Source organism: Helianthus annuus, chromosome 1 (genome assembly GCF_002127325.2).
Source record: "Helianthus annuus cultivar XRQ/B chromosome 1, HanXRQr2.0-SUNRISE, whole genome shotgun sequence".
In the NCBI taxonomy this organism is placed as follows: domain Eukaryota; kingdom Viridiplantae; phylum Streptophyta; class Magnoliopsida; order Asterales; family Asteraceae; genus Helianthus; species Helianthus annuus.
The window spans coordinates 91,287,564-91,431,742 of record NC_035433.2 but is presented as its reverse complement, the minus strand read 5'-3'; the positions used below and the strand labels follow the sequence as shown (position 1 = coordinate 91,431,742).

Genomic DNA, 144,179 nt, shown 5'->3' with positions numbered 1-144,179 from the left:
TTTCCTAAACGGTGAGGCGAGGCACCGTTTAGGAAAACGGTTAGTTGGCATTCGTTTATGTTTATACAAAGGGGTGTAACCTCAAGGTGGTACGCCAAGTTACTAATTGTGCATATACTAAGTTGCTAATTAATTAAATAATATATAATGAAAGGGTGTGAGTAAAATGAATTAAAGGGTGTGACCTTTAAACAAATAGAACATAACCCAAGTTACTAATTGTATAAGGGTATAATTTTTCTTGATTGTCATCCTAAAGGAAATGACATACAGAATCACTACGACTTTATTAGAGTTAGTTAGAACCCCGTGTATTATACAGGTTAAATAAATGTAATTTTATATATATAATTAAAACAATTATTCTTTAAAAATCTCGTTTATTACACGAGTTGAACAAATGTAATTTTATATATTAAATAATAAATAAAAAAATATATCTCTAAGAACCCCATGTATTGTACTGAATAAATGTAATTTTATATATCAAATAATAAAAAAATATCCCTAAAAACCATGTGTATTACACGGGTTTAATAAATGTAATTGTATAAACTAAATAATAAAAAAAGTTATATCTTTATAAAACCCGTGTATTGAGTATTGTACGGGTTGAATAAATCTAATTATATATACTAAATAATAAAAAAATTATATCTTTAAAAATATTGTGTATTACAAGGGTTAAATAAATGTAATTTTGTAACCTTGTGTATTACACTGGTTGGATAAATGTAATTTTATAAACTAAATAATAAAAAAGTTATATCTTTATAAACCTTGTGTATTATATGGGTTGAATAAATCTAATTATATACTAAATAATATTAATAAAAAAGTTATATCTTTAAAAACACCAAGTGTACTTTTTGTATAGTAAATAATATGCTATTGGATTCGGTTAAAAAATTAATTCGAATCGAATCATGAACTTGGTTAAGTTTAATTCGAATTGATTAGAACCCCAATTTGAAAAAACCAAAAACAGAATTATATTATTCGCTTCTCTTCCTATTTAGTTTTTTTTTTTTAAGTTTGGTCTAATGTCTAATAAGTTATTTTGTATATTTTGTTTGTACTTTAAATTTTTGATATGAACGTATTATTGTTTTTTTAAGTTTAAGATTATTGTTTTGTGCTATTATTTAAAAAAATATCTTAAATTTATAATTTAAATTTGAAGATAATATTTTATTTGAAAAAATAGAAGCGTAAACTGCCATTTTGGTCCCTGTGGTTTCACTTTTATTGCCATTTTAGTCCAAAATTCAAAAACCCTCTTTTTTGACTGTTGCAACATGTCTATTTTGTCCTTTTATTCAGGGGCATTTTGGTCATTTGTAATTATTATAACATACCCCTCTGTCTCTCTCTTCTCTCATATCTTCATCTTCTTCTTCTCTCTCTCAGATCTTCACAAAACCCAGATGTGGAAAAACAAAATTCTAAATGATGATGATGAACAGGAGAATACTGAGATTGAACAGATCTTCACAAGTCACAACATCATTTAGAATATTGAGATTCATCTTCACAACAAATCTTCACAAGAACTTCACAAATCATTCAACAGATCTTCAACACCTGCAACCACCCGCACCACCATCCCCACCGCATCCCCACTGCATCACCACCATCCCTACCGCACCACCACCATCCCCACCACACCACCACTACACCAAAACTCCGATGACGCCCAAGGAACAGCGGCGGCACCTGCAACCACCCGTCACAACCTAACCACCTGCAATAAATCCATTTCTCTAAACACACATACTAAATCCACCACAACCTCCTGCCGCCATCGCCACAACGACCCTCACCAGGGGTAGCGACGGAGAGGCTTGGAATTCCTCCGCCAATAAAGCAACTCCGGGGGGAGCGGCAGAGCCTTCAAGCATCATCTGGTGCTATCTACGATCAAGATCAGAGGCGAGTGCGGCCAAATTGAATCGGAGAAGAAAGGGCCTTGCAACACCGTGTTTACGCAACGAAAGGCGCATAGCTTTGATTCTTGGACCTCGTGGTACAACTTTCCGCCGTTGATCGGACCTTCCATTGTTCGATTGCAAGCCCTAATTTTTGGATTGGTGATGGAGAAATGAATAGATTTTTGTGAAGGTTTTAGGGTTTGTACAGCTGTAAATAGGTGGTGAGAAGGGGAGGAGGTGGTGGTGAGAAGGGGATGACTGATGAGGTGGTGGTGGACTTGATGGTGACGGTGGTGGGGTCTTGTAAGAGAGAGAAATGATGCAGAGAGAGGGAAAGAGTGATTTTTGAGAGAGAGGGGAGAGCTTTTATAAAAATCTTATTAATAATTAATTTACTTTATTAATGATTAATATGTTATACTAAAATCAGAATGACCAAAATGCCCCTGCACAAAAAGACAAAATAGGCATGTTGGAACAGTAAAAAAGGGAGGTTTTTGAATTTTGGACTAAAATGGCAATAAAAGTGAAACCACAGGGACCCAGATTTAAAAAGTTTGAGATTTGGACTAAAATGACAAAAGTGCCCAAACCACAGGGACCAAAATGGCAGTTTGATTCTATCCAACATTCAAAGTAAGATAAGATGTAATATTAATTGATTATTTATTATTTAATTAATTGATATAAGATAAGTATGAAAATACAGGAAATTAAAATGTAGATGCCTTCAATGAATGACATGTGTCCCAAAGTTGGTTTCTTTTATTATATGGTATAGATGAATATTGTCCACGAAACAAACTTTTTAAAAAATCCTACTTTTCACAAATTTGTTTTCCTGTTATTTATAGAGTGAATTTCAAATTTTGTCGTTTATCTATATAACACATTTCAGGCGGTGTCCTTTGTCTTTAAAATTGATGTGTTTTGTACTTTATGTTTCAAAATCTTGCATGTTACGTTCTTTATCACTAACCCAGTTAATTTTTAACGTTAACTTAGGTCATGCGCAAGGCACATGAGGACAATTTGGTCATTTAGCTCATTTATTATTTAAAACACCATTTTACTGATTTTAATAACTAATACAAAAATAGATTATATATACCTAATAACACTCTCTCTCTCTCTCTCTAAAACACACACTATCTATCTCTAAAAAACACACACACTCTCTCTCTCTCTCTCTCCCTCTCTAGCACCACCACCACCCTTGTCACACCCTGGCTTTGCGGAAGCGTGGTTAATTTGGTGTGACTTCTTAATACCATAGCTTAACCATAACAAAGCTATATGAATAAGAACCATGCAAGATCATCCATTCAATTAAGTTTTAAAACCAAATACAACAACATTGTATCAACGGGAACACACCCTAACGACATAAACATTGTTCAACAAACACAAACATCAACATAACACAAACACAGTTTAAGGACTCTGACTTGTCCAGGAAAGAGTCACGTTCCCTAAACCCGGATGACCTCGTACTAGTGCAGCGGGAAAACGTGCCATACCGTGCCAGATCCTTTAATTCCCTGAAATACATGTAAGTTGAAAAATCAACAATAATATTGAGCGAGTTCATGTGTAAGTGAGCAAATAAACCTTTGTTTGTATAAAAATCCTGGTATGTAGCAAATAAGGAAAAAAAAGATCACCAATGGTTTGCAAGGCCATCGATATGTGTGAAATGCAAGTAGGAAGGCTCAAACCTAGCAGATTTATGCGTTGGGTACAAAGTCACCCCGAGGTCCGTTATGCTGGGCCTGGGGTTAGGCTCGCTACACCCAGATAGATCTACCGCTCCTGCCCCTCGGTCCTATCCTGAGGATTAATGACCTCAAGTTTTCGCCTACCCATTCACATGATCTAAGTAACAACCCTCCTTACGCTAACCATACCATGTAAGAAATATTCGTAATCATAGTAACATGTATTTCACCCCCGCAGTTTAGAAAACTGAAAACAGTTAAGAGAAAAAGGGGGACATGAACTCACAGCGGTGCATCTCTACCAAGTATGTCTCCAAGTCAAGCAGCTGTGCAACGACCTACATGTACTAACTCTATTAGACGGACGGCCGTGCCTTAGCTTTATGGTTTAAGTTTTGGGAAAGAGTTAGACAACTATTTCGTGTTTACATTCTGTGCATACTTGGTAATTATTTTCCTTCCCAAGGATGGGGGATTTAATACATGTGCGTACGAAATATATTATTAAGTCTTACTTAAAATATATCTTATTTCTAACTTCAAAATATAAATATAAATATTTTTCTCAAAAAATATTATATTTTTGTTTCACATAATTTTCCCAAAATAATACTTTAACAAAAATACGTGTTCATAAATATTTCCGTAAAATGCGTAAGTTACCTTTTAACGATCGAGTGGTAATAATAATTACCGGTGTAACTTATATATTTATCGTGAAGGCGTTCGTATTATTTTGGATTCGTTAACGTTCGATAATATTATTTTTACCCTAAAAATAATATTTATACACTTCACAAAATAATTGACAAGTGACGTTGTGAAAAATATATTTACTAAATATATATTTATCACGTTTAATTTTGTGAAAATCCCACCTCCGATATTTGTAAATAAAGTCGTGGTGAAACTTATATTTTGAAAACATGTCGAAAAGTATTTCTAACACTTATAGTGAAAATAATTCTAAGTGTTAGGTTTTTGGAAAAATTTCGCCAGAGTTTCCTCTGTAACTGGAGGTGGCCACGCTTTCAAGCGTATCATTTTCTTTTATAAATCAAACCAACCTTTTTCTTACTTAACCAAAACAATATTCAACACATCAACTAGTCCATAACATGTTAATCGCAAAGATTTCATGAACTTGTGATTTACTCAAAAATACGAAGTAAATCTCATTACTTTTAGCGGATCTTTATATAAATTAGTCCGGTTTCGTAAAAACCTTGCTTTTAAAGAAATTCCGTCTTCACAACTTCTCGTCATCTTTTACAAAAATTGTTATTTTGTCGAAACTTTGTGCTACACAAGTGTTTACACACTTGTGTGTTCTAAAAATCATTCTAGTTAACGTAAGATCCGTCTTTAGAAAACATAATTTCCTTGACACTCGGTCCTTTGAAAATACCACTTGTAGATCCGTAGATCTACTAGTTTTAAACACTATTTTGTAAGTAAAATCACTTTTACACAAGTTCATGATTTGTGTGTGGTAGAGTTTCATCCTTTAACCCTTGTTACTTCCAAAACATCCTTATGTCATGATCCATGATCATGACCAACCCGGGTTAAATGATGATCCGAGCTACCACAACATAGATCGGATCCAAATAACCACACAAATCAATTACTACAACATTTACACAACATACAAGCTTTTAACCATCAATATTAGTGTTTTTAGTAGACTTTAGTGTGTCATCTTGTAAGATTACTAGTTTTAACCATTACAAATCATTTTAACCACTTCAAAATAGTTCGAGAGGGTGATTTAAGCAACATACCACTAGCTCGAGGCTAGGGAAGAATCTAGACGCAAAAAGGGTGGATAAAAGCAAGAGAGTGAGGTCCTTTAAGCTCCGAGTGCACCAAGACTCCTTATACGTGATCCTTGACACTTGTGTGTTCTTGAAATAGGGTGATCAAAACCGAAAATATGATGGATGGATATGGGGATGTTCGGCCGAAGCCTCTAGAGAGAGAGAGAGTTTGTTTTGTGTTGAGTTGTGAGATAAGAATGATCATATGTGCAAATGATGCTACTTATAGATAATAGCAAGTGATTTACCCAAAAGTCCTTATGTCTTCTTGATATGGAACAAGGGAAATAAAATAATCAAAATGTTGTACCATGGGGTCACAAAGTGACCGAAATCGGCCAAGGGGGGGGGGTAGTTTGGTTAGATTTCAAGTGTTAGTTAGATAATAGTTAGGTTAATCTAGTTAAGTTAGGGATTAACTCGGTTAGTTGTGCGTTGTGCTTTACAGTGGGTGTTAGGGTATTTAGGGACCCTAACTGGCTCAGAAAAAGACAATTTATGTTATTAACAATATTTTCATGTTCCGGGTGTAGTCCGGTTGTCCGGTTGGATAGTAATCCATTAAAGCGCTTAACAAAGCTTTAAAGTGTCGTTAATACCATTTTTAGTGACATAACTTATTCCTGACACTTTGGAAAGTGTCTAGTAATATTTTTCTCATGTTTTGGCACTTTATTAGTTAGCTAAAAGATGGATTGTTTATTAAAGTGCTGAGTTTTGTGCTTAGTGTATGTCCTAGGCACATCCTGTCATTGTATCTTATTCCTAGAGACGCAGTTCTACAATCCTTGTATCCCTACACTCACTATTGGTGTAGTGAAATATTTCTGGCTCATACAGGCCTTAGAGGCAGTGTCTGCCTGATGCTGGCTTTATCAGCATGTTCAATAGGTTATCCGTTTGTAGTGCTACTGTGCTTTTGTGCATCATGTTTGTCACTAAGGTTCAGCGTGTAAATAATGTAGTGACAGTATGTAAAGTATGATGCAGGAATATGCATGTATCAACATTCAAGTAGCAGTTTGTTCACAAGTTCAAGTAAGCACAGTAATCAAGCAGTAATTAATTATTAATCAAGTCGTACGGATACCTGGTTTAGTGAGGGTTGTCACATTCTCCCCCTGTTAGAAAATTTTCGTCCCGAAATTTTAAGTTCTGCTTCTAGCTGCAGGGTTCTTAGGAAATAAGTGGGGGTATTTCTCTTTCATCCGGTCCTCACGTTCCCAGGTGTATTCAGGACCATGTCTGGCATTCCAACGAACCTTGACGAGCTTGACACTGCTCCGGCGGGTCTTGTTCACTTTCCAATCCGTAACCTCAACAGGTTCTTCAACGAAGTGGAGCGTGTCGTCAACATGAATTTCGCCGGTAGGAATGACAACGGTATCTTGCGTTGGATTCTTTCTCAAATTTGATACGTGGAATGTATCGTGAACACCATTCAGTTCGGCAGGTAGATCCAACTTGTATGCTACTTACCCAATTCTTTCCAAGATTTTGAACGGACCAATATACCGCGGAATCAACTTCCCACGCTTCCCGAAGCGTGCCACACCCTTCCAGGGTGATACCTTCAACAAGACCATATCTCCTACCTCAAATTCCAGAGGTTTCCTTTTTCGATCCGCGTAGGCTTTCTGACGGTCACGAGCCGCACTGATGCGATCTCGGATCTGTGCAATCTTGTCTGTGGTTTCCAGGACCACATCAGGACCAACCAACTGTCTATCACCTGCGTCAGACCAACAAAGCGGTGATCTGCACTTGCGGCCATATAGAGCTTCGAATGGTGCAGCACCAATACTGGCGTGATAGCTGCTATTGTATGAAAATTCGACCAAAGGCAAATGCTTATCCCAGCTACCGCCCAAATCCATAACACATGCTCTCAGCATGTCTTCCAAAGTCTGTATCGTTCGTTCGCTTTACCCGTCGGTCTGCGGGTGAAATGCGGTGCTCATATTCAATTGCGAGCCAAAAGCTTCTTGGAAGGATTGCCAAATCCTTGATACGAACCTTCCGTCTCTATCAGAGATGATGGAGAGAGGTACTCCATGGCGTGTAACGATTTCTCTCATGTAAATTTCGGCCAACTTGCTCGTATTATCCTTCTCTCTGATAGGTAAGAAGTGCGTTGACTTCGTTAATCGATCCACTATTACCCAAATAGTGTCATGGCCTTTTGGCGTTCTTGGCAACTTCGTAATAAAATCCATGGAGATTTGTTCCCACTTCCACTTGGGAATTTCCGGTTGTTGTAGAAGTCCCGAGGGCTTCTGGTATTCCGCTTTCACTTTAGCGCATGTTAAACACTTGCTCACATAAACAGCAACATCGCCTTTCATCCTAGGCCACCAGTAGTAATCCTTAAGATCTTGGTACATCTTATCCGCTCCTGGGTGGATAGAGTACCGCGATTTGTGTGCCTCATCAAAAATAACCTTCCTTAAACCTCCAAACAAAGGAACCGAAATCCTTTTCTCAAAACATAACGTTCCTTCCCCGTTTGGTACCAATAGCTTCTCCATCCCACGGAGATATTCTTCTTCAAGGTTCCCTTCCTTGAGAGCTTCTTTCTGCGCGGCACGAATGCGCAAGGAAAGATCGGTCTGAATTATCATTTCTAAAGCCCTAACCCTTATGGGCTTGATCCTTTCTTTTTGACTTAGGGCATCGACGACCACATTCGCCTTTCCTGGGTGGTACTTTATTTCACAGTCGTAGTCATTCAACAACTCTACCCATCGTCTTTGTCTTATATTCAACTCCTTCTCGTTGAATATATACTGTAGACTCTTGTGATTTGTGAAAATCGTACATTTCGTACCATAAAGGTAGTGTCTCCAGATCTTTAAAGCAAAAATTACTGCGCCAAGCTCCAAGTCATGTGTGGTATAGTTCTTTTCATGTACCTTCAGCTGGCGTGACGCGTAAGCAATAACCTTTTGGCGTTGCATCAACACGCAACCCAATCCTTGACGCGAAACGTCGCAGTATACCACAAGATCATCCGTACCTTCCGGTAGTGCTAAGATTGGCGCATTGCAGAGCTTATCTTTCAATATCTGGAACGCTTCTTCTTGTTTGATTCCCCAATCAAACTTCTTATCTTTCTGCGTGAGGAGCGTCAATGGTTGAGCGATCTTTGAAAAATTCTCAATGAACCTTCGATAATAGCCAGCCAAACCCAAGAATTGCCGGATCTCAGTTGGCGTCTTTGGCGTTTCCCAATCCTTAATTGCTTCGATCTTGGTGGGATCCACGTGGATTCCATCTCCATTTACCACGTGCCCAAGGAATTGTACTTCTCGTAGCCAAAACTCGCACTTAGAGAACTTGGCATATAGCTGTTCTTTCTTCAGCAATTCCAAAATAGCTCTTAGGTGCTGTTCGTGCTCAGCCTTCGTCTTTGAATAAATCAAAATGTCGTTAATGAACACAATCACGAACTTATCCAAGTACGGCTTGCAAACTCTATTCATCAAATCCATAAACACTGCAGGAGCGTTTGTTAACCCAAACGGCATAACTAGGAACTCGTAGTGTCCATAACGAGTTCTGAAGGCTGTCTTTGGGATACTCTCCTCTTGTATCCTTAACTGATGGTTCCAGATCGAAGATCGATCTTTGAATAAAAGCTTGAGCCTTGCAGTTGGTCGAATAGATCATCGATCCTTGGCAGAGGGTATCTATTCTTGATCGTCAGCTTATTCAACTCCCGGTAGTCAATACACATACGAAAACTGCCATCCTTTTTCTTGACAAACAGGACCGGAGCTCCCCAAGGCGAGAAGCTTGGTCGGATAAATCCCTTGTCTAGCAACTCTTGAAGTTGTGTCGACAGTTCCTGCATCTCAGACGGAGCAAGTCTGTAAGGTGCCTTAGCCACAGGCGCGGCACCTGGAACTAAGTCGATGCGAAACTCCACTTGTCTCTGAGGCGGCAATCCAGACAAGTCCTCAGGGAAGACTTCTGGATATTCCCTCATGACAGGGATGTCTTCGATCTTCGGTTCTTCAGCTTTCTTATCTACAATGTGTGCCAGAAAGGCAGCACATCCCTTCTGTAAACATTTTCGCGCTTTGAGGCAGCTGATAATCCTTAACGGTGTATCACGCTTTTCTCCGTGAACCACAATTGTCTCACCATCATCAGTTGGGATACGAAATACCTTTTCGTGACAAACTATCTCAGCCTTGTTGCCTGATAACCAATCCATTCCTACCACCACGTCGAAGCTTCCCAACTGGACTGGTAGTAGATCCAGAGCAAACTCACGCTCTCCCAATTCGATCACACAACCTCTGATAACTTCATTGGCTTCTACCAACTTTCCATTAGCCAATTCGATCGAGTACGGAATATCTAATTTACTAGCGGCTAAACCAAGCATATTCTTAAACTCTAATGATACGAAGCTATAATCGGCGCCGGTATCAATAAAACGGATGCATAGCGTTGGTTTACAGGGAACGTACCAGTAACGACATTGGGATCCTGGCGCGCTTCCCTCGCTTCCATGTTGAAAACCCTTCCACGGGCTTGGTTCAACTCTGGGCAGTTCCTCTTGTAGTGCCCAAGATCACCACAGTTGAAGCATCCGGATCTTTGCCCATTTCCACCAGCTTGATTATTCCTCTGATTACGATTCACAGCGCCCGCTTGATTAGCATTGTTAACTCGATTTCCATCACCTCCATTGTTCCCTTGTGGGCGATTTCCATTTCCGCCCCGGTTGGTGTTTCTGTTTCCGAATCCTCCCTGGCCTCTCTGGCCAGCTATGGCCCAACAAGAATCCTTCAAGTGGCCAGTCTTTCCACAAGCTTCACAAACTTTCAAACCACAACGGCCAGAATGGTGGCGCTGGCAGGTATTACACTTGGGCTGGGCGCCCATGTATCCTTTTCCTTTCTTCCCACTACCAGCTGTAACCTGAGCTGGCGTGCTTGATTCCCCTTTCTTAACCACACCGCTAGTGCCTTGCTTGAAGTTTGAAAACTTCCGCTTGTTACCTCCTGATGACTCCACATGAGTCTCTTTCTTTTTTGGCTCAGCTTCATCAAACTTGTTCAGGCGAATAGCTTCCTCTGTGAGAGCCACGCTCAAATCAATCGCCTCAGTAATAGTCGCAGGCTTGGAGGAGGTCACCATGCTTATGATTTGAGGAGCTAATCCCCAAATAAAACGTTCAATCCTTTTGAACTCTGGAGTGACCATGTAGGGTACCACATGCGATAAGTCATGAAACCTCTAAACGTATTCTGCGATCTTTGGACCTTCCATCTTTAAATGCCAGAACTCTGTTTCCAATCTTTGGATTTCAGCGCGGGAACAGTACTTTTTGCGCATAAGTTCCTTCAGTTCGGTCCAGGTTAGTGCGTAGGCAGCAACTTCACCAAGTGTCTGTACTTGCAAATTCCACCAAGATAGGGCTCCATCCAAGAATAGCCCAGAGATATAGGTGACTTGCTGATCTAGTGCGCATTTGCTCATGCGAAGAACAGATTCAGTTTTCTCAGCCCAACGAACAAAGGCGACAGCACCTCCTGTGCCATCAAAGTTGACCGGCTTGCAGTCTAGAAACTGTGTGTAGGTGCATCCTGCACGTACAATATAACATGTGAACGGCATTAGCATCTTTGCTATAGATATCCAATTAGGTCATGGTATGTCTTAATGACTTAGTATTACCATGAGGTGGGTTGTTGTTGTTGCCAGTATTGCCTGAGTTGCTTCCACTAGTCCCTCCTTGAGAGGCGGCGTATTGTGCGATGGCAGCAGCGATGATTTGCTGGAGTTCTGCCTGATTGGTAGGCATTTGCGGTTGTTGACGTCTCGGCGGCATCTTCTAAAAGATGTGTTTACGTTGGTCAGGCCATAGTAAAGCGTACGTATATAATGATAGTAATAGTACATAACATCTCATGTTATCAGTATATCATTCACATATCATCTCATGTCACAAATATCATTCACACAACATCCCATGTCATAAAAATATAAATAACCAATCAAGCATCAAATATGATGAGAATACTGCGATTGCCATATATCGAGACCACATAGTAAGTGTACAAGTATATCACAGTGTCATACAACATCAATCGACTAAGGGCTACATCACCCCTGTCCAAAAACTATATCAAATCAGTGTCACTACATCCCATGTACAAAATCAACAAAAGTCATAATCAGAAAGTAGTCTCCAAAAATGATGTGCAGTCAAAAGCAATCGCCGTCTTCTCACCAACGTCTACCCAAACGGCACTGATGAGCTCTATATGGATGGCGGTGGAGGAGGGGGAAAGTGAGTGTAGAACAAACGACGCAACTGGAGCCAGTCCTCCTCCATGGCTCTCTGAGTACGTAAGAAAGAAGCAACCTGCCGGTCTAAAGTGAGAAGGCGTGCAGCATAATCTGGTGGCAGTGGTCGAGAGGGCTGCAACGGAGAGTGGGTCTGGCCCTGGCACTGACACGGCGGCGGCTGAGCTCTCTCGAGCTCCTGAATGCGCTGTGTGTGTGCCTCGTGCTGGGCGACAAAAGACATCAAGACGTCCTCAATAGTGTGCCCCATGTGGAAGGGATGGTAGGGGTCGGTCGGTGGCATAACAGGTGGTGATGACCAGAGAAACGGCTCCCTGGCTGGATCAAAAGGTGCCACATGAAATGGAGAAACAGGGGGTAAAACAGGTGGAAACTGTGACATGAAGGGAACAGATGTCGGCACATGCCCAAAGGGATGGGCCGAGGAACCCTCTCCAGGTCGCGCTGGAGGTGTAAACTGAGGGGGAATAGGTGGAACCTCATCATCAGCAGGAATCCACCCGTGCTGTGCGTGCTCATCTCGTGGATCCATGTGGGTCGCGAATAGTGCATGCCTGGGCTCTAGTGGAACGGGATCAGGTGGGGGAGCAACAAGAGGGTGAACGGGTGCATCAGCAATAAGTGGGTGATCAACATGATCAGCAACAATGACATGATCGCCCTCCAACAACGGAGCATCCACAGGGTGATCATCAACAGGTGGGTCAGCAATCACAGGCTCAATAGGCATGCCAACATGAACGGGGTCATGCTCAAGCACAGGGTCTAGAGCGGCTGCCTGCTCAGGGGCGATGGCAGGCTCGGGATCATCAAAAGCCATCTCAAAGTCAAACTCAGGGTCGATGGGATCCACTGGATCAGCTGGGTCGACTGGATCCTCCATAGGCTGATCCATAGGTATAAACTCTATATCCTGATCAGGGTCGAATCCTGGGGGAAAGATAGGATCGGAATCCTCCACATCATCATGGTCGAAAGCAAAGCTAGGAATAGGGGCAACAGAGGATGCCTGGTCAGGATCTGAACCATGTGAAAAGTGTTGTGCGCTCAGAGTGTGGGAAGGTGCGGAGGCCACAGACTCGAAGGAGTCTGGAGCAGGTGAGTGTGCAGGTGACTCCGCAGCTGGAGCATCTGTGAGCAGTAAAAGTCCTCCGTCGGCTATGAGGGCCTCGCCCTCCTCATCGTCCTCTAGGAGATCATCGTCAAACAGATCAATATCGCCATCAGCCTCGGCGTCAAAAAGTAAATCGTAAGCAGGATAAACAGCTAAGGGTATGGGAGCAGGGATCTCCACTAACGGTAGGTCCCCAATAAGAGGGCCATCGGCGAGCTCATCAGCCTCGTCAGGTAGCGCAAAGGGCTGAAAGTCGTCCTCGTCCATGCTAGAAACGTCCGACGTGTGCACCTCGTGCTCTGAAGATGCTAGATCATCTGATACTTTAGGTCTAGGTCCTGTGGTGTCTGAGTCGCCAGTGTCGGGCGAGTCCATGTGTCTGTAACATAACCACAAATATGCACAAATAAGCAGTCATACAATCAGGTAAACACATTAGTCACCAAGTAAGAAATCACATAATTCTCCTAGTCCCACTAGCCTCCCAGTCTCCTAGACTGACATTCCTAGTCCCACTAGCCAAATTCTCCCAGTCTCTAAGACTGCTCTATCATCTACCTCGACCTCTTAGATCGAGCCTCGGCCTCCAAGACCGAGCCTCAGCCTCCAAGACTGAGCCTACTCTTCCTAGTCTTACTAGACATCTACCTCGATCTCTTAGATCGGGCCTCGGTCTCCAAGACCGAGCCTCAGCCTCCAAGACTGAGCCTAAAAATAATAAATAAAATGTGCTCAACATTTGTTTGTAAAAAAAACGTTTTGGATCTGGACTTAAGTGGTATGCAGTAAAAATGTTTTCGTGGGAGCCCTAGTGATCATAGTCTAGACTCGAGAAGGAATCCTAGTTCGCTATGATCAGAGCTCTGATACCAAGCTGTCACACCCTGGCTTTGCGGAAGCGTGGTTAATTTGGTGTGACTTCTTAATACCATAGCTTAACCATAACAAAGCTATATGAATAAAAACCATGCAAGATCATCCATTCAATTAAGTTTTAAAACCAAATACAACAACATTGTATCAACGGGAACACACCCTAACGACATAAACATTGTTCAACAAACACAAACATCAACATAACACAAACACAGTTTAAGGACTGTGACTTGTCCAGGAAAGAGTCACATTCCCTAAACCCGGATGACCTCGTACTAGTGCAGCGAGAAAACGTGCCATACCGTGCCAGATCCTTTAATTCCTAGAAATACATGTAAGTTGAAAAATCAACAATAATGTTGAGCGAGTTCATGTGTAAGTGAGCAATTTGTATAAAATCCTGGTATGTAGCAAATAAGGAAAAAAAGAGATCACTAATGGTTTGCAAGGCCATTGATATGTGTGAAATGCAAGTAGGAAGGCTCAAACCTAGCAGATTTATGTGTTGGGTACAAAGTCACCCCGAGGTCCGTTATGCTGGGCCAGGGGCTGGGCTCGCTACACCCAGATAGATCTACCGCTCCTGCCCCTCGGTCCTATCCTGAGGATTAATGACCTCAAGTTTCCGCCTACCCATTCACATGATCTAAGTAACAACCCTCCTCACGCTAACCATACCATGTAAGAAATATTCGTAATCATAGTAACATGTATTTCACCCCCGCAGTTTAGAAAACTGAAAACAGTTAAGAGAAAAAGGGGGACATGAACTCACAGCGGTGCGTCTCTACCAAGTATGTCTCCAAGTCAAGCAGCTGTGCAACGACCTACATGTACTAACTCTATTAGACGGACGGCCGTGCCTTAGCTTTATGGTTTAAGTTTTGGGAAATAGTTAGACAACTATTTCGTGTTTACATTCTGTGCATACTTGGTAATTATTTTCCTTCCCAAGGATGGGGGATTTAATACATGTGCGTACGAAATATATTATTAAGTCTTACTTAAAATATATCTTATTTCTAACTTCAAAATATAAATATTTTTCTCAAAAATATTATATTTTTGTTTCACATAATTTTCCCAAAATAATACTTTAACAAAAATACGCGTTCATAAATATTTCCGTAAAATGCGTAAGTTACGTTTTAACGATCGAGTGGTAATAATAATTACCGGTGTAACTTATATATTTATCGTGAAGGCGTTCGTATTATTTTGGATTCGTTAACGTTCGATAATATTATTTTTACCCTAAAAATAATATTTATACACTTCACAAAATAATTGACAAGTGACGTTGTGAAAAATATATTTACTAAATATATATTTATCACGTTTAATTTTGTGAAAACCCCACCTCCGATATTTGTAAATAAAGTCGTGGCGAAACTTATATTTTGAAAACATGTCGAAAAGTATTTCTAACACTTATAGTGAAAATAATTCTAAGTGTTAGGTGTTTGGAAAAATTTCGCCAGAGTTTCCTCTGTAACTGGAGGTGGCCACGCTTTCAAGCGTATCATTTTCTTTTATAAATCAAACCAACCATTTTCTTACTTAACCAAAACAATATTCAACACATCAACTAGTCCATAACATGTTAATCGCAAAGATTTCATGAACTTGTGATTTATTCAAAAATACGAAGTAAATCTCATTACTTTTAGCGGGTCTTTATATAAATTAGTCCGGTTTCGTAAAAACCTTGCTTTTTAAGAAATTCTGTCTTCACAACTTCTCGTCATCTTTTACAAAAATTGTTATTTTGTCGAAACTTTGTGCTACACAAGTGTTTATTTCGTCATCCTTTGAAAATACCACTTGTAGATCCGTAGATCTACTAGTTTTAAACACTATTTTGTAAGTAAAATCACTTTTACACAAGTTCATGATTTGTGTGTGGTAGAGTTTCATCCTTTAACCCTTGTTACTTCCAAAACATCCTTATGTCATGATCCATGATCATGACCAACCCGGGTTAAATGATGATCCGAGCTACCACAACATAGATCGGGTCCAAATAACCACACAAATCAATTACTACAACATTTACACAACATACAAGCTTTTAACCATCAATATTAGTGTTTTTAGTAGACTTTAGTGTGTCATCTTGTAAGATTACTAGTTTTAACCATTACAAATCATTTTAACCACTTCAAAATAGTTCGAGAGGGTGATTTAAGCAACATACCACTAGCTCGAGGCTAGGGAAGAATCTAGACGCAAAAAGGGTGGATAAAAGCAAGAGAGTGAGGTCCTTTAAGCTCCGAGTGCACCAAGACTCCTTATACGTGATCCTTGACACTTGTGTGTTCTTGAAATAGGGTGATCAAAACCGAAAATATGATGGATGGATATGGGGATGTTCGGCCGAAGCCTCTAGAGAGAGAGAGAGTTTGTTTTGTGTTGAGTTGTGAGATAAGAATGATCATATGTGCAAATGATGCTACTTATAGATAATTAGCAAGTGATTTACCCAAAAGTCCTTATGTCTTCTTGATATGGAACAAGGGAAATAAAATAATCAAAATGTTGTACCATGGGGTCACAAAGTGACCGAAATCGGCCAAGGGGGGGGGGGGGGGGTAGTTTGGTTAGATTTCAAGTGTTAGTTAGATAATAGTTAGGTTAATCTAGTTAAGTTAGGGATTAACTCGGTTAGTTGTGCGTTGTGCTTTACAGTGGGTGTTAGGGTATTTAGGGACCCTAACTGGCTCAGAAAAAGACAATTTATGTTATTAACAATATTTTCATGTTCCGGGTGTAGTCCGGTTGTCCGGTTGGATAGTAATCCATTAAAGCGCTTAACAAAGCTTTAAAGTGTCGTTAATACCATTTTTAGTGACATAACTTATTCCTGACACTTTGGAAAGTGTCTAGTAATATTTTTCTCATGTTTTGGCACTTTATTAGTTAGCTAAAAGCTGGATTGTTTATTAAAGTGCTGAGTTTTGTGCTTAGTGTATGTCCTAGGCACATCCTGTCATTGTATCTTATTCCTAGAGACGCAGTTCTACAATCCTTGTATCCCTACACTCACTATTGGTGTAGTGAAATATTTCTGGCTCATACAGGCCTTAGAGGCAGTGTCTGCCTGATGCTGGCTTTATCAGCATGTTCAATAGGTTATCCGTTTGTAGTGCTACTGTGCTTTTGTGCATCATGTTTGTCACTAAGGTTCAGCGTGTAAATAATGTAGTGACAGTATGTAAAGTATGATGCAGGAATATGCATGTATCAACATTCAAGTAGCAGTTTGTTCACAAGTTCAAGTAAGCACAGTAATCAAGCAGTAATTAATTATTAATCAAGTCGTACGGATACCTGGTTTAGTGAGGGTTGTCACAACCCTCACACCAGAATCACCACCACTGTCACACAACGAGGAGCCGGGTGGGATTTCTTGAAGCTGACGAAGCAAAGTCGTTTAAGGTCCGGTAAGAGCCTTTTTTCCGACATTAGATCTGGTGAACTTCAGAAGCGGTGATCTCCGACGAGGAGTAGGGGCGTTTAAGAGTCGTTTTCCAGCAAGAACATTTAAGGTGGTCCGACCATGGTGCGTCTAATGGTGTGTCTGATGGTGTGTATCTGATGGTACGTCTGTATCCGATTCTGGTTCATCTTCTTCGTCGGACAATACTCATGCTACATTTGGCAGTGGTATTTTGTTTGAATATATTTTAATTGGTTATTGTTTACTTGTAATTTTAAACGAATTTAGATTAATTTTGGTTGATTTTTGTTATGACAAATTTTGCCCTAATTTATAAATAATATTGAACCAGATTCACCGTTATTGAATTTATTTTAGATTCAATTTTGCTGTTAGTAACTTAAAATCTTAAATTGTGTATTCAAAATTTGAAATCAAACTTACTTTAAACATATTTTGCTAAAATTTTAATTACCTAGAATTAAGGTGGACCGACCATGGTCATCTCCAAATTGGGGGTTTCTCAATTTGGGTGTTTTATGGGTTGACCATGGTGGGCGTTTTTCCAGGAAGAGCCGATTTTCAAATTGTGGGAACTGTGAAATTTATTGAAGGGTTTTTGTTGCTTATGATGCGATCGAAAAGGGCCACAAATGTATTTGATAAATTTGATCGAATTTGATAGTTGAATAGTGTGTTGTTGAGTGAGGTGGTTTGGGGGTGGTGGCAGGTGGTGGGGATGAGAGGGAGAGAGAGAGAGTTTTATAACATATAATTCATTTTGTTTTAATTAGTAAAATGGTGTTTTAATTCAATAACATAAAAGACTAAATTACCCTTCATTTAACATTTAAAAATAACTGGGTTTGGCTTAAAGGACATACATGGCAAGATTTTAAAACAATAAGTACGAAACTTGTCAATTTTAAAGATAAAGGACATCGCCTGAAATGTGCTATATAGATAAAGGACAAAATTTGCAATTCACTCTTATTTATATATTGTTTCAATTGATTCATGAACTCATTCTTTTATAAAATATAAAAAACTTGTCATGTTACACTAAAATAGAAGGTAGACGTAATGGCGAAGCTTGAGATTTTCGAAACAAACCTAGGAAGCGGGAACAGGATTTGTCAAGTCCTATGGTACCATTACATACTACCGAGCGGCGTGATCAATGTTAATGAATGTATTATTGTCCCGTTAAACATACCAAATGTCATATTCGATGTAAGCATGTCATGTAAAATGTCTTTGTAAAACCATGTACTAAGTATGCTAAGTCAACATACGAAATAGAAATGTCCATGTAAATCAGTGTGCTCATATTAAAATGTAAAGTAAATAAATGTGCTCATATGCTAAGTCAACATATGCCGCAAAATGTAATGTAAATCAATGTGCTCATATGCTAAGTCAACTACGACTAGTAAACGTGGTAATCAGTAGGTATAATCGCTAGGGATTATAACCATCGTGATTACGATCACGTTGCAAAGTTCAATTGAACTTTGTCTTGACCAATTAATGGTCAAACACTGTTTGACTTTTAGCTTGAAATAGCTAAAAATAAATGAACAAGACTAGTTAGAACACTCACTTGTGCTCTAGGAAGAAGGAAACTCAGTTAGGAAGCCTCCAACAATGTGGTAGCCTCCAATTAGAGAAGATGTGAGAAGAAGAAAAGTATGAGCAAGTTGGAAAAATGAAATGGGCCTATTTATAGTAATCTTGAGTGTATAGGATTGTGAAAAGGTATTATGTGCTCTCCAAGAAATAATATGATCATAACAAGTGTCCAAGATCAGATCCTATGTTTGGAGATCACACAAATAGCCCACAATATCAAAACCAAGTTAAAATACAGGAACTGCAGCTGAATTAGAAAGTTCTGGAAAATGGGGACTGTCGCGTGTCGCGCTAGGACATCAGGGGGCTGTCGCGTGGCGTGAGGGTGAGCCATTTTGTCAAAAATTTCAGTTTTGACAGTTTCAGTCCCTACACACAGTTAAACTTGTTTTCGATGCATTTAACCCCTATTAACCCAATTTTAAGGCTTTACACAGGGGACTTGAAATATGCTTGGAAATATCCCGGATGTTGGTTCGTTCGACTGTACGGTCGTGTTTTTCGGTTAATTACGACGAAAGTTGTAACGAACGCGAAAACGGTCCAAGTTGCGAAACGAATGGTATTTTTGCATTCCCATCACTAAAATACAATATTTTAATGATTACAAAAATTTTTTGGATGTGCGAATATGTCCAGAATGCAAAATATACGTGAATTTTCATACTTTCGCAGTTTTGACGCTTTTAGTCCCTGTGATCAAATAAGCATATTTTCACATACCGAACCCCTCAAAACTTATTTCTAAGTTATGTAAAGGGTATTTAGGGTATTTTTAGCTTATGTCACTATTCCAGAGTGTACGTTGCTACGAGAATTGGCAGACCATCGCAGTTTGTCGCAAATAGTCCCTTTGATTGAATAAACTTGTTTTTGCCATACCGAACCCTTCAAAACTTATTTCTAAGTTATGTAAAGGTTATTTAGGGTATGTTTAGATTATGTAACTGTTCCGTAGTGTACGTCGCGTTAAACTGATTACGTTTACTTAACAGTTTGCGTATAACGTTCCAGAAAATGCTTAAGAGTTCGAAATCGAACAAGAATCAAAATGTGCAAATGTCAAACATAAATAAACAAATCCTGGGATCAAAATACAATGTTTCATTGATAATTAAACTATTCAGAGTTTGTACAATGATTACAAGCACAATTGTCACAAAATCCTTATAGCATCTATCTATCTTCATAGTTAGATTCTTATAAGATGTTTAAAGTGCTAATTTGAAGTCCTTGATCAGATTCTTTGAGTACTTTAATGCGTATGTGACAAGACAATGAGACCAAACCAAATCCTTATAGCATCTATCTATCTTCATAGTTAGATTCTTGTAGGATGTTTAAAGTGCTAATTTGAAGTCCTTGATTGGATTCTTTGAGTACTTTAATGCATATGTGACAAGACAATTAGACCAAACCAAATCCTTATAGTATCTATCTATCTTCATAGTTAGATTCTTGTAGGATGTTTAAAGTGCTAATTTGAAGTCCTTATTGGATTCTTTGAGTACTTTAATGCGTATGTGACAAGACAATAAGACCAAACCAAATCCTTATAGCATTTATCTATTTTCATAGTTAGATTCTTGTGGGATGTTTAAAGTGCTAATTTAAGTCCTTGATTGGATTTTATGATGTACTTTAATGCATATGGAACAAGTTGATGACTATGTGTTTATGTGATTAGTAGTGATTTAGATAACGAAACGAGTGTAATACCATAAGAACATGGTGGATACGCTGCTGGTACTTCCTATATATAGGTGTTCTTGTTGTATTACCCTTGTAGCGTTATCCAAATCACTTTAGGATTTTTTTGTTTAGTTGAAACAAATGTTCAATATCCAAATCCTTGTAGAATCTTCCTATTCTTAATATGTTAGATTCTTAGAAGGATATCCAAAGTACTATTATAAATCCTTGATTGGATTTCTAATAATACTCCTACAAGTTCTTGACCGAATTCAATGTTGTGACGGTATATCGGTATCGATATATGATATAGTTTACGATACAAAAAAAAATATTTTATTTTAAATACAAATCTGTTTTCAATAATTTTATATCGGAATATTGGAAAAAAAAAACACTATGCCAACAACATTTAAAGGTTAACAAGCACATTACTATTAGAAAAATAATTAAACTAAATGATAAATTATTGAAGAAACACGGAATCACCGCTGGGATGATTGGACCGCTCTCAGTAAGAGAGACCGAGAATCACATCTTGTTCTTCTTCCGATATCCAGATCTATAAAAAAGAAGAGATAAATTTAGGACTGTAGAGATTGCCGGTAGAAGACGAATCCTCTATTTCCAGCTACAAAAGTGTGGTGGCTCCATGTCTACTCCCCTAATAATGAGGTGAACACCTCTTTATATAGGAGACATGGGCCTACCCTAACCTCAATGGGTCTGGCCCAGTTAGGGGTTATCTCTACAAGTCCCTAGCCTAAAGTAGTGTAAACTACATCGCGTTGGGCCTCGCAGTTGGGTTAGTAAGCAACAATAATAAATAATGAATATAAAAGAGATAGATAACGGGAATGTCCAACCACTCAGGTCGGGTCCAATACCATACCCCATCATGTCCCTCAGTCTAGTGTTGCTCCCGCGTGCAAGCGTGGGAGGAGCACTAGACTTATTAAGAGTACTCGAAAGTGAATAATGTGAGTTTTAGGCTTACCTGTCGCCTGGGTGTGGGGAAGTTGCTGTCCACGCTTGTTGCGTCTGTCTTTAGCTGTGAGTAGAGATAATGGAGTAATGAATAGCACACGGCTGTTCATCGTGGAAATTGGTTGGGCAAACCTGGCGCACACTGATTGGTTGTAGGTTGTTTCCATTTGTACCGGCGCCTTACTATGAGCATGTCAAGGCTGCGTGTACGTGGTTAGGTCCTGCGCATGAGCCTTGGCACAGGCTGAGTTTTGGCGGTTGAGTGTTGGTGTGGCCCAACGCATGTATGACTTACGCGGCAATGTGAGATCATACCCTTCAAGTCCCCCCAGTCTTGCTCTTATGCGCGGATGGAAAGTGGATGAAACTCTGAACTAGATGAGTGTTTTGCCTTTAGGGGATTCTTTTACGGGCATAGAAAAGTTCCACCCTTACGCAACTTCTTTTGGTTACGGAAGTTAGAACATGTTATATAGCGCGTGGTGCGCATAATTTTAGCCTTAAGGCATACATATATATTGTTTTTAAATCTTTGTAAATTGTTAGATACAATATCCGTGCGTGTTAATCCACTTTGTGCAAGTTATCACGAATGAGAATTGGCATAAAGTCACGTCGGGGAGATGGAGTGGAAGTCCGAGCCTGCGTTGATCCTCAAGTGTGCCACAACAATAATCTGGCGTAGCGCATGAAGTTGCGGCTTGCCTTGAAGATTGTGGGTGTAAATGAAGCTTTGTTTTAGCCAATGTGTTTTTGCGTATACCCAAAGTGGTGCGCATTTGTAGAACAGTTTATATTTTGTTAGCCGGAAATGGTGTATATCCAAGTGGCATGCACATGTGGGCGACTTACGCGCTCGTATGTAAAGGAGCATGCGCGTATGGCGACTTACGTGCTTTCAAGTAAAGGAGCATGCGCGTATAGCGACTTAGGTGCTCGTATGTAGAGCAGCAGGCTCGCACGGAGACTGGCGTGCTCGTAAGTAAAAGAGCATACGCGTATGGAAACTTACGTGCTCGTATGTAGAGGAGCATGCGCCAGCCGACGCATGTGTAGTCGCTCGTATGTAGAAGAGCATGCGCCTGCTGGCGACTTACACATTCGTATGTAAAGGAGCATGCGCCAGCCGGCGCATGTGTGCTCGCTCGTATATAGAAGAACATGCGTCTATCGGCGTCTTACGTGCTCGTATGTAGAGGAGCATGCGCCAGCCGGCGCATGTGTGCTCGCTCGTATGTAGAAGAGCATGCGCCTGCCGGCGACTTACGTGCTCGTAAGTAAAGGAGCATGCGCGTATGGCGACTTGCGTGCTTGTATGTAGAGCAACAGACTCGCATGGAGACTGGCATGCTCGTATGTAACGGAGCATGCACGTATGGTGGCTTACATGATGATGTGTGTAAAATGCAACATATAAATTACATCAAATGAGGCATAAAACTAACCCTTTTTAGTACTAATGTTGGAAAAGTATGCTTTTGTCTTCCTTTTGTATTTTCAGGATTAAATGAGCTCAAATGAACAAAAGAAGCAAAAATACAGCTAAATCTAACATAAATACAAGAAAAGGAATAAACGTGGCATGCCCGACCCCTCGACAGCATCTTCCCAAGAAAAAACAAGAGATCAAAAGGCTGAACACGCCCCGTGCCCAGCGGACACGGGGGCGTGCTCAAGTGTCTGCAGAAAAGAAAAAGTTGTAGAAGCTTCTATTTCCCAACACGGGGGCATGCCCAGCACCACACGGCCGTGGTCAACTCTAAGATTCGCATAATCCAAGCAAATCTTGATAGTACAGATACGCTTCTGCACACAGGGCCGTGCCCAGCGGACACGGGGGCGTGGTCAACTAATGCAGACAAACTGCAATTAATGAAGAAAGAGAAAGTGGATGGACACGGGGTCGTGCCCAATGGACATGGGGTCCTGTCTGGGCTTCTGTGCAGGCTATAAATAGAGGTGCTTGGTTCACTTCAAAAGCATCCCTTGACAAACCACCTGTCTCCCATTTCACCCACACTCCACCACCATCACAGCACCCACATCCACCACCATCATCCATCATCCATCATAGAGTGTGTGTAGTAGTCTCGGGATCTAAGATTGATAGTAAGAGTTCTTGACAATCAAAGGTCATGTTTGCCTAAGTCTCTTACATCACTTGGTGAAGACAAGCATTGTCACACCCCGACCACGAAAAACAACAAATCGTGGCGGAAACGTCGGGGAGTGTCGTAATAGAATCATTGTTTCACAACCATGGATTAAATAATTTTGTGTTATTGCGTTATTGAACTCATTGTTTTATTACAAATTAAATAAATACAAATATTGTCTTTCAAGTTTTAAAGTCGCTAAGGCACGAGTCAATCCTATGTGTAGCATGTATCAACAATCATCACATAGCAGCACCTGAAACATGTGTAAAAATAGGTACGTTAGCATAAAAATTCCTGTGAGATGCATAGGTTTTATTAATACAGGATTCATGACTTGTAAGTTTAAAAGAATGTTTAACAAAAATAGTCATGAACTTAAAAATGTTTTCTTTATAAATCGTATAACAAGTGATAAGAAATCAGATGATATAAAAGAAAGATGCATAAATAAATAATTAACTAAAATGAGTTTGTATAAAATATGTTTTGATAAAAAGGTTTGTAGTATACATAAAATATACTTTGGTTTTAAGAAAGTCGAATAAGTAATATATTAAAATATATTTCAGTTCCAAAATAGTCAAACAGATAGTATATTAAATATACTTTAGTCATCAAAATAATAGTTTTCGGTAGTATATCAAAAGTATACTTTGGACCAGATTCAATGAATCTGAACTGAGTTTCCAGAAATGTCAAAAATGGTCCCTGCATGTTTAAAAAGTCAGTTTTCGGCACGTTTAAGCCCCGTTAACCCCATTTTAAGGCTCTAAAATGAAGTTAAAGTATAGGGAACTTGAAATGTGCTCAAAAATATCTCGGATGTCGGTTCGTTTGGTCGTACGGTTGCATTGTTCGGGTAATTACGACGGAAATCGTAACGGACGCAAAAACGATCCAAATTACGCGACGAATGGAATTTTATCATGCCAATCACTAAAATAAAATATTTTAATGATTACATAAATTTTTGGATGTTCGGATATATTCAAAACATAAGATATGCGCGAAAATGCAAACGTATGCACTTTTTGACGCTTTTAGTCCCTGAATGACCAATAAGTTTATTTTAGCATACCTAACCCATCAAAGCCTATTTCTAAGCTATGTAAAGGATATTTAAGGTATGTTTAACTTATGATCAAGTTCCAGAATGTTCGTTACTATGCAAATCGGCATAGTTGCACAGTTTGACACAAATAGTCCCTGCGATCGAACAAACTTGTTTTCAACACACCAAACCATCCAAAACTTATTTCTAAGTTATGTGAAGGTTATTTAAGGTATGTTAAGCCTATGTAACTATTCCGGGGTGTTTGTCGCATTAAACTGATTATGTTTACGCATCAGTTCGCGTATAACTTCCTAGAAAGCGATTTAGAGCTCGAAATTGAACAAAAATCGATATGTGCAAACGATACACATATTTATACAAATCCCAAGTATGAAATACAATATTTCATTGGTTTGGTATTTGTTTGATGGTCGTAGTGACACAGGTGTCACAAGCATTTAGTGTAATACTTTTGTTTTTTTAATCTTTTCGCACTTTTTATTTGGTTTTGTATTAATGACTTTAATAACTAGTTTTTTTATGTTAAAGGTGAAACTTCCTTATCATTTGTCTGTGATGTCTTGGCGTTATTTTACTGTCTATATAAAATAAAAGATTTACACCATTCATATCTCTACGGTCTATATAGAGATATTTGGCTACCTGGTCGGGGGTTAAGGGAATGTTTGGTAAGGCTCTTGCCTTGTTCAGTGTATAGATCCTGCAAGGACCTGGGTCAAGCTTACTAGGACCTCCTTCAATACCCACTGGTATTGGATGGCGGGGGTGCGAATGGCTTGATCCCCTCATATGTAAACTACTATTAATACATTAATCCGGCTACTTGGGATTGTATCCCTGCTGACTCAAACCACTTAGCCGAGGGTAACGCCACCATCAAAAGAGGGTCCTACCACATTACGCATTAATAACTTAATTAATTATCTTTCAATAATCCAACCCTTTAGGATTGTATCCTTGCTGACTCAAACTACTGGGTTGAGGGTAACGTCACCTTCAAAAGAGGGGCCTACTACTATAACTAAGGTAATCTCTTAAAAAGTGCAAAAGTGCGGAAAACATCAAAGGTTACACTAAAGGCAAGTTGGATCCAAGTGATTCATCTTGTCTATCTGTTTTATTTTTATTTTTGTTTTCAGCATTTTTATTTTTATTTTCAGCATTTTTAGTTTTTATTTTCATGTTAAAACCTTTTTCTAAATTTTGATTTGATTAGACGTTGAGGATAAACCGGTACTAAAAGCTCTTGTGTCCTTGGACGACCTCGGTATCTTACCAACGCTATACTACGCTCACGATGGGTGCACTTGCCCATATGTGTGTTTAGTGTTAGTAGAATATCGTGTTTTATAAATTTAAAACTTGACTAGAGTGTTAAAAGGGGCTAAAAATATACATAAAAATATATACACACTGACACACATCAAGTTTTTGGCGCCGTTGCCGGGGACAAAAGGATTTTAAGAAAGTTAGGAATCAACAACCTAATCGTTTTTCTTATTTTTTTTGTTTTTTTAGGATTTTTCTAGAATTTTCAGCTTCTGCATACTGCAGCACGGGGTCGTGCCTGGTCAGACACGGACCATGCCCAGCATTGTTACTGGCAGTTTTTATTTTCCGAGTTACAGAGAGCTGAGCACGGGGCCGTGTCGGTGCAGCACGGGGCTGTGTCAAGCTCTCCAGTAACAGGGATCCGAAAAACAATCACTGTAACTCCGACCACAGGCCGTGTTCATCTGAGCACGGGGCCATGGTGAAACTTCTGACCAACGTTCTTTTTATTTTTATTGCAGGACTTGGAACCCAGGCGGCGCACCTGAACTTTCTACGCAGTGTATGAGCTCCAGTTCTAGTAAAGACATAAAAGAACCTCTAGACGAACCTGAACGCTTTCTAAGAAAAAGACTTAAAGCTAAAAACCAAGAGAAAGTTTCGGGGGACCCATTTCTAATGGCGGATCAACGTACCCTCATGGATTACCTACGACCCACTGTAGGTAATCTTGGCACCGCTATCAATGCACCGAATGTCGATGCCAACAACTACGAACTTCGACCGCATTTGATACAAATGCTCCATTCAGCCGCACCGAATGTCGATGCCAACAACTTCGAACTTCGGCCGCATTTGATACAAATGCTCCAAAACTCCACAACCTTCCACGGGCTTGCGGACGAAGATCCACACTTACATATTACTAACTTCTTGGAAATATGTGATACTTTTCGGATCAACGGAGCATCAAATGACGCCATCCGCCTTCGAATATTTCCATTTTCACTAAAAGACCGAGCTAAGGCTTGGCTTAACACCCTCCTAGTTGGTTCGGTAAACACCTAGGATGAACTAGCCCAAAAGTTTCTATATAAGTATTTCCCTCCTTCTAAAACGGCTAAATTAATGACTGAAATTAATACATACTCACAGGAGGATGGGGAATCCTTATATGAAACCTGGGAAAGGTTCAAGGAGCTACTAAGGAAGTGTCCTCATCATGGTCTTGCGGTATGGCAACAAGTATCCACTTTCTATAATGGGTTGTTACCACACACAAGACAAACACTTGACTCTAGCTCCGGAGGACATTTAGGTAATCGCCGCCCAAATGAAATTTATAATCAAATTGAGGAAATTGCTTAAAACAATTTTCAGTGGCACACTCCCCGAGGCACTAAATCTATTGCCCCGTGTGCCCATAAGGTTGACAAAAGCACTTCTTTACAGGCCCAAATCGAGGCCCTTTCTTCGAAAATCAAAAAGTTAGAAATGGCAAAAACGGTCTCGGTTATGGCTTGTGAAGGGTGTGGTGGGCCACATGAAAATTGGAGTTGTATAAAAGAAATGGATAATCAAACGGAAATAGTAAACTACATTGATAATAGACCTAGGCCGTCAGGTCCTCCGACAGGTACCTACAACCAAGGATGGCGTAACCACCCTAACCTTTGTTGGAGAGACCCTGGCAATAGTAGTAACCAATAAAATCAAAACCAAAGAACAAACTTTCAACAACCACGAAATGAGTCACAAAATTTCTCTCAACAACAACAGGGGGGACGAGAGAGGCTTGAAGACACCGTCTCAAGCCTCATCTCTGACACCGATAAGAAAAACTCGGATCGATTTCAACAAATAGAATCGAATTTTAGAAACCAACAAGCTAGTATTCAAAACATTGAAAAACAATTAAATTAACTAGCTCCAAATTTCTCCAAGAGACCACAAGGCACGTTACCTAGCAATACCGAAACAAACCCAAAGGCGTAAGTAAATCTCATCACATTGAGAAACCGTACCGTAGGTCCCGAGGAAGCTCCGCTTCCCACGACTGAAAGGAGTTCACCCAGCCAAAACACAGCTTCATCAACACCCCAAAAAGAGACGACTCCTACACCAAGCCAAGAGCCACCCAAAAATCCTCCGGTGCCTTATCCCGGTCAGTTACTTCGCCAAAAGATCGATGAGCAATTCACAAAATTCGTAAATCTACTAAAACAATTGCATGTCAATATTCCATTTGTAGAAGTCTTAACCGAAATGCCTAAATATTCAAAATTCATGAGGGACTTTCTCACTCACAAAAGGAAAATTAAATACCTGCAATTAGTTAATTTAAGCGAACAATGCTCCGCCTTACTACTCAACAAACTCCCACAAAAGAAGATCGACCCCGGAAGCTTTACCATCCCTTGTTCGATTAGAGACTCACCCATACGCAATGCACTAACCGATCTTGGGGCTAGCATCAACCTCATGCCCGCATCGATGTTTGACCAACTCAGACTAGGGAAAACGAGCCCTACAAAAATTAGCATACAACTCGCAGATAGGTCCATTAAATATCCACAAGGTGTCGCCGAAAATCTATTGGTAAAAGTCGGAGACTTTGTCTTCTCGGCCGACTTTGTCATACTAGATATGGAGGAAGATACCGAAGTGCCACTCATCCTAGGAAGACCATTCTTGGCCACGGCCCATGCCGTGGTAGACATGAATGGTGGGACACTAACATTGAGGGTTGGGGACAAGGAGATGAAGTTTGGGGTTGGAAAAAGAGTAGAAGATGACGACCTGATCAACTACATGAAAGTCATAGACTCAAGTTTGGATGATGCTCTCCGACGGTGCAACATGGGATGCAATCCATCCCACTTAGTAACATATGACTGGCTTTGGGTCTAGCCAAGGACCCTTATAAACGTGGCGCACCACGGAGGCATTCCGCGGAACTATCCTTAATTTAATTTAGATTAACTTTTGTAGGACCGGTTTTGAGACCGTTCGATTGCGTAACGAACGTTCGACGTGCGGAATCCGTGAACGTGCGTGACCGAACACACAATAACGTACTAGAACCGTGATTTTATTGCAAGATATGACAAGTTCAATACAAAAATCACGTGTAGAGAGTTTTCTCTCTCTAGACTTTCTCTCTCTAGACTTGAATCACCAAAATCACAAATGGAGCCAAAAGTCTTCAAAAGTCTTAAACATTAAATCTAAGGCTCCTATTTATAGGCCTTGGAAATAATGAGATTCCTCATTAATTACCAAAATGCTACCTTGCTAATTCTAACTAGATATTACAATATAAGCTCGATTTCTTAGGTTTCTCGCTACGGCTCGGATTGACGAAGGCGATAGACATTCGTGCACCAACAAACTCCCCCTTGGATATTGTCGCAGTCAATCCGTAGTGAAACTCGTAGCGACTTGTCTTTCTCTCTCTCTTGAGTCTTCTTTAAGATTTAACATCTTCAGCAAATACAAACTCTCTCTTGCTCGAACAGAATCCCAGTGGATCTGTCTTCAGCTTCCGTTGCTCTCTTTCTTCAGACTCCCCCTTTCGTCAAGCTTCCGTGCTTTTGGGATCGACACCTGGCTTTCCGTATCAACAAAATCAGAAGCCTGCACATCTCAAACTCTCTATTACAAACCAATAAAGTTGTGATTCAACTTAATGAATCAACTAAACATTTGAGACTCATTTACATTTAAAATTGATCAAAATTTTGAAACATTCCAAATTCTGATTCAACTTAATGAATCATCTTAAACATTTCAAACCAATTAACCAAACCGTCTGTTCATCATGTTTAGCCTTTGAGATTTTGAATGTCAGCTTTTCACTATCAGTCATCGAAAATCTTTTTGGATTTTTCATACAATGAAACATAAATGCAATAGCATAAATTAAATGCAGAAATGAAATATGTGCAAACATATTTTTGTGAGTTTGTGCAAGAGGATCATATCAGTTTTTGAGACAAATCACTAACACCGTTAAGCTTTAAACATTCTTAGTTCTAAACAATTTACCTAGATTATCAGTATATTGGTCCACTTTAAATTTTCACACAAATTTCAATCGATTCGAGATACGATATTAATGTTTTAGAAACTTAAACTTAATTGTGTATCACTCCACTCGAATATACTCCTGTATCCAAATCCCAATGTTCAGTCTTACAGGTGAGTATACCACAGATGATATCTGTAAAGGGGTTATGTGCGAGGGCCGTGAGAGCTCAGGTTGATACTTCCGTATACGCAGAGAGATGACGGCTTCGACTTTTCGGTGTGTCCCCTTTAGAGGATCTTTTGATTACAACAGCAACGACTATCAATTTTATTGTTTCACCAGCTTGCTGAGGGCGATGCTATGTTTCAAGCATTTTGCAGAAAGCATTATCCGGGGACTAGGTCAGAACTTCCATTCAGCAGAAGTCCCGGGATAATACCCCAGATATCACTGAGTATAAAGAACTAGTATCTTAGAAAGAGGGACCTTTCAAACAAGATTTCGGGGGTTACCCATATATCCAAGAATAGTTACCCACAAATCAAGTAAGTTTGAATTTAGGTTTATATCTCGTTTCAATTTACTAAATGTGCGAAAACCTACTGACACATCCGCAGTAAGATCGTTTATCACATTATGACTTTCCAATTCTTTAGCATGTTGTGATAGTCCACTGATGTACTATCATTTCCTCTTTTTCACAACAAAACTCATTTTAAATTTTATCATGTTTTTGGCATTTTCAAATTTTCTATTTTTTTAAAAAATTTTTCTCCCCCTAAAATTAAAATATGTTTCAATTTTGATTTTCTGGGAAAATTTGAAACAAACTGTACAAACTTGACAACTTGATGAGAATCACTTCAATTCTCTATCCACCTGGCGTAAACAATCAGAACTTCCCCTCACAACAAACTATTTTCCCATTATGATTTCAAAACACTTAAGTTTGTTTTAATCAAAATGGTTTTTCCGGAAAATTAGTTTTGTGTGTTGTTTCATAAACTCGGAGTTTCATCACCTTGTTCTTCAAATTACCACTTGTAGGAAAGATGAATCAAGTACAACTTAATGTCCTTAATTTATCTTTTGAAAGTCGAAATATCACCAAAGTGAATTTCTCAAGAAAGATGCCGATTCCTACTCCCCAATTACCAACCTGGGAGTTCCGGCAAGTCAGGTTTTTCTATTTGAATAGTTTCACCCAAGCCTGACTGTCCTTGGGTGATTTTGAATTCTTGTTCAACAATGGTGGAAAATTTGCATCATCCATTGTTAAACCTGAATTCTCAGATTTTACCTCAACAAATGGCTCTTCTGGTTTTGACACACCAGAATCATTGCCTGCACATGGCTTGTCTGACTTTAATCTGTCAGATTCATCGCCTGAAGGTGGCTTGTCTGACTTCGACATGTCTGATTCATCGCCGACCATTTTCTTTTTCTCCCTTTTCTCTTTTGTCCTCAGATTTGTATCTGATGAATTCGTCTTGTTTGACTTTGAAGTCGAAGGAGTCGATTCATCAGAACTCTTATTCTTATCAACGGATGAACCCAAGGACAAAATCTTCTCCAGATATTCTCTGGCCTTCTTCCTCTTCTTTCGCAGTCTGTCTTTCTGCCCTTGTGAAAGCTTCACTTTCTGTTTTTGAACTTTAGGTTCTTTGACTTTCTGTTCTTTGGGCTTGACATTGACTGTTTTCTTTGTCACTTTCTGAGAATTAACCCTCAATCTTTCACTTGATTTCCTTGGGCAATCTCTGGCAATGTGACCTCTGATTTGACAATTATAGCATCTTCTCGATTCAAACCTCCAATTCTGGCAGTTAACAGCAATGTGTCCTTGATAGCCGCATCTGTAACACACTCTGTTATCATACCAATCACCATTTTCAGTCCAAATGCTCAAATCAAAGCACTGTTTGACTTGGTGATATTCCTTTCTCCTCTTGATTGCTGGATTTGACTTTTGAGCACTGTGGTCCGACCTGCACCACTTATTACCAACAACTTTTGAGTTTTGATTTTTCAATTTTTGTGATTTTTGATTGCGATTGGATGATTGATCTGATGAGCTTTTATTTTCATTTTTAAAATTTTTCAAATTTTTACCTTTTTGTTTTTGTTCCACTTTCTTCTTCAAAGGTTCTTGCTTAGAGCATTCTCCCTTTTCAGTCGATTGTAGAACAGTATTTTTAAATTTTTCTTTTAGTTCTAAAAACAATTTTTGTTTTTCAATTTTTTCATTTTCATCATCAGATTTCTCATCACAATCTTCAACTTTGACATTGTCAAAGTTTGTGACATCGTCACTTATTGGAACAGAATTGATTGGTTTTGGACAGGGAATATTCAAAAACTCTGAAGAAGTCACAAAACCTTTCAATTTCTTTTCAAGTTCATCAATCTTGTTTCTTGAATTCTCAGCTTCGTTTTCAAACTGAGATATTATTTCAAGATGAGACTTGATTGATTTTTCATTCTCATTCTTAATGTTTTCAAGAACAGATTTTTCATTTTCCAAAACTTTTAACTGTTCTTGAAATTTTGTTTCATTAGCTTTCAAATTTTTGTTCTCCAGTTTTATCCAGAAATCTTCATTTTCTGAAGATTTCTTTTTGTTTTCAGAATCCTTTTCTTTCTCTTTCAAACTCTTGTTTTCTAATGTCAAACTGTTCAAATTACTTAACAGTTTGTCATTTTCTGATTTCAACCTCTCACAATTTGTCTTCAACACAAGATTTGTTTCTCATCAGCTTTCTTTTCCTTTTTCAAAACAGAAATTTCTTCCGTTTGTTCCTCTCCCACTTGAACACTCTTGCTTTTCTTTAGTAATGATTTTAAACTTTGACTTTTCTTCTTCTCAGCATTTCTCTCCATCTGTTCTTCAAGTCTCTCAGTGAATTGACAAATTGTCAATCTAGAGTATTCTCCAGTCCTTTTTAAGTCCAAAAGATATGTACCCCATTCCTGTTGAGATATGGAATTGGCTAATCTGTCAACCCATTCATTTGGACTTTTCTGAATACCCTTCTCAGACATTGAGCGAACAAGATGGCTATACCTCTCAATGATAGACTTTGTGTTTTCTCCTGGATAACCTGAAAACGAATCAAATTCGTTCTTTAATACTTTTATTCTATCAAATGTTTCTTTAGTCATATTAAAGAAATTCGTATCCATGATTCGGTAATGAAAAGATTCACAAAAACAGATTTTCAAATAATTCTGAAATTCACACAATCTAAAATCCGTTCAATCTCTTTTTCAAAACAAATGAATCAGATGAATATCTGATAAACCGATGACAACAGATCGAGTGAAGATTCACTTGTGAGTGTATCCGATGCTCAACAAATCACCTTGAATCACCTGAATAAAAATTTTAACCGCACATGGGCCGCTCTTTTGACACTTATTCACACCTGGGCCTTCATGCATCAAAGATTCTGATTGGGCCTCAAATCTTGCCGTCAACTATAATAGGGCCGTTGATTAAATGTGCAACAATTTTTGATTGGGCCGATTATACTCTACTTCACTATGATTGGGCAGCACACATCATGTATGGGTTGATTGTGGCCGACAAATTCAGATTTTAAACAGACTATGATTGGGCCTCTAAATTGGTTGTAAAAATATGATCACATGGGCCTGACACAACTGAAACCATATGAAAACTGTGCCACACATCGATTCACTAATCACATGCAAACTCAAATAAATGGGCGGCAACATTATATCATTCATAAACTCTCATTGGGCCGATGACTTTCATTTCACCTTATGATTGGGCCAATTGGACGTTAGTTATATGATTACATGTGCCGACAATTACAAATTAAAGCCACCCAATCCACTTAACCGACAACATAAGTGGGCCGACAATCTTTAAATGTTCTCTTTAATTATCCGACAACATTAATTCATGAAACACATTTATTGGGCCGCTGATTTTAGTCTTATGACAACTGTTATTAAATTGGTAGACACAATATTGACGATGACTAATAAGCGAATCTATTTGACCGTATAAGCGAATCTGTTGGGTTATAAAAGCGAACCACAAAAGTCACAATAAGCGAAACTGTTATGTTCTTGGAGCGAACCAGATGAAGCGGACCTGTGATGAGATTTGGAGCGAATCTGTCAAATAAACGAACCTAAGCCTGTCAAATAAGCGAACCTGTTCAAATTTGACGCGAATTCGAACCGAAAAACTTCGATTTCTCCTAAACGGCTAGGAATTAGGATCTGAAACTTGGTAGGGTTGTAAATCAATGATTTTCGCACAACATGTCAAAAATTCAGCTGAATCGGACCGTAAAAACCTGTTCAATTTGACGTTTTTCAGTAAAAAACGTGAAAAATGGGTAGAAGATGAAGAAATGATGAAATTCGGATCTGAATCGGCTGAAATCTGGTACGAATCAATGCGTTTGATCGTGCAATCGAGCTCTTAACTCTGATACCACTTGTAGGACCGGTTTTGAGACCGTTCGATTGCATAACGAACGTTCGACGTGCGGAATCCGTGAACGTGCGTGACCGAACACACAATAACGTACTAGAACCGTGATTTTATTGCAAGATATGACAAGTTCAATACAAAAATAACGTGTAGAGAGTTTTCTCTCTCTAGACTTTCTCTCTCTAGACTTGAATCACCAAAATCACAAATGGAGCCAAAAGTCTTCAAAAGTCTTAAACATTAAATCTAAGGCTCCTATTTATAGGCCTTGGAATTAATGAGATTCCTCATTAATTACCAAAATGCTACCTTGCTAATTCTAACTAGATATTACAATATAAGCTCGATTTCTTCGGTTTCTCGCTACGGCTCGGATTGACGAAGGCGATAGACATTCGTGCACCAACAACTTTTATGTTTTCTAGTTTAGTTTTAATTTTCAGGAATAAAACACACTCGGGATGGTGGAGGATACTAAGGGAAGATTGAACCAAAACCCCATGCACAAAAACAGAGCCTCCCGACAATTTTTCTTCATTACAGCAAGTTCAGCACGGGTCGTGCCCAGCCAAAACGCCCCGTGCTCAATGATCTACAGAAAAATGCCCAGTTCAGGTACCTGGACACGGGGCGTGTTCGCTGAACACGCCCCCATGCCTAGCCTTCTGTTACTTTCTGTTACTGGCAATCTGAACACGGGGTCGTGCCCGGTCACCACAGCCCGTGTCTAGATGCCCAGTAATATAATTTTTTGTTTTTAACACACCTTTTTACACATTCAATCAACCTAAAAACTTATTTTTGGGACACATTGAGGACAATGTGTAATTTAAGTGTGGGGGGATGCTAAAACCTTGAATTTTGCAAGTCCTAATTACAAGCCTTACACAAAACTCTATTGGAACCGCTAAACACCCCAAATTTTTTCAAAAACTTTTCATTTTTTTTACTTGTCTTGGTTTAAATTGGGAATAACAAGTTCTAAAAAGGTTATATTTTTACGAATTTACAATCGATAGCGTCGTGATAAAAAGAACCAACATAAGAAAATTATGAAACGTCATGACAAATTTAGTTAAAATTTGATTATATATACTTGATCACATTAAAAACCCATTCCCACAAAAAGTGAGTTTTAAGCCTTTAATTGAGCATATAAATACACATCTTTAAACTAAATGCTCATTTTTCGTTTCTTGTGTGAATAGCCGTTTGGTTTCTTACAACTCTAGAACTTGCCATGACAATACATTCCCGGTCCTTACCTACTTAAACCCAAGTAAGTAAATGATGGAGGCATTAGGACTAACCATTGTTTCTTTCAACACCATTATTTTTCTTTTTTTTTTACCACCTACCCAAAATCCCCCTAGTTAACCCCTTTGAGCCTAAACCTTTTCATTTCTAAACCCACAAAACAAACACCCTTTACCCACCAAAAACCCCTTTTTTAAACCCTTTATTTTAGTAAAAAGCTCGGGCTTCACGTGACATTCCTTATATAAAAATAATAATAATAATAATAATAAACAAAACGATGAAGTCTAGCAATAAACAAACAAGTTCCTCAAAAGAAACTTTGTTTGAAAAATGCTTTGTTTGAATAAAAAGTCACAAAAAAAGTTTTACGACGACCGACGCTTTTTACGCCTTTTCGCCTTTTTCTACTAACCACTAACCCAAAACCACCTACATTTAACCCAAGCCTAGCCCTTCCCTAAAGTCCTCTTGATATTTACAAAGGTTTATAGTTAAAAAGGAGGAGGATTGATTGTTTGGCAAGCATATGGTAGAAGTAAGTTCCATGCCGGTCTCGAGTGTTTCACAAAAATACATCTTCGGCCGAGTGTTGAGTGATCTCCCGTGAGGTATGTGAACTTGTATATAAATGGAATTTTAAAGAGGCATGTTATGCCCAAATAAGTAATTTCTCTTATGTAATGTTCTAAATAAATCATAACGAATAGGATTGTAAATAACATAAAAATAAAGCCTAATAAAGATCTTGGAATCCCGACACTCAAGACAAGCCCAAAACTTGTCTTCTACCCATTCCATTTGGGTGTGTAAGCCATATTATAAAGAGTTTTGCTTGAGGACAAGCAAAGATTCAAGTGTGGGGGTATTTGATGTGTGTAAAATTACATCAAATGAGGCATAAAACTAACCCTCTTTTAGTACTAATGTTGGAAAAAGTATGCTTTTTGTCTTCCTTTTATATTTTCAGGATTAAATAAGCTTAAATGAACAAAAAGAAGCAAAAATACAGCTAAATCTAACATAAATACAAGAAAAGGAATAAACGTGGCATGCCCGACCCCTCGACAGCATCTTCCCAAGCAAAAACAAGATATCAGAAGGCTGAACACGCCCCGTGCCCAGCGGACACGGGGACGTGCTCAAGTGTCTGCAGAAAAGACAAAGTTGTAGAAGCTTCTATTTCCCAACACGGGGGGCGTGCCCAGCTTCACACGGCCGTGGTCAACGCTAAGATTCGCAGAATCCAAGCAAATCTTGATAGTACAGATACGCTTCTGCACACGGGGCCGTGCCCAGCGGACACGGGGGCGTGGTCAACTAATACAGACAAACTGCAATTAATGAAGAACGAGAAAGTGGATGGACACGGGGCCGTGTCCGGGCTTCTGTGCAGGCTATAAATAGAGGTGCTTGGTTCACTTCAAAAGCACCCCTTGACAAATCACCTCTCTCCCACTTCACCCACACTCCACCACCATCACAACACCCACATCCACCACCATCATCCATCATAGAGTGTGTGTAGTAGTCTCGGGATCCAAGATTGATAGTAAGAGTTCTTGACAATCAAAGGCCATGTTTGCCTAAGTCTCTTACATCACTTGGTGAAGACAAGCATTTAGTGTAATACTTTTGTTTTTTAATCTTTTCGCACTTTTTATTTGGTTTTCTATTAATGACTTTAATAACTAGTTTCTTATGTTGAAGGTGAAACTTCCTTATCATTTGTCCTGGTGTCTTGGCGTTATTTTACTGTCTATATAAAATAAAAGATTTACACAATTCATATCTCTACGGTCTATATAGAGATATGTTGGCTACCTGGTCGGGGGGTAAGGGAATGGTTTGGTAAGGTTCTTGCTTTGTTCAGTGTATAGATCATGCAAGGACCTGGGTCAAGCTTACTAGGACCTCCTTCAATACCCACTGGTATTGGATGGCGGGGGTGCGAATGGCTTGATCCCCTCATATGTAAACTACTATTAATACATTAACCCGGCTACTTGGGATTGTATCCCTGCTGACTCAAACCACTTAGCCGAGGGTAATGTCACCTTCAAAAGAGGGGCCTACCACATTACGCATTAATAACTTAATTAATTATCTTTCAATTATCCAACCCTTTAGGATCCTTGCAGACTTAAACTTCTGGGTTGAGGGTAACGTCACCTTCAAAAGAGGGGCCTACTACTATAACTAAGATAATCTCTTAAAAAGTGAAAAAGTGCGGAAAACATCAAAGGTTACACTAAAGGCAAGTCGGATCCAAGTGATTCATCTTGTCTATCTGTTTTATTTTTATTTTTATTTTCAGCATTCTTAGTTTTTATTTTCATGTTAAAACCTTTTTCTAAATTTTGATTTGATTAGACGTTGAGGATAAACCGGCACTAAAAGCTCTTGTGTCCTTGGATGACCTCGGTATCTTACCAACGCTATACTACGCTCACGATGGGTGCACTTGCCCATATGTGTGTTTAGTGTGAGTAGAATATCGTGTTTTATAAATTTAAAACTTGACTAAAGTGTTAAAAAGGGCTAAAAATATACATAAAAATATATATACACCAACACACATCACATGCTCGTAAGTAAAGGAGCATGCGCGTACGGTGACTTACGTGCTCGTATTAGAACAGCAGGCTCGCATGGAGACTGATATGTTCGTATGTAGAGCAGCAGACTCGTATGGAGACCGACGTGCTCGTATGTAAAGGAGCATGCGCGTGTTGCGGCTTACGTGCTCATAAGTAAAGGAGCATGCGCGTATGGTGACTCACGTGCTCGTACGTAAAGGAGAATGCGCGTATGGTGACTTACGTGCTCGTATGTGAAGCTGCAGGCTCGCATGGAGACTGAGATGCTCGTTTGTAGAGCAGCAAACTCGTATGGAGATCGACGTGCTCGTATGTAAAGGAGCATGCGCGTGTGGCGCATAAGTAAAGGAGCATACGCATTTGGCGACTTACGTGCTCACAAGTAAAGGAGCATACGTGTATGGCGACTTACGTGCTCATATGTGGAGCAGCAGGCTCGCATGGAGATTGAGATGCTCGTATGTAGAGCAGCAGACTCGTATGGAGACCGGCGTGCTCGTATGTAAAGGAGCATGTGAGTGTTGCGGCTTACGTGCTCCTAAGTAAATGAGCTGCGCGTCTGGCGACTTATGTGCTCATAAGTAAAGGACCATGCGCGTATAGCGACTTACGTGCTCGTGTGTAGAGCAGCAGGCTTGCATGGAGACTGAGATGCTCGTTTGTAGAGTAGCAGACTCGTATGGAGACCGACGTGCTCGTATGTAAAAGGAGCATGCGCGTGTGACGGCTTACCCTGCTCATAAGTAAAGGAGCATGTGCGTATGGCGATTTACGTGCTCGTATGTGGAGCAGCATGCTCGCATGGAGACTGAGATGCTCGTATGTAAAGTAACTTTTTCGGCTTTCATCGTCTCGTTTTACCAATTTAATATATTGCCAGTCCTGAAGAAAATCTGACAAGGTAAATTGTAATAAATGGTTGGATATATGAAAAATATTGTACCATAACTTTTTTCTTAGGAGGTGTTTGTTCTATGCATCCATGCTTCACAATATGTGAAAACAACGTTGACCCTCTAAATGGTGTTGCACCATGCTAGTCATTCAATTTATTGCGGCTAAATAGATGTTAGTAGCATTGTAATAATATTGATAAGCAACGAATGTATACTATATAAACACGCCGCAAGTAACGTGTATTTGGCATGGTTTTCAAGAAGAGACATAAAAAAACCTGTTTGCAAGTGGTTTATATTTAACATAATTGTTAAATTGCTTTTAAGGATAGAACATGTGTCCTTCAAGAATGTCAAGTAATGACATCATGATGATAGGCATGACCCTAAAGTCAAAAACCATAAATTGTAGTATGGAATGAAGAAACACGGTGGGCTCTTAACCTTGTGGTCGTGGGTTCGAGCCCAACGGTGGGCGCCAATGAAGAAACACGGACTCGCCGCCGGAATGATTGGACCGCTTTCAGTAAGAGACACCGAGAATCACATCTTGTTTTTCCTCCGATATCCAGATCTGCAAAAAAGAAGAGATAAATGTGGGACTGTAGAGATTGCCGGTAGATAAAGAATCCTTTATTTCCGGCTACAAAGTGTACCTCTATTTCTGGCTACAAAGTGTGGCGGCTCCATGTCTTCTCCCCTAATAATGAGGTGAACACCTCTTTACATAGGAGAAATGGGCCTCCCCTAACCTCAATGGGTCAGGCCCAGTTAGGGATTATCTCTACAAGTCCCTAGCCTAAAGTAGTATAAACTACATTACGTTGGGCCTCGCGGTTGGGTTAGTAAGCAACAATAATAAATAATTAATATAAAAACGATAAATAACGGGAATGTCCGACCACTCGGGTCGGATCCAATACCATACCACATCAATTTTATATTAATAAAAAAAGATTTTGGGTTATATGTACGCCGCTTAATAAATGTAACAAAGTGAATGGTACAACTATAGTTGGTTTTTAATATCTAGTAAGTATGTAGTTTAAAGTGGTGACAATTTCTGATACGATACGAAGCATAACACAAATACGACACGGAAATCAGGTTTTGGGTTAATAATGAGTCGTGTTCGAGTCAGGGGTGGACCTATAGTTTTACAAGGGGTATCTTCCGTTGCCCTTTGATGCTCCGGTGCTGCTCCGACAGTAATGTAAATTTTACAAAAAAAAGTTGATGTTTTTTCGATTTCGTTATCCTTATGCAGATTTTCACTAGTTCAAGTTGATATTAAGTCGTGTTTGAGTTGATATGTTAACCCGTTTAATTGAATAAACAACAGATTGATCATTCTGAACTTTTGGAAATAATTTGTGTCCTTTTACCCAAAAAAAAATAATTTGTGTCGACTATATGGGCCTTTTACCCACCCAATGGTTGATATGTTTAATTGAACTTAAACAACAGATTGATCTGCTAATCCGGGTGGGCAAAAGTGGTATTTTGGGTTTCTTTTCCCGCTAGCTAACGCTCCTCCTTATCTTCTCCCTCCCTCCCTCCCTCCAGCGTAGCGTAGCGTAAGAAGAGATGATTTCTCAAACATCAAATTACCACCGTTTTCAACCGCATCCGCATATCAATCTCCACTGTTTGCGTCGCCAATTCCTCCTAAAATCTTCAGGTTTTGTTTAATCCTTAATTAGTTTTCTTACTTGGTTTCTGTTTTGCTTAACTGGATTGGATTAATTTTTGTTCAAGCAAATGTTGAAGAAGAGACAGAGACACTTGATTTGAATTTGAAGCACAAGGTGGAGAAGATTGGGATAAACTTTGATTCCTCTACTCCCGGACAATACACTCATCAAATTTGTCCGCTGGTTAGTACCAATATTCATATTCATAATCTATTTAAGTTTCAATTTTAAATTTAAATGTTTTGAAGAGAATTTAGGACCTGACATGCTACTTATTAATCTAAAAATTGTAGGTTTCATCAGATTATTTAGTTACAAACATTTCTGGGATAAAATCATGACATAGTAACCAATTTTAAGTAAGTCCCTCATTTTTTAACTATGAGACTACTCAAGTTTCCATATCTTTCATAATTGTTTAAATTGAATGACTACAGTTACGAAACTTGGTTATTATCTAGTGACTTTTTAGTAACCAAGTTATGGGTTTAACAATTTTAAAATTAACAACGATGGCACAAACAATGAAATTTGAGTTTTTTTTAGTAGAACAATGAAGAAACTTGGTCACTATTAGATTACATATTGGTTTTAAAGATTTGGATTTTTATGGGCTTAATTAAGCTGTGTTGAAACAGTGCAAAGGTGGGCAGTCCAAGGAGAGAAGTCTATCATTCCATGTAAACCAAAATGAGTAAGCCAGTCTCTCTCTCTCTCTTTTTACAACCTCCGTTCCAGATAAGGAAAGATAAAAAAGACCTCACTTTTGACTGTAGCTGTCAAACAACTTAGGGTGGAGGGAGTGGTCAATCATTTGTGAGTATTTAAGTTATTTTCTAGCCAATAATATCATATCAGGTCATGTCAAGTTTCCACTACACTCCAATTTTGCACTCAATCTCTGGCAATGGTCAAACACATGGAGAGTGGTAAAAATTTAAAAAAAAATGTGATTGGTTGAAAGGGGTTGGGGCCCACCATTTACCTCCTCTCTCTCTCCTCTCTATCTTCTCTTCCCGCATCGGTGACTACTCACCGCCTACGCCCCTCCCCACTCACTACTCCAACACCGGCACCACCTTCCCAGTGCGGCAACCCCACTCCCCGAGACTCCTCCCCGCTACCATGCCGTCCCCCGCCCCCTTACTTAAGTACTTCAAAAGTCATGAATGTTAGTTTTTTGGGGAAAATTTGTGTGCTTGATTAACGAAGATCAAACACGTTGATTCTGCGAATATCCGTGTAGTTCTTCCCCAACCCCCAAAATTCAACCCAAAGGGCACAGAATTTGAAGTGAAAATGAGTTAATTCAAAATTCAAGTCTAATCTTTCAAATTATTAGAGAAACATATAAATAGGAACAGAAATTCGAAATGGGCCTCAAAAAGACAATGGGCCAAACACAAGCCCAAAAACAAAATGCCCAAAACACTCCAAAAAACATAAAAACGTAAATAACTAATAGAAATAAGCGTTTTTTGGCCCAGACGATGACCCGTAGGCGGTTTACAGCAAGATGGAGCTCGTTCTCACGTTCGTTTCGCCTGGTCGCACGCCCAAAACGGACCCCCGTAGCCCAAGTTAGAACCATTTTAGTGAAGCCCCTTTTGTTACACGACCTTGGGCCTCCAAATACAAGATGGCCTGCTCCTCCACACTTGGGCCCGCATCACAAGTACTTCGAATAGAATTTAAAGTGTAAATATATAATTTAAAGTAAGATCATATTGAATTTTTTGTCGGATTGAAGAAAATTTGATTTTTTTTTTTTTTTTTGCATGTTTATTTACTGGCCCAAACTTCTTATAGAAGTTATTTTTTTTTTCCTATTTGTATCAGGAAAGTTGCAATATGGAGATGCTTTAATTTTGAATGTGGATGGGCTGGTCATGTATGTACACTTGATATATTATTTCTTCATTTTATCAAGTAAAAATTGCAGATAAAATTTTTTGTGAGGTATCTAATGCTCTTGCAGGTTTTAGCAGATGGAGTCAACAAAGTTAAGTTTTCTAAAAAGTTGGGTGAAAAGACTTTGCGGTTAGAGCCATTAGGTGATGAGGTACTTTCACTATACTTTATATATAGTCTTTGATTTCAGTAGATGGTTTTGTAGTAGTATAAGCTTTTTATTTATGTTTAATGCCAGTTTTTTCAACATCGCTTCTTTCTTTTCATTGAGAAAATAACTTCTTTGATTGTCATATGCTCTAATATTTTATTAGTATATGTATCTTAGTTCTTAAGCCCTGTGGCTAAAGCCCTCAAAAGTGACTTTAGGGGTTTGAAATAACATTAATGACAAGACAATCCGTTTATTTTGTATTACATGCTACAGCTGATTAATTACTTTGCTGAGCGAATGATTTCGGCAGAAATATTGCAGAAAAATGCTGTTATGCAAATGGTGGATGATAAGGTATAATATCCTTAATGCTTGTATCTGGATTTATATAAACTTTTAACTAAATTTCTTAACACTTGGTTGTTGATCTATGCCTATCTCTTATATTACTTATTTTTTAAATATCCTGTAAATCTGCTGCTACCTTTTCTTAATTTTAATAATAATGTGATGCCTTTTGTATGAACAGAATGTGATAGCTTTTACATATAGATGGAAAGGAGAGATTGTCAACTGTAAGTTTCGCAGCATAACAACCAGAAAGTTTTGGCAGGTTCGATTTCTTATACATGAAAATGCATGGACTTTTTGTAGCATACTAAACAAATAACACTTGTGCTATAAACTTCAGGCGAAACATGGAAAAAGGATATTATATGGACTTGATGGCATAAAGGAAGGAAATACCATTGTGATAGTAATAACCACCCTTAACCTAGTTGATTTCTTATTATGTAATTGTAATTGTATTTGTATTTGTATGTGATGACAGTAGTTAAATGGTGATAGTAGGTCGAAGGGGAAATTGATAAGCTGTCAATGGATGAGGCTGGAGTAGTGAATTGTGTTAGTGTTCCTGATGGTGCACCCCAACAAGTCTCTAAAAAACAGGTTCATAATCACCCTCCTCATGTATTTCTTTACGCTTAAGCATCATTGTGTTATATAACATATTTTCTATGTACATAATTTCCTAGGCTAGCTGAATGTTTTAATCACTTCACAGTCATTTTTTATTTTATCCTAATTCCTGAGAAGGGTAAAATGGTCATTTACCGTCGTTCACACGAAACAAACGACCATTTTTATGTACAGCTTACTCTTAACATATCGAACTACCCTTAATGAGAATAATTAAATAATAATATCGCAGGCACGTAGCCACTCAAGTGCCTAGTCAGTGACGAATCATTTGATATGTTCCCGTGATTAATCTAAGAGTAAATTACAAAAATCGTCCTTTATGGATGTCACTTATTGCAAACTGTGTCCTTTGTCTTTAATAATTATAGGAAACGTACTCGATGTTTGCAAACCCTTGCAAGTTACGTCCTTTAATCCTGACTCAGTTAATTTTTTGTGGTTAAATCTGACCAAATGGACACCACATGAGGGTATTTGTGGTCATTTTACTCTCATGTGGGGTCCATTTGGTCAGATTTAACCACAAAATACCCTCATGTGGGGTCTATTTGGTCAGATTTAACCACAAAAATTAACTGAGTTAGGGCTAAAGGACATAACTTGCAAGGGTTTGCAAACATTGAGTACATTTTCTATAATTATTGAAGATAAAGGACACAGTTTGCAATAAGTGACATACATAAAGGACGATTTTTGTAATTTACTCTTAATCTAAAGCCTCCTCAGTTATTTATCAAGGTGCTTGCTTATATATTGAATTGTTTGTATTATTAGGACACCAGATTTAAGTATCTATCGGACTGCAACGGATATCTTGATAAGGTATTTAGCCTTGTTTTGCTTTCAGTTTCGTTAATCATGCTGCAAGGATGGCGATTTATAGTTCTTTCTGTATATATTTGCTGTAGGCATCTAGAATTATATTGGCGACAGATGGTGATGGACCTGGTCAAGTCTTGGCTGAAGAACTTTCATGTCGCCTTGGGAAAGAAAGGTCTGTCAATTATTTTACCAATTTTAAGAAAAAAGAACACGAAGGTCTAGAGGTGGAGGAAGTTTTGACCCGTTTACTCGTAAGTAAATGGTTCTATTCGGGTTATCTTTGATCTCTAACAGGAAGTTTTGACCCGTTTACTCGTAAATGGTTTTATTCACCCAAAATGTATTTATAATTAGAAAAAAATCCTTGCTAAATCGCTATATAAAAAATCTTAGATTATTTTTGAATAATACATTTTTTATTTATCCATGACACACTTATGTTGAGTTTAATTCTATCTGTAATAAAATAAAACAATTAAAAAGGTTGTAACATTGAAAATACACTTTTTGCTTTCATTCGTTTGAGCCCACTTCCCGCTAGGGATAATTTGAAACCTAGTGATCCATCATCGGTCGGGTCGGGTATTTCAAATTTTATATGCATTCAAATCGTACAATTCTTTTGGCAGATGTTGGCTTGTAACATGGCCTAAGAAAGATGAGGGCACCCATTGCAAGGATGCAAATGAGGTAATGTGCCCGTTTTTCCAGTAATTCTTTTATGCTGGAAAATCGTATAATAATATTCTTTTTGGGATAGGTTCTTGTGCATTTAGGTCCGGAAGCATTGAGGCACGTTGTTGAAACTGCTGAGTTATATCAGGTAAAGAATTCGCCTTGAAAGATGAAGCAAAGGTGCATGATTTAGGTCCGGAAGCATTGAGGCATGTATGTTGTTGAAACTGCTGAGTTTCACCATTGCTATGCAACTTAAAATTCGATTATATATGAAAGATGAAGCAAAAGTGCATGTTGGATTAGTTTGATGCTATTTTCTTATGTAACGCAAATGATGTTTTAGTGTTGGCTCTCTGAAAAAACAAACAGTGTTTTTTGGATATGATTGGATGATATCAGCTTGTTTGCTAAATCATTAGAGCAGCCACCCAGAAGTTGTTGTAAATGGATTCACTTAAGAAAAGACCTTTGCTTGCAGTCGATCATCAAAATAACAAGCTTTTATACAAGCATGCAGCTTATAGGTTATTTAGAGTTTTATATAATCATCATTAATAAGTCAATTTCTAGGCATCAATGAGTACGCCACGAATTGATGATTGTGTTGAACTGAAATCAGGAGGTTTTCGCAATGGGAGCTTGCCCTTGAAATTGAAATCGATCCTTGCACCAACGGGACAATTCACTTACCAAGACTTTTTGATTGCCAGGCATGTTTAGGGGTTTAAAACCAATTAAACCGGAAAAAAAAAATGTGAAACCCGGTCACAAACAGTAAACAAAACGCAAAAGCAATCTTCGCCTAACCAAAAATTTTCCCAAACTATTATTATTGGATATCCCAAAGCATTTCTTATTTCAATCTTATCTTTTCTAGTTTTTCTTGAATATCTTTTTTAGATAACAATGGTATCAATACTTTGTTAGATGTTATATTAATATCTAAAGCTTGTTCCTCAATATTCAATCCATAATATAGATGATGATTTCTTGGTTTTATCCCCAACCTTTGTAAAATATTTATTTTAAATCCTGAATAATTTGATAATGAAAAATTTTCATTTTATATTTGTTTTAAATTTTTCTTATCTATTAAAATTTCCTGATTATATTCCCCTAGTTGCCCTTCTTGAAAATCTATTATAGAATTATTTATTTTACTAGTAGTAGCTATGTCAGACTTATTCATTTTCAGAGGATGTATATTCAGTTTCGGTTAAAATAAATATACTTTCATCAGAATCTATATTATGAAGATCGTTAATTTGTATAAACTCTCCTTCATCTATCATTTTTTTCAATATCTTCATCTATTTCAAATACTTTAAGATTTTTATTAAACTTTTTAGGACACTTATTTGCAAAATATCCTTCCTCTTGACAAATAAAACATCTACATTTTTTAGGATTTTGTTTTCTTTTATATGTAGGCTTAGGGGCTGCTTGGTAGCCTCTTAATGACCATTCAGATGCTACCTCTGAATGAATAAGAGGTAACCTCAAGTCTGAATGGTTAAAAGGTAACCTCTGAATGGTAAATCATCACATGTCACATTCTTCTGTCTTCTCATTGGTAAAATTGTTAATGGTTCTATTAAGAGGTAGTCTCTTAATGACCATTCAGCGGCTACCAAACAGCCCCTTAAATTGTTTTCTTTTATATGTAGGCTTAAAAGTCTGTTTATATCCTTTCCTTTTATAGTATTTGGTTTTACGCTTTTTAAAATATCTTTTTCTAAAATGGCTTCTTTTCTTATATTTTCTTTTTATCTTTCCATAGTAAAAAGAACTATCGCATCCTACCCTTAAATGCATTTTTGGGCTACTACAACATAAAGATATTGACAATACTTTACATGACATTGAGTTTGATAATTTAACTGTATGAAATTTATTATTACTATTACTATTACTACCACTACCACTATTAGTATTATTAGAGTTAATTATTGTTTTCGTCCTGTAGTTTGTCAAAAATCACTATTTGAGTCAATTAGTTTAAAAATTGCGATTTCAGTACTTGTGATTTCACTTTCGTAACCATTTCAGTCCACCTCGTAACCATTTCAGTCCATGTACTAACAGAACAAATGGATTGAAATGGTTACGAAGGTGAAAACAAATTGACTGAAATGGTTACGAAAGTGAAACCACAGAGAAAAAAATGCAAGAGGTTTGAATCGCATGAACCAAAATGGCAGTTTACTCATTTCACAAATACATGTAGTTTAAAGTTAAAACAAAACGTAAAATGAGAAAGCATGTTTTGATTTTATGGTATTAAACTTGCTACACTTCTCTAATGATACTATTAAAAAAATCCAAAGCCCCCTAATTTCTATAATAAACAAGAAACTAAATCTAATTTTTGAAAAGTTTCAACTTTTATGCATTCAAACACGCTTTGCGCGACTTTATACCAGCCAACTTGACTAATTTGTTTTCAACCCAGCCCGCTAGAGAGAAAATACAACCCGAATAAAAAAATGATAAACGGATCAAAACCGACCCAAATGCTAAATGTATCTTAATTAAAAGAGTACACCTTCAAAAATCCAATAGAAGAAAGCAATTGCAGTTTAAAAAAGTACACATCTCATATCAAAGCAAATTAAGCCTTAGCTTTTCCAGCCTGAATCCTTTGTTGTAACTTGAAAATCTGTAGAAAAAAAAAAAAACCAGACCAAAATGGTTGACCCTTAGTTTCATATCATATATGTCATAATGGTGTTTGCATAACTTAATAAAGAATGAAGATCAAACAAAATTGACTTAATTACTTTTAAATGGGTTTATTATGTCAAATTGAGAAATTGAAAAAATCCAAACGGGCCAAAAGCACACCAACCGAATCATCCTTTCATGAGATAATGTTGTTCACGATTTTTATCTTTTGTAACCATTTTTGAGACAGTTAACCATTAATAAAAAAGTTTCAGAAGCAATTACCCAACCTCTAGCGCCACACAAAACAGTGGTGGTGGTCGTCGTGTTTACCATCAATTTGGAATAGTACTTAGAGCTACAGATGAGCTCAAGCTCTTTCGAGTCTGACTTTTATCGAGCTCTTTCTTGAGCTCAAGCACAACAAACAAACAAACATACACATATCAAGCTTGGGCTTACTGTGCTTATCGTAATTTTATTTTATTTTTACTATTTGTGCCATGCTTGAGATGAGTTGGTTACTGAATATACGATTAAGTGTTCTCAAGCTATTTCAGCTGACTGAGCCAATCTAGAACCTTGCATGAGCTGAGCTCGAGCATCATCAAGGCTAGGTGCGCTACGCCAAGCCAAGCTCAAACTCACCGTATTGTAATATTATAACAAATTAATTAAACAAAAAAAAAAACGGAGAAAAAATAACTGACCGCCTCTTTCTTGCTATTTTGCTTTTCCTCCAAATCCTGGAGAGTCGAATCCAAACGTTTCCTGTTGTGAAAATTACACATGATTAAATTGAGAGGCAATTTCATATGTACCCCTAAAAACTTGCATTAGTATCAAATATACTTTCAATTTTATATTTACCCAATTTCTTTAGAAGAAATTTGTAAAATGAACATGGGTATTCATGTTGTCAAAAATATGAAAATGGGTATGTTTTGATTATCTGTAAATTGAAAATTTTTCAAGTATTTAGGAATCCAAAATAGCTTTTAGTTGTATCTATCTATCAATACAAATATTTAGAAAAAGCTCAACAATCCTTATTATCTTTGACGTTCGTTTTAACACAATCTAGTAACTTACAATTCAGCTGAAATATATTCAATTCTCTTCTTAACATTTGCATTGGCTTCTGCAAGATCCTGCTTTACGAGCACCGGTCCTATTAATTTGTAGACATTTGCATCCTCGTTCAACAGATCCAACTCCTTTACGACCACAAACAGAAGCAGAAATGATGTAATGACTATACTAATTATGAAGATTAGAAGAGGGATTAAATGATCAGCAGCAGCAGCAAGTGAAGGGTTAACTCCCAACTTTCTTCAGAAGTGTTGTGAAGGTATAAGAGATAATATGTTACAATATCTAGCTAGCAGTAGTGTAAATAGACAAAGTATGAAACCTTGATCCTAATGGGGGGCGGCTAAGTAGCTTACTTCTTCTAGGTCAAAACTGGCAAAGGAATGAAGAAATTATAAAAGGTTTACTTGATATGCACTAGTTGTAATTCAATATTTGAAACCCTAAATAAAAACCATAAACTTTTGAAAAGGGTCATCCATCCAGCAAGCAATTTCCTGTTTGATGACCAGAAATAGATGAATCTTCTAAACCTAAAGGATCATTTATGTGAGAGAGAGAGAGACCTTAAGAACGAGCTCGTTTTCACCAAGCTGGATGGTGTACTTCTTTCTCACTTGATGATTCTTCGATATGTCTGTAAACAAAATCATAATAATATTACAACAGAACAGAAATATGATTGATGAAAAAACAAAACATGATGATCACTTGCCCTTTTGGATTTTGCTCAGATCATTGGCTTTCGCCTCCAACTCTTTCTGTAATTCTCGTGACGACGAAGAAGAAGAAGAAGCCATTTCGTTTGGTTTGTTTGACGATCAGAGAGAGTTTGGGGGGAACAGAAGAAGAGGCTCAAATAGACAGACTGGAACTGGGCCTGGCCCATTAACACGCTTCCAGATCCGAAATTCAAACCGATCTGTCATCTGATCCATCAATTTATAAGGTTTAGGCTAAAGGGTGTGGAATCATCAATTGTCACGTAGAACTATTAATGGATTGCTACATCAAAGCGCATACGTGCACGAAAAGCGCGACTGCATGGGCGCACCGGCAATAAAACGGAAGCATCGGACACATGTATTACTTTCAGAACTGAAATATTACGATATATTTAGCTTCATTATAAAAAATATAAATAGCCGACCCCTCGGTTATTTTGGTTTTCGGTTCGATTTTTTGGATTATTTCGGTTACGTTACGGTTCGGTTAATTTGGTTTTATGCATTTTTCTTTGAACGGCTAACTGATTTCCACGTGTAAACCCACCCTTTTGGAGCTATGTCCAAAGGCCGACTACTCGACCACCGCTAGAAAGCGTAGCACATCCCTGATGCGCAGAATATGCATTTTTCTTTGAACGGCTAACTGATTTCCACGTGTAAACCCACCCTTTTGGAGCTATGTCCAAAGGCCGACTACTCGACCACCGCTAGAAAGCGTAGCACATCCCTGATGCGCAGAAACCCTGTGGAATAGGTAAAATTGCGCCCCCCTTGGACTCGAACCCTGATAAAACCCCGGGCCAAGCCTTTACCGAGACGGGAACAACCACTCCGCTTCAGTGCAAGACCAGGTTTTATGCAATTTGATAGGGTTTTAAAAACGAAAACTTGTAATGACGAGGATAAAACAAGGGAAACATTCCAAATCCAGAAAGCAAGTTAGTTCATCCCCTTTGACTTGTACCAAAGAAAACGTCGTCCATATCAAACAAACCCTAAGAACTACTCCGCTTAAGATTCCTTCTTCTTCTTCTATTCTATTGTATGTTTTCTTCTGTAATCACAGGTACGATCTGTTGTTGATTAGCACAGATTGACTTGCCTATTACGAAATGGTGGGTTCAATTTCAGTTGACCGATTCTGTGTTATGTTTTGGCTTGGTTTGGTTTGGTTTTGATGGTGAATTCAACAGGAGGAGTTTGGGAGGAGACAATTGATCAGCATGGATGTGGATGGAGCAGCCATTTCAGCTCCGGTTCTTCTTCGCGGCCGCTCCAAAGGTATGTAATTCCTTTTCATCTCATCCCATCTGATCCTTTCTTTCTTTCTTTCTTTGTTTTATTTATTAGGAGAGAGAAACAAATTTGTTTTTGATCATCCCTTCAACTTTTTTAACACTAGTTTATTTTCATTCAGTTAGCATCTTTTTATATATGTATCACTTACCTGAATTTAGACATATATATGTACAACATCCTACCGCATCACTTTCCTGAATTTAGACATAGATGCACCTCAAGACTGCACCTAAGCAAGGCCGGCCCTGAGAATTCGTGTACCCTGGAGCTTGAAAAAACGTGCCCTTACGCCTTAACGAAATTGGGTATTGGGCTCACTAAAGGTCAAAACCTAATGCCAATGGGCTATAACTAATATAAACCATAAGAATAGTTTTGTAAGTGGGCCTATGTTGGTATTTGTATGGGTATACCCTATTAAAAAATATATTTTACATATACATATCGGGTTTTTTCATAAAATAAAGTGCCCTTCGAAATATCCCCGCCCACCCTCAGGGCTGGCCATGTAAGTGAGCCACCCTTTTCAAAACCACTGCTAATTAATGGGATCATCAGTTTGGCTAATCTTGGCGTTATGTTTGGAATTTGACTTCAAAGTTCACTATATCACATGACTTGTGGTTTTGCAGCAGCTATACACCAGTTCACCCAACAAACTCTTCCTGCATGTAAACCTGTTCTAACACCAGCATGGGTGAGTGAGTGCAAACACACATTTTTACACTTGTTTGCTACATGTGGATGGATCAATAAATATTCTTCTTTTCAGGTCATTGGGACATTCTTTCTCATGGGTGTCATTTTCATCCCGGTTGGCTTAATTTCTCTTCATGCTTCACAGAGTGTAAACATCAATTCATGTTTTACTATTATTATTATATGCTAGTCAAAAGTCTGTTAAGTGGGCTGCTGGCTTACTTTACATTGCTGCAGGTTACTGAAATTGTGGATAGATACGATATCGATTGTGTACCAGACACGTTTAAGAACAACAAGGTAGCTTATATCAAGAATGCATCAACTCCAAAGAGTTGCCACCGCTATTTGAAGGTCATACATACTTAGATTATTAATGAACTGACTGTCATTTATGGGTCTCATCAAGCATATATGATATCCAATGTAGGTGGACAAGCCTATGAAAGCGCCAATTTACATCTATTATCAGCTCGACAACTTTTACCAAAACCACCGGCGGTTAGTGTTCTCCCTTAAGGCACCTTTTTATATGTATGTATGTATGTATGTTCAGTATTAATGTATTTTAATTCAAACATGCATTCAATGTAGGTATGTGAAAAGTAGAAGTGATGATCAACTCCTACATGGACTAGGATACAACAAAACGAGTTCATGCGAACCGCAGGCATTTGAAAATGGTCTCCCGATAGTCCCTTGTGGGTTAGTTGCATGGAGTTTATTTAACGACACATATTCCTTTTCACGTGGAACAAAAAAATTGAAAATTGAACGAAAAAATATTGCATGGAAGAGTGACCGTGATCACAAATTTGGCAAGCAAGTTTATCCTTTCAATTTTCAAAATGGCTCTTTCATTGGTGGTGGAAAGCTAGATACATCTCTCCCGGTGAGTTTATGCAATCAGTCGAATAACGCCTTGTCTTTACTTGATAATATAATTTGAATATATCTATCTGGGTATTGAACGAATCAGCTAAGTGATCAAGAGGATCTTATTGTGTGGATGCGGACGGCTGCTTTTCCAAGCTTTCGCAAATTGTACGGGAGAATTGAAGAGGATTTAGAAGAAGACGACATTATTGTAGTACACCTGATGAACAATTATAACACTTACAGTTTTGGTGGAACAAAATTGCTTGTACTTTCAACATCAAGTTGGTTGGGAGGAAAAAACAGTTTCCTTGGGGTGGCCTACATTTTTGTCGGCTCTTCGTCTATTCTCATCACCCTCATTTTCTTACTGCTTCATGTAAAAAATCCACGGTAATTATTAACTCTTTTGCTTCTGCTCATACTACTTACTATTTTACATCGAATGTTCCTATATTTTATTATTTATAATCTTTCTTAACAGACCGTATGGGGACACAACGTATCTATCAGGAGGCAACAGGAAGGACATTTCTAGTTAAGGGTTACCTGCATATTTAAAAGGTATTAGATCATGAAAAAAACGCACAATTCTGTTTTTCAGTGATTCGTTCTCTACAAAAAAATACTGGAGACAGTAAATCTTGGAAGTTATCTGGGATTAAATTTATTTATCAATTATTATTTATGATGTCTGTTTGCTCATATATGGGTTGGTGATAATGTGACATCATATTCCACAGATGACGCCAATGTTTAGATTGCTGATATCTCCACCTTGCTGTATGTAATTAATTACACAAAGTTGTTTCTGATAGGACTTTCTTTGTTTCTAGTGTAAAGAGATTTGCAGTGGTCATAGTTCTATTTTCTTTGAAGCTGATTTTGTTATTGGATGCGTTTTTAAGGACTCAAGGACGTTCTACGAGTTTTAACCGTTCATGTTGTAAATTGTGGTTTGTTATGTGTTAGGTGGCATTTTTCGCCCGTTTACTTAAGAATGGCTCGAGTTGGGTTTTACTTTGATCTCAAGTGAGTTGGAATTAGGGATGAGTTGGGACCGAAAATGTTCGTTACGGTATCAGTACTACTGGTATTCAAGGGTAAAATTCAGCAAAATACCGGTACCAAAAACGTCAAAATGTGGGTACCGATTCGATACCGAAAAAAATTCGGTATCGATACCATGTATCATATGCTCATCCCTAGTTGGAATGGTTGAAATTTGTCGAAAGTCTATTTTTGACGAGCTCTATTTTTTAAACCATTTTACACAAGGCTGCATAGTATCATTGCAATGGTAATTTTCCATAATTAACATATCAGTTATTTTTAGAAATCAAACAAGTGTTTATTTGTCTCAGCCGGAACATATTTTGACGCAATATTGGACAAGGTCCATTTGCCTTGCCACCTATAGCAGGATTTGCAAAGATTGGACCTCTCTGAGAACATGGTCCATGATAGGAACTCGTGGAGACGTAGGATTAAGGTTAAGGATTTCTAGGAGAGGTACAATTGTGTTCCTAGGTGTAGTGTATGGTCGTATATATGTAACTATGTGTATAGGATGTTTTGTACAATTGTGTTTTTAGGTGTAGTGTATGGTCGTAGATATGTAACTAGGTGTATAGGCCGTTTTGTATTGTCACACTTGTTCTGTTTTACCATGCACTCTTTCACAACTCATGCTACATTGGTAATTTCATACACACACACACCTCATGTTCTATTTATTTCTTTCCTGGCTGCTTTGGAGCCGAGGGTTTCTCTGGAAGCAGCCTCTCTATCTCTAGGGGTAGAGGTAAGATGTGTCTACATCCCACCCTCCCCAGACCCTACAAATAGCTTTGCCATTTGTGGGATTTTACTGGGTATGATTGATTGATTGATTGATGTAAAAACTTGTTGGAGGTAGCATGAGCCTATGATGTTTTCAATTTACTATGGATAGTTTTGGGCCTAACACAAGGTTGTGCAAGTGATGATGGGTGGAAGGTAGAATTTTTCATGAATAAAGTAGTCTACCTTTATTCACAACTTCTAATGAATCCAAAACGTATGGTTGGTATTTAATGGAGGAGATGAAACATTATATGTTTTTTATTTCAAAATTTCCCCCGTTTTAGAGAGAAAAAGATGATCAAATTTTGTTACAGTCATAAAATTACCATTGATTTAAATCAACATTTATAAATTATTAACATTAGAGTAAAATGCACGGATAGTCCCTGTGGTTTTGCAAATTAACACCTATAGTCCCAAACTTTTGGAAATTACACCGGTGCTCCCTGTGATTTGACAGTTTGTTACTCGGATAGTCCTTAGAGTGGATGTCCGTTAGTTTTCTCCGTTAAATGGATGTAAAATGACAAAATTACCCTTCATCTTCCCCACTCCATAACAAAAAAACAACATCACCTAAAGCATATGAAAACGCGTTTTTTTATTTATCTTATCTAAAGCATTGCGGTTACAAAAGAAATGGAGTCGAACCAGAGTTGGTTTGTTTAGTGACGGTTTCCCCTAACCAGTACACCATCCTTACCTTTGTATCAAGACTTAGCGACGTCGAAACCTACAATAACTCGAATTTATATTGTCGAATGAAAACCTATTATATTTGACTCGATTCGTTTCTGAACACATATTACGTCAAAACGTAGACCAACTAAAGACGTACGCAAAAAAAAATGAAAACTTTTTTATATTTGACCAGATTTGTTTCAGAAAAAATTTTGTCGAGACGTGAATTTATGTAGTTTGCATTCAAACATGAATTTATACCAACACGTACATTAAAATGTCAAAACGTAGACCAATTTAAACATCCATAAAAATAAGCATGAGAACGCATTATATCTGACACGGTTCATTTTCGAAACTTTTTTTTACGTATAAACATGAATTTATACCGATATTTACCATGTGATAAAATAACTTTTAGACTTTAACCACATGATGCAACATTGCAACTGACACGGCTGATGCTTGCTTGATGCAGTTTGATGTGGTTCCCTATAACGCAGTTAACCAATATTTGGAAAAATGCAGTTTTCCAAATCTAATTAAATATTTTTGGACTACTGAACAAAGAGATGATTTAATTCAACCAGAGTATCTTATAATATTTTTGTGTTTGAAAGTTAAAAAAGAAAGGGAGGGAGGGGGATGAAAAATATAATGTAATTTTGTGTTGGTAAAAGAAATTAAAGATTTTAGGAGGGAAAGCTAAAAAGTCTTGTTGTTTCCTCCATTATAATAAAACGAATAGGAAATTTTAAAAAAATCTATTCAAACAGCAAAACGGCTGATCCAACTTGCTGTGCGGTTTCTCATTTCTTGATGACGAAACCCAGAAGAAGAAGGAATAAAAAAAATCATGGGGGTTTGTAGTTTACTTACTAATAATGGCGGATTCTACAAGGAAGGAAGATGCCAACGTCTCATCTTCTTGTCTTGTCTTCTTCTTTTATTTCTTTCACTATGCGGTTTCAACCACAAATTGGATACTCTGTTTCTCCCCATGGGTTCTCCATCGCTTCAAGACCAACAGGTAACCTTTCCTTTCCTTTCCTTTCTTCTATACTCATCCCACTTATGTGCTTTTCTTTTTCTTGTTGATGCTGCTCATCAATCATGGGAATTCCTAATTTATTATCACTATTTCTTCTACCTATAAAGTTGCTTCTTTACAAAGTTAAGGTTATGTGAAGTTTCGGCGAAGCTTGAGATTTCTGACCGGACCTAAAAATTTCTATAAAATCGCGGGGTCAAAAACGTATATACCCAAAAATTTCTATACGAAAACTACATACTCTCCACTACTGAGCGAAAAGTTCGGGGGTCGGCCGCCCCCTCCCACCCTACTTAAGCTGTGCCCATGTTCCTACCTGTGATTGATGGAATCTCTTGATTTCATGGAATTTTGTATACTAAAATAGCCTTTTGAAACTGGCTCAAAAATACTCGTTCAAAATCAGCTCATAAATGGTCGAGGGGAGCTGGCGTTTGGCTACCTCAAGTTTATTAGGAAAAAAACTCTCAACCGCCTTTTATGTGTTTGTTATACATCTATCAATATACATATTTTGAAAAAAAAAAGTACTATCCAACACGAGCTAGCTCGAGCTGAAGCTGGCTCGTGAAGCAGCCCTTTCTAATAAAATGCAATCATTAACATGCTAGAAATGTATAAAAAATATCCAAATTGGACCCCCAAACAATGGTATTTGGGACCATGTTTGCCGCCCTTGGTGATCTTTTCTTAGAGTGTTCATGACTTCATGTGTTAGTGTGGCTACTTTGCCATTTTAGAGGTTGCAAAATGAGCGAGAACCAGGCTGACTAATTGGTCGAAACATGTAATCTTTTATTGTAAGGCTTGGTCGAGAATGGGTTGGCCCTTAACATCTTTCCCCAAAAATGATTTAGGAAGTTGTTTGCATTAAATTTACAAAATTTGGGAGACTTCAACCTGTTAGATATAAAGCATAACCAAACTGACTGACACTCTAATTAATTAGTAAATGAGTTAAAATGGTCATCTCTGTGCGCATATATTAATTGATCAAGTTAATCTTAAGCAGGGAAAATACATCCGAGCTCGCGAGAATCCTTTTTTTGAAGGATTAAAAAGAGGGAACGCCTCTATGAACAACAGGAAATCTCTATTTGACTTTATGGGAAGGACTGGTAAGCAGACAGTTACCCGTTCGTCATCAGCTATTGTTCATAAGGAGTATACAAGTGGTATTTCAGAAACTGTTTCAAACAGTTCAGCTAAAGGTTCACCACAATTAGACATTAGAAAAGAGCCTTTTCGACTATCTTTATCTGAAAGTGCTGATGTAAGTTCTCCTCAGAAAGCAGATGATATTCAAAGTAATCACGATGTAGAAAAATCGTCTAAAAGTTTCAATAAGAGGAAACAAGTTTCACTTCCTCCATGTGCAGCATCTTTCTATTATGGTAGTTCACCACAGATAGATGCTGTTGAGTCTTGTCAAAGCATTCAGAAGCTAAATAGGTATCTAAAAGCTAGTAAGGCTTCTGTTAACACGGGTGTTCCGGGACAGTTTTTGCGTGTTGTCCTTGGACCCATCTCAGGTAATGCACTGTATTTACATTATTAGTATGGATCAAAAAGGGTCAGGTCAGGTCAGGTTGACCCCTTAGTATTATTATAAATAAATTAAATTGTTGCATTATATGCAGATGGCGGATCTTTTATTTCACATATCATGTATTCCTTCTACTTGCACCAAACAGACGAGACCTTTCAGTTTTGTACTGTGCCTGTTATCAACCTCAAGAGGACAGACATCAACTCTCATGGTGAGCTGGAATGGCTACTTAGTTCTTGTAACATTGATCGGTCGTCACTTCTGTTCATCGATGAGGTAATGTTTATTACTTTAGTTAATTAAGAATCTTTGTGAATATTACAGTTGTTCTCATAATTCTTGATATTGGGGGTCTTTTGTTTTAATTAAATGAGCAGGTTGATCTTTCATATTATGATCTATTTGGAAGTCTTAAAATTGTTTTACTGAATGCTGATAAGCTTCAAGAGAAATACGAGGTAAAACTTCATTTCCATTATCATTCATTCATTCATAGAGTTCGCAATTTCGACACATTCACTTGTAAATGGTTCAATTTGGGCCCTGTTTGTACCTCAAATGGATTTTTTGAGGGCTGAGTAGCCGAAAGGGAAACATGTCATGGGTTGAAGGTTGTGCACACTAGTACAACCCCATAAATCGTTTATTTAAATATTTTTATATTATTGCAGGACCACTATGTTAATGATAATAAGCCATAACTATGTCACATTTAGAGGATGTTTGGGTTAGCTTATTTTGGAGCAACTTAAAACTTTTTTTTTTTTTGAACGGCTAGATCACCTGGTTAGGCCTTTGGCCTTTGATCACCCAGGTCACGAGTAGGAATCCCGCGGTTGGCATATTATTGCCAGTTTGAACCCGAGACCTCCTGGGCAAGAACCCCACATAAGTGGGTAAACCTTCCCACCTCCTCCAAATCAATTGGTCTGCGGATCATTGGCAACTTATAACTTATTGACTTATAAAAGTTAATAGGTTGTTTTTATAGCGTTTGGGTTAACTTACTTAAGTTGTTTTTGTGTGTTGAGAAGTTAGTATTTGTAACTTATAACTTATGTAAGTTAATAAGTTGTTTTTGAGAAGGAATCCCAAACACCCCCTTATTGTTAATTAAAAAAAATTAGATGGGCGATAAAATGTTTGCAAGTCAACACAACATAGGTTTGTACTAAACTATGAACAGTTTCAACCCATAGTTATTGATAGCGCAGATAGCGTGTGCTATCGCGCGCTTCGTAGCGAAGCGCCAAGGTCTCACAATCTGTATTTAGCGACTGAATAGCATGATTGTAGCGGATTCCGGCTGGAAACCTGCAATTTCTGCCGGAAACTTGCTGGAAAATAGGAGAAAGAAGAGCGGCTGCGTTTTCTTGCGTTTTAGTCTAAAAAATAACTTTATGGATTTTAACATTTAACCATCTTTCATTAGTTTACACTTAGTCCCTAAAACTTGTAAAAAATTACATAAAAGTGTAAAATTAGTTTATGTATTTTTAACATTTAACCTCCCTATTTTCACTTAGCTTACATTTGGTCCTTAAACTTCTAAATTTATACATAAAAAGGTATAAAATTAACATTATATATATAATTTTTTTATAGATAGCTATTTTTTGTTTCTTAAATTTTTAACTACCTTATCGCTAAACACGAAATAGCGGGTGCTATTTCATCGCTATCGATACCCTTTTATCCAACCCACCCCCTCTATGAATTATGAAATCGTAGATTGAAGCGATGCCTACTTGTGTCTTCTTGTAACAGGCACTGAAGGATTCTGTAATAGAAGTATTCAATATCCAAAAGGTTTGATTCTACTTGATCATTCGTATGTTTTTGAAGTTCTTTAATGACTTTTTGATTTGTTATATAGGGTGGTTTTGCTTATCCTTCAGATGATACTAATGTTGACAAACAGGTGACCATATTCCATGTAAACTAGAGGTGGTAAAATGGCAGGGGTGGGTAATGAGTAACTTTTAAGTATGGGCCAAAGGGTCAGGTTGGTCGGGCCGACCCGTAAATGCTTTTTGTCTTTTCATGAACTTCTTAAACAATAAATGCATGAAAATGTACTATTACAATGATATTCTAAACTTTAAATAAAACAATTTAGGAGATTTTATGCATTGTGTTACGCTCATGGCGACTTTTAAGCCGTTTGTCACCTCTAACATGGGTGATGCATGATTAAAATAGCCGGTGAATAAACACAACACATGTTATTATTAAAATTCAAGTTCTAAATGGTGTCTTTAAAAAAATTCATAAATTCAAGTATTTGCAACAAACGTACCCGGTAAATCCCACAAATAGCAAGACTATTGGTAGGGTCTGGGGGGGGGGGGGGGGGGGGGTTGTAGTTTTCACCGTACCTCTATCCCCTATCCCTAGGGATAAAGAGACAAAAAGCTTAGTATTTGATGTAATTTAAATCTTAAACAATATGATATTTGGCAATTCAGGACTGCTCATGTTGTGCCTTTATTGCTGAGAAGTTTGCTTCAGTATCACCCGGGATATTGGCAGGGAAGGGTTTCTCTCGCCTTCTGGTATGCAATCTATAATTAGGAGCATGTTTTCAAAGTGTCTTTAGGAGTGTTTGGATGCATGTTCTCTGAGGGTCTATTGCAACTTCAAGAGTTATAATCAGAAGCAGATAATCTGTAGATTAAAGATTTGGATAATGGGATAACTTGATCATAGGATAGGTTTAAGTATGATTACTTGGTCTAAGTATATGTTCCATGTTCATTTCACCTACAGTAATTATACAAGTTGGTCAATGACTCAATGTAATGCAATTGTATATGCTAATTAACAATTCTATATAATTAAGGCTTGCTAATCAAAACCGTAAGATATCTCGCGAGCAAACATCAAATCAATGAAGTTTCAGAGAACAACACCAAATATATTTAATATTCAGATGATCTAACATACAGGAATGAACAATGACTTAAGTTCTGCTCAAGAAGTATTTAATTTATGTATTTGTTGTTGCAGCTAGCAGGTATCCTCTTGGATACTGAAAATTTGACTAGTCCCCGGTGTACTTCTGTAGATAGATACATGTCAACATTATTACTTAACGGGGCTGGCCGATTTGGATGCAGTGGGCTTTACCAGATTCGTAAGCTTATTATATTAACATTATTATAAGTTTCTTTTTTTCCATTTACGTTTATTTTTGTTTTTTTTTTTTTTTTTACAATAGTGAGGACTGCTTCTAATGCTATTGTCTCATATTTTCAGTGAGATCTAAAATGCACGATGTATCCCAGTTTAGTGTTGGACAAATCTTGCAAAAAGACTTCAGAAAGTGGTCAACAGCTGGTGGGAATATATTCTTATCTTTTTTTTTTTTAAATATTTTTTTCTAAACTTCTTCAAGTTAATTACACAAATAGTCATTGTTGTTTAGCAAAAGTAACACTTTTGGGTAGTGGTGCACAAATCGGGTTTTTTAAAAACCGGTTCCGGGTATGGAATCGGGTTCGGGTAGAATCGGGTTTTACAAAATCGGGTTTTTTTTAAAAACCGGGTCGGGTCCGGGTTTTCTACCAAAAATGTATACCCTATATACCCGGGTTTGGGTAGGGTTCGGGTCGGGTTTTATAAAACCCGGGTATTATAATACCCTATTTCCGGGTTCGGGTATGCATCGGGTTGGGAAAAAACCCGCACCGGATATTAATGCTTCTTTAGGGTGTAAGGGGTGCTCACCTAAGAGGTGAGTCCCCTCTCTTACGCCAAACCAATCCTCGTGTGCCACGTCAACTCCCCTCTTAAACTCCCCTAACACCCTAAATTGATGGCGGCACTTAGGGATGGGATTGGTACAGTACCCGTACCTATACCCGTACCAGTACCGAAAATACCGGTACCAAATTTGAACAAAACTAGGTACCAAATACCGTACCAAATATAAAGGTACGGTACGGGTACGGGTACGGGTATTTTCGGTACAGTACCCGCTTGGTACCATTTTGTTTTTATTTACTTTTTGAGCATTTGTACGAGTACTAAATAGGTAAAATTGACATGAGTACCAATATAGTACGAGTACCAAATAGGTAAAATTGGTATGAGTACCAATACGATACGGGTACCATATAGGTAAAATCAATACAAGTACACTATAAATATCATAATATGAAATAAAACATAATATAAAAAAACTTTTAAAGGTATACATAGAATTCGGTACCAGTACCCGTTTTTACCTGTACCCGTACCCGTACCAATACCGAAAGTACCGAATACCAAAATCAATAAAACTGGGTACCGATACATGTACCAAATACCTAAAATCGGTACGGGTACGGGTACGGTACGAGTACGGGTACGGGTATTTGGGAAAAAAAGCCCATCCCTAGCGGCACTCCCCTCTTAGGTAACTTGGTTTTTTATTAAAAAAAAAAAGGAAAGAAAACTTCTCATTGGTCCACTCATCCTCTCTCCTCCCTCTCTCCTCCCCCTCTCTTCGGTGAATCCCCACCCATTTCACTCCCCTAAACCATGGTTGCAAAAGTCGCTAGGCGCTCCCTAGTCGGATTCGGGAGTACTCGGGATGTACTCGGCTTAGGCGGAGATTACTCGGGGTGTAATTTGCCTGGGAGAGGAGTACTCGTGCCTCGGCAGCCTACCTTGTAGCGAGTACTCGGGGAGTACTCGGAGCCTAGGCGGGACTTTTACAACCATGCCCTAAACCACTCACCTAAGGGATGGCGGCGGTGTTCCCCTTAGGTGAATGGGGTCACCGAATGGACTCCATGCTTACACCACGTGCACCCTTATATGTTTTAGTGGATGTTGCCTATTTTTTTAACATGATTTGAACATATTTTTTTTAACATGATTCCCCGCAAGGCAGGTAGGTTATTTTAACATGATTTGAACGTACTTATTTTTTTTTTGTAGTTGCTTATCGATCAAATGTAGACGGTAGACCCACTAAAAACATTAATAAAAATAAGCACAATAACGTATTATATTTGGCACGATCCATTTAAAAAGAGCGTCAAAACGTAAACAAACTTGAATTTATGCCGAAACATACATAAAAATAAGCACGTAAACTCGAGGGTAGCCATATAACCGGGTATAAAAAAACCCAGTTCGGGTATTTATAAAACCCGGTGCCGGGTATTTATAAAAACCGGTTCCGGGTATTTATAAAAACCGGGTTTCGGGTATAAACCAGGTATAAAAAACCCGGTTCCGGGTTCGGGTTTTAGATCAAATATGAATACCTGGTCCCTACCCTATGGGTAGGGTCGGGTTCGGGTTCAGGTTCGGGTATAGAAAACCCGGTTTTTATAATACCCAGTTCTGGGTTTTTTTCCCGGGTTCGAGTCCGGATTCGGGTTTTTTGTGCACCACTACTTTTGGGGTCTAATTTTGAAAAGTTGCATGTTTGAGATATGTATTTGTCACATGTTTGGGTCATAACACTAAGACTAACTTTTATTAAAAAATCTATGAAGTTTGTGTAAAGTGACTATTTTACCCTTTTGACAAAGCACGGGGCTGTTTATGTAAGTTACTAAAAAATTAACAAAAATACCCACTTGTAGAAACATATTCTTATCGTTTTTTTTTTACTTTGTGAATAATATTCTTTTCTTTAATGTAGCTTTTTTTCCAAAACCACGCAAAAAAAAAAAAAAATGAATCTTGAAATTAATGTTATAGCAGGGTTGCTTCCGGTACAAACCATATTTATCCCTATCATATGACACCTTTCACCGACGTTTCAATTTTTTAGGGGAACAACATACAAAATCTGAATAACCATCGTTTCAACGACCATCGACATCCATCAACGTTTCACGATCATCGACATCCATCAACAAAATTTGAAAGTCTGAACAACCTACCTAGGGTTAAGCCCTAAGGAGTTAAGGGTTCACATAATTGCATTCTTGTTTCATAATCACTAGTCAGGTATGGAATTACGAATTGGAATGTAACATTTTTATCTTTGATGCCATATTGCCATTACTTGATAAATAATGGTTTCTTCTAAATGTTTGATTGTGTGTTTTGAATGTTTGAAAGCTTGAAATTTGAAAATAAAAACGTTTGATGTTTAGATTTAGAATTAGATGTTTAAACTTTAAGTATGGTTGTGTACTGATTTTGATTAAAACTTTGATGTTTAGATTACAGGGAGGGGATCCAATTTTTTTGTCTCAAACAAGACCCAAAAGTTTTTTATCATTCTCGGGGACGGCTATTTTAGTTTGGCACTGCTATTGGTAGAGGCCTGTGTAGTTTTAATGAAACTAGTGTTTTTCAATGAGGCGCGTTGCGCGAAAGGCATTGATGTTTTCGACCGACATCATCCTGCAACTCTTCTTTTAACTGTTTCACTTCTTGCAAAGACTGAACGTAGACCCTAACTCTTGTTTCACCACTTAATCACTATAAAAATTACAGGATTCATGTTTGGGGCATGGGTTGACACGTGGACTTCGAGCCTCCCCGCTGGTGAGTGACGTGTTGGGTCGGTTATTAAAAAAAATCCTAAAGCGTTAGGTAGATTTCGAACAGGGCGAGCTTGTCAAACGGCTTCCGCTCCTTGCCCCGGAACTCGATGTTGGCCACCACCACCCGGTTTTCGTGACTTATATCACCACCCGGGCTGCTATCGTAGTAGGCTTTAAAACCGTAGAGATTCGGTCGTAGCTCGCGCCACTTGTGTTGGCACGAGTTTAAATTGTGCCGGTCGTTCCCCACGTTGTGCCGGTAGCTAGCGAAAGCTTCTGGCCAGCAACGGGTCTCACCGGGTTAGCGGCCCTTCATCGCGTTGTGCCGGTATCAAGTGTGGGTAGCGGGTTTAGGTAGGCGGAGTGAAGGGTTGGGGTAGCGATGTGGATAGGCGGTGGGATTGGGGGGTTTTATAGTGACTTGCAAAACGGTTATTTTTTAAAATTTAAACCTAGCCGCTAAGGCCTAGCCAACCCAGCCAATGAGAGCCGGCCACGGAGGATCGCTAGGCATGCCCAACGCCCGGGCTGAAACTCCCGCTCAAGGGGCCACACCGAAACCCAAACCCACCCGGGGTGGTGACTTGGGCATTTGTACCCAAACCACGCCCCAACCCTCACTCCATACCTCATAGTCTAATAAATAAATATAAGGTATTGGTCAATATAAAAAAAAAAATCACATAATAAATAAAGAGTTTAAATTGTGCCGGTCGTTCCCCACGTTGTGCCGGTAGCTAGCGAAAGCTTCTGGCCAGCAACGGGTCTCACCGGGTTAGCGGCCCTTCATCGCGTTGTGCCGGTATCAAGTGTGGGTAGCGGGTTCAGGTAGGCGGAGTGAAGGGTTGGGGTAGCGATGTGGATAGGCGGTGGGATTGGGGGGTTTTATAGTGACTTGCAAAACGGTTATTTTTTAAAATTTAAACCTAGCCGCTAAGGCCTAGCCAACCCAGCCAATGAGAGCCGGCCACGGAGGACCGCTAGGCATGCCCAACGCCCGGGCTGAAACTCCCGCTCAAGGGGCCACACCGAAACCCAAACCCACCCGGGGTGGTGACTTGGGCATTTGTACCCAAACCACGCCCCAACCCTCACTCCATTTTGAATTCTTGGCTATTCATATTATTCATAATTAATATGAATATATCAATATTAAAGAATAGAATATAGAATTTCAAATAACTGTTAAATATTATAGAACATAACCATTAATCTAGCGATATAGACTTTTCATTTTTTTATCACGATTAAATATTCTAAAAAAAAAAAAAGAATCGATCGTTCAAGTATTTGAAATTTCAGGGGAAAATCAGTGGAAGAGAGACAGATTTTTAGGGTATGTATCCAACTATATTGAATTGCGGATACAGAAATGAAAAAATCGTTTTTGATTGCATCGAATATGAGCCTCCTATAGAAGATAGACAAGAAATCAAAGACAAAGAGGAGAAAACACTTTTTCGAGACAGGAATCGGCATCTATCTAAGGAATTCAAAGGTTCCGGTATAAATGAAAGAAAAAGGGGAAAATTTAATATTTGAAATTTATTATTTTTTGATTTTTTTAAATGACTCATAATTCTAATTTATTACTTTTAATCATCTATATCTATATTTGAATCATGAATCCTTACTTATGGATATAAAGAATACGACTTACAACGGTGTTGTCCTTTATGGTGTATAGTATGACACGTTATTATTTTTTGGGTAAAGGATTACCCCGGTGATTTTATAACATATCAAAAACAAACAAGTAGAAGGTTGACAATACCCCCTAGTTCTCTTAGTGGCATACCACTAAAGAGTGAAACAAGAAACAACCAAACAAAACAACCAATTACATCCAAAACAAATAAAACATTGGTCTTCACTCTTCATCCAAGAAGTCTTCATTATCCATCTTCCACTCTTCCAAAAATCGCTTAACATTTGAAGTTTGCTTGTACCTGAAAAAGATTAACTTTGTTCTGACAGTGTTGATAATTAGCTCCGCCGCCATTTGCTCTGGAGGTCTCAAGCGATTACTAAAAAATCTAGAGTTTCGTTCACTCCAAATGGCATAAGCTGCTGCCGCCACCACCAATCTACTAGCAACAGAAAAAACTGACTTCGATTTAGCTCTAGAAATCAGCCAAGCAGAGATATCCCCCCATGATTCTATAACCGAATGCATGTCTACTTTCTGCCGCACTTTATGCCATACTGATTTCGAGTATGGGCATTCGAAGAACAAGTGCTCATGTGTCTCTAACCCAGAATAGCATAACAAGCAGCACATCAGATTCATAGAGCCCGTAACAGAGTGATTCCACCTCATAATCCGGTCTTGAGTCCAAAGTTTATTTTTAAAGATAAGCCAACACATGAACGAATGTTTCGGTATATTGAACGAAGACCACACAACTTTCGACCAAGGTTTCGGCTGGTCACGGATCCGGATTGCATCCCACACTTCTTTTGACGTGAACGGAACAAGCTTGCCATCATAATTCATCCATAAAACTCTATCTTGCATATCAGATAACATAAGAGGCCGAAGTTGGAACAATGTCGGGTACACACACCTCCAATCTTCCGGCCATACCCATTGACCATCAATAAACGCTTCTGTAATTTTCGACCTGACTGAAAACCCATACCGAGCCATTTGACGCGGAGTAACTATATGTTGAAGCGGGCACTCATTCGACCATTTATCTATTATATTTGTATAAAAGATCAAGTGCTTAGCTATACCAAGCGCTTAGCTACAATACATAAATCATCCCTCATTTTAAAAGGTATTTATAAAAATGTCATCTAATGACATTTCTTTTTTTACATCACATGTGAGAAATATGGAGAATTCAATGGTAAAAAAATTGGTTTTACATCACATGCAAACAAATTAGAAAATATTTCGTTTCCAAACACATGTAATATTCTAGCATATAAGATAATATATTTTTAAATCCTTTAAAATTTTTCATAGAAATAGTGATTGTTAAACTAAAAATGAGTTATTTGTGTGATCGTCGGGTATGACATGTGTCTATCTTTCGAAAAAATATTAGTTTTATAGTTTTAGATCAATGTAAAGCACATATCGATTTTTAGAATATTACGACTTGGAATATTATCTTTTGGTTGTAGTACCGAATGCCACTACCATACCGAACCATGGTAAAATTAACCGACACGAACTTAATTATGTCAAAACTCGCGGGAAAATTCCATTAGTTTAAGAGAAAAGTGAAAAATGCAAAATAAGATAAATGAAAGATGTGAATGTGAGCGTGTGACTCAATTTTTGAGTTTTATAGAAATGGAAATTTCGTAGCTAGGTTGAAGGCTGCTTCGACTCCGTTTCCTCCTACCGAAGATGATGAATCGCATAGCTTTCATCAAATTCCGAGGTAATTTTACCACCAACTCCTCCTTCCATCTTCATTCCGAAACCCCTTTCTCTTCTTTCCACTTAGCTTTGCATTCCGATGTTTCCTCAGATCGATCTATGTTTCATAAAATTACCAACTTGAATGATGCACTCAACCTGTTCGATGAAATGTCACAGAGACGCCCTCTTCCATCTGTTGTTCACTTCACTCAGTTGTTGAATGCTGTTACTAAATTGAAACATTTTTCTACCTCTCTTCATCTTTTCAACCAAATGTGTTCCCTTGGTGTCCCTGTTAATGAATTTTCTATGAGCATTGCAATCAAGTGTTGTTGCCAGTTGTATCGCACCAAAGATGGTTTCGCAGTCCTAGGTTGTTGCTTTAGACGATCTATTGCACCGAATGAGTTTATATATAGTGCACTCTTAGATGGACTCGTCCTTGAAGATAAGATTCTTGAAGCAGAGATGTTATTCAAGAAGCTCGTCAAACAAAAACTTTGTGAACCTAATGTTGTTATGTACAGCACAATGATTAAAGGGCTTTGCAAGTTCGGTAATAACGTTACAGCACTTGCTTTGCTCAGGCTAATGGAACAAAAAAATTGTCAGCCTAGTATTGTTACATATAGCACCATCATTGATAGTCTTTCCAAAGATAAACTGATTGATGATGCTTTGAAGCTCTTAAAAGAAATGGTATATGACAAAGGTATTCTACCAAATGTCATCACATACACTTCTTTAATCTGTGGTCTCTGTAAGTTAGGTCGTTGGAATGAGGCCTCAAAGCTGCTAAAAGAAATGGAGGATGAGAAGATTTCTCCAAATGTGAAAACCTTTACTGCATTAGTTGATGCATTTTGCAAGGAAGGTAAAGTAGAAGAAGCTGAGGCTGTTATCAACATCATGATTGAGAGAGGTGAGGTTCCAAACATAGTGACGTACAGCTCACTTATTGATGGTTACTGTCTTCGAGGTGAGATGATCAAAGCAAGGGAGATTTTTGATTCAATGACACTTAGAGGTCTCGTTCCTAATGTTGTTACTTACAGTAGTTTATTGAATGGGTATTGCAAGAATCTGAATATTGAGAAGGCTGAGCAAATGTTTCGTGAAATGTCCGGAAAAGGTTTAAAACCCGATGTAGTTACTTACAGCACCATGATACAAGGATTGTTTCAGGTTGGGCGTTGTTTAGATGCATGCAAACTCTTCAATGAGATGCATGCACAAGGCCTCATTCCAAACCAATGCACTTATCGAATAATTTTAGACGGTCTTTGCAACAACCATCTAGTAGAAGATGCGCTCTCTTTGTTCCAGTTAATGGGTGATAGCAAGCTTAATTCTGATATTGTTGTGTACACTATCCTCATTGATGGGGCAGGAAAATGTGGGAAATTTCACATTGCAAGGAATTTTTTCCATGAATTAATAGATAAAGGCTTGCAACCTGATGTCAGGACATATAATGTGATGATTGGTGTTTTTTGTCGCGAAGGTCTATTGGGGGAAGCAAAGTTGTTGTTTCTTAAAATGGAAGAGAGTGGCTGCCCACCAAATAATGTTACTTACTGTATTTTTCTCCAAGGATGTCTAAAGAACCAACACTATGATGATGTGGTGATGCTTTTACAGGAAATGGATGATAGAGGTTACTCACTTGATGCTTCGACTTTATCGTTATTTATAGATCATATCGCAGCTGGTTTACTAGATAGAAGTGTGCTTAAGCTGTTAGGTAAGCTTGTGCCAAAAGAATTAATAGACGACCCTAGCTTGTGCGACTGGGAGTGAAACTTAAATAGTAATTTGGAAATCTCTACCAAATTCCATTTGGTCTTCATGTGTTTGGTTCACATTTGATTTCATGTGTTTGGTCTCTAGACATTGTCCATTTAATGAATTCACAACGCTTAGGCATTTGTGTTTGTTGTATTTTTATGATATCTATACTATATAATAAAAGAAACCAATAAAAGGATACATGTCATTCATTGAAGCCATCTATTTTTATAGATAATTAATATCAATTAAAAAATAATTATAAAAATAAATTTAAATAATTTGTATAGGAGATAATATAATATTTTATGTTATTTATAACTTTGTTAGAGTTTCCTTTCTTACCCCAAAACTTTGTCAAATTTTATCTTTACCCTTTTCTAAGCCCTTAAGTTCAGGAAATGCAATTTTTAACCACTTAACTTTTTATGAACTTTGTAAATGCCACTTTGACCCCCTCAAGAGTTTTTGCCTTGACAATATAAATTTGAGTTAGTCGGTCGCGTACAATACGTTATGATTGTACGATATAAACGTTACTTTTTGATCCAATCGCAATGCAACTATAGGATATATTGAGTTCAATCGGACACGTCAAAACGTGCGTTTTCATATGACTAACACATCACATAACGTTTGGAATAATCCCTTCAATATAAATTAATAAAATGTAAATGATTTATTTATTTTATTAAACTAAAGTAGTTAAGGATAGAACCTATTTCAAAAATGTTTATAAGGGGTAAACATAAATATTAATCAATGTTTATTGGTTCTATACTTTTATTTCCGTGTTCAATTCTCAACTCAAATATGGTAATCACTATGTTTACGTGACATTTATAAGGACCGCCACCGCAATCACCCCATCCATCGTATATCGAGTATATCCGTTAGTTTTTTTAAAGATGCTACTACACAAAATTATATTTATGCAACTTGTGTAATACACGGGGTTTTTAAAAAATATAACTTTTTTATTATGTAGTATATAAAATTAGATTTATTCAATCCATATAATACATAGGGTTTATAAAGATATAACTTTTTATTGTGTGGTATATAAAATTACATGTGCTCAACCCGTATAACACATGAGGTTCTTAAAAATATAACTTTTTTTTATTATTTAATATATAAAATTAAATTTACTCAACCCGTACAATACACGGGGTTCTCAAAGATATAATTTTTTTTATTATTTAATATATAAAATTACATTTATTCAACCCGTGTAATACACGGGGTTCTAACCTAGTTTTGCTAATATATGAAAGCTGGCTGCAAGATCTTCTTTATGTTTTAGTTTTTGTTTCTTGATACATGGTGTTTCACAGTTTATCAGTTATATATGCTAGTTCCGTTTTTATGTAACAATGTGGATATCATAGCTTGATCATAACTCAAACTAGGATTGCTAGTCTGTAAGTAGTGGCTTCTGCAATAGGGTGATATTTTTTGAATTCAATCGGTGAGCATTCCTTGAAACCTCGGATTATCTCATGAATGAATAAGGGATGTATAATAATTCCAATTTTTTTTTCTGAATTTAGAAGTTTCCAGCTCTCTATTTGAACTGTTTGTTTTGATGTTTATAAACAAGTTGTACCTTGATACCATATGTTGTTGATATATCTGGTGTTATCGACATATTTTCAATGTATATGGATTAGCAAAATGAAACCAAAGGATTTGTAGTTAAGTTGTAACACAAGTTAGCACTAGCAGATATCATGGTAATCCTAACTAGTACTAAAATATCAAATATGATACTAAAGATGTGATGATCTTAAGTTTATTTCATGACCCAACCAGGTTTAAAGAAGTTCACCGCGTTGCGGCGAATTTCTTTTGTTATTTAGTCTGTGTTTACATGTGTTTTGAAATCACTACAAGCGTGTTGCGAACGGAACTGCTGACAAGAATAAAAAAATGTAGAAAAAAACACTAAAAGATAACCGAAAGAAAATCAACCAAAAAAGTTGTATGGTAACGATGTTGTTCGTATGAAATCCGTGGTCAGAGATGAGCAAATTGTTCTGGGTACCGGTACCAAATTTGCCGAACCAAAAGATCTTAAGTACCAATTCGGTACCGACTTTTGGCATTCCTGGTACCGGTTCACTACCGTTTTTTACCTTCATATACCGGTACCGTAATCGGTATTTTCGGTATCAGTACCGATTCTGTATCGGTTGGCACCGAGCTCATCCCTACTCCTGAAACTAAAAAAAGAAAAAATTAAAAGTTGAATAAAATCAACAAAAAAAAGGTTGTACGATACCGTTGTTCGTACGGTACCCGTGATCAGGGATGAGCAAATGGTACCGGGTAGCAGTACTGAATTTCCCGAACCAAAAGATTTCCAATATCAATTCGGCACCAACTTTTGATGTTTTCTGTATTAGTGCCGGATTTTACCTTCATGTACTGATACCGAACAGGACCGTCCCGACATTTTCGATACCAATACTGGTTCGATACCGGTTGACACCAAGTTTATCCCAACCCCTGATATGAAAAAAGAGATTAAAGTTAAAAAATAAAGAAAATAACTGTTATTATATTATTAAAATAATAAAAGTATTAAAAAATTATATATTATTATAATATTAAAATCACTATTTATTTCATTTCCTTTAGTAATCTATAATAATAATAATAATAATAATAATAATAATAATAATAATAATAATAATAATAATAATAATAATAATAATAATAATAATAGTAGTAGCAGCAGCGATGCTATATTTGTTTCATGGTCTAATATGAATCCTTTTAATTGGAAAAGTAAACCAACTAAAATCTAAGCATATTAGAAGTGACAAAATTATTTAAAAATTATGTGTCCTACACATATTTTATTATGAGTCGTAAAATTATTTAAAAGTGTTTGAGTCCTACACATTTTGTATCCTACACCAAAATATTGTTTTAATGGTGTAGGAAACGTTGAAAATATAAGATCATGTGCATGATTGTTTTTATTGTGTAAGATGCATGACTATTTTATAAGATAGGCACATTTATTAGATTCATTAATTTGAATAACAAAAACACATAAAAGAATCATTAAATGATTTGTTCAAATTACCTTTGTATCCTTTATTCTTTTTATTCTTAATTTTTAATTCTTCTCATTTGAACTCTCCACTAATTGAGTAATTATTGGAGTGTCACGTCGAACAATGCCCAAAGATGGATATGACTGGACTGTCACATATCAAACAATCCCCAAGGATGAAAGCATTATTCATTTCCATGTTTCTAAACATCTACTCCTTCAAATCTACTAATACCCAAGTATCAAAATTCCAACATGTATATATTCATTCTTTGAGTCCACGTGGCTTAGTATTTTAATTACTTGAATTGAATCCCTAAATTTACCCTTTATGTTCCTATGTTTTTAATTGAGTAAATTACAAAATTCGTACTTTATGTATGTCAGTTATTGCAATTTGCAAACTATGTCCTTTGTCTTCAATAATTACAGAAAACATACTCGGTGTTTGCAAACCCTTGCAAGTTATGTTCTTTAGCCGTAACTCAGTTAATTTTTGTGGTTAAATCTGAACAAATGGAACCCACATGAGGGTATTTTGTGGTTAAATCTGACCAAATGAACCTCACGTGAGAGTAAAATGACAAAAATACCCTCATGTGGGGTCCATTTGGTCAGATTTAACCACAAAAAATTAACTGAGTTAGGGCTAAAGGACATAACTTGCAAGGGTTTGCAAACATCGAGTGCGTTTTCTGTAATTATTGAAGATAAAGAACATAGTTTGCAACAAGTGACATAGATAAAAGACGATTTTTTTGTAATTTACTCTTTTTAATTTTACAAATTTGAATATAGTTGACTAACACCGCCTGTTAACTTATTTCTTTTGTGAAAAAGACAAAATGCCCTCGTTACTAAAAAAACAAATAAGAAATGGTTATTAGCTTTTATCACTCCTAACTATATGATATTGACCGCTGCCACTCCCAACTATCACTTTGACTTCCACCACTCCTAACTTAACACTTTGTGTGTTGTGTCACTCTGACTCCGCAGGTGAACATTTCTTAGTGTTTGACTCCTGTCGTCTGTGAGATCTGAACCCAATACCTCCCCTCCCAAGATGTTTATAGGTTTTATCTTTGCGAATGGACCACCACATAGTTGAGAGTGATAAAATCCAATAACCCAAAGGTGGATATGACTGGACTGCCACATATCAAACAATCCCCAAGGATGGAAGCATTATTCATTTCCATGTTTCTAAACATCTACTCCTTCAAATCTACTAATACCCAAGAATCAAAATTCCAACATGTATATATTCATTCTTTGAGTCCACGTGGCTTAGTATTTTAATTACTTGAACTAGTGTTTTTCAATGACGCGCGTTGCGCGAAAGGCATTGGTGTTTTTGACCGACATCATCCTGCAACTCTTCTTTTAACTGTTTCACTTCTTGCAAAGACTGAACGTAGACTCTAACTCTTGTTTCACCACTTAATCACAGTAAAAATTACAGGATTCATGTTTGAGGCATGGGTTGACACGTGGACTTCAAGCCTCCCCGCTGGTGAGTGACGTGTTGGGTCGGTTAAGAAAAAAAAAGCCTAAAGCGTTAGGTAGATTTCGAACAGGGCGAATTTGTCAAACGGATTCCGCTCCTTGCACTGGAACTCGATGTTGGCCACTGCCACCCGGTTTTCGTGACTTATATCACCACCCGGGACGCTATCGTAGTAGGCTTTAAAACGGTCGAGCTTCAGTCGTAGCTCGCGCCACTTGTATTAGCACGCGTTTAAACTGTGCCGGTCGTTCCCCACGTTGTGCCGATAGCTAGCGAAAGCTTCCGGCCAGTAACGGGTCTCACCGGGTTGGCTGCCCTTCATCGCGTTGTGCCGGTATCAAGTGTGGGTAGTTGGTTCGGGTAGGTGGAGCGAAGGGTTGGGGTAGCGATGTGGACAAGCGGTGGGGTTGGAGGGTTTTATAGTGACTTGGGTGAACCGTTTGGCTTGGTCAAACAATTATTTTTTAAAATTTAAACCTAGCCGCTACGGCCTAGCCAACCCAGCCAATGAGAGCCGGCCACAGAGGACCGCTAGGCATGCCCAACGCCCGGGCTGAAGCCAAATGGTTATTTTTTTAAAATCTAAACCTAGCCGCTATGGCCTAGCCAACCAAGCCAATGAGAGCCGACCACGGAGGACCTAGCGCTAAACAGTTATTTTTTAAAATTTAAACCTAGCCGCTATGGCCTAGCCAACCCAGCCAATGAGAGCCAGCCACGGAGGACCGCTAGGAATGCCCAACGCCCGGGCTGAAACTCCGCTCAAGGGGCCACGTCGAAACCCAAACCCACCCGGGGTGGTGACTTGGTCATTTGTACCCAAACCACGGCCCAACCCTCGCCCCAATATAAGCCAAACGGTTATTTTTTAAAATTTAAACCTAGCCGCTATGGCCTAGCCAACCAAGCCAATGAGAGCCGGCCACGGAGGACCTAGCGCCAAACGGTTATTTTTTAAAATTTAAACCTAGCCGTTATGGCCTAGCCAACCCAGCCAATAAGAGCCGGCCACGGAGGAACGCTAGGCATGCCCAACGCCCGGGCTGAAGCCAAATGGTTATTTTTTAATTTAAACGTAGCCGCTATGGCCTAGCCAACCAAGCCAATGAGAGCCTGCCACGGAGGACCTAGCGCCAAACGGTTATTTTTTAAAATTTAAACCTAGCCGCTATGGCCTAGCCAACCCAACCAATGAGTGCCGGCCACGGAGGACCGCTAGGCATGCCCAACGCTCAGGCAGAAACTCCCGCCCAAGGAGCCACGCCGAAACTCAAACCCACCCAGGGTGGTGACTTGGGCATTTGTATCCAAACCACGGCCCAACCCTCGTCCCAATATAAAAAAATCACATAATAAATAAAGAATTAAAAAATGACTAAAAAATCAAAACTGAATGAACTGTTCATTCAGTTTTGATTTTATCATATATTAACTAGTGTTACTAAATCCGCGCGTTGCGCGGTGGGTGGGTATCAGTTCGTTTAATTACGGTACTGACACTTGTTATAGCAACCAAAAGAGAAAAAAATCATGATATGACCAAAAATATACCAACACTGCGGAAATTTGATCGGTATCGGTTTGTTTTGTTACGTCACCTACACTCGTTACAGCAACCCATACAGAAAAAAAATCTTGATATGATTAAAAAATACTGACACGTGAATTACATCGATAAAAACCAAACGCAAGTTACATAAAATATATAAAAGAACCATATAACACATGTAAAAAATCACTAAATAACATATATAAAAAACCTTTAAAACAAATTTACTGTTCATTCAGTTTATCTATTATTAGATAAACCGGTAGTTATATGGAATGATGTTGTTCGTACCGACTTTTTGTCGTTTTCTGTACCAGGCTGGTGTCGGTTTATACCTTCATGTACCGATAACTGTAGAGAAGGGGAACGGTGCATAAACAAGGTGGAGGTAGGGTTTCCTATTTTATTTGTTTGGGTAACGAGATAAATAAGAATTAAGGAATATAAAAAAGTTTAGATAAAATAAATAAATGGCAAAAAATATTTAATGAACAACATAAGATAAATTGAAAAAAGAGTTAATTACTGTTTTCGTCCCTGTGGTTCGTCAAAAATCACCATTTCAGTCCATTAGTTTAAAAATTGTGATTTCAGTCCCCGTGGTTTCACTTTAATGCACCAAAACCAAAGCAAGCCAGACCTGCAAGAAATAAATGTATTCCAAAGATCTTGGGCAAATCCAAAGAGGGTTTTCCTGTACGTTCATCACAAAATATTTCTAGATCCCAATATACCCAATGCCAGATAGCTGCCAAAAAGCACAACCCAGAAAACACAATATGCGCTCCAGCCACACCTTCGTAACTCCAAATACCCGGATTCGTTATAGTCCCCCCCGTGATACTCCAACCGCCCCAGGAATTTGTTATTCCTAAACGAGTCATGAAGGGTATAACGAACATACCCTGTCTCCACATTGGATCAAGAACAGGGTCAGAAGGATCAAAAACTGCTAATTCATACAGGGCCATCGAACCGGCCCAACCAGCAACCAAAGCTGTATGCATTATATGAACAGAAAGCAACCGTTCGGGATCATTCAATACAACGGTATGAACACGATACCAAGGCAACCCCATGGAAATACCCCTTTATGAAAGAAAAAAGACACTACGTAACTTTATTGCATTGTAAAAGACTATACTATGACTATGTTATGGACCCCCCTATTTAGTGGATTATTTCAACGTAAGGGTTCATATTTGTTCTATTCTGTTGGTAATAATGGAACAATTTTGTTCGTAGGAACAAAGAGAAGCAGATTTATTCTATACTCGATAAGTACCAATACGCAATGGGGAAGTTAATGCGATTTTCTATGAGCGAATGTGCCCATACTTGTTCATCATTAGAGGACACTAGTCGTAATCATTTTCCCTTATTTTTTCTTATTTTCTTTATAAATTTTTCAGAATTTATGAATAAAATCTGATTAGGATAAAGTACAATATTATAAAGATAAAGTACAATATTATAAATAAAAAGAAAGGCTTTGTTACGTTTCCACATCAAAGTAAAATATAGTACTTAGTTCTTTTTTATTTCATTTAATGCCTATTGGTGTTCCAAAAGTACCTTTTCGAAGTCCTGGAGAGGAAGATGCATCTTGGGTTGACATATAGTGCGACTTGTCAGATATATTGGGTCATATGGGATTTCCCCGTTTTCTCCCCAATCGAGATATCCTCTGTTTCGCCCACGAAAGATTAATTGAATCATAAAAAATTTGGAGCGTGAAGTGCAATTAGATCCATTTTTGGGGGGGATTCGAATTACTATTATCAATTAGAAGAATTTATGGTTGGCTTAGTTGGACTGCTACATTGAAGTATCCAGACTCCGTTAAAAAAAACCAAGTGGTAATATATCTATTTTATATCATAAAGGATTCCTATTTTTAAAGAAATCTTTTTTTGTAAGTAGAAGTTTTTTTCAAACTTTGAAGGGATAACAAAAAGAAGTGGTAATGGGAGCATTTGTACTATATGTGCAAATCAAAATCGGGCGGATCTTTACCCGGAGTAGAGCATAAACCTAAAAAGATTAAAGAGGCCCATTTAAGAACAAGAAAATGACATCGTGATTTGGATTGGATCTCGATGAAACAATCCATCAATGAGAAGTAAATTGGATAAGTTTAATGAATTCTTTTTTTTTATTATTATACGTTATAAGGAAAGGAAGACAAAAAGGAAAGGAAGACAAAAAGGAAAGGAAGACAAACTCGTATTTAGTGAAAAATCAAAGAAAATGCTATTATTATAAGTTAGAAGGAACTTGCTATGAAAAAAAAAGTATTGGAATCTACACATTGATTCTTTTTTTTTTTTTGAACCGTATGCGTCAAAAGGCGCCTGTACGGTTCCGAAGGGATACAATTTGACCCTAATCAACCGACTTTATCGAGAAAGATTACTTTTTTTAGGGCAAGAGGTTGATAGTGAGATCTCAAATCAACTGATTGGTCTTATGATATATCTCAGTATCGAGGATGATACCCAAGATCTGTATTTGTTTATAAACTCTCCTGGCGGATGGGTAATACCGGGAGTGGCTCTTTATGATACTATGCAATTTGTGCAACCAGATGTACATACAATATGCATGGGATCAGCCGCTTCAATGGGATCTTTTATCCTGGTCGGAGGAGAAATTACCAAACGTCTAGCATTCCCTCACGCTTGGCGCCAATGGGGCTTTTATTTGAGAGAAAAAAGAAGACTATGCCTTCGCCATATGAAATATGAATATTAAGAATAATAGCATGGCACTTTGAATTTGATATAAGAAATTTTGTTTTCAAAACATTAGATTATGTATCGAGAGAGTAATATGATAAAAAGGTATTTCCTATTTTATTCTTGGAAGTCCAGTTCAGCGTCACAAACTTTTTTCACACCAGAGGTCTCTTAACAATATTTATAGAGCGAAAAAAAAATTCTTTTTTCCTTAGTTTATTTGATCAAATAAAAAAGCCACTTTGGGATTGCTGAATGACAGACAAATAACAGACAAAAAAATATAATCAATATATAAAGCAACGGAGCCATCATAGTATTTTTGAATTCCTCTGAAAGGAAGGGTGGTAAGTTGATCATTTACCGATCGGGGTCTGATCGATCCTATTTTTTCTTTATTTTATGGAAGGTAAGGGTCAATTTTATTGTAGAGCCGTATGCAATGCATAATGCCCGTACGGTTGTTCGATTCTATCTTTTTTTCTTGTTATTCTTTTATCTGTCTTTGTATCTTCCCCTCATATCATGAAAAATAGAGAATCCTTTTATTATCTTATATTATCAGGGTAATGATCCATCAACCTGTTGGTTCTTTTTCTGAAGTAGCAACGGGAGAATTCATCCTGGAAGTGGGAGAACTGCTGAAACTACGTGAAACCCTGACAAGGGTTTATGTACAAAGAATGGGCAAACCCGTATGGGTTGTATCCGAAGACATGGAAAGAGATGTTTTTATGTCAGCAACAGAGGCCCAAGCTTATGGAATTGTTGATCTTGTAGCGGTTGAATGACAATAGCCTAGATTTCACATCAATTCTGAAATTCACCCTGCCGAGTTTAATATTAATATTCTATGACTTTTTTTATTATTCTATATTCTATTGAATAAAAGTAATTCATAATCATCCGGTTAGGATCGATCTAAACCAGCCCATTATGTATAGGATTCAACATGCCAACGATTAAACAACTTATTAGAAATACAAGACAGCCAATTAGAAATGTCACAAAATCCCCCGCGCTTCAGGGATGCCCTCAGCGTCGAGGAACATGTACTAGGGTGTATGTGCGACTCGTTCAGATCATGAACTAGAACAAAGGAAAGAGAACAATGTTCGAATATCAATGATCAAATAGGATAGACCGGAAAAACGAACTACATTTCCTATCTAAAAATCGATGATATCCCTTTTATTGTGTATGAAATTTATGGTTTCTGTTGGTGTAAATCCACTCACCTCAATTCAAGATGAGAAGCAATTCTCCATTGGTAGCAAATGGTTATCCATTAAGCGGAGGAAATCTTAGTTAAAATAAACCCCTCTTGCAAGAACGGACTAACAGGGTCAGCTACCCAGCCAATCTTCATAATTAAATACCGTTACTGTATAGGTAGAGCTCGTTGTGAACAGAGGCGGAGGATAGTGGGTGCTCGGGGGTGCATCCGCCCACCCCAATATTTCGGTTAGAAGTGTACAAGTTGCGATTTTTCGTCCGAAAATTTTAAAATTATATAGGATCGCCCCCCAGATTATTTTTCCTAAATTGTATATTCTAAATATTTATAAACTTTGTATATAAATGATGGGTAGTTTGGTAAATATACACTTTGTTTTATTTGGAACTATTATTATTTGACCCGATTTGAATCGAATAGCCAACCCGACCCGACCCGAACCGAAACATAACGATAGGAAAAAAGTTTTTTGGGTCCCATTACTTTACGCCCCCTCAAAACTTTTGGTCAAGCTCCGCCACTGGTTGTGAAAGACCTATTACTGGATAATTCATGGGTAGAGCCGAAGAATGTGAACTATACAAGTTAGCAATAACATTGATTAAATGAAGTAAAGGCTCCGGTATATAGAGAAGACCTCACCGTTTAAGAAGTAACCATAGAAACGATGGAATCCACTATTTCTTTATCATTACTTTTCTTTTTTAATACCTAGTATAGTACAATTTCGTATTTCGAGGTGAAATGCCTCGAATAAAAGAAAAATTGTGGTTGGGAAGGTTATAGTAGCCAAAGCCATTGGAATTATTAGTTTATACATTGGAAAAATCCGTTTTGTTATTCATATACTAGGAAAGGGGCAAAAGAATAACTGAAAGAAAGGAAATCGATTAGTTATTCGTTAAAGTTTCATTTATTCAATGACCAGAATTAGACGGGGATATATCGCTCGGAGACGTAGAACAAAAATTCGTTTATTTGCATCAAGCTTTCGGGGGGCTCATTCAAGACTTACTCGAACTATTACTCAACAAAAAATAAGAGCTTTGGTTTCGGCTCATCGGGATAGGGATAGGCAAAAAATCAATTTTCGTCGTTTGTGGATCACTCGAATAAATGCAGCAATTCGCGAAAGGGGGGTATGCTATAGTTATAGTAGATTCATAAATGATCTGTACAAGAGACAATTGCTTCTTAATCGTAAAATACTTGCACAAATAGCTATATCAAATAGGAATTGTCTTTATATGATTTCCAATGAGGTCATAAAAGAAGTAAGTTGGAAGGAATCCACCGGTTAAACGGAGTTGCCCAGAGAATGAACTCCGGGAAGGTCGAATAAAAATGAATAGAATATGATAAATATGAGAAAGTAGTCAAAATAAAGTAGTCAAAATAAATATGAATCAACACGTTCACTAAAAAAATTTCTTCTTCCCAGATTATTCTTTTTTTTCTTACGACACAAGAATTCAATCCGGATTCTTGGATTTTTCCAACAAAATAGAAATCCGCGTTTGAGTTCGGATGGGGATTTGAATTCAAGTGAATAAAGAGTAAACCTATCTTTTTCTGGCTCTAAGACTAGGAGTTCTAGTGGTCGACTCGGTTCTTTCAAATTGTTTCTCATTATTAAGAAAAGGTAACAAAGATAAAATACGAGCTTGTTTTATAGCAACAGTAATTAATCGTTGTTGTTTCAAGGTCAATCTATTTACTCGTCTAGATAATATTTTTCCCTGTTCACTAATAAATCGACTAATTAAACTCATGTTTTTATAATCAATTCGATCCCCCGATTGGATCGGGGGCAAACGCTTACGAAAAGATCGCTTGGATTTAAGAAAAGTTCGCTTGGATTTATCCATGGTTTGGTTAGTTTATTTCTTATCCCTAAAATCCTATTTCAGCCGGATCTCTAATTATAATAAATAAATAGGATTTGGTTTGTTTATAATTATCTTTAACTATGTTAAATTTAAATATGTTATATATATATAATGTCATTTTTCCCTTTCCTTGTAAGATAAGGGCGCAAGTGCTCGCTTCAATTTATTTCTTTATCTCCCCGTGAATCGTATGTTTGTAACAATATGGACAGAATTTTAGTAACTCCAATCGATTAGGCGTATTGTGCCGGTTCTTTTGAGTAATATATCTGGAAATGCCCGTTGATTTCTTATTAACACCGTTTCGAACACAAGCGGTACATTCCAAAAGAACCGGTATTCGCGCATCTTTACCCTTGGCCATGAACCTCCTTTGGATTTTTCATTTACTCAACTCTTCCTCTTTCAATCCGAAACGAAAAAGAAGAAAGGAAGGAAAAAACAAAATAGAATTTGTAACTTGCTATCCTCTTATGCAAGATTTCACTACAATCAATATAGGAAATAAGATAGAAAGATTTCTAACCTTTCAAATACCAAATACAAATAACAGTACAGTATTTCATATAAGTATCTTGTATAATACTCTTTCCCTAGAACCACTGTTTGTATTCGACTTCCATAGAAATTTCATATGAATTTAATTCCAACCCGACCCCGAGTCTCACAGTTGTTGAATGCACTTTTATTCTTTCTCTTTCCTCCCTTATTCTAAAAAAGGGAAAAAAGAGAAAAGAGGGGGCTGGTATTTAATTGTATCTCTAATCTTCTTTATTCCTTCCCGCGTCAATAACTAGAAAAAGGGGAACGTCAATGCATCCGGGAAAAAACGATTAATCTCTATCAATAAACCTGCCAAAGCACCGAACCATAGAGTACTTAGTACCGGTGCCACGGAAAGATATGTTTTTAGATCTCGCATTGAAAAACCTCCTTCATTTTATTGTAATACATAAGATAATACATATTGAAATGTACAATGATCTAGTAAATAAGATTTACTTTTTGTTAAATACAGAAAAAAACGACCGTTTCTTCTCCAATATTCCCCCACAAGACTCAGCTATTTTTCCTTGGGGTTCCGTTCCATATTTCATATAGATAGAAGTATTTTACTATTATTATATGTTAAATGAGACCAAAAAGACGAAATGGAAATAAAAATTCTAGATTTTAATAGAGGAGATAACGATGTGGAAAACAAGACAGGAATTCTCTACAATGACACTGTAGACCAATGGAAGGGATGTAGCGCAGCTTGGTAGCGCGTTTGTTTTGGGTACAAAATGTCACGGGTTCAAATCCTGTCATCCCTACCTATTACTGCTCCTTTGAGCAGTAACGAGGGGTTTTTTGAGATCAACTCACATTGGACATATCATATAGAATCTTTCATTCTTATGATACTATATAGTATGCATACAAGACGTATTGGGACGAATCCTTTTTCTTTTATGATAAGAAAACGCTCTTAGTTCAGTTCGGTAGAACGCGGGTCTCCAAAACCCGATGTCGTAGGTTCAAATCCTACAGAGCGTGATTCGGATCTTCTTCCATCGAATTCGACTGAAACACTAACTGGAACTGGAACAACAATCTTAATTTGACCTCCTGGATATTAAAGAAAGGAGGAGGTCAATAAAAAAAAGAGATGTTAATTAATCAAAGGTCCAACTGATCGCCACACCTGTATTGTAAATATGCAGTTACAAATAATCCAGCCAAAGTAATAGGAATTAGACCTAAGACGATTCCAAATAGAAAAACTTCAATCATTTCAATTTGTTTGAAAGGAGAAAAAAGAGGTAATATCTATACCTAAATATTAATCCGAATTACCATGAATCTCAATGACCAAGAATTGGTAATTGACACGATAAGTAACTAGAAATACACAGAAGTTCGCTAAAAAATTTCTTTTTCTGAATTGTGCAATTAATTTCAAATAAATCGTATCTTGCTCAGACCAATAAATAGAGCTGAGGCTATAGTTAAAGCCGTTAGTAGAAAACCTTAAATGAAAAGTGAATGATACTGTTCATTCTATTTTCATTTTATCATATATGAATATGAATATGAATTAAACTTTAAAAAATAAACGTTGTGCCATATAATATATATTTTTAGCAAATAACAAATAATATTTAAAAAAGGAATCTAGAAGGCAGAATAGACACACTAAGCATGTTAGAATTCCGTAGGTCACGCATTTATTCCCTGCTAATTGCTAGACACCCCCTCCACTCCCTCCCAATTCAAGTTTTTAATTATTTTGGAATATTTGAAGATATATTTTTGTAACATATATACGCCTAATCAGTTTCCAGATTAGGCATTTAGGTAAACTCTATATTTGTTAATGATCATTGTGATATTGTCCTCCAAAACTGATATTGCAAAAAGTAAAAATAAAAAAATATATATATATAAAATCATCCATGCAATTCAAGTTTTGTTTATACATCTTGTAGCAAGTGTTATCTAGTCAACATGTTTAATTAATGGAAAATTTGAATCACTGACAGACCTCTGGATTATCATCGTGTCACCAGCGAAATCACCTGACAGACCACTGTATTATCATCGTGCCACCAGCGAAATCACCCGATCATATCCATCTCCACTAGGCAATAATGCATATACACCAATTCAGGAAAAAACCCAATAAATATGAGGAAAACCCCTTATGGGAATCGAACCCAGAATCTAATAGTCTCAAAGTTTTATCCCACCACCAAGATACCACTAGGCTATAATGTCATGGCCAGTCAACATGTTTTTTTTTTTGAACGGCCAACAAATCAATCTCGAGTACTCTCGGGGCACCCACTGGACAAACGGAGTACCCCGAGAGTAACCCGAGTCGCCACCACCAATTCCGAGTAAAACCTGATAACCCACCCGTCCATATGCACTACGGTAAAATTACCGATAAAACCCGTTTAACTTAAAGATCAAACCCAAATTTCCATAGGTCCTCCTATCATTATCGAACATGTTTTCTTATTTTCTGTTTCATAACATACTAAATATATCCATAAAAAATATAATAATATCGTTTTTTTTTTCACAAAAAAAAGTATATAAAAATTTTATCTAAAAAAAAAAAAAGAATTAAAAAAAATTGAATGAAAGAAAACGCGGATGAATGTACTTTAAAGACTTCACACACACCACCACTTCAACTCCATTATCACTCTCTCTCTCTCTAAACCCATCCCCTCTCTCTCTCTCTCTAAAAAACCAACAATGGCAGAAGAACCAGAAACCGGAGAAGAATACCTCTTCAAAATCGTGGTCATCGGCGATTCCGCCGTGGGTAAATCCAACCTCCTCTCTCGTTTCGCCAGAGACGAGTTCGACGCACACTCCAAGGCCACCATTGGCGTCGAGTTTCAAACTCAGGTCGTTGATATCGACGGCAAAGAGGTCAAAGCTCAGGTCTGGGACACTGCCGGTCAAGAACGGTTCCGTGCCGTGACCTCTGCTTACTACCGTGGTGCTGTTGGTGCTCTCATTGTTTATGATATTAGTCGCAGAACCACTTTTGAGAGCATTAAACGGTGGCTCGGTGAACTCAACAGTACGTTTTTTTTACTCTTGGTTGTGGTTTCGGTTATGATTTGGTTAAGATTTGTTGAAATGGAAGAGATCTGGTGGGCGATTTGGTTAGGGTTTATGTTAAGTGTAATGTGATAAGTGAGAAATTGAGATGAATTTAATTAGGTGTTACATGTATTAGTTAGTGTAGGGGTTGATATTAATGTGGTCACAAGACCGTAGGGGTAACCCCAAGCGTAGTGAGGCGTTTTTTTTTCAAAAAAAAATTGCCCAATCACGCCCAAAAACACCCCTTCACCGCCCCCTGGGCGTGATTGGGCATTATCTTGCAAAAAAAGCCGGTTTGAAAAATGTCGAATGGGGGATTGTTGGCCAATCACATTTGAGTTTCCATTTGCTTGGCCAATAAGAATTTTAAATGTTTTTTTTATTTTATTTTACTACAAAACATAATGCCCAATGATGCCCCATCCCCACTACACCATTTTAGAAAACGCCCAATAATGTCCCATTGCTGACTGGGCTGCCACATGGTGCAAAGCGCCCAAGGGGGAATATTGCCCACTACACATGGGCTAAAGGTGAATAATGCCCCCATCCGGCGTTTTTCGCCATGTGGCAGTACGGTCATCAAGGGGCATTATTGGGCGTTTCTAAAATGGGTGTGGTGGGGATGTGGGCATTATGTTAAAAGGGTGTAAACAATTAAATAAAATAAAAAAAACTAACAAAAAAAAGTATTGATCAAACCTAAGACTAGTGGGTATGGAGAGCCTCATCCCCAAAGGGATGGGCCGCCACGTAGGCTCGGCTTGGAGGGGATGGACCTAGGGGGGTGGGGGATGAACCCCTTTATATATATATATATATATATATATATGTATGTATGTATGTATAGATGTGTGTGTGTTAGGAGAGAGGGGCGTCGAGATCGGCTGGTGGGAGCCGAAGTTCACGGGGCTGTGGCAGCGACGGGCATGGGGGGTGGAGAGTTTGGGGCGGCGGCGGGAGGACGGGCATGGGGACGGCCCCCATACCTTCCGGTCTAAAGAAGATAGCTGTGATTGGCCAAAACAATGCCCCTATAGCGTGATTTAAACAACGCCAAAACAACAATTCCAGCCAAACACGCCCAGGGGTGGTGGGGCGGCGTGTTTGGGCGTTTTCCGGCGCAAAAAACGCCCCCTTGGGTACGACTACGGGTGGCCTAAGGTCAAATCTTAATTAGGTGGTGTTTGGTTCGCCACGTCATGCGCGCATCATGGAATTGCAACACGCGATGCAACCTAGTCATCGCGTCATGTGATGCGCGCATTTTAAAATCAAGGTGTTTGGGATTGCTTATTGTGTGTTTATGCTTATCAGCTCCATTTAGGGTAGGGACAGAGTATCGGTATTCGTTTTTATGGTTTTTGTTTTTGGTACTAGTCGGTTTCGGTATTTTTGCACTATCGGTTCCATACCACCATAGTCGGTATGGTATTCGGTTTAGGTTTTTTTTTTTCACATTTTCGAAACGTGTTTGGTATCATCCAGAGTGAAATAGTTTTCAATAAGCAGATTGATCTCCAAATCTACACATTTTGGAAGGAAAATCTGGATAAGAAAAATAAATATTAACAGGGTGTAGCGTGTTGGGGACATGCGTATATAGGTGTGGGATACAAACAGCTCGTGACTTATGGTTAAGAAACATGAAAATACGTAAACGATGGGATTTCGGTACTTAGCTTTAGCTTATATGGTTTGAAATTAAAAGCACAAAGAGTTAGATCTAAAGCTCCAACTACCACATGAATCATATTTATTCTTGCCACACACTTTTTAGTTTCATAATTGCTTAAGAACTATCCTATATTGGTGTTGAAGTATTTAAGGAATCGCCTTTGTGACCTTGACATCTAACCATTAAGCCACATCATTAATAAATACAACTACTTGGTCATATGACCACCGACGGTAGGGGCTACTCGTTTTAGATCTACCTTTTAAAGGTGCATTTTCAACTTGTTACTTATGAATGGGTAACTTTGGGGTTTTTTTCGTTTTCGTAATCTCTTAGCCAGTCAAACCGGAGAGGGTGTTTTTTTTTTACCTCAAATGCTAAAATATACATGTGTGTGTGTGATGGAGCTGAGCTTCTCGAGCTCGGCTCGGAAAAAAGCTCGAACGAGCCCGAGCTTAAACGAGCTCGAGCCCGAGCCTAAAAACAAGCTTGTTTAGTAAACGAGCCCGAGCTTCGCTTATCGAGCTCGAGCCGGCTCGCGAGCCTTAACGAGCTTTCTTTTTATATATTTTTTATTAATATACTAAACATATATTTAAATAATAATATTTACCATTTATATAAATATAAAAAAATAACTAAATTATATGTATAACAATAATTATAATTAATAAAAATTAATTAATAAATACTAAACGAGTCGAGCCCGAGCTTGAAAAATTACCTTCGAGCCGAGCTCGAGCTTTAGAAATAAAGCTCGAATCGAGCCGAGCTCGAGCTTTCATATGTTAAACGAGCTCGAGCTCGAGCATGGTCGGGCTCGGCTCGGCTTAATGAAAACAGTTACAGCTTTCAGCGATTTAACGTTGAATAAAATGATTCCTAATGGTTCTTAAATATTCATAGGTTCGTATTTGAGAAAAAAAAATCCCGCACGTATTTATGTACATCCGACCTAATTGTTTTGTCACCTTGAGGCTTTTACTTTTGTGGAACGTCTTTATTTATAGTGTTTATGTTGATCCACTTGTGTTAAAAATAACCCGTTTGTTGGAAAATGTGTTTGCAGCTCATTGTGATACGGCGATGGCAACAATGCTGGTAGGGAACAAGAGCGATCTAGAGAATATTCGGGAAGTAAGTGTTGAGGAGGGCAAAAGTCTTGCAGAAGAGGAAGAACTTTTCTTCATAGAAACATCCGCACTCGATTCAACAAATGTTACAACGGCTTTCGAGACTGTGATCCGTGCTATTTATGACAATGTTAGAAGAAAAGTCCTGAACTCGGATTCATACAAGTCCGAAGTGTCTTTGAATCGTGTAAGCCTGGTTAAAGATGGGAACACGAAACAAAGTTATTGTTGTTCCAAATGAGTATTCGGGTTTGGATCAAAAGTCACTCGTGGTGGTACTGCTCTCGTTCAAACACGCTTTAATCATGTTGTTTTGACGGGTCGGGCTTATTACGTGCGGCATGTTCAAAAGTTATTCTCTAATGGGGAAGCTTTTTGGTTTGGTAGTTAATGTATGTTTTCAGTTCTCTTAATTTATTTGGACCGTTTTGTGAGTTTAATTTCTCATCAGGGTATTGGCCCAATTAATACATGAGAACCGATTATGTTGGTGTTTGTCTTTTTGAGTTTAAATCGTTTACACAATGTTATTATAATCTTATTAATAAACACATGATTTGTTCACAACTTTAAAATTATTCAGTATTTTAATACTAAAGTGGTTTTATCCCAAGCGTTGCAGCGGGAATTTGGTTGGTATCGGTTCGTTTCACTACGGTACCGGCACTCAGTATGACAATCGAAAGAGATTAAAACGATTGTTGGTACGAATATTAAACCTTGATGTAAACCCAAGTGATATATTGTTATCGACACGTATTTTTAGGTCGATTGAGAATAGGGTTGTTCACGAACCGAACCGAGTGTTTTTTCAACCGAGCTTAAGTCGAGCGAGCGCTTTCGATCCGAACATTTTTCGATCGAACGTCGAGTGATTATCGAGCGTCGCAGAACAAAAAAGGAAAGTGACGATGGGGCGCTAATTATCATAATAAAGTGTCGTTTTTGTCCCTAAGGTTTAGTCAAATTAGAACACAAGTAAAAATTTAACAAATAACATGAATACAAAAACACTCAACTAGTTCTATCGAGATTAACTTAGCAGAAAGATAAATCGTCGACTGATTGAAGCAGACCCTTGTTATATCGGAAGTTTGAATTTGAATGAATCGATTGAAGGAAAACCCTAGCGAGCTAGTGTCTTGGCGAGTGGCGATGGAGAAATGAATAATGATGGCCAGGGGGGGGGGGGGGTTGATTAGGATCTTGTACTTCTGAATCGAATGCCAGGTTGAAAGTTGAGTATAGATCGACGCTTCACATTTCAGTATTGGACAATGGACTATTTCTATTGGACTTCAATTACAACTACTTAAATGAGCTTTATTTTGACACACACACACACACACACATATATATATATATATATATTAAAAAGTAAATCGAGACAACCGATCCTAACCGAACTGAGCGGCCCTTTGCTTGTGTTTGGTTCGTTTACAAACTAAACCGATCTGAACCGAGCGTTTTTTTAATTGAGCTGAATCGAACGAGCAAATTCCGAGCATTTTTCGAGCGAGCATCGAGCGCCAAGCAATTTGAACAACCCTAATTGAAAACCATGAAAAGAAAGAATATTGGTATCGGTCTTGATAACACATACGATACCGAAAAATGATCTATATCGCATACAACCTAGTGTTCAGTTTTATTATACCGGAATCTTGTGGAGCAAAAATTAAAGACAACCGCACATTAAGTATTCATAGAAAGTTAACTAACGAAAGTTATTAAAGAAGAAACAAATTAGAAGTTAAAGGATGCTAAAAGCGTATAATTGTATACTACCCTCAAGGTTTCACAAAATGACAATTTAATCCTTAAACTACTACTCCATTTTACAAGTTGTACAAATTAATCCTTCAAGTTTCTAATATTCAAACTTTACCCCTGTAACATATATATTGTACGTTTTTCATCTATTATTTTCTTCAATAACTTTCGTTCACTAATTTCTTTTTTATAATACTAATTTTTCGTTGACCTCCTTAAGTTATGAGTTTACACCTTTCGTGTCTTTACTTAAAAAACTAGAGAAAAATGCCCGGATAGTCCATGTGCTTTAGTGAAATTTCACCATAGTCCCCATCTTTGTAAAATTACATACATAGTCCTCAACTTTTGCACACTCATTTCTCGAATACTCCCTAAGATGGATGGGGGTTAGTTTTCTTAGTTAAGTGAGTGTGAAATGACAAAATACCTTTACTTTAAAAAATAAATGGTAAAACATTAAAACAAAAATACTTAATATATAGAATTAATGTGGAGCCTAGGTTTTTTTAAAATAATAATTATAGTCAAGCCAACTCACTACATCACTACACATCCCCACCCCTCTCCTTTTTCCTCTCTTTCTTCTCTACAATAACCACCTCCTCCCTGGCCATACTGCTATCATCACCACAAAACCACCTTATAACCACCTCCCCCCTCTAACAAACAGAAACCACTCCCACGAACCTCCACCACACCCCCGACAACTTGTGCACTGTTGTGAGACTCTAAATTGTTTCACTGAAAACACGTAGCGGAAATGCGAGCCATAAAATTTATTTCTTTATAAACGTTCTAACATGCTTGAAAACCATTTAAAAATTACTCTTTTACAAGAGTTACATCTTTCGTTCTGATTTAAGAGATAAAACATAACATACATTTACATAATTACATGACAACACACTCTCGTACACATGCTCCGACTCGATCTTCACCGCTTTGCATTCCGTGAGGATGAGCTGTGTAACCTGCAGTCACCATACACATGTCCACATCGTTAGTATTTAGTGACATCATACATAAATAAAACATATATGACTAACGACCACATCGCATTCTATCTACATATGCTTATCCATTCATTTATCTTTCTGAATTCAATCATTGCACCCTAGTGTTGTCACGACCCGATATTTATTACACCCGGTGGGCCCGAATGGGGTATACGTGACTAGATTGATATCAAATACACAAGTAGCACAGCGGAAGTCTTGGATTTAAAATACTATTACAATATAAATGTCCAATTGTTTAAAATATGATACAGACGGATATTGTATCAAAGTCCACATGCGGATCGTAAATTTACAAAATGAAATAACAGACTAATAGGCTTCTTATGCAAGGAGTTGCAAATTCCTCTTAAGTATTACCGGGCACTTCCAACCTATTTCGTAACCTTGCAACCTGTCACTTAGTCTTTTGAAGATACGTTAGTTTACACTGGTAAATACAAATAACCGACACATTTTGAAAATATTTCAAAATTGTTTTAAGTGCACAAAGGCACATGTAATTTTATAAATAACTTGGGACAATAGTAATTATCTTGTATACAGTTTTACATGCTTGTCAATACATATGGGGCCCGATACAGAAACCGATAACATGATTAACCGACACGCCACTTTAACCCATAAAGGGTATCCCAATATGGGTAGAAAATGTTTTATAATAGCATTAGCATCTGTCGGGTGTATGCCTACACCCCGTGTTTAAGTCGTGGCCATTTGCAATTAAATGAGCCGAGGATATCCAAGACACGGTCGCATTAATCCCCAATGTTTAAGTTCTCAAGCAAAACAGATTAAAATGGGTTATGCGGATTTTCTAGTCACAATCTGATATATGATCTCATACTCGACCAAGCGGTAATAATTTACCGTATCCCAAGCCTGTATAGGGAAAATAGGTTAAGAGTATTTACCTGGCTTAAATAAGTCTTACAATGCAAGATAATATAATAAGCATAACCGTTATCAATTTAACTAAGCTTGGTTGCAATCTACTGGAATGCCTTAGTCTGGAATGGATGGTATAATAACCGATTAGAATGTTAACGGGTCTTAATTATTCAAGTCATAGACTTGGACCGGTTAACTTAAAATAGTGAAAACGGTACGATACGCTAGGTTAAGTGATGACCCGATAAAATGTAGTTTAAACCCTCACAAGTACTAAGACTTGTATAATATGGGTAAACATATTTATATTCTGGAATTTGAAATAAATTGTGAAGATTTGACCCGTTTCGGTACACTTACGTAAACTAGTTACATAAGCTAACCGTACGCACATAGGCGGTATCGGGTGATTGGATGAGCTATGAACAAGTTCAATATGCCAAAATACTTTAATTATGTTATAACATCAGTTGGTTATAAACTTTGTTTGATCATTATGGTTAAAAACCAAAATATGCACCATAAGGGCATTTTAGTCATAATGTGACATAATTTAAGAACTTGTATAAAAACTTAAGTTATAAAAAAGTTCATTCTGTCAAAACATGTTAACTTAGTAGGTTATTCATTTCATATGTTCATCATTGATTAAAACCATGTTTTGCACAAAAAAATGGCATTTTGGTCATTAATAGGCAGATTATAAGAACTTGTGTAAAAACTCAGAATTTGATTATGATCAAGTAGCATAACCACAGAGGGTCATTCTACACTAAAATATGATCACAATGCAACTTAGAATCAGTAGCTAAAGTTGCCAAACCGGGTCAGAATCGAAAGTCAAAGCAGAAGTCAAACTGCTTGACTTTCGGTTGCGAACCGACACATAAAATGGAAATGACGGGATGACCATTTTTATACATCTTCTAATATTAATTACCAACTAATTTAGTGTTAAAAACATGAGCTAAAACAATTACAAGTTCATTTTATAAAGTTTCCGAAAATCTGCCGTTTGACTTTTTATTATACTTAACTTTGACCCGTCATTTGACCAACTTAACGTGATTTCCAGGAGGTACCCTTTTAGGGGATTAACACCTACCTTATTACGATCACGTAGCCATGTTCGAATGGAACAATGGCTGGACCATAATGGTCTAAACTGAAAGTCAAAGCGAAAGTCAATTTGCTTGACTTTCGGCTAATAAAAGCCTATAAATGAAAACAGCAGGGAAAGGAACACTTACAAGTGATCCTTAGAACGTTTGGAACTCAGAGGGATGCTCCTACATGATTAGGAACTTCCAAATAAGCAGATGAGAAGAGAAGTAGAGAATGAGCAAGTTGTTCAAGTGATCAAGGCCCCTATTTATAGTTGAGGAGCTTGAATGGAGATCAAGAAAGGTATTAGAAGTGATCTAGGATAACCCCAAGTATCCATGGTCGTGGCAAAAGCTGAGGAAGGGTGGCAATGTGTGAGATAGGTGGCAATGTTGCAGAGAAACTTGGCCTCCAAACAAAACTGCCATTGGCAGTAGCTTACAGACTGTATGACCTTCTGGCTTACGGTCCATAAGCCTTGTAGGCGCACATAGTTTTCATATCCCTTACGGATCGTAAGCTAATGAGCTTTGCAGTCTATATCCGCTATACTAAAACAAAATTTATTAATGCTTGTGGTCCGTAAGCACAAAGGCTTACGGTCCATAAAGGGTCACTCAGAGGCCATTAATTGGCATGTTGACATCTTTAGTCCCTCCACATTATAGTTTCAAACTTTGACAATACTAGTCCCTCTCGCCAAACAACGTGCCATAAATGAGAGTTTCCGGACACATGTCTTTATATAACTTGAAACGAATTTACGAGGTGTTACATCCACACCCCCTTAAAAGAAATCTCGACCTCGAGATTTTGTTCAAAATGATGGGGGTACTTTTGTCGCTTACTGGACTCAACCTCCCATGTATACTTGGGGCCACGACGGGCATCCCATTTGACCTTTACAATAGGTATCAATTTCCTTCGGAGCTTTTTAACCTGTCGATCCTCGATCGAAATCGGTTTCTTAACAAACCTCATATTTTCATCAATTTTCACATCGTGATGTGACATTTCTAGCTACTCATCGGCTAGACATTTCTTTAAGTTACAGATGTGGAACACATTGTGAATTCCACTAAGTTCCTCTGGCAATTTATGCTTGCAAGCTACTGATCCGACACATTCGATTATCTCGAATGATGCAATATATCTCACGCTCAACTTGCCCTTCTTTCCAAAACGCATCACACCTTTCTAGGGTGACACCTTTAATAAGACTTTGTCCCCTACTTGGAACTTAAGAGGTTTACGCCTCTTGTCTACATAACTTTTCTACCTATCTCGGGCAGCTTTGAGACAATCACGGATTTGCACAATCTTATTCGTGGTCTCTAGGACAATCCCTGGTCAAGATAGTTGGGCTTCCCCAACTTCAGCCCAACAAACGGGCGTTCGACATTTTCTCCCATACAAAGCCTCTAAAGGAGCAGCCTTGATGCTTGTATGATAACTGTTATTGTAGGATAATTCTATTAGGGGGAGATGGTCATCACAACTACCACCCAAGTCAATCACACGTGCCCTAAGCATGTCTTCCAAAGTTTGGATAGTATGCTCACTTTGTCCATCAGTCTGAGGATGGTAAGTCGTACTGAAGTTTAATCTCGTGCCTAATGATTGCTGGAAACTCTTCCATAAGTGAGATGTATATCTAGTATCTCTATCAGATACAATAGATACTGGCATGCCATGCAGGGACACAATCTCGTCCACATATAATTTAGCCAATTTATCAGAGCTATATGTCTCCTTGATTGGCAAAAAGTGGGCTGATTTAGTCAGCCTATCAACGATGACCCAAATTGTGTCATTGCTACGTTTGGTCTTGGGTAACTTGGTAACTAAATCCATAGTTACCATTTCCCATTTCCACGTGGGAATCTCAAGCTGTTGTAGAAGTCCTGACGGTTTTTGGTGTTCAGCTTTAACTTGTGAACACATAAGACACTTAGCTACGTAGGTGGCTATGGATTTCTTCATACCCATCCACCAATAGTTCTTTCTCAGATCTCGATACATTTTGTCATCTCTAGGGTGAACATAATATTTTGAATTATGCGCTTCCCGAAGGATTAGATCTCTAATCCCTCCAAAGATTGGAACACAAATTCGATCATTCAATCTAAGGATTCCATCTTTCCCAAGCAACAACTGATCAACAGTTCCACCCAATCCTTCACTAGAAATATTAGTGATGTGTGCAAAATGCAACATATAAATTACATCAAATAAGGCATAAAACTAACCCTTTTTTAGTACTAATGTTGGAAAAAGTGTGTTTTTGTCTTCCTTTTGTATTTTCAGGATTAAATGAGCTCAAATGAACAAAGGAAGCAAAAAGGCAGCTAAATCTAACATAAATACAAGAAAAGGAATAAACGTGGCATGCCCGACCCCTCGATAGCATCCTCCCAAGCAAAAACAAGAGAACAAAAGGCTGAACACGCTGTGCCCAAGTGTCTGCAGAAAAGACAAAGTTGTAGAAGCTTCTATCACCCACCATGGGGGCGTGTCCAGCGGACACGGGGCCGTGGTCAACTCTAAGATTCACAGAATCTAGGAAAATCTTGATAGTACAGATACGCTTCTGCACACGGGGTCGTGCCCAGCGGACACGGGGGCGTGGTCAACTAATGAAGACAAACTGCATTTAATGAAGAAAGAGAAGATGGGTGGACACGGTTTCAGACACCGCTTGGAGGCGTGACATGACCAGGATCGAGCCACCAATCATATTGAACAACGTAATTAAGTAAATAAAACCAACCACAATACAATTGGTGACCAAAAGGAAGTAACCAACTCTAAGTTAACAACGGAAGCATAAAACGTAAGTCCAAAACATCAGTTCCATAGTTCATAAGTTTAAAGTCCAAAACGTAAGTTTAATAAGTTCATAAGGAGTAAATGTTAAGCACGGAACGTAAAGTCCGTATCCCACAACGACCTCCTCCTCGTGCAAGCTCCATAAGCATCTAACGACCTGTAAGGCATGTAACAACAAGTCAACAACAAAGTTGAGTGAGTTCACGGTTGGTTGTTTAGTTTTAAGTTGTTTCCGAAAACACGGTTTGTCTTTTGCTGGCTTACTTGCCGTGGGGGTTACCCCATAGTTGAAAATATGATTAACCAGTTCCTTCTTTATTACCCAAACCATATCCATAATCAGTGGGGGCTTCCCCATGTGAACCACTAGACCGTTACCATATTGACAACTGACGAACAATAGTTGTGCCCTACGTCAATGTCTATCATCATTGACAGTTTGCCATAGTCCATTAGTACACGCCCGTCCGACTGGCGCGGTGTGAGGTTTGTTAAACCTAATAGCGCTATTAACTAATGACCCGCTCGCCATTGGCCTCGGCGATTAAGTTGATATAAAATGAGGGACTTCATGATAGAGTTTTTGTCTAGTAAGTTTTAAGGTTGTTGTCCTACCCAAGGAGGACGAACGTACGTATTCTACCCAAGGAGAATACGCAGGATTAATATTGGCATCCTACCTATGGAGGATGGCGGTACATATCCTACCCAAGGAGGATATGTAGGTTCCGTTTTAATTCTTTAACCCGTTCCCAACCACCGGGAATCCCATGCCTTAGAAAGTGTGTGAACTCACCTCGGTTTGCTCGGTTAGATTAATTACTCAAATAATCAGGAAATCAAGCACGTCCTAATACGGTACAGATAACAATCAGTTTCTCATGCATAACACGTACCCTACGTACAGTTTATTTACTCATTACTTCTATCACATACCACACAATTCAAATGTCAAGTTATATTGTTAAGTTACATTATTTTACCCTAAAATAATATAACTATCTGACAAAATAAACAAGTATCCACACAAGTGTTTGTAACACCCCGTGTTTTCGAATGTCAAAGTCAAAGTCAAAGTCAAAGTCAAATTTGACTTCTTTGACTGTAATTAGTCGATTTTGTGTTTTATTTGTATTATGTGGAGTAAGTGTTGTCTAAATGAAATGATCGAACGTTTAATCAATGCGACCGATTTACGACTGTGAATATTAGGAAGTAACAATGCGATAAAGTTAATCAATCAACAATCAAGTTAATCAAATCAATCAACCGAACTCGAGGCTCGAACTATGCGAAACTGGTGTGGTAATACTTACGTGTGTGTGTGCCTTATGTGTTACTTGTGCATGTTTACTTTATGTTTTGTGTGGTATTCAAACGAATCAATCGAAACTCGAACCGAAACTCGAAAGGCAATCAAACACAAACGAAATCGACATCGGAACGTGACTTATAGGTGATTGTATGTTAGATATAGTAGTTGGGACTGAAAGTAATTTGACTTGGAACTCTATCGTATTCGTATCATCGTCTATCGAAATCGAAATATCGAAAACCGTCGCGAAACATTCGAAAAGGGTTGCTGATCGAACAGGAAGCATCCTGATCGAACAGGCCAGCCGATCGGCTAGCACTTTCCTGGCCGATCGAGCAGACCACTCGATCGGAGACCCTGGCCGATCGGTTGACACTTTCCTCTTTTGGAGCCTATAAATAGCCCTGTCATTGTCACTCTTTCTACTTTTGGAAAGCTCTGACCGAACCAGCCTTGTTCTTCACCTTTTCTCAGATTTCTCTCAACTCCGGTAAGTTTTCACTCTAATTCTTGTACGTTTTTGATCATTACATGACTCTACACCTTTCTATCTTTCAAAACTTGATTTCTAACCGTGAAATCACCAAGATCTAAGTGTTCTTGGGTGATGTCATCATGGTGTTCTTGAAGAACATCATACCTTGGCCTCACTCAACCATGAATAGCTTAGATATGACCGATTTCCACATAAACAAACTAAGATTTGTAAGAATCTTAACATTTCATGGAAAGATTTCCAACTTCTTTTTCAACATTCTACACTCAAAGCCTTAAAAACCGATAGAAACGGAGCTCGAACCAGCTAACTAATCATTCTAATAGTCAAGAGGTTCAAGATTCGGATTCTATCTACAAGGTTCACCGATTTCGGGTTAAACACCAAACTACCGTTCCGAACAGTTCACCGGCCGGACTTGGGTGATTTCTGTCCGAACCGGTGAAGCAAGTAAGAACCCACGTTCTACGGTTTAACTCGTTGTCAAAATACCTTAAAATCATGACAAATAATCAAACAGCCAAGTGTTAGACGAAAGGCCGACCAGGTCAGAAATGTTGGCCGAACGGCTAGGCTGTTCGAACGAACAGCCCAGCCGATCGGACATACCAGCCGATCGGCTAGCACATGGTTCCACACTTTTCAAATTTCATGAAGTATGCTATTGACGAAGTGATGTTCGATCGAATACGCCACTCGATTGGTGAACATTACTCTTCGGATCATGAGATACTATGCTTCAACACTTAATCGATTTTGCAACTCGTTCGTAGTATGGAATGCTAGCCGATCGAACAGGCTGTTCGATCGAGTGACATTCTGCTGAGAACCACTTCTGAAGTCCCTAACCGATCAGTTAAGCCGGCCGATCGAACAGACCGTTCGATCGATCGACCTGAAAGGTAAGAACACTTCAGTGTTCTCAAATACTACAACGAAAACTTCAAAGTTCAAACCATCATACACAAACACATCAGAGGAAGAAACAATCCACTCGAATGGTCCAGCCGATCGAGCCTACCGGCCGATCGAACAAGATTATTCAAACGGACTTTCAAGCCGAACGAACAGCCCGTTCGATCGAACCTGCTGTTCGATCGACCAGGCTATTCGATCCATTTACACTTGTTTGCATTCCGCGTTACTCATTGTTGTGCTATCGAACTATTCAGGCTAACCCTACTTTCAGCGCTCCCTTCAATCCATAACCAATCACTGTGAGTATACTCGAACCCTTTTTGCTTTAGCACTTTTGGGTGTTACATACTTTACTTATCAAAATCACAATCGGACACACTATTCAAACTATTTGAACGCTAACCGATTGCATGTATTACGTGACTAAATGTATGCTTGTTGTTATGTTTACACGTGGAATGTTGTCTACCTGCCTTAGCAACGTAGTACTATAGTTTGGACTCAGCACCCGTTCACACGGGGGTTGTTAAGGACAATTACTTGCATGGATTACGGTGGTAATCATGTATTGCGAACTGTCTCGGACAGTCAACCCGCAGTCGTTGGTATTGATAGGTCCATGTCGATAATTAACATGCATCATTTCCCTCTGTGTATGTGCTGGTTATGCGTAAACTATTCGAACTCTATATGCTATTATCAAACTTGTATGCTCACCTTTACATTATATGTATTGACTTTATTTTAACGTATGTGACAGGTGTTTAGGATGCCTACTTGCTCTATCTGCTGTGAAATCGAGGCTAGGAAAGAGTCTAGAAACCAAGACAATTTATATTTATGTACTTAAACCTGAGTTGTCGGAACATGTTTTGTTTGAAGGATATCTATGTCTGTAATAACTAAATTTATCTTATGGGTCACGGTATGGGACGTGATATTTAAACTATTCGGTAATAATAGTTGTTATGGAATTTCTTTGAACAATCTGTTTCGCTCAGTGCCATGCCCCGATGATTCCGCCATCGGTTGGGGTGTGACAGATTGGTATCAGAGCCATAACTATAGGGAATTAGGTGAGACACGACCTAGTCCGGGTCGCTGTCATAGAGACCTAGACTATAGTTAGGAACCATCAGACCAAGTTTATGTGCTTATTCTGCAATTCTTCGCTATCACTGCACTCGAATTTTCAATAAAAGTTAAGCAATTTGGTCAGGAATAGGTGTGAAAAACCGCAAACTCTCGACTAAATTGCCTGACTAATGATGATTTTATCCACTTCCTCAAGCTTATCCTGATGTTTTCACTAACATATGAGGGGAATTATGCCAAAATAGGAGTGAAATCCATATTTTGATGAATAATTTCACCAAGTTTCCTAAAAACAAGGAAGAAATTGCTAAGCCAGGGGTGAAACCCTAACCTTGGCAATTTATTCCGGACATGTTTCCATCTCAGCAAAGCTTCGACGGACTCCAACGACCTGAACTCACAAGTAGGACCTAAGGGATGCGTGTGGAATGCCCGAGAATCGAGGCAGAAACACGAATTTTAAAGTCGAAAGTGACGACAAGTCTAATGTGAATAGTCAAATCACGTTGGGTAGTCGATGTCTAGTAGCCGCAGACGATCCAATTTCCGAATTTTTGGTGTTTTTGACTCGTTGATTTTATGTGTTCCTGTGTGCTTTATCTGCTTACGTGTTTATATTTTGGATATTATTTGATTTTGCTGCTATTTCGATCAACACACACGACTCGCATTGCCATTCTATCTCAATTCGATATTCAATTACAATCTAGACGGTATTATGCTACGCTATGACTAAGGTAGACTATATTATACGATGTTATTCAGAAAGCTATACGCGATTGCTATGCGAACGACACGCAAGCTTTGAATGATAGGTTTCTGTATTCTGACTACATCTGTGATTAAATACCTAGGTGCTTATGTGCTTCTGTGTTTCTGTAACTCTGTGCTCTATGTGCCTACGTGCTTATGTGCTTCTGTGTTTACGTGTATCTGTGGTTATGTGCCTATGTGTTTATGTGATACGTGTTTCGACGTGCTCCTGAGATTTAGTAAGTAGTAGACGTGTGAGGTGAGATTCGATTTGGATGTGTCTGAGACCTACGACGATGTCTGTTGCAGACCATGTCGTCATCCGGACACCGAACCCCACTTACTCGCCAAGAAAAGAGAGACAGACGTCTTGCTGCTATCATCGCCAAACAAGTAGCAAAAGCTGTGAGCGATGTTTACGAAAACGTCAGCAAATCATCTGAGGAGTCGAGAACTGAAGCTCCCAAGGATGCTGCCAAGACTGTTTTCAGCTTCAAACAGTTCAAGGCATGCGGACCAAAGGAATTTACCGGAGAAGATGGCCCCATCGCTATGTTTCAATGGTTTGATTCCATCGAAGTCACTCTGCGCCAAAGCGGCTGTCCGGAGAATCTCCGCACACTCAATGCTACTGGCGTCTTCCAGTCCCGTGCTCTAGACTGGTGGACGGCCGAACGAAACAAGCGCAGAAATGATGCAGCTTACGAGCTGACATGGAAAGAGCTGAAAGCCATTATGATGGACGAATTTTGCCCTCCCCATGAACGCCAAAAGCTGGAGGACGAGTTTTGGAACATTAAGCAGAAGGATGGAGACAACGCTGCCCTGACTGCTCGCTTTAAACAACTTAGCATCATCTATCCCGATCAAGTCAAGACCCCAGATCAAACCATCAAGAAGTACATTCGAGCCCTGCCCGACTGTGTAGCCGACTTTGTTCACGCCGCCAAGCCAGCAACGATTGAAGAAACTTACCTACTCGCCGCTGAGATTAATGACAAGCGAGAAAGTTCTGGTTTTTGGGATAAGCAAACCAAGTCTCTGCACCAAGCCACCGCAACACCCACCGACTCATTTGCTCAATCCTCCAAGTCTTCAAGAAGGAAGAAGAAGCACAACAACAACAACAGCTCCAGCAACAAGAGCTGTGCTACCGCAACAGCTGCTGCTCCTCTACAAGCTGTACCAGCTCAGCAGCAACAACACCCTCGCTCAGCTCCAGTGATCAATGCACCGCCAGCGAAGCGTGCATACACAGGCCCTCACCCACTCTGCCCGACATGCTCGTATCATCATCCAGTGGGTCTGGCCTGCCATTTTTGCGCTCACTGCAACCTTTACGGTCATTTCACTGTAAACTATCATTATGGTCCCTGTCAAGCCCCAGCTCAAGCTACTGTCAATCAAGCTCTACTCCCCACCCCGCAAGGCCAACAAGCAGCTCAAGCACCTGTAGTCAATGCACGAGTATGCTTTGCATGTGGTGACCCTAACCACTTTGCAAACAGATGCCCGAACAGGGTACTTAAGCAAGAACCCCAGCAGCCCCAGCAGCAACAACAGCAGCCTCAGCAACTGCAGCAAGCAGCCCACGCCCGAACCTTCAACATCAATGCCCGTCAGGCTCAGGCAGATAACAACGTGGTTAATGGTATGTTCCTTGTGAAGGGTATTTATACATCATGTTTGTTTGATTCTGGAGCCGATAACTGCTTTGTGTCGTTCGAATTCGAGAAGCTCCTTAGTCGTAAGCGCTCTTATCTGTCATCGTCATTCGAAGTTGAAGTTGCTACAGGAAGAACTGTCGCAGTTAACTCTGTTCTTCTTGATTGTACTCTCGAGCTCAACAATCACATCTTTCCAATTGACCTTATTCCGATGCAACTCGGAAGTTTCGACGTCATAGTAGGCATGGACTTTCTTCGCGAAAACTATGCTGAAGTTGTGTGTTTCGAAAAAATGATTCGATTCTCGCTCGCAAATGGTGATCTTCTATGTGTATATGGTGAAACAGCGTCGAAAGGTCTCAAGCTCATGTCATGCGATCAAGCCAGCAAGTATCTCCGCAAGGAGTACCGAGCCTTCTTGGCCAACATTGTAGTAGCGGAGAAGGAAAAGAAAAAGAAGATTGAAGTCAAGGATGTTCCAGTGGTCCGTGAGTTTCCTCAGGTGTTCCCTGACGATCTCCCCGGACTACCGCCAAGTCGTGATATCTACTTTCGTATTGACCTTATCCCTGGAGCTAACCCCGTTGCCAAAGCTCCTTATCGACTCGCTCCATCCGAAATGCGGGAACTCTCGAACCAACTCCAGGAATTACTTGAAAAAGGCTTTATTCGCCCGAGCACCTCTCCTTGGGGCGCGCCAGTCCTTTTCGTCAAAAAGAAGGACGGGACGTTCCGGATGTGCATCGATTATCGGGAGTTGAATAAGTTAACCATCAAGAATCGATACCCTTTGCCCCGAATCGATGACCTATTTGATCAGCTACAAGGTGCCAAGTGTTTCTCGAAGATCGATCTACGATCAGGCTATCATCAATTGCGGATTCAAGAGGAAGACATCCCCAAAACTGCTTTTCGAACCCGTTATGGCCACTATGAATTCGTTGTTATGCCTTTTGGTTTAACTAACGCACCCGCGGTCTTTATGGATCTGATGAATCGCGTGTGTAAGCCTTTCTTAGACCGTTTCGTCATCGTGTTCATCGACGACGTCTTGATCTATTCCAAATCGAAAGCCGAACACGCGCAACATCTACGTTTGGTTCTCGAGTTACTTCAGGGGAACCAGCTCTATGCCAAGTTCTCCAAGTGTGAATTCTGGCTAGAGGAGGTTCAGTTTCTGGGTCATATCGTGAATAGTCAGGGAATACACGTCGATCCCGCGAAGATTGAAGCCGTCAAAAGTTGGATTACGCCTAAGAACCCGTCTGAAGTTCGTTCTTTTCTCGGAATAGTGGGCTATTATCGACGATTTATTGAAGGATTCTCCAAAATCGCTGTGCCGCTTACCGCTCTTACCCATAAAGACAAGCCTTTTGTGTGGGGAACCGCATAAGAAACTGCCTTTCAAACCCTCAAGCACATGCTGTGCAAGGCTCCGATTCTTACGCTGCCCGACGGAAGCAACGATTTCATTGTCTACTGTGATGCCTCCAACCTTGGTCTTGGCTGTGTCCTCATGCAGCGAGACAAGGTTATAGCTTACGCATCTCGACAGCTCAAGATCCACGAGAAGAATTATACAACCCATGACCTCGAGCTAGGCGCGGTTGTCTTTGCATTAAAGATTTGGCGACACTATGTGACAACCCTCACTAAACCAGGTATCCGTACGATTTAATTAATAATTACTTGCTGCTTAATTACTGTGCTTAACTGAAATTGCTGACGAACTGCTACTTGATTTCTAGTACTTGTATATTCCTGCATCATACTTTGATTTCCGTCACTACATTATTTACACGTTGAACCTTAGTGACAAACATGATGCACTAAAGCACAGTAGCATTAGAATGGGTAACCTATTGAACATGCTGATAAAGCCAGCATCAGGCAGACACTGCCTCTAAGGGCCTGTATGAGCCAGAAATATTTTACTACACCCATAGTGAGTGTAGGGATACAAGGGTTGTAGAATTGCGTCTCTAGGAGTAAGATATAATGACTGGATGTGCCTAAAACGTACTCTAAGCGCGAAACACGACACTTTTATTAACATACTAGCTTCTGGTTAACTAATAAAGTGCCAAAACATGAGGAAAATATTCCTGACACTTTGCAGAATGAGTTGTGTCACTAAAAATACTATTTACGACACTTAAAAGCTTACTTAAGCACTTTAACGGATTACTATCCAACTGAACAACCGGACTATACCCGGAACATAAAAATATTGACAATAATATTATTGGTCTTTTTCTGAGCCAGTTAGGGTCCCTGAATACCCTAACACCCGCGTTAAAGCACAACATGTGACTAACTAAGTTAACCCCTAATCTAACTTGGTTTAACGTAACTAAACTCCAACTATCTACTTGAAATCGAACCAAGACCCCCCCCCCCCATGTAATCGACCTAACTAGGGGGAACACAAGGGTACAAAGTTAGATTATTTTATTATAATTGCCTAATATCTAGGGAACATTGTAACCAATGGATTAAGAAAAAAGAGTTTGTCTATAAATACCAACACTTAGCACATAAGATCATAACACTTCACAAACCACTCAACACATCTCTCTCTCTCTTGCTCCCAACTTTCGGCCGAACCCCCTTGGGTCACCACCACCATTTTCGAGTTTTGATCTTCTCATTCCAACATCATACAAGTCTTACGGGTCACGCATAAGGAGTCTTGGAGCAAGCGGAAGGCAAAGGACCTCAATATCTTGCTTTTATCCACCACCTTTTCGCATAGATTCTTCCCTAGCCCCGAGCTAGAGGTATAACACTTGAAACTCATACTCGAATCATTCTAAGGTGGTTAATAAGATTTATAACGGTTAAAATGCGGAAACTTATCTTTTGAAGCTTTAAAGGCTACTAAAACATGAATATTGTTGGATAAAAACTTAATACTTGTGTAAAAGTTGTAGTATTTGAAAGTTGTGAATATTGAGGCCCGATCTATGATGTGGTAGCTCGGATCACCATTTAACCCGGTTTGGTTAAGATCATGGATCTTGACATAAGCTTGTTTCGGACGGTACAAGGGTTAAAAGGTGAAACTCTACCACACGAGAAACATGAACTTGTGTAAAAGTATTTTTACTTGTAAAATAGTGTTTAAAACTAGCGGATCTACGTATCTGCAAGTGGTATTTTCAAAGGACCAAGTGTCGAGAAAATCATGTTTTCTAAAAGACGGATAACACACTAACAAGTGTGATTTTTACAAACCACAAGCGTATAAACACTTGTGAAATGAAAGATCCGACAAAATAACAATCTTTGTGAAAGATGACGGGAAGTTGTAAAGATGGATTTATTCTAAAAACGAGGTTTTTACAAGATTGAGTTACTTTATACAAAGATCCACAAAATATAACGGGATCTACACTATAGTTTTCGGAAAAACCACAAGTTCATGTGATTATGCGATTTACATGCTTGTCGACTAGTTTGATGTGTCGGAAATTGTTTGGTTGAATCAAGAAGTTGTTGAAATGATTTGGTAAAAGAAAATGATACGCTTGAAAGCGTGGCCACCTCCAGTTACAGAGGAAACTTTGGCGAAATTTTTCTAAAACCTAACACTTAGAATTATTTACAAGTGTTAGAATTATTTTCGACGTGTTTTCAAAATATATTTCGCCACGACTTTATTTACAAATATTCGGAGGTGGGATTTTCACAAAACTAAACGTGATAAATATATATTTGGTAAATATAATTTTTCACAACACTGTTTATGATTATTTTGTGAAAATACACAAATATTATTTTTAGAGTAAAAATAATATTTGCAAACGTTGACAAATCCAAAATAATACAAACGCTTTCACGATAAACATATAAGTTACAACGGTAATTATTATTACCACACGATTACTAAAACGTAACTTACGCATTATACGGAAATGATTATGAACGTATATTTTATCAATGTATTATTTTTGGGGAAAAATTATGTGAAATGGAAATATAATATTTTTGAGAAAAATATTTATATTTGGAATGAAGATATATTAAGTGAGACTTAATATTATAAATTGAACGCACATGTATTAAATCCCCCATCCTTGGGAAGGAGATTAACTACCAAGTACATGCAAAATATAAACACGAAATAGTTGTCTAACTATTTCCCAAAAACCCAAACTATAAAGCTAAGGCACGACCATCCGTCTAATAGAATTAGTACATATAGGTCGTCGCACAGCTGACATTCGGAGTACTTGGTAGAGACGCACTGACTGTGAGTTCATGTCCCCCTTTTCTCTTATCTGTTTTCAGTTTTCTAAACTGCGGGGCTGAAATACATGTTACAATGTTTATGAATACTTTATACATGGTATGGTTAGCGTAAGGAGGTTTGTTACTTAGATCATGTGAATGGGTAGGCGGAAACTTGAGGTCATTAATCCTCAGGGTAGGACCGAGGGGCAGGAGCGATAGATCTATTTGGGTGTAGCGAGCCCAGTCCCAGGCCCAGCATAACGGACCTCGGGATGACTTTGTACCCGACGCATAAATCTGCTAGGTTTGAGCCTTCCTACTTGCATTTCACTCATATCAATGGCCTTGCAAACCATTGGTGATCTCTTTTTCCTTATTTGCTACATACCAGGATTTTTGATAAATACAAAGGTTTACTTACTCACTTACACATGAACTCGCTCAACATTATTGTTGACTTTTCAACTTACATGTATTTCAGGGAATTAAAAGATCTGGCACGGTATGGCACGTTTTCCCGCTGCACTAGTTCCCAAGATCATCCGGGGTTTAGGGAATGTGACTCTTTCCTGGACAAGTCACAGTCCTTAAACTGTGTTTATGATATGTTTGTATTGTCTGTTGAACAAGATTATGGTTGTTAGGGTGTTTCCCGTTAAAACAATATTATGGTATATTTGGTTTTAAAACTTAATGGATGACTCTTGCATGTTTTTAATTCATATAGCTTTGTTATGATTAAGCTATGGTATTAAGAAGTCACACCAAATTAACCACGCTTCCGCAAAGCCAGGGTGTGACAGCTTGGTATCAGAGCTCTGATCATAGCGAACTAGGATTCCTTCTCGAGTCTAGACAATGATCACTAGGGCTCTCACGAAAACATTTTTACTGCATACCACTTAAGTCCAGATCCAAAACATTTTTACAAACAAATGTTGAGCACATTTTATTTATTATTTTTAGGCTCAGTCTGGGAGGCTGAGGCTCGGTCTGGGAGGCCGAGGCTCGATCTAATAGGTCGAGGTAGTTGTCTAGTGGGACTAGGGAGTCAGTCTGGGAGGCTGGGAGAATTGGCTAGTAGGACTAGGGAGTCAGTCTGGGAGGCTGAGAGAATTGGCTAGTGGGACTAGGGAGTCAGTCTGGAAGGCTGGGAGAATTGGCTAGTGGGACTAGGAAGAGCAGTCTGGGAGGCTGGGAGGCTAGTGGGACTAGGAGAATTATGTGATATCTTACTTGGTAACTTATGTTATTATTTGATTGAATGACTGATTATTTGTGCATACTTGTGTCTATGTTACAGACTCATGGACTCAGCCGGTACTGGTGACTCGGACACCACCGGACCCAGGCCTATCGTATCTGATGACCTCCCATCTTCGGAGCATGAGGTGCATACATCTGATTCCACCAGCACGGACGACGACGATTTCCAGCCCTTCGCACTACCCGAGGGTGCTGATGAGCCTGCAGATGGCCCTCCTTCTGAGTACCTACCCCTAGTAGTGATTCCGGCTCCTATACCTTTAGCCCTTTATCCCGCATATGACTTACTACTTGACGCCGAGGCTGACGGCGATATCGATCTGTTTGAGGATGAGCCTATCGAGGATGAGATCCCGGACGCAGCCCTACTTCCTGCTGGCGATCTTCTGATGATCGCTGATGCCCCTGCCGAGGACTCACCCGCACATTCACCGGTCCCAGACTCCTTTGAGTCTGTGGCATCCGCACCTTCTCACGAGGTGAGCGCACAGCACTTTGCACACGATTCGGATCCTGACCAGGCATCCTCTGCCGCACCTATTCCTAGCTTTGCATTTGACCATGATGACATAGAGGATTCTGATCCCATCTTTCCTCCGGGATTCGACCCGGATCATGATATTGAGTTTATCCCGATGGACCAGCCCATGGAGGATCCCGCTGATCCAGTCGATCCTATTGATCCTGAGTTCGATTTCGAGATGGCTTTTGATGACCATGAGCCTGCCTTGGCTCCTGAGCAGGCAGCTGCTCTAGATCCTATGCCCGAGCATGACCCCGTACATGCTGGCATCCCAGTTGAGCCTGTTCTAGCTGACCCGCCCGTTGATGATCATTTGGAGGGCGATCATGTCGTTGTTGCTGTCAATCCTGTTGTTCCCCCACCTATTGTTGATATACCTGTTGAGCACATTGCACCAGTTGATCCTATTGTTGCTCCCCCATTTGATCCCGTTCCATTTGAGCCTGAGCATGCACTGTTTGCAGACCACATGGATCCACCGGATGAGCATGCACAGCACGGTTGGATACCTGCTGATGAGGATGTTCCACCTTTGCCCCCTCAGATCCCTGTTTCACGACATGTTGATTTTTCCTTTCAGGTTCCTCAGATTGTACCTCCAACGAGGCCTGGAGAGGGTTCTTCAGCCCATCCTTTTGGGCACGTACCGATGTCTATTCCCTTCATGCCCCAGATGTCATCTGTTCCACCCTCTACTTCACCGTTTCATGTGGCACCGTTTGACCCCACCAGTGAGCCTTTGCTTTGGTCGACACCACCAGTCATGCCACCTACTGATCCTTACCATCCATTTCATGTGGGACACACTATAGAGGACGTTTTGATGTCCTTCGTTCATCAGCACGAGTCACACACGCAGCGTCTCCAGGAGCTTGAGAGAGCTCAGCTGCCACCATGTTCATGCCATGGTCAGACACACTCTCCTCTTCAGCCATGTCGATCATTACCCCCAGATTATGCTGCTCGCCTCTTTACACTAGAGCAGCAGGTTGCTTCTGTCATCTGTACTCAGCAAGCTATGGAGGAGGACTGGCTCCAGTTACGTCGCTTGCTTTACACTTACTTTCCCCCTCCTCCACCGCCATCTGTATAGAGCTCATCAGTACTGCTTGTGTAGACGTTGGTGAGAGGACCGCGATTGCTTTTGGTTGCATAGCATTTTGGAGACTACATGATGACACTGACTTTTGACACATACTTATTGTATTTGATGTATTTGACACTGATATAGCTTTTGGACAGGGGTGATGTAGCCCCTAGATGATTGATGATTGTATGACACATTGATGTACTGATACACTTACGTTGTGGTCTCGATATATATGGCAATCGCAGTATTCTCATCATATTTGATTCGCTTGATTGCTTATTTACATTATTATGACATGGGATGTTGTGTGTATATTTTTATGACATGGGATGTGGTGTATATAATATTTGTGACATGGGATGTTGTGTGATTAGTATTTGTGAAGTATTGATAACATGAGATGTTATGTGCTATTACTATTACTATATACGTACGCTTCATTATGGCCTGACCAACGTAAACACATCTTTAGAAGATGCCGCCAAGACGTCAACAACAGCAAATGCCTACAACCCAGGCCGAACTACAGCAAGTCATTGCCGCCGCCATTGCTCAATATGCTGCCTCTCAAGGAGGAATGAGTGGAAGCAACTCTGGCAACACTGGCAACAACAACAATCCACCTCATGGTAACCCTAAGTCATTAAGACATACCATGACCTAAATGGATCCCCTTAGCAAGAGTGCTAATGCCAATCATGCGTTATAATGTATGTGCAGGGTGCACCTACAAACAGTTCTTGGACTGCAAGCCCGTAAACTTTGATGGCACAGGAGGTGCTGTCGCTTTTGTCCGCTGGGATGAGAAAACAGAATCCGTTCTTCGCATGAGCAAATGCGCTTTGGATCAGCAAGTCACTTATATCTCTGGGCTATTTTTTGGATGGAGCCCTATCCTGGTGGAACTTGCAAGTACAGACCCTTGGCGAAGCTGCTGCTTACGCGCTGACATGGACCGAATTGAAGGAACTCATGCGCAAAAAGTACTGTTCCCGCGCTGAAATCCAGAGGTTGGAGACCGAGTTCTGGCATCTGAAAATGGAAGGTCCTAAGATAGCAGAGTATGTTCAGAGATTCCACGACTTGTCGCATGTGGTACCTTACATGGTCACTCCTGAGTTCAAGAGAATTGAACGCTTCATTTGGGGATTAGCTCCTCAAATCATAAGCATGGTGACCTCCTCCAAACCTGCGACTATCACTGAAGCCATTGATTTGAGCGTGGCTCTCATAGAGGAAGCAATTCGTTTGAACAAGTTTGATGAAGTTGAGCCAAAGAAGAAGGAGACTCATGTGGAGTCATCTGGAGGAAACAAGCAGAAGTTTTCAAACTTCAAGCAGGGCACCGGGGTGGTGGTTAAGAAAGGAGAGCAAAACGCACCAGCACAGGATACAGCTGGTAGTAGGAAGAAAGGAAAGGGATACATGGGCACCCAGCCCAAGTGTAATGACTGCCAGCGCCATCATTCTGGCCGTTGTGGGCTGAAGGTTTGTGAAGCATGTGGAAAGACTGGCCACCTGAAGGAGTCTTGTTGGGCCACTGCTGGCCAGGGAGGCCAGAGAGGATTTGGAAACAGAAACACCAACCGGGGCGGAAATGGAAATCGCCCCCAAGGGAACAATGGAGGTGATGGAACTCGGGTCAACAACGCAAACCAAGCGGGCGCCATGAATCGTAATCAGAGAAACAACCAAGCGGGAAACAATGGTGGGAACGGGCAGAGGCCCGGATGTTTCAACTGCGGTGATATTGGGCATTACAAGAGGAATTGCCCGGAATTGAACCAAGCCCGCGGAAGGGTTTTCAACATAGAAGCAAGGGAAGCGCGCCAGGATCCCAATGTTGTCACTGGTACGTTCCTTGTAAACCAACGCTATGCATCCGTTTTATTTAATACTGGCGCCGATTATAGCTTCGTGTCGTTAGAATTTAAGAATATGCTTGGTTTAGCCGCTAGTAAGTTAGATATTCCGTACTCGATCGAATTGGCGAATGGGAAGTTAGTGGAAGCTAATGAGGTGATTCGAGGTTGTGTGATCGATTTGGGAGAGCGTGCGTTCGCTCTAGATCTACTACCAGTCCAGTTGGGAAGCTTCGACGTGGTAGTAGGGATGGATTGGTTATCGAGTAACAAGGCCGAGATAGTTTGTCATGAAAAGGTCGTTCGTATCCCGAGTAAAGATGGTGAGACCATTGTTGTTCATGGAGAGAAGCGTGAGACACCGTTGAGGATTATCAGCTGCTTGAAAGCACGAAAATGTTTACAGAAAGGATGTGCTGCCTTTCTGGCACACCTTGTAGATAAGAAAGCTGTTGAGCCAAAGATTGAAGACATCCCTGTCGTGAGGGAATATCCAGAAGTCTTCCCAGAGGACTTGCCTGGATTGCCGCCTCAGAGACAAGTGGAATTTCGCATCGACTTAGTTCCAGGCACCGCGCCTGTGGCTAAGGCACCCTACAGACTTGCTCCGTCTGAAATGCAAGAACTGTCGACACAACTTCAGGAGTTGTTAGACAAGGGTTTTATCCGACCAAGCTTCTCGCCTTGGGGAGCTCCAGTTTTGTTTGTCAAAAAGAAGGACGGTAGTTTCCGTATGTGTATTGACTACAGAGAGTTGAACAAGCTGACAATCAAGAATAGGTATCCTCTGCCAAGAATCGATGATCTGTTTGACCAACTACAAGGTTCAAGCTTTTATTCAAAGATCGATCTTCGATCTGGATACCATCAGCTACGGATACAGGAGGAGAGTATCCCAAAGACAGCCTTCAGAACTCGATATGGACACTACGAGTTTCTCGTTATGCCGTTTGGTTTGACAAACGCACCTGCAGTGTTCATGGATTTGATGAATCGAGTTTGTAAGCCGTACTTGGATAAGTTCGTGATTGTGTTCATCGATGATATTTTGATTTATTCAAAGACGAAGGCTGAGCACGAGCAGCATTTAAGAGCCATTCTGGAGCTACTAAAGAAGGAACAGCTATACGCCAAATTCTCTAAGTGCGAGTTTTGGCTAAGAGAAGTGCAATTCCTTGGGCACGTGGTGAATGGAGATGGAATCCACGTGGATCCCACCAAGATCGAGGCGATCAAGGATTGGGAAACGCCAAAGACGCCAACCGAGATTCGGCAATTCTTGGGTTTGGCTGGCTATTACCGAAGATTCATTGAGGATTTTTCAAAGATCGCTCAACCATTAACGCTCCTCACGCAGAAGGATAAAAAGTTTGATTGGGGAATCAAACAGGAAGAAGCGTTCCAGGTATTGAAAGAAAAGCTCTGCAACGCGCCAATCTTAGCCCTACCAGAGGGTACAGATGATTTTGTGGTATACTGCGACGCTTCGCGTCAAGGATTGGGTTGTGTGTTGATGCAACGCCAAAAAGTTATTACCTACGCGTCACGCCAGCTGAAGGTACATGAAAAGAACTATACCACACATGATTTGGAGCTAGGCGCCGTAATTTTTGCATTAAAGATCTGGAGACACTACCTTTATGGTACGAAGTGCACTATCTTCACAGATCACAAGAGCCTCCAGCACATATTCAACCAGAAGGAGTTGAACATGAGGCAAAGACGATGGGTAGAGCTGTTGAACGATTACGACTGCGAGATTAAGTATCATCCAGGAAAGGCGAATGTGGTCGCCGATGCCCTAAGTCGAAAAGAGAGAATCAAGCCCATAAGGGTTAGGGCTTTGGAGATGGTTATTCGAACCGACATTCCTCTGCGCATTCGTGCCGCGCAGAAGGAAGCTCTCAAAGAAAGAAACCTTGAAGAAGAGTATCTCCGTGGGATGGAGAAATTATTGGTACCAAACAGGGAAGGAACGTTGTGTTTTGAGAAAAGGATTTGGGTTCCTCTGTTTGGTGGTTTAAGGAAGGTTATTTTTGATGAAGCTCACAAGTCGCGGTACTCTATCCACCCTGGAGCGGATAAGATGTACCAGGATCTTAAAGATTATTACTGGTGGCCTAGGATGAAGGGCGATGTTGCTATTTACGTGAGCAAATGTTTAACTTGCGCTAAGGTTAAAGCGGAATACCAGAAGCCTTCGGGACTTCTGCAGCAACCAGAGATTCCCAAGTGGAAATGGGAACAAATCTCTATGGATTTTATTACAAAGTTGCCAAGAACGCCAAGAGGCCATGACACTATTTGGGTAATAGTGGACCGCTTAACGAAGTCAGCACACTTCCTACCTATCCGAGAGAAGGATAATACGAGCAAACTGGCCAAAATTTACATGAGAGAGATTGTTACACGCCATGGAGTACCTCTCTCGATTATCTCTGATAGAGACAGAAGGTTCGTGTCAAGGATATGGCAATCCTTCCAGGAAGCTTTTGGCTCAAAGTTGAATCTGAGCACTGCTTTTCACCCGCAGACCGACGGCCAAAGCGAGCGGACGATACAGACACTAGAAGATATGCTGAGAGCATGTGTGATGGATTTGGGCGGTAGCTGGGATAAGCATTTGCCTTTGGTTGAGTTCTCATACAACAACAGCTACCACACCAGTATTGGTGCCGCGCCATTCGAAGCTTTATATGGGCGCAAGTGCAGATCACCGCTTTGTTGGGCTGACGCAGGTGATAGACAATTGGTTGGTCCTGAAGTAGTCCAGGAAACCACCGACAAGATCGCACAAATCCGAGATCGCATCAGTGCGGCTCGTGACAGGCAGAAAGCCTACGCGGATCGAAGCAGGAAACCTCTAGAGTTTGAGGTTGGTGAGATGGTTTTGTTGAAGGTATCACCCTGGAAGGGTGTGGCACGCTTTGGGAAACGTGGAAAGTTGAACCCGAGGTATATTGGACCGTTCAAGATCTTGGAGAGAATCGGGTTAGTAGCATACAAGTTGGATTTACCTGCTGAACTAAATGGTGTTCACGATACATTCCATGTATCCAATCTGAAGAAGAGTCCAACTCAAGTTACCGTTGCCATTCCCACCGACGAAATTCATGTTGACGACACGCTCCATTTCGTTGAAAAACCTGTTGAGGTCACGGATTGGAAAGTAAACAAGACCCGCCGGAGCAGTGTCAAGCTCGTCAAAGTTCGTTGGAATGCTAGACATGGTCCTGAATTCACCTGGGAGCGTGAGGACCGAATGAAAGAGAAATACCCCCACCTATTTCCTGAGAACCCTGCTTCTACAAGCAGAACTTAAAATTTCGGGACGAAATTTCTTTAACGGGGGGAGAATGTGACAACCCTCACTAAACCAGGTATCCGTACGATTTAATTAATAATTACTTGCTGCTTAATTACTGTGCTTAACTGAAATTGCTGACGAACTGCTACTTGATTTCTAGTACTTGTATATTCCTGCATCATACTTTGATTTCCGTCACTACATTATTTACACGTTGAACCTTAGTGACAAACATGATGCACTAAAGCACAGTAGCATTAGAACGGATAACCTATTGAACATGCTGTTAAAGCCAGCATCAGGCAGACACTGCCTCTAAGGGCCTGTATGAGCCAGAAATATTTTACTACACCCATAGTGAGTGTAGGGATACAAGGGTTGTAGAATTGCGTCTCTAAGCGCGAAACACGGCACTTTTATTAACATACTAGCTTCTGGCTAACTAATAAAGTGCCAAAACATGAGGAAAATATTCCTGACACTTTGCAGAATGAGTTGTGTCACTAAAAATATTATTTACGACACTTAAAAGCTTACTTAAGCACTTTAACGGATTACTATCCAACTGAACAACCGGACTATACCCGGAACATAAAAATATTGACAATAATATTATTGGTCTTTTTCTGAGCCAGTTAGGGTCCCTGAATACCCTAACACCCGCGTTAAAGCACAACATGTGACTAACTAAGTTAACCCCTAATCTAACTTGGTTTAACGTAACTAAACTCCAACTATCTACTTGAAATCGAACCAAGACCCCCCCCCCCCATGTAATCGGCCTAACTAGGGGGAACACAAGGGTACAAAGTTAGATTATTTTATTATAATTGCCTAATATCTAGGGAACATTGTAACCAATGGATTAAGAACAAGAGTTTGTCTATAAATACCAACACTTAGCACATAAGATCATAACACTTCACAAACCACTCAACACATCTCTCTCTCTCTTGCTCCCAACTTTCGGCCGAACCCCCTTGGGTCACCACCACCATTTTCGAGTTTTGATCTTCTCATTCCAACATCATACAAGTCTTACGGGTCACGCATAAGGAGTCTTGGAGCAAGCGGAAGGCAAAGGACCTCAATATCTTGCTTTTATCCACCACCTTTTCGCATAGATTCTTCCCTAGCCCCGAGCTAGAGGTATAACACTTGAAACTCATACTCGAATCATTCTAAGGTGGTTAATAAGATTTATAACGGTTAAAATGCGGAAACTTATCTTTTGAAGCTTTAAAGGCTACTAAAACATGAATATTGTTGGATAAAAACTTAATACTTGTGTAAAAGTTGTAGTATTTGAAAGTTGTGAATATTGAGGCCCGATCTATGATGTGGTAGCTCGGATCACCATTTAACCCGGTTTGGTTAAGATCATGGATCTTGACATAAGCTTGTTTCGGACGGTACAAGGGTTAAAAGGTGAAACTCTACCACACGAGAAACATGAACTTGTGTAAAAGTATTTTTACTTGTAAAATAGTGTTTAAAACTAGCGGATCTACGTATCTGCAAGTGGTATTTTCAAAGGACCAAGTGTCGAGAAAATCATGTTTTCTAAAAGACGGATAACACACTAACAAGTGTGATTTTTACAAACCACAAGCGTATAAACACTTGTGAAATGAAAGATCCGACAAAATAACAATCTTTGTGAAAGATGACGGGAAGTTGTAAAGATGGATTTATTCTAAAAACGAGGTTTTTACAAGATTGAGTTACTTTATACAAAGATCCACAAAATATAACGGGATCTACACTATAGTTTTCGGAAAAACCACAAGTTCATGTGATTATGCGATTTACATGCTTGTCGACTAGTTTGATGTGTCGGAAATTGTTTGGTTGAATCAAGAAGTTGTTGAAATGATTTGGTAAAAGAAAATGATACGCTTGAAAGCGTGGCCACCTCCAGTTACAGAGGAAACTCTGGCGAAATTTTTCTAAAACCTAACACTTAGAGTTATTTACAAGTGTTAGAATTATTTTCGACGTGTTTTCAAAATATATTTCGCCACGACTTTATTTACAAATATTCGGAGGTGGGATTTTCACAAAACTAAACGTGATAAATATATATTTGGTAAATATAATTTTTCACAACACTGTTTATGATTATTTTGTGAAAATACACAAATATTATTTTTAGAGTAAAAATAATATTTGCAAACGTTGACAAATCCAAAATAATACAAACGCTTTCACGATAAACATATAAGTTACAACGGTAATTATTATTACCACACGATTACTAAAACGTAACTTACGCATTATACGGAAATGATTATGAACGTATATTTTATCAATGTATTATTTTTGGGGAAAAATTATGTGAAATGGAAATATAATATTTTTGAGAAAAATATTTATATTTGGAATGAAGATATATTAAGTGAGACTTAATATTATAAATTGAACGCACATGTATTAAATCCCCCATCCTTGGGAAGGAGATTAACTACCAAGTACATGCAAAATATAAACACGAAATAGTTGTCTAACTATTTCCCAAAAACCCAAACTATAAAGCTAAGGCACGGCCATCCGTCTAATAGAATTAGTACATGTAGGTCGTCGCACAGCTGACATTCGGAGTACTTGGTAGAGACGCACTGACTGTGAGTTCATGTCCCCCTTTTCTCTTATCTGTTTTCAGTTTTCTAAACTGCGGGGCTGAAATACATGTTACAATGTTTATGAATACTTTATACATGGTATGGTTAGCGTAAGGAGGTTTGTTACTTAGATCATGTGAATGGGTAGGCGGAAACTTGAGGTCATTAATCCTCAGGGTAGGACCGAGGGGCAGGAGCGATAGATCTATTTGGGTGTAGCGAGCCCAGTCCCAGGCCCAGCATAACGGACCTCGGGATGACTTTGTACCCGACGCATAAATCTGCTAGGTTTGAGCCTTCCTACTTGCATTTCACTCATATCAATGGCCTTGCAAACCATTGGTGATCTCTTTTTCCTTATTTGCTACATACCAGGATTTTTGATAAATACAAAGGTTTACTTACTCACTTACACATGAACTCGCTCAACATTATTGTTGACTTTTCAACTTACATGTATTTCAGGGAATTAAAAGATCTGGCACGGTATGGCACGTTTTCCCGCTGCACTAGTTCCCAAGATCATCCGGGGTTTAGGGAATGTGACTCTTTCCTGGACAAGTCACAGTCCTTAAACTGTGTTTATGATATGTTTGTATTGTCTGTTGAACAAGATTATGGTTGTTAGGGTGTTTCCCGTTAAAACAATATTATGGTATATTTGGTTTTAAAACTTAATGGATGACTCTTGCATGTTTTTAATTCATATAGCTTTGTTATGATTAAGCTATGGTATTAAGAAGTCACACCAAATTAACCACGCTTCCGCAAAGCCAGGGTGTGACAGCTTGGTATCAGAGCTCTGATCATAGCGAACTAGGATTCCTTCTCGAGTCTAGACTATGATCACTAGGGCTCTCACGAAAACATTTTTACTGCATACCACTTAAGTCCAGATCCAAAACATTTTTACAAACAAATGTTGAGCACATTTTATTTATTATTTTTAGGCTCAGTCTGGGAGGCTGAGGCTCGGTCTGGGAGGCCGAGGCTCGATCTAATAGGTCGAGGTAGTTGTCTAGTGGGACTAGGGAGTCAGTCTGGGAGGCTGGGAGAATTGGCTAGTGGGACTAGGGAGTCAGTCTGGGAGGCTGAGAGAATTGGCTAGTGGGGCTAGGGAGTCAGTCTGGAAGGCTGGGAAAATTGGCTAGTGGGACTAGGAAGAGCAGTCTGGGAGGCTGGGAGGCTAGTGAGACTAGGAGAATTATGTGATATCTTACTTGGTAACTTATGTGATTATTTGATTGAATGACTGATTATTTGTGCATACTTGTGTCTATGTTACAGACTCATGGACTCAGCCGGTACTGGTGACTCGGACACCACCGGACCCAGGCCTATCGTATCTGATGACCTCCCATCTTCGGAGCATGAGGTGCATACATCTGATTCCCCCAGCACGGACGACGACGATTTCCAGCCCTTCGCACTACCCGAGGGTGCTGATGAGCCTGCAGATGGCCCTCCTGCTGAGTACCTACCCCTAGTAGTGATTCCGGCTCCTATACCTTTAGCCGTTTATCCCGCATATGACTTACTACTTGACGCCGAGGCTGACGGCGATATCGATCTGTTTGAGGATGAGCCTATCGAGGATGAGATCCCGGACGCAGCCCTACTTCCTGCTGGCGATCTTCTGATGATCGCTGATGCCCCTGCCGAGGACTCACCCGCACATTCACCGGTCCCAGACTCCTTTGAGTCTGTGGCATCCGCACCTTCTCACGAGGTGAGCGCACAGCACTTTGCACACGATTCGGATCCTGACCAGGCATCCTCTGCCGCACCTATTCCTAGCTTTGCATTTGACCATGATGACATAGAGGATTCTGATCCCATCTTTCCTCCGGGATTCAACCCGGATCATGATATTGAGTTTATCCCGATGGACCAGCCCATGGAGGATCCCGCTGATCCAGTCGATCCTATTGATCCCGAGTTCGATTTCGAGATGGCTTTTGATGACCATGAGCCTGCCTTGGCTCCTGAGCAGGCAGCTGCTCTAGATCCTATGCCCGAGCATGACCCCGTACATGCTGGCATCCCAGTTGAGCCTGTTCTAGCTGACCCGCCCGTTGATACCTATATGGAAGTGGGAGAGTATAGCTCTGGATTTCATAACGAAACTCCCGCCCACGCCATCAGGGCACGACAGTATTTGGGTTATAGTTGATCGTCTAACAAAATCAGCCCACTTTTTGCCAATACGAGAAGACTATAAGGTGGAACGACTAGCCCAAATCTACACCGATGAGATCATTTGTAATCATGGTTCGCCTCGCGACATCATCTCTGACCGTGATGCTCGGTTTAATTCTCAGTTGTGGGAAACGTTTCAGGCGGCTCTTGGTACGTCGCTTAATCTGAGTACTGCATTCCATCCACAAACCGACGGACAGACTGAAAGAACGATCCGTACTCTTGAAGACATGCTCCGAGCGTGTGTCATAGATTTTGGTGGTAGTTGGAACAAACACCTGCCACTAGTCGAATTCTCGTATAATAACAGCTATCATGCCAGCATTCAAATGGCACCATTCGAGGCTTTGTATGGAAGGAGATGTCGATCGCCTATTGTGTGGCACGAGATCGGTCATTCGCAACTAACCGGTCCCGAGATTCTACAAGAAACGACTAACAAAATCCACCAGATTCGAGACAACTTGGTAAAAGCTCGAAGTAGACAGAAAAGTTACGCCGATAGAAGACGCAAGCCCCTTGAATTTAACGTTGGCGACTACGTACTCCTAAAGGTATCCCCTTGGAAGGGTGTAGTCAGATTCGGCAAGAAAGGGAAACTGGCGCCTCGATATGTTGGACCTTTTAAGATTCTGGAAAGGATCGAAAAAGTCGCCTACAGACTCGAACTACCGGAGGAACTCAGTAACGTCCACCCGACTTTCCATGTGTCTAACCTCCGAAAATGCCTTGCTGATCATAATCTAATCATACCACTCGACGATCTTCAGGTCAACGAAACCTTACACTTCGTGGAAAAGCCTGTCGAAATCATGGACCGCCAAACCAAGCAACTCAGGCGCTCACGCATCCCTATCGTTAAAGTCCGATGGGAAGGCAAGCGAGGCGCGGAGTTCACTTGGGAACTCGAGAGCGACGTGAAGGCCAAGTGCCCGCAGTTGTTTAAATAGATCTGAAGCATCAAATTGGTAAAATGAATCACGGTGATGTGCAGCTTCGAGCCTAATTTCGGGACGAAATTCCCTAAACAAGGGGAGGCTGTAACACCCCGTGTTTTTGAATGTCAAAGTCAAAGTCAAAGTCCAAGTCAACTTTGACTTCTTTGACTGTAATTAGTCGATTTTGTGTTTTATTTGTATTATGTGGTGTAAGTGTTGTCTAAATGAAATGATCGAACGTTTAATCAATGCGACCGATTTACGACTGTGAATAATAGGAAGTAACAATGCGATAAAGTTAATCAATCAATAATCAAGTTAATCAAATCAATCAACCGAACTCGAGGCTCGAACTATGCGAAACTGGTGTGGTAATACTTACGTGTGTGTGCCTTATGTGTTACTTGTGCATGTTCACTTTATGTTTTGTGTGGTATTCAAACGAATCAATCGAAACTCGAACCGAAACCCGAAAGGCAATCAAACACAAACAAAATCGACATCGGAACGTGACTTATTGGTGATTGTATGTTAGATATAGTAGTTGGGACTGAAAGTAATTTGACTAGGAACTCTATCGTATTCGTATCATCGTCTATCGAAATCGAAATATCGAAAACCGTCGCGAAACATTCGAAAAGGGTTGCTGATCGAACAGGAAGCATCCTGATCGAACAGGCCAGCCGATCGGCTAGCACTTTCCTGGCCGATCGAGCAGACCATTCGATCGGAGACCCTGGCCGATCGGTTGACACTTTCCTCTTTTGGAGCCTATAAATAGCCCTGTCATTGTCACTCTTTCTACTTTTGGAAAGCTCTGACCGAACCAGCCTTGTTCTTCACCTTTTCTCAGATTTCTCTCAACTCCGGTAAGTTTTCACTCTAATTCTTGTACGTTTTTTATCATTACATGACTCTACACCTTTCTATCTTTCAAAACTTGATTTCTAACCGTGAAATCACCAAGATCTAAGTGTTCTTGGGTGATGTCATCATGGTGTTCTTGAAGAACATCATACCTTGGCCTCACTCAACCATGAATAGCTTAGATATGACCAATTTCCACATAAACAAACTAAGATTTCTAAGAATCTTAACATTTCATGGAAAAATTTCCAACTTCTTTTTCAACATTTTACACTCAAAGCCTTAAAAACCGATAGAAACGGAGCTCGAACCAACTAACTAATCAATCTAATAGTCAAGAGGTTCAAGATTCGGATTCTATCTACGAGGTTCACCGATTTCGGGTTAAACACCAAACTACCGTTCCGAACAGTTCACCGGCCGGACTTGGGTGATTCCTGTCCGAACCGGTGAAGCAAGTAAGAACCCACGTTCTACGGTTTAACTCGTTGTCAAAATACCTTAAAATCATGACAAATAATCAAACAGCCAAGTGTTAGACGAAAGGCCGACCAGGTCAGAAATGCTGGCTGAACGGCTAGACTGTTCGAACGAACAGCCCAGCCGATCGGACATACCAGCCGATCGGCCGGGCCAGCCGATCGGCTAGCACATGGTTCCACACTTTTCAAATTTCATGAAGTATGCTATTGACGAAGTGATGTTCGATCGAATACGCCACTCGATTGGTGAACATTACTCTTCGGATCATGAGATACTATGCTTCAACACTTAATCGATTTTGCAACTCGTTCGTAGTATGGAATGCCAGCCGATCGAACAGGTTGTTCGATCGAGTGACATTCTGCTGAGAACCACTTCTGAAGTCCCTAACCGATCGGTTAAGCCGGCCGATCGAACAGACCGTTCGATCGATCGACCTGAAAGGTAAGAACACTTCAGTGTTCTCAAATACTACAACGAAAACTTCAAAAGTTCAAACCATCATACACAAACCCATCAGAGGAAGAAACAATCCACTCGAATGTTCCAGCCGATCGAGCCTACCGGCCGATCGAACAGGATTATTCAAACGGACTTTCAAGCCGAACGAACAGCCCGTTCGATCGAACCTGCTGTTCGATCGACCAGGCTATTCGATCCATTTACACTTGTTTGCATTCCGCGTTACTCATTGTTGTGCTATCGAACTATTCAGGCTAACCCTACTCTCAGCGCTCCCTTCAATCCATAACCAATCACTGTGAGTATACTCGAACCCTTTTTGCTTTAGCACTTTTGGGTGTTACAAACGTTACTTATCAAAATCACAATCGGACACACTATTAAAACTATTTGAACGCTAACCGATTGCATGTATTACGTGACTAAATGTATGCTTGTTGTTATGTTTACACGTGGAATGTTGTCTACCTGCCTTAGCAACGTAGTACTATAGTTTGGACTCAGCACCCGTTCACACGGGGGTTGTTAAGGACAATTACTTGCATGGATTACGGTGGTAATCATGTATTGCGAACTGTCTCGGACAGTCAACCCGCAGTCGTTGGTATTGATAGGTCCATGTCGATAATTAACATGCATCATTTCCCTCTATGTACGTGTTGGTTATGCGTAAACTATTCGAACTCTATATGCTATTATCAAACTTGTATGCTCACCTTTACATTATATGTATTGACTTTATTTTAACGTATGTGACAGGTGTTTTGGATGCCTACTTGCTCTATCTGCTGTGAAATTGAGGCTAGGAAAGAGTCTAGAAACCAAGACAATTTATGTTTATGTACTTAAACCTGAGTTGTCGGAACATGTTTTGTTTGAAGGATATCTATGTCTGTAATAACTAAATTTATCTTATGGGTCACTGTATGGGACGTGATATTTAAACTATTCGGTAATAATAGTTGTTATGGAATTTCTTTGAACAATCTGTTTCGCTCAGTGCCATGCCCCGATGATTCCGCCATCGGTTGGGGTGTGACAGTGTTCTAGTATTAAGATATATATTCTAAATATATATTTACCCATTTTTATTTGCAAAAACCAACCTCCGACACTTTGTATTTTGTTACAAAAATTATGGCGAAGTTTATATTCGAAACACAAGTTATAAAATATACTTGTAACGCTGGTTTAGAAAAATATTTTCTAAGTGTTGGAATTTTTAGAAAATTTCGCCAGAGTTTCCTTTATAAATGGAGGTGTCCATGCTAATAAGCATATCATTTTCTTTTCCAAAAATTATTCAACAATCATCAATCAACAATATACAATTTTTACTTACCAATCTTGTTAAAACAAGCATAAATTACCATTTCATGAACTTGAAAATTTATAAAAATGTGTAGTAACTTACTAGTGTATTTAGTAAGTCTTGTTACCCCTTAAAGTGTGATTGCTTCTTTAAAAACTCCATTTTTAAAGAATATGGATCTTTACAACTTATGTTCATATTTTCTAAAAATGCTTCTTCATGTATTTTCCTTGTTACACATGTGTTTCTTCACTTCGTTAACCACTAAAAATGATGTATATTTATGTAAGAACCAAGATTTAGTAAAACTTGTATTTTTAACTTGGTTTCTTGGTAAATCTTGAGTTCAATACTCTTAGCGTTGATTCGAATTGGCTTAACCCTTTCTTTGCGACTTAGTGCATCGGCAACCACATTTGCCTTGTCGGGATGATAGCGAATTTCGCAATCATAATCATTCAAAGTTTCCATCCAGCGGCGTTGTCGCATATTCAGATCTTTTTGGTTAAACAGATGCTGGAGACTTTTATGGTCAGTGTATATAATACACTTCGTGCCATATAAGTAATGTCTCCACAACTTCAGTGCAAATACAACGGCACCCAATTCCAAGTCGTGGGTGGTGTAATTCCTTTCATGAACCTTTAGTTGTTTTGATGCATATGCAATCACTTTGCCTCTCTGCATAAGCACAGAGCCCATGCATGTGTGTGAGGCAGCACAATACACAACAAAATCCCCGATACCCTTAGGTAGAGTTAGAACTGGAGCATTGCTCAATTTGTGATTTAGAATCTCAAAGGATTCTTGCTGCTTGGGACCCCAGTCAAACTTGACATTCTTGCGGGTCAGGGTAGTCAAAGGAGTGGCTATTCTTGAGAAGTTCTCAATGAATCTTCTATAATATCCAGCCAATCCTAAGAAGCTACGTATTTCAGACGGTGTCTTCGGTGGTTCCCAATTCATGATGGCTTCTATCTTAGCGAGATCCACCTGGATACCACACTCACTAATCATGTGTCCAAGAAATTGGACTTCTCTAAGCCAGAATTTGCACTTTGAGAACTTAGCATAAAGCTTCTCCTGCTTTAGTAGCTCTAGAATGCACCGAAAATGTTTCTCATGATCGGTTTGATTACGAGAATAGATAATTATGTCGTCTATAAAGGCAATCACAAACTTATCTAGATACGACTTGCAGACTCTGTTCATGAGGTCCATGAATGTTGCAGGTGCATTTGTGAGCCCAAAAGGCATCACTAGAAACTCGTAGTGACCGTATCTTGTCCTGAAGGCAGTCTTTGGAACGTCTTCACTCCTAACCTTCAGTTGATGGTATCCTGATCTCAAGTCGATCTTGGAAAAGTAACTAGCCCCTTGAAGTTGATCGAACAAATCGTCGATCCTGGGCAACGGATAACGATTCTTGATCGTTGTCTTGTTTAGCTCACGGTAATCAATGCACATTCGCATTGAACCGTCTTTCTTCTTGACGAACAAGATAGGAGTTCCCCAAGGTGAAGAACTAGGTTGTATGAAGCCTTTCTCCAAAAGCTCATCCAGTTGGGTCTTTAACTCCTTCATTTTCGTCGGTGCTAGCCGATATGGAGCCTTTGCCACAGGAGCAGCTCCTGGTAGAATATCAATCCTAAATTCCACTTGTCTCTCCGGAGGTAGACCGGGTAACTCTTCAGGTAAAACATCAGGATATTAAGAGATAACTGAGATGTCTTCTATATTGGGCTTCAGCTCGTCAATCGTCACTTGTGCCATGTAAATGACACATCCGATCTTCAAACATTTGGATGTCTTGAGTAGTGACACCTCTCAGGCAACCCATAGTGTAGATCTCCGTGGATGGTGAGCATTTCACCTAACGGCTGATATTCAATTTGACAGCGGTTACAAACCACGCTGATAATATTATTCCAGCAGCCATTTAGCACCTTATTAGATGGTAAGAAAGACCACCTTTTATTATTACCATGGCAAGCCACTACTACCCTTTTCCACAGACTTTCTTTTTTCGTTCGAAACCTCCAAACCCATTTAGACAGTAGAGCCCATTTAACGTCTTTGAGCTTGTTTATACCCAACCCCCCATATTTATAGGACTCGTGAACCGCTCCCACGCAACCCAATGAATTTCTTTATCTCATTAGAGCCGGACCAAAGAAACCTTTTCATGATATTCTCCAAACCTTCCAAGACCGCCACCGGAGCTTTGTATAAGGATAGGTAACATATCGGCAAGCTTTCAAGCACGGATTTGATCAAAATCACCCACCCCCAATAGATAGGGATCGGGCCTTCCAAGTCGATAATCTTGACTCAAAAATGTCAAAGATTGGCCGCCAACTATTAATCCTGTTCATATTTGCGCCAACCATACTCTTCTCCGTTATGAAACTCTACTTAGTGAATTTTTTGTACCTTGCTTATAACCCCACTGTTTCTCCCACAAAGGAGATGACATGTGTCTGACATTTTTCCTCTCTCCTCATCTTCTATTTTAATTTTACCATGTATTGTAATCAAGATAAATATAACATGAATACTTGACATTGACCTGACTTGCTTTGGTTTGGCTTCATATATCATGCTGAGATGTCCTGACCTTTCTATATATGTAATAAAAACAATATAAAAATGTTAATCGAATTTGAAGAATTCATGGGAATTAATGTTATCCGTCCATTTATTATTCTTTAATAAGGGTACTCGGGGCACCTTCGGTGACCCCTTGCGGTGACCCCGGTTGCCGATTAGGTGGGGTGCCGCCATCAAGGCGGTGAGGTAGAGAGAGGGAAGAAATCGGTGGGGATTCACCGACGAGAGGGAGGAGAGAGGGAAGGGTTGGACCAATGAGAAATTTCCTTTTTTTTTTAATAAAAAACCAAGTCACCTAAGAGGGGAGTGCCGCCATCAATTTAGGGTGTTAGGGGAGTTTAAGAGGGGAGTTGACGTGGCACACGAGGATTGGTTATGCGTAAGAGAGGGGACTCCCCTCTTAGGGGAGTGCCCCTTACACCCTAACATAATATCACATGGAGAGACTCTATGTTAGAGTGATATAAAAGTGAGATAAACCATTCTATTGATGAAGTTGTACCATCCGAACCATCTTTAGCCCAAATAAGGGTTAATCCTGACCAAAGACAATAGGCATTGCCATGGGCGGACCTACATAGTGGTCAGGGTGGGCGGCCGCACCCCTTGAAAAAAAAAATTTAGTGTATAATTTAGGCAAAAAACCCGACCGCACCCCTTGAAAATATGGTTGAACACCTCATCCGCACCCCCAGCAAATAATTTCTGGGTCCGCCACTGGGCATTGCACCATACACCCTACAAAAAGAGAGAACAATTTGAATCTCAACTTGTTTCAATACCTTCCTTAAATGATTATATAACGCATCCCGCTAACTCGCTAAGTCAGAAGTGTTGGTACTTATTACGATAATCACGTATTAATGCTTCAACCTAGAGTATAAATTGAATAAGTTCGCATGACAGGTAGGCTTATTCAATTGTCTCGATTATCTCAACTTTTACTCCTAATTATTGTTTTTGTCGTCCTTACACTATGAATTATTTACTCCCACGTTGTCATGGGACACCACCGACGTCGAGGCTAATATTATATTGTGGGGGTGTTTGGCTTAGCTTTTGGAAACTTATTGGCTTTTGGCTTTTTCAAGCCAAGAAGTTTCAAAAAGCTAAGCAAAACAACCCCGTATTATGGGATCGGCATACAAAACTCTATATGCGCGTATAGTAAACAATGTAATGACCATGTTGCAGCATTTAGACCAAAACAAGAGCTAGAACGCGTGTATTTTCTTGCTACATTATGTGTGTAAGCTAAATGCAACTCACTTGATAGCAAGTAGCATGCTTATTGCTTAGAATATAAAACCACATATTTTGAACATCCATCTTAGTGTTTATGTTTAACTTTTATAAGACATGTGATAGAAATCTTGATTATGGGTGGGGATTCTTCATGATTAGGCATCGGATTCTTTATTATGGTTGTCTAACCCATCATATCCATACTCGAAACAATCATAATGATATTAATTAATTAATTAATATTAGAAATTAAAAAAACAACAATTTTCACAAAGGCTCGTGATAACGACAGGCCTTGATGAATCTTTTGACACGCTGATAAACATACGAGTCATATAACTATATACGACTTGTATATTTTTTACTTGAACTATACGACTCGTATACAACTACACGAGTTGTGTATTTTTTTTTTTTTTTTTTGACAAAAACTATATGACTCCTATATCTTTTTTTATATAGAATTGTACTCCTCATATACAACTAGGGATTATCAAATGGTACCCGGTATGAAATCTGAATGGATACCGTACCGAGTTAATTGTCGGTATTAGGGATGGGCATTTTTTTCCCAAATACTCGTACTGTACCTGTACTCGTACCGATTTTAGGTGTTCGGTATATGTATTGGTACCCAGTTTGATTGATTTTGGTATTCGGTACTTTCGGTATTCGTACGAGTACAGATAAAAAAAGGTACTTGTAACAAATTTTATGTAGAACTTTACAAGTTTTTTTTATATTATGTTTTATTTCATACTATGGTATTTATGGTACTCGTACCAATTTCACCTATTTGGTTCTTATACTATATTGGTATTCATGCCGATTTTACCTATATAATACACGTACGACTGCTCAAAAACTAAAATAAAAAGAAAGTGGTACCAAAGCGGGTACCGTACCAAAATACCCGTACCATACCAATATATTCGGTACGGTATTTGGTACCCAATTTTGTTCAAATTTGGTATTGGTATTTTCGGTACCGGTACGGGTACTATACCAATCCCATCCCTAATTGGTATCATTTCGTCACCACTTTTTGCCATTTCCGGAATTGGTACTTTCAGTTCGGTAGGATATCAATATTTTGGGTTGATCTATCTTCGAATACCGTACCAACCACTTTTGGTATCGATACCATTTTTTTGCGATTTTCAGGGTAGATACGGATACAGATACGATACCAAACTCACCCCTACTAATACAGTTTTAGAAGTTGGGTATAGACGTCTCACCCAACAAAGCACATATAAATTGTAGAGTAAATTGCATTTTACGTCCTTTAACTTTGAGACAAATTACAGGCTTTGTCCTTTAATTAACGAAATTACACGGGATGTCCTTTATGTTACTGTTTCTCCTCAAGTGGTGTCATTTTGCCCTAACCCAGTTAATTTTTTCTGTTAACTCTGAACACGTACCACTCGCATGAAGGCATAATGGTCATTTTCTCTTATTTTGTTGTTAATATATATTGCTTATATTTAATATTGTTAGTTAAAAATAACCATTATGCCCTCATGTGCGTGACAACTGTTAAGAATCAAAAAAATAAATAATAGGGTTAGGGCAAAGCAGTGTTTTAAAAACCGGTAAATACCGGCCGGTTATACTGGTATTACCGTTTTCAGATGTAAATCCGGTACGAAACACCCTGGTAAATAAGTGAAACGGCATAAGGTTTGTACCGGCGGTGAAATCCGATATATCGGTTTGAAACATAATGCCGGTATCGGCCCAGGGTTATTTTAGTTTGGGTTGTTACTTATTTTTATTATATATGTTACTTATCTAACATCATTTTATATATTATAATTATTCGTAACTAAAAGTTCTTATTTAATATTGTATGAAACGAAAATAGTTGATGTATTCAACACTCAAATGGCTTAAACATGTCGTACACTTTCATTTAAAAGAGCTTGTTGGAAAATTGAATGATTTTCGATTATCTTTTGGATTATGGATTTACTTTTGGATCATCTTTTAATATGTAATCATGCATTTTTGGATTAACTTTTGAGTTAATGTTGTAATTTATAAAATTATAGAGCTAGCTAGTCAACCTGGTTGAACCACTCGGTACAACCAGTTAAACCATTTTTTAGCTTAATTCGGTTTGATTTAAAAACCACTTTTTAAAACATTGGGCAAAAGAACACTGTCTCTTGAGAAGCAGTAGCATAAGGGTCTGTTTGGTATGGGGTAATGGAATGGACGAAGGAATGGAATGGATGAAGTAATGGAATGGACGAGGGAATGCAATGGATCATTACCATTCCATGTCTTGTTTGGTTAGCATGTGTGAATGGAATGAATTATTATTGTGTATTGTTCGGTAGGCAAAAAAAATGGAATAATAAAATCAGCGGTGAGTGGTGGTGGTGGTCGGTGGTAGTGATTGTGGGTGGTTATAGGTGGCGGTGGTGGGTGTCAGTGGCGGCGATGGGTGGTGGTGGTGGCGGCGAGTGGCGGTGCGGCGGTGACGACGAGTGGTGGTGGCGGCAAGGTGGCCGTTGGTTGTGTGTGGCAGCAGAGGTGGCGGTTGGTGGCGGTGGCGGCGGTTGGTGGTGGCGTGGTGGTAGCGTCGATGATGGTGGTGGGCGGCGGCGGCGAGTGGTGCTGGCGGTTGGTTGCAGCTGTGAGTGATAACGGTGGCGAGTGGGTGGCGGCGGCGGCGGTGGTTGTCGGGGTGAGGTGGTGGTGGGTGGCAGCGATGGCGTCGGTGGTGGGTGGTGGTGGTGGGTTGTGGCAAAGGTGGTGGGTGGTGGTGTTGTTGATGAATGGTGCAAGATGGGATGGAATGGAAAAAAACCATGGGGGGTGGAAGGAATGATTTTGAGGGAATGGAATGCATTTTGGAATGGGTGATTCCATTCCATTGACCAACCAAACACCATTTTCTTCATTTCCTCGTAATCATCCATTCCATTCCACCTCTCATTCCTGCATACCAAACACTACCTAAAAGAAATCCAATATAATTTCGTTAGTTAAATTACATTACCTATAATTTGACTGAAAGTTAAAGGAATTAAAAAATTTACTCTAATAAATTTTATATCGACTAGGGGTGAGCAAAATCAATTACCCGACCCGACCCGACAACTACCCGACCCGACCCGATACCCGAGAAGCCTGTAAATAAATACCCGACATAATACCCTATACGTAAAAGTCGGTTCCGGTTCTTTTGTTAATCGGGTACATCGGTTTTCGGGTAAAGAACCGACCCGGATACTATGATATGAAATCTTAGAATACAGCTTGACAACATACATTCTGATTCTGCAGTGCACTCGACATTCTAGTTCCATTTCAGCAAACAACACCATAATTTAGCCGATTATTGGTGAGTTCCATTTCAATCCTAGTTCCATAACTTTGATTTCAGCTTGAAAGATTTCAATCCTAGTTCCATTTCAGCAATTCAGCCGATTATTGGTGAGTTCCATTTCAATCCTAGTTCCATAACTGTTATCGGCTGAAACAAATTTTGTTGGTTAATCTTATTGCAAATGTTAAATTTTTGATCATCTAAACTGGAAAAATTATAGGAATTTGCAGATTTTTGATGGTTTATAGTTGATGTTGTGTTTATGCTTTAATCTAAGGTCTATTAACACTTAATGCAGATGAGATGAATGATTAGCCGTCCTGTTTTGTTATGAATGATACAACTGTATTACAACAATTGTTTTGTTAGGGATTATAATATCAAAGGCTGCTGGGCTTTTAGCCCATACTTGAATGAAATATCACTCAAATCGGTTCCTAGGTCCAACTCGGTTTTTTACTCATATATACCCGGAACCGACCCGAGACCGATTTACCAAGAATACATGGAACCGAACTGTGTACCTACTAGCTTAGGTTCGGGTCGGTATCGGTTTTTTTAGGGTCGGTTCTCGGTTAATTTCGGTCCGACCCTATTTTTGCTCACCCCTAATATCGAGTATCAAAAATTCAATTGGGTATCCGTACACAAATAAAAAAAAGCCCCTATATATCCCCTTCCTGCATCACCTTTCCACACACATTTTAGAATTTTACTCCTTCCACCACACTTAACCGTTACCCATGGCGTTCCTCCACCCAAAACCACCGCTGCTCCGCCTCCTCCTGCTAACATGCGCATCTCTCCTCCACCTAACCTCACCAACACACTCTCTCAACACCTGCACTTCACAAAACATCGGCAACAACCTCTACACAAACTGCACCGATCTACCAACACTCAACGCATCTCTCTACTACAACCACATCGCCAAAACCTCCTCAATCTCCATCGCCTTCGTCGCGCCTCCATCTAAACCGGACGGCTGGATCGCCTGGGCGATCAACCCGACGCAAACCGGCATGGCCGGTTCACAAGCTTTAATCGCGTTTAAAAACTCTAATGGAACAATGAATGTGAAGACGTATAATATTAGTTCGTATTCATCGATCGTTGAAGGTAAAATTGCGTTTGAAGTTTCGGAGGCTAGAGCGGAGTATAGCGCCGGATCTATGAAGATCTACGCGACGGTGAAGTTGCCGGAGACGATGACGGAGGTGAATCATGTCTGGCAGGTTGGTGGTGCGGTTGTGGATGGTGTGCCGGTGAAGCATGAGTTTCAGCCGGAGAATTTGAGTGCGAAGGGGAAGTTGCGGTTGCGTGTGGCGGAGGTGAGTGGTGGTGGTGGTAGTCCTGCTGGTGCTCCGGGCATCAGCCCTAACCCTAACCCTAACCCTAGCTCTGGTTCTGGTACTGGTTCGGGTTCTGGTTATAAGAAGAGTGTAATGTGTGTGTTTTTGGTGGTTGGGGGTTTGATCTTAAATTAGATGATAAACATAATTGTTATGTTGATTTCGGTTAATTTTTGATGGATTTTTACTATTTGGTTATCCGCATTTCATTATTGGGATGTGTGATAAACCATCTGGATTATATTAATTAAATTAAATTAAAAGATCTTATATTATCTTATGGTGCTCTAGCGGTATCTGGATGATGCTGTAAGGGAGGTGAAGGATTTGGGTCTTATTCGTGACAAAATGTTATGTGTGAGCAGCGGTTTTACCACAATGGGTTCTCGAGCAGTGAGTTTTTCTTGAAATTGATGATGAGTCGAGTCACTAGCGCTCTAACTTAAAAAAAAGGTTGCACGTTCTTGAATCATGACATTAAGGGCATGTTTGGCTAAGCTTATTAGAGTTAAAAAAGACTTTTGGAAAAATAACTTTTTGAAAAAGAGTTTTTAAAAAAAGTGTTTGGATTAGCTTATGGGGTGGAAAAAGCCAATAAGTCAATAAGTTGTTTTTTAAAAAGTGTTTGGCTTAGCTTATATGATATAAGGGGGTAAATAAGGGATATGCTGGTAATTTGAAGCTTGAAAAGTTATAAGCTGGCCAAGAAGTCACAATATTGTGACTTCTTAAAAACTCCTTTTCATTCATCTCAAAAAGTCATTTTCAATTTGCCAAACACTAAAATGACTTATTGGCTTTTTGATTAAACCAATAAGTCAATAAGTTACTTTGAAAAGCTTAGCCAAACATGCCCTAATAAGGGCATGTTTGGCTAAGCTTTTCAAAACAACTTATTGTCTTATTGACTTATCAAAAAGCCAATAAGTTGTTTTTGTGTTTGGCTAAGCCAAAAGTTCTTTTAGAAATGGTTTTTTGCAAATAAGAAAAAGGAGGTTTCAAGAAGTTACAATATTGTGACTTTTTGCTAGCTTTTAACTTTTCAAACTACAAATTACCAATATACCCCTTTTTTACCCCCTTATATCTAAAAGAATGTCCATTTTAGTCATTTTACATCAATAAGCTAATCCAAACACTTTTTTTAAAAACTCATTTTCAAAAAATCCTTTTCCCAAAAGTCTTTTTCCAAAAGTCTTTTTTAACTATAATAAGCTTAGCCAAACATGCCCTAATACTGATTATCTGTAAAAAGTTACATTAACTCGCATGTAAAGTGCACCAACTTTTTTAACAAGTTTAATCTAAAATATTAGTGTTTTTAATGGTAGCATTTGCTCTACTGTTCACCAATATTTAAAATTTTTCACTGTTAGGTATAATTAGACCTGGCAAACGGGTCGGGTCATGGGTCAAAACGGGTTCGGGTCAAAACGGGTCAATTATAAAAAAGGGTTGATTTGGTTCGGGTCGAAACGGGTTCGGGTCGAAACGGGTCCGGGTCAGAACGGGTTTCGGGTCGGGTCGGGTCCGGGTCAGAACGGGTTTCGGGTCAGAACGGGTTTCGGGTCGGATCGGGTCGGGTTTTTTTTTTCCTACGTTTTCATCAAATGAGTCTCAAATTAGTGCTTTAAATCCGTTTGATTATTTCTAGACAAAACAGTAACCATATTTACTAACTTTTTTCAATTAGCAAACCAGTTTTCAATCAATTATGTATAGATATATTACAATAAAACAATATGAAAATTTGAGTAGATTTAATATTACAAAAAAGTTTAAGTAATTTGGCTGGAATTGTTAAGAAACTTTATTAACAGTTTTTCTTTACTTTTATTATATATTCTTACTGTATTTATATTTTTAACTTTATGTTATAACGGGTCAAATTTATCGTAAATATATATAATAAATTGTTTTAACATAGTCTAAATTAATTACCTAAAAGTTGCCAAAAGTTGGAATCAATGCTTCAATGTCTTCAACAAGATCTTCATCCATTTCGTTCTCGTTTTCATCTGAACACGTAAAAAAATTAAAGTTGAATTATTAAATAATTTATAATTATACAAATTAAGTTGCAAAGAGAATGAACTTTAATACCTTTTAAATCAAATAATCAATCACGTGTGCATAGCAATGCTTCAACATTTGATGATAGCAATGAAGTTCGATACTTACTTAACACCCGACCTCCGATACTGAAAGATGATTCGGAAGCAACAGTAGTAATCGGGATGCTCAATATATCGCGAGCCATTATAGCCAGTTTTGGATACCTTACTTGATTTTCCTTCCAATATTGTAAAACATCAAGTTCTACTTTTCTATCAACGTTTTGTTCCTCCAAATACAATGTCAACTGTGACTTTTCATTATCAGCAACTTTGAATTGGCTTTGAAATGTATCGAACCCATCCATCTCATCGAGCGTATTGCCACCAACATTTGAACTCTCGGGTATTAAAGAATCATGCATTGTCTTCGATTGAATATTATACTCCGTATCATATAGTTTATGCATACCATCCACAATACACTTCAATTTCATTTCACGCTCTTCAAATGTCATGTTAAGCTTTGAAAAACAATATTCAACAAGCTTAACCTTGTACCGAGGATCTAGAATAACCGCAAAAGACAAAATCATGGAATAATTTTTCCAATATTTATCAAACTTTTCTTTCATGTCTTTCGCCATGTCACTAATAACTTGATCCGCATTGCACATCTCCTCTTCAATATACAACTGAATTCTCCACACGTGATGAAAATATAAGTTCGAGGTAGGATAGGAGCTTCCAGAAAACAAAGTAGTGATTTCATAAAAAGGTTTCAAAAGTCGTGTGATTATTTCCACCCTTGCCCATTCCTCTTCTGACGGAGAAGTTTTAAAAACTGAATCAACTAAGGCTAACCGAGTATAAGCCCGTCGATAAGCTAATGCACAATCAAGCATAAGATATGTAGAGTTCCATCTCGTTACAATATCTTGACGAACATGCTTCCCACATTGTAGTGAAAGTATTTGTATGCATTCCTCAAACTTATACTTCCTAGTAGCACTTGCTCTCACATATTTCACCGACTCTCGAACCTTTTCAATGGCCCCTTCAATTGCTTTCAATCCGGCTTGAACGATAAGATTTAGCACGTGCGCTGAACAACGCACATGAGTAAAATCTCCATCACACACTAATGTGTTATTCAAACGCAAATGACCTTTCAAACGATCTACTAATATGTCATTGTATTTTGCATTGTCTAGTGTGATGGTAAAAACTTTTTTCTCGATGCCCCAATCTGCTAAAAAATTGATCAAGTGCTCTGCTAAAATGGAACCACTGTGTGGAGGGGGTATAACTCTAAAGTTTAGCACTTTTTTCCTTAGATTCCAGTTCTCATCAACATAATGAGCTGTTAATGCCATAAATCCATCTGTCGTGATCGAACTCCATAAATCAGAAGTCAAGCATATCCTACCGGTTACCTTTTCTAACTTGTCTTTAATAATCATCTTCTCTCGCTCGTATATTTTTAAGACATCCGCCTTTGCAGTATTTCTTGTTATGAATTTCACATCACCGTGTAGAAATTTGTGCAACTTTCTTGTTTCCTCATGTTCAACATAGCTGAAAGGGTAGTTATGTTTGATAATTGAAATCGCCAACATCTCCCTGTACATCGCTTGATCTAAAGGGGCGCGTCTTTGTTTTTTCGCCGGACCAGGCCCATCAATATCAAAACACTTAGGGATATGTCGTCTTAAGTTAGATGTTCCCGAGCTTGCATTCGTAACATACACCTGTCCGCAAGCACTGCATTTTGCTTTTTTGTCCCCATTGGGTGCAACCGGTAATGGGTCAAAATAGTCCCAAACATAAGAACGATGTTTACCCGAACTATATGAATTGCCTTCATCCTCATGTTCCCCTTCTACACTATGTTGTCCAAATTCCGAGTTGTTTGACATACCTTTCAAAATAATACTCAAATTTAGTTATTCCAGGCTATATTTTGTAAAAGAAAAAAGTATATTCAACATCCACTATTCCAATCAACAACTCAGTATCATCCAAAAATCAAAACAAACAAATCATAATCGACTATTCCAATCAACAACTCTATTCAAAATCAAACAAATCTTACAGTATATAACAAGCCTTTTCCCATAATTGTAAATGAACCGTAATACAACTTTATATATAAGCAACAGCCGTAAACATATCAAAGCACACTGTATTACCGAAATTGACAAAAAAAAGACAAAAACAGATTACGGCATAAGCAAGCTACTAAGCTAGTAGTGATTTACACAACACTTCAACACATATTTATGTTCAACAAAATAAGCATCATATGAAAAGGGAAAACAAACAAGTGATTTTGACCCAAAAGACAACACAAAGGAATACAAAAGATACAAAAGCCATCATTCAACACAGAATTTATGCATTTTTCAAAGACATTCCTGATAAATTTCAGAAGTTCTTATAAACTCTCTTCACAAAATTAAAGCTTTTTTCAGAATAAAAATAAAAATTTCAAACCTTGTGCCGGAGGAGATGGCGGAGACGGTGGGGGTTTGTGCCGGAGGAGACGTCGGAGACGTTGTGGGTTTGTGGCGGAGGAGACGGCGGAGGTCTGTGGCGGAGGAGACGATGTGGGTCTGTGGCGGAGGAGATGGAGGAAATCGTCGCCTGAGTAGAAGTGTAGAACTGAGAAGAAAGTAAGAAACCCTAACCCATTCCTTTTTTCAACTCATAACCCGTTCAACCCGTCCCCTTTTCCTTCTAAACCCAAATTGACCCTTTAACTTATTTCCCCAAGTGTAGAATGACCCAATTGGACCCGCGAATTATTGCAAGGAGGCCCAATTTGACCCATAATAATTAAATTAGGGTCCAAAATGACCCATGTTTATGTATTTGGGTCAGAATTGCCCCCCTAGGTATAATTAAATATCTGACACAGATCAGCTACCCCACATTTTCATCCAAGATATATTAGTTGACTTCAAGTTGTTGTATAAAAGAGAGCATGTTTCGAGTGTGACTGTTGTGTACCGGTAACAATCAGTTTTGAAATTGAAATCATGTCATGTGTTTTCTTTTCTCCTTTTCCTCATTTGTTTTTTGGTACGTGTAAAGTAATTTATCTTGGGTCGTATTATTGGCACATCTTAGGGATTAAATCGACACCCTCAATACGCATCGTATAGGTCTATACGATGCGTATTGAGGTGGGTTCAAACTTCTATGTCTGCCAAAGGCTGTCATTGTCCCCTACCAAAAAGTAATACGCATCGTATAGGCCTATACGATGCGTATTGAGGGTGTCGATTTAATTTTTTAATTTTTGCAAGGTAGTTTTCCTGTCACGCGGTAGCTTTCCATCACGCGAACGAAAAAGCAGCACTTTGGACATTTGTTGGTCTTCAAACATCTAGGAAACATTATTTTGAGAATACCCCTGAATTTATTGAAGCTGTAGAATGAGATCCTCCACTGTTGGGTTATCATCTTTCAGCCCCATTTTCCCTAAATTTATCGATTATGTTTTTCAACATTGATGTAATGCAATGATTCCTCTCAATTGAATAGACCGACACTTGCTTCATAGGACTCACTTGAATCGTCTCGGACGTAATAACAGTACGTTTAGCATCCGTGCCTGCTTGAATTGCAGAAAGCAAAGGATAACGAAGATGAACATTGTATTTATCACGAAAGTACTGAACAACCAAGATAACAACTCCGGTTTCATTTGCTTCGTCCACTAGAACTATTTGTGTATGCATTCTGTTGGTACTAAACAACAGAATCAGATTCTCAAAATAAGGATCGTTCTAATAGATTAAAGAGAATAAACCCTTGTTTCTTCATCTTCATCTTCAAGAACAGTGATGAACAAGGATCGTTCTAATAGATTCCGAAGCTGTTATTTCAGTTATTTCTGTTGATCCACAAATTCCAAAAAATTGTGTCTAATGCAAGGATCTTCGAATGCGGTGTGTACGTTAAATACCGTTCACCGCTTTTTTAGTTGCTTCTCTTGTTAAGTTTCTGAACCAACCGAAATCTACAAATTCCAGTAGTTTCTCCGTCGCTAATTTCTCCACTCACCGTGAAATCGAACAGTTTCTTTGTAGATTCCGTCCGGTTTCAAAGCCGGTTGAGGATTACGAGTGTTCTAGACTCGTTCAAGACCGACCTCTGGATCACACTAGAACTATTTGTGTATGCATTCTGTTGGTACTGAACAACAGAAGCTGTTATTTCAGTTATTTCTGTTGATCCAATAAATTGTGTCTAATGCAAGGATCTTCGAATGCGGTGTGTACGTTAAATACCGTTCACCGCTTTTTTAGTTGCTTCTCTTGTTAAGTTTCTGAACCAACCGAAATCCACAAATTCAAACAATTTCTCCGTCGCTAATTTCTCCACTCACCGTGAAATCAAACAGTTTCTTTGTAGATTTCGTCCGGTTTCAAAGCCGGTTGAGGATTACGAGTGTTCTAGACTCATTCAAGGCATGCAATGTTTCCTCTCAATTGAATAGACCGACACTTGCTTCATAGGACTCACTGGAATCGTCTCGGATGTAATAACGGTCTCTTTGCTTCGTCCACTAGAACTTATTTGTGTATGCATTCTTTTGGTAGTTAATCATATCGATTGCTATAACAGGATGGATGTGACACACACAGATAGATAAGCTGTCACAGTTGTCAAGACTGTTTGTCGGGTTTCCAATGCTCACACAAGGTGATAAACAACGCTGATACGAACACATGTGTTTTGAAATAGGCTTTGTTCTTGGTTTAATGAAGTTACACGTGACATCTAGTTATATTCAGATTTAAACAATGCACGCCTCAACTGAGATAACGGACATCCATCAAGCTCAAAAAGAAAACTTGTGTTTCCCATAGTCACAAACGATTGCGGTTTGTATTTCGCATAGCCACCGTTTCTGTAGTCAAAAACAGTTGCGGTACTATTTGTGTATGCATTCTTTTGGAGAACCTATCGTGTGTTGCGGTTTGGAAAGATGACCGAATAGAGATTTGAATAACAAACTGTGGAGAACTTGTTTGCGTTATCCATCAACATAAGCTAAAATACTCTAAAATTAACAAGGCGGTCTCTTTGTTGCGTACTGATTATCGAAAAGATTTGTTGAAATCGAAGAAAAGAGTAAAAAAGATGAATTGATGCGTACATTAGGAACAAGAAGTCCAACAATCCGTTCATTATTTGTTGTTGTCTAAAATACGTTACAATACGTTAAAATACATTGAAATATGCTAAAATACCCTAAAGTACGTTAAAATACGCTAAAATACATTAAAATATGCTAAAATACCCTAAAGTACGTTAAAATACGCTAAAATACCCTAACTTACGTTAAAATACGCTAACTTACGTTACAATACGTTAAAATACGCTAAAATACGTAAAAATGCCCTAAAATAGGTTAAAATAAGCTAAAATACATTAGAATACGCTCAAATACGTCAAAAATACTATTAAATACGCAACAATATGTTAGAATACGTCAAAATACGCAAAAATACGTCAAAGTACGCGACTAACGATATTTCCACACACGTATACATATAATACGGCACTATGGAGTACAAGTGGATTTCAAACAAAACTGTACGTAATCATAGAATAAGATGTGCGCACGCAACCGAACGACACCGAAACGACTTATGTTGAAGGTATGCGTAATAAAACGACAAAATATGCGAAAGTTCGACAAAAAACAAGACGTATACGCGTCGAACCGAGGGAAACACGATAACACTAAATTTGAAATAATGTCATATACGATCGTATAGGCCTATATTGTATCGTATATCAGCTTAATACGAATCGTATAGGCGTATACGATTCGTATTAATCTTTGAATTTTCTCAAAAATACCCCTGAATTTATCAGAAAACCAAGGGTATTTCAGTAAAATCATCGATTAATACGCATCGTATAGGCCTATACGATGCGTATTGAACTATAAATTTCTCAAAAATGTTTTTCAAATCAAGGGTTCCATCATTACAACCACTTGTTTTCAACGGAGATGTAATGCAATGATTCCTCTCAATTGAATAGACCGACACTTGCTTCATAGGACTCACTTGAATCGTCTCGGATGTAATAACAATACGTTTAGGATTCGTGCCTGCTTGAATTGCAGAAAGCAAAGGATAACGAAGATGAACATTGTATTTATCACGAAAGTACTGAACAACCAAGATAACAGCTCCGGTTTCATTTGCTTCGTCCACTAGAACTATTTGTGCATGCATTCTGTTGGTACAATGATGAACAAGGATCGTTCTAATAGATTCCGAAGCTGTTATTTCAATTATTTCTATTGATCCACAAATTCCAACAAATTGGGTCTAATGCAAGGATCTTCGAATGCGGTGTGTACGTTAAATACCATTCACCGCTTTTTTAGTTGCTTCTCTTGTTAAGTTTCTGAAGCAACCGAAATCCAAAAATTCCAACAGTTTCTCCGTCGCTAATTTCTCCACTCACCGTGAAATTGAACAGTTTTTTCATAGATTCCGTCCGGTTTCAAAGTCGATTGAGGATTACGAGTGTTCTAGACTCGTTCAAGGCATGCAATGTTTCCTCTCAATTGAATAGACCGACACTTGCTTCATAGGACTCACTTGAATCGTCTTGAAAGTGGATTTCGGTTGGTTCAGATCTCTTTGGGTATATTCGAAACCAACTAAAATACGTTAAAAGCGGTCATCTTTCCTCACAATTTGGAAACGTACTAAAATATGTTCAGATCTCTTTGGGGTTTATTCTGCTGTGAACTTGTTCTCTATGAAATGTCTCATTCTGCGGTGAACTTGTTCTCTATCCGGTCATCTTTCCTCACAATGTGGATCTCTATTCAATTATCAAACAGGCATGCCTTGAAGTACTGAATCAACAGAAATAACTGAAATAACTTGAATCGTCTCGGAAGTACTGAACAACAGAAGGATGAGATATCGGCAGTTAGCTCGAAGAAGTTTCTCTCAATCAGGTGTTCCAATAGATTTCCCCTTTTAACAATGTCCTATTAATTGTTTCAGATGACATGCTTGGTAACAAGAGGAACACTTTCTTCTGTTTTATTTTTTTCTACTTTTAGAAAAGTTTGACCAACTCACGATTGTAATAAAACGGAACATAATCCCAGATTGTCTAGAGAAGCGCTTTTATCGTGTGTCATACGTTACGAGATTCTTCGAGAATTAGAAAAGGAGAAAATACGGAACGACAAGGGTAGTATGAGTCTGAGTCCATTGTGGTTCGTGTCAGGTTTGTATTTCCCATAGACACTGTTTCCGTAGTAAAAAACGGTTGCGGTTTTGCACATTCAATCTTCATTGCTTCATTATAATTCATAATGCGGTCTCGATTGAAGATGTAATTGCAAGACTGTTTGTCGGGCTTCCAATGCTCACACAGGGTGATAAACAACGCTGATATTGAACGGATTATTGAACCAAGAAAGTCATTGAACTGCCGCAGATGAAGTCAAATGTGATCAAACTTGGACATCAGACGTAAATCTTGAATAAACGGAACATAATCCCAGATTGTCTAAAGAAGCGCTTTTATCATGTGTGATCCAGAGGTCGGTCTCGGGTGGGTACGTCACACCCCAACCGATGGCGGAATCATCGGGGCGCGGCACTGAGCGAAACAGATTGTCCAGAAGTTCCCACAACAACTATTATTACAAATTCAGTTTAAATGATACGTCCCATACCGTATCCCAAATAAATAAACAAGTTATCATAGAAAGCAACTAGGCAAGTAAATTTTGTTCCGACAACTCAGATTTAATTATTACAAACCAAATGAATAAAAGTATTGCTTGAAGTCATTAAGACCTATCCGGACAAGATCTACAGATAGCTAATGCCATAGACCCTTGAACGGACAACTCCAACGGCTCCATGGCCATTGTTTATTTGCTTTTAGAGACCCCTAGGTAGACCTCTACCGACAACTATTTGTTGGGCTCTAAAGCTTTATTATTGCCTCGCTTTCCTAGCAAGCTAACACCTTAAACACCTGTCACATACGTTAAAATAAAGTCAATACATAAAATGTAAAGGTGAGCACACAAGTTTGATAATAGCATATAGAGTTTGAATAGTTTACGCATAACCAGGCACGTACACAGAGGAAAATGATGCATGTTAATTATCGACATGGGACCATCGATACCAACGACTGTGGGTTGACCGTCCGAGACGGTTCGCAATACATGATTACCACCGTAATCCATGCAAGTATTTGTCCTTAACAACCCCCGTGTGAACGGGTGCTGAGTCCAAACTATAGTACTATGTTGCTAAGGCAGGTAGATAGCATTCCACGTGTAAACATAATAGACAGCATTCATTTAGTCAAGTAGCACATGCAAATGGTCAGCGTTCAAATAGTTTGTGTTTGATTGTGATTTGATAAGTAACGTATGTAACACCCAAAAGTGCTAAAAGCAAAAAGGGATCGAGTATACTCACAGTGATTGATTGTGGATTGAAGGGAGCGCTGAGAGTAAGATTAGCCTGAATAGTTCGATAGCATAACGATAAGTAACGCGGAAAAGTAAACAAGTATGGATGGATCGAATGGGCTGATCGATCGAACGGCAGGTTCGATCGGACGGCCTGTTCGATCGGCTGGTATATCCGATTGGACAGTCCCGTTCGATCGGCCGGTTGGCTTGATCGGCTGGACCATTCGAGTGGATTGTTTCTTCCTCTGGTGTGTTTGTTTTTGAGGATTTGAACTTTTGAAGTTTTCGTTGCAGCATTTGAGAACACTGAAGTGTTCCTATCTTTCAACTCGGTCGATCGAGCGGTTCGCTCGATCGGCTAGCTCACTCGATCGGCTAGGAACTTCAGGAGTGGTCCTCCGCTGGATGTCACTCGATCGAACAGTCTGTTCGATCGGCTGACATTCTCTACTACGAACGAGTTGTAAAAACGATTAAGTGTTGAAGCATAGTATCTCATGATCCGAACAGTAATGTTTACCAATCGAGTGACCCATTCGATCGAACATTACTTCATCAACACTATACTTCAAAAGTTTGGAAGGGTGGGACGCCATGTGCTAGCCGATCGGCTGGCCCGGTCGATCAGCTGGTGTGTCCGATCGGCTGGGCTGTTCGAACAGCCCAGCCGTTCGGCCAGCATTTCTGACCTGGTCGGCCTTTCGTCTAACACTTGGCTGTTTGTTTATTTGTCATTCTTTCAAGGTAACTTGACAACGTGTTGAACTATGATAACCTCCATTCCTACTTGTTTCCTTGGCTCGAACAGGAATCACCCAAGTCCGGCCGGTGAACGGTTCGGAATGTCGGTTTTAGAGTTTAACCCGAAATCGGTGAACCTTGCTCATAGAATCTGAGTCTTGAACCTTTTAACTATTCGAATGATTAGTTAGCCGGTGCAAGCTCCGTTTCTATCGGTTTGAAAGCATTGAGTGTAAAAGAGTTGAAAGAAAGTTGGAAGTCCTTCTTTCAATCCTTCACATCATGAAAATGTTTAGATCTATGATGGATCTTAACTTGTTTATGTGGAAATCGGTTAGATCTAAGCTATTCATGGTTGAATGATGCCAAAGTTTGAAGTTCTTCAAGAACACCATGATGACATCACCCAAGAACACTTAGATCTTGGTGATTTCACGGTTAGAATTCAAGTTTTGAAAGATAGAAAGGTGTAGAATCAAGTAATGATAAAAAACGTACAAGAATTAGAGTGAAAACTTACCGGAGTTGAGAGAAATCTGAGAAAAGGTGAAGAACAAGAGCTGGCCGGTCAGAACTTTCCAAAAGTGGAAATGAAGACAAGGACAGCCCTATTTATAGGCTTCCAAAAGAGGAAAGTGGCAGCCGATCGGCTGGGAACTCCGATCGAGTGGGCTGCTCGATCGGCTGGCAAGGTGCTAGCCGATCGGCTGGCCTGTTCGATCAGGATGCTTCCTGTTCGATCGGCCACGCACTTCGAGTATTTTGCGACGCTTTTCGACGTTTCGATTTCGATGGACGATGATACGGATACGATAGAGTTCCTAGTCAAATTACTTTTAATCCCAACCACTATATCTAACATACAATCTTCGATAAGTCGCGTTTCGATGTCGGTTTCGATTGAGTTCGATTGCCTTTCGAGTTTCGATTCGATTTTCAATTGTTTTGCTTGAATACCACACCAAACATAAAGTAAGCACGCACAAGTAACACATAAGGCACACACACGTATAATAATACCACAATTTGCATAATTCGAGTCTCGAGTTCGATTGATTGTTAGATCGGTTTGATTACTGATTGGTTATCTTTATCGCATTGTTACTTCCTATCATTCACAGTCGTAGATCGGTTCGCATTAAAACACATTCGATTACTTCAATTCTTGCTGATTACAACACTTACTCCACATAATACAACTAAAACACAAAATCGACTAT

At 39.0% G+C, this 144,179-nt stretch overlaps 11 protein-coding genes and 3 non-coding genes across 23 annotated transcripts; 9 read left to right on the top strand and 5 right to left on the bottom strand.

Annotated features, from left to right (window-relative positions):
* Positions 1-27,161: 27,161 nt before the first annotated feature.
* Positions 27,162-27,268, bottom strand: LOC118482822. Its single transcript, XR_004868913.1, has one exon. It is a non-coding gene; the product is annotated as a small nucleolar RNA R71 (small nucleolar RNA).
* A 13,508-nt stretch (positions 27,269-40,776) lies between these two features.
* On the top strand, positions 40,777-45,918 carry LOC110876258 (primase homolog protein). 4 transcript variants are annotated; one of them, XR_004861506.1, is made up of 13 exons: positions 40,777-40,974; positions 41,052-41,170; positions 41,626-41,681; positions 42,827-42,878; positions 42,976-43,049; positions 43,326-43,406; positions 43,582-43,665; positions 43,744-43,809; positions 43,902-44,003; positions 44,811-44,858; positions 44,945-45,030; positions 45,488-45,548; positions 45,619-45,918. XR_004861506.1 is itself a non-coding variant. In XM_022124438.2 (13 exons), the coding sequence occupies exons 1-13, from the start codon at positions 40,881-40,883 to the stop codon at positions 45,697-45,699; spliced, it is 1,011 nt and encodes a 336-aa protein (XP_021980130.1). In that variant the 5' UTR covers positions 40,777-40,880; the 3' UTR covers positions 45,700-45,918. The 4 variants fall into 4 exon arrangements, 3 of the variants coding, with proteins under 3 accessions (XP_021980130.1, XP_021980139.1, XP_021980135.1); XM_022124438.2 differs by having other exon boundaries at positions 42,966-43,049; positions 43,905-44,003; XM_022124447.2 differs by having other exon boundaries at positions 42,966-43,049; positions 43,905-44,003; positions 44,945-45,109.
* Positions 45,919-48,015: 2,097 nt separating this feature from the next.
* Positions 48,016-50,148, bottom strand: LOC110876250 (prefoldin subunit 6). Its single transcript, XM_022124431.2, has 5 exons — positions 50,008-50,148; positions 49,859-49,929; positions 49,293-49,417; positions 48,911-48,971; positions 48,016-48,195 (listed from the first exon to the last, which is right to left on the bottom strand). The coding sequence occupies exons 1-5, from the start codon at positions 50,090-50,092 to the stop codon at positions 48,148-48,150; spliced, it is 390 nt and encodes a 129-aa protein (XP_021980123.1). The 5' UTR covers positions 50,093-50,148; the 3' UTR covers positions 48,016-48,147.
* Positions 50,149-50,923: 775 nt separating this feature from the next.
* Positions 50,924-53,865, top strand: LOC110876222 (putative ALA-interacting subunit 2). Of its 7 annotated transcripts, none has more exons than XM_022124409.2 (10): positions 50,930-51,135; positions 51,214-51,301; positions 51,952-52,016; positions 52,092-52,166; positions 52,256-52,372; positions 52,449-52,519; positions 52,613-52,910; positions 52,998-53,287; positions 53,379-53,458; positions 53,731-53,865. In XM_022124409.2, exons 1-9 carry the CDS (start codon positions 51,133-51,135, stop codon positions 53,434-53,436), a joined length of 1,065 nt encoding a protein of 354 aa, XP_021980101.1. In that variant the 5' UTR covers positions 50,930-51,132; the 3' UTR covers positions 53,437-53,458; positions 53,731-53,865. The 7 variants fall into 7 exon arrangements, with proteins under 7 accessions (XP_021980110.1, XP_021980101.1, XP_035830622.1 ...); XM_035974729.1 differs by having other exon boundaries at positions 51,955-52,016; positions 53,638-53,836; XM_022124405.2 differs by having other exon boundaries at positions 53,638-53,836.
* Positions 53,866-56,193: 2,328 nt separating this feature from the next.
* On the top strand, positions 56,194-64,120 carry LOC118479856 (exopolyphosphatase PRUNE1-like). Its single transcript, XM_035974662.1, has 10 exons — positions 56,194-56,450; positions 57,484-58,003; positions 58,112-58,296; positions 58,398-58,478; positions 59,788-59,829; positions 59,897-59,941; positions 60,489-60,575; positions 61,030-61,156; positions 61,279-61,359; positions 63,794-64,120. The coding sequence occupies exons 1-10, from the start codon at positions 56,277-56,279 to the stop codon at positions 63,817-63,819; spliced, it is 1,368 nt and encodes a 455-aa protein (XP_035830555.1). The 5' UTR covers positions 56,194-56,276; the 3' UTR covers positions 63,820-64,120.
* A 2,267-nt stretch (positions 64,121-66,387) lies between these two features.
* On the bottom strand, positions 66,388-67,167 carry LOC110935408. The gene has a single exon (XM_022177794.1). It carries the CDS (start codon positions 67,165-67,167, stop codon positions 66,388-66,390), a length of 780 nt encoding a protein of 259 aa, XP_022033486.1.
* Positions 67,168-67,849: 682 nt separating this feature from the next.
* Positions 67,850-69,696, top strand: LOC110935409 (putative pentatricopeptide repeat-containing protein At1g12700, mitochondrial). The gene has a single exon (XM_022177795.2). The coding sequence runs from the start codon at positions 67,882-67,884 to the stop codon at positions 69,694-69,696; it is 1,815 nt and encodes a 604-aa protein (XP_022033487.2). The 5' UTR covers positions 67,850-67,881.
* A 6,719-nt stretch (positions 69,697-76,415) lies between these two features.
* Positions 76,416-77,351, bottom strand: LOC118490656 (photosystem II CP47 reaction center protein-like). The gene has a single exon (XM_035988433.1). It carries the CDS (start codon positions 76,887-76,889, stop codon positions 76,416-76,418), a length of 474 nt encoding a protein of 157 aa, XP_035844326.1. The 5' UTR covers positions 76,890-77,351.
* LOC118479842 (ATP-dependent Clp protease proteolytic subunit-like) lies at positions 77,286-79,883 on the top strand. Its single transcript, XM_035974643.1, has 3 exons — positions 77,286-77,431; positions 78,201-78,494; positions 79,114-79,883. Exons 1-3 carry the CDS (start codon positions 77,361-77,363, stop codon positions 79,337-79,339), a joined length of 591 nt encoding a protein of 196 aa, XP_035830536.1. The 5' UTR covers positions 77,286-77,360; the 3' UTR covers positions 79,340-79,883.
* A 3,033-nt stretch (positions 79,884-82,916) lies between these two features.
* TRNAP-UGG lies at positions 82,917-82,990 on the top strand. Its single transcript has one exon. It is a non-coding gene; the product is annotated as a tRNA-Pro (tRNA).
* A 149-nt stretch (positions 82,991-83,139) lies between these two features.
* Positions 83,140-83,213, top strand: TRNAW-CCA. Its single transcript has one exon. It is a non-coding gene; the product is annotated as a tRNA-Trp (tRNA).
* Positions 83,214-84,845: 1,632 nt separating this feature from the next.
* On the top strand, positions 84,846-88,630 carry LOC110935512 (ras-related protein RABA5b). The gene is made up of 2 exons (XM_022177895.2): positions 84,846-85,257; positions 88,031-88,630. The coding sequence occupies exons 1-2, from the start codon at positions 84,924-84,926 to the stop codon at positions 88,333-88,335; spliced, it is 639 nt and encodes a 212-aa protein (XP_022033587.1). The 5' UTR covers positions 84,846-84,923; the 3' UTR covers positions 88,336-88,630.
* A 42,431-nt stretch (positions 88,631-131,061) lies between these two features.
* Positions 131,062-132,078, top strand: LOC110935513 (auxin-induced in root cultures protein 12). The gene is made up of 2 exons (XM_022177896.2): positions 131,062-131,760; positions 131,962-132,078. Exons 1-2 carry the CDS (start codon positions 131,062-131,064, stop codon positions 132,076-132,078), a joined length of 816 nt encoding a protein of 271 aa, XP_022033588.2.
* A 1,533-nt stretch (positions 132,079-133,611) lies between these two features.
* LOC110935410 (zinc finger BED domain-containing protein RICESLEEPER 2-like) lies at positions 133,612-141,657 on the bottom strand. The gene is made up of 4 exons (XM_022177796.1): positions 141,603-141,657; positions 136,221-136,370; positions 133,798-135,645; positions 133,612-133,688 (listed from the first exon to the last, which is right to left on the bottom strand). The coding sequence occupies exons 1-4, from the start codon at positions 141,655-141,657 to the stop codon at positions 133,612-133,614; spliced, it is 2,130 nt and encodes a 709-aa protein (XP_022033488.1).
* Between the last annotated feature and the right edge of the window lie 2,522 nt (positions 141,658-144,179).

Excerpts from the sequence above, each read along its gene's own strand:
- LOC110935512 (XM_022177895.2), top strand. The coding sequence starts at position 84,924 with ATGGCAGAAGAACCAGAAACCGGAGAAGAATACCTCTTCAAAATCGTG. Across the intron at positions 85,258-88,030 it reads GTGGCTCGGTGAACTCAACA|CTCATTGTGATACGGCGATG; the intron begins GTACGTTTTTTT and ends ATGTGTTTGCAG.
- LOC110876222 (XM_022124409.2), top strand. Across the intron at positions 52,017-52,091 it reads CTGTTCTAACACCAGCATGG|GTCATTGGGACATTCTTTCT; the intron begins GTGAGTGAGTGC and ends TCTTCTTTTCAG. Across the intron at positions 52,373-52,448 it reads GTTGCCACCGCTATTTGAAG|GTGGACAAGCCTATGAAAGC; the intron begins GTCATACATACT and ends TATCCAATGTAG.
- LOC118490656 (XM_035988433.1), bottom strand. The coding sequence starts at position 76,889 with ATGGGGTTGCCTTGGTATCGTGTTCATACCGTTGTATTGAATGATCCC.
- LOC110935409 (XM_022177795.2), top strand. The coding sequence starts at position 67,882 with ATGATGAATCGCATAGCTTTCATCAAATTCCGAGGTAATTTTACCACC.
- LOC110876250 (XM_022124431.2), bottom strand. The coding sequence starts at position 50,092 with ATGGCTTCTTCTTCTTCTTCGTCGTCACGAGAATTACAGAAAGAGTTG. Across the intron at positions 49,930-50,007 it reads TCTGAGCAAAATCCAAAAGG|ACATATCGAAGAATCATCAA; the intron begins GCAAGTGATCAT and ends TTTTGTTTACAG. Across the intron at positions 48,196-48,910 it reads AAAATAGCAAGAAAGAGGCG|ATTTTCAAGTTACAACAAAG; the intron begins GTCAGTTATTTT and ends TTTTTTCTACAG.
- LOC110935513 (XM_022177896.2), top strand. The coding sequence starts at position 131,062 with ATGGCGTTCCTCCACCCAAAACCACCGCTGCTCCGCCTCCTCCTGCTA. Across the intron at positions 131,761-131,961 it reads GTTCTGGTTATAAGAAGAGT|CGGTATCTGGATGATGCTGT; the intron begins GTAATGTGTGTG and ends ATGGTGCTCTAG.
- LOC110935410 (XM_022177796.1), bottom strand. The coding sequence starts at position 141,657 with ATGGCCATGGAGCCGTTGGAGTTGTCCGTTCAAGGGTCTATGGCATTA. Across the intron at positions 136,371-141,602 it reads GTCTATGGCATTAGCTATCT|GCGACGATTTCCTCCATCTC; the intron begins GTAGATCTTGTC and ends ACTTCTACTCAG. Across the intron at positions 133,689-133,797 it reads TGAAGCATTGCTATGCACAC|ATGAAAACGAGAACGAAATG; the intron begins GTGATTGATTAT and ends TTACGTGTTCAG.
- LOC110876258 (XM_022124438.2), top strand. The coding sequence starts at position 40,881 with ATGATTTCTCAAACATCAAATTACCACCGTTTTCAACCGCATCCGCAT. Across the intron at positions 40,975-41,051 it reads ATTCCTCCTAAAATCTTCAG|CAAATGTTGAAGAAGAGACA; the intron begins GTTTTGTTTAAT and ends TTTTTGTTCAAG. Across the intron at positions 41,171-41,625 it reads CTCATCAAATTTGTCCGCTG|TGCAAAGGTGGGCAGTCCAA; the intron begins GTTAGTACCAAT and ends GTGTTGAAACAG.
- LOC110935408 (XM_022177794.1), bottom strand. The coding sequence starts at position 67,167 with ATGGCTCGGTATGGGTTTTCAGTCAGGTCGAAAATTACAGAAGCGTTT.
- LOC118479842 (XM_035974643.1), top strand. The coding sequence starts at position 77,361 with ATGCCTATTGGTGTTCCAAAAGTACCTTTTCGAAGTCCTGGAGAGGAA. Across the intron at positions 77,432-78,200 it reads GCATCTTGGGTTGACATATA|CAACCGACTTTATCGAGAAA; the intron begins GTGCGACTTGTC and ends TTTGACCCTAAT. Across the intron at positions 78,495-79,113 it reads CTAGCATTCCCTCACGCTTG|GGTAATGATCCATCAACCTG; the intron begins GCGCCAATGGGG and ends TTATATTATCAG.
- LOC118479856 (XM_035974662.1), top strand. The coding sequence starts at position 56,277 with ATGGGGGTTTGTAGTTTACTTACTAATAATGGCGGATTCTACAAGGAA. Across the intron at positions 60,576-61,029 it reads AGGGTTTCTCTCGCCTTCTG|CTAGCAGGTATCCTCTTGGA; the intron begins GTATGCAATCTA and ends TTGTTGTTGCAG. Across the intron at positions 61,157-61,278 it reads CAGTGGGCTTTACCAGATTC|TGAGATCTAAAATGCACGAT; the intron begins GTAAGCTTATTA and ends TCATATTTTCAG.